The sequence below is a fragment of the Parambassis ranga genome, chromosome 17 (genome assembly GCF_900634625.1).
Source record: "Parambassis ranga chromosome 17, fParRan2.1, whole genome shotgun sequence".
Taxonomy (NCBI): Eukaryota; Metazoa; Chordata; class Actinopteri; family Ambassidae; genus Parambassis; species Parambassis ranga.
The window spans coordinates 14,847,840-14,952,063 of record NC_041037.1 but is presented as its reverse complement, the minus strand read 5'-3'; the positions used below and the strand labels follow the sequence as shown (position 1 = coordinate 14,952,063).

General features: G+C 42.3%; 14 protein-coding genes across 31 annotated transcripts; 8 read left to right on the top strand and 6 right to left on the bottom strand.

Moving 5' to 3' along the window:
• Positions 1 to 2,519: 2,519 nt before the first annotated feature.
• Positions 2,520 to 4,884, top strand: trim110 (tripartite motif containing 110). Its single transcript, XM_028427736.1, has 7 exons — positions 2,520 to 3,008; positions 3,091 to 3,186; positions 3,268 to 3,501; positions 3,636 to 3,658; positions 3,841 to 3,986; positions 4,143 to 4,414; positions 4,517 to 4,884. Exons 1-7 carry the CDS (start codon positions 2,520 to 2,522, stop codon positions 4,784 to 4,786), a joined length of 1,530 nt encoding a protein of 509 aa, XP_028283537.1. The 3' UTR covers positions 4,787 to 4,884.
• A 653-nt stretch (positions 4,885 to 5,537) lies between these two features.
• On the top strand, positions 5,538 to 7,628 carry cbln12 (cerebellin 12). Its single transcript, XM_028427742.1, has 4 exons — positions 5,538 to 5,568; positions 6,474 to 6,763; positions 7,230 to 7,349; positions 7,431 to 7,628. The coding sequence occupies exons 1-4, from the start codon at positions 5,538 to 5,540 to the stop codon at positions 7,626 to 7,628; spliced, it is 639 nt and encodes a 212-aa protein (XP_028283543.1).
• Positions 7,629 to 9,459: 1,831 nt separating this feature from the next.
• Positions 9,460 to 25,761, top strand: chd8 (chromodomain helicase DNA binding protein 8). 7 transcript variants are annotated; one of them, XM_028427731.1, is made up of 40 exons: positions 9,460 to 9,549; positions 10,476 to 11,270; positions 11,382 to 11,573; positions 11,750 to 12,076; positions 13,942 to 14,055; positions 14,142 to 14,641; positions 14,776 to 14,887; positions 15,191 to 15,397; positions 15,507 to 15,575; positions 15,666 to 15,721; positions 15,814 to 15,931; positions 16,021 to 16,104; positions 16,233 to 16,370; positions 16,687 to 16,808; positions 17,068 to 17,311; positions 17,394 to 17,570; positions 17,764 to 17,907; positions 18,071 to 18,169; positions 18,276 to 18,435; positions 18,689 to 18,899; positions 18,976 to 19,171; positions 19,315 to 19,488; positions 19,591 to 19,881; positions 19,977 to 20,197; positions 20,287 to 20,489; positions 20,628 to 20,784; positions 20,873 to 20,962; positions 21,068 to 21,171; positions 21,277 to 21,400; positions 21,523 to 21,598; positions 21,688 to 21,959; positions 22,085 to 22,314; positions 22,418 to 23,074; positions 23,154 to 23,260; positions 23,338 to 23,559; positions 23,685 to 23,780; positions 23,877 to 23,990; positions 24,115 to 24,216; positions 24,306 to 24,410; positions 24,525 to 24,887. In XM_028427731.1, exons 2-40 carry the CDS (start codon positions 10,578 to 10,580, stop codon positions 24,885 to 24,887), a joined length of 7,671 nt encoding a protein of 2,556 aa, XP_028283532.1. In that variant the 5' UTR covers positions 9,460 to 9,549; positions 10,476 to 10,577. The 7 variants fall into 7 exon arrangements, with proteins under 7 accessions (XP_028283532.1, XP_028283531.1, XP_028283530.1 ...); XM_028427730.1 differs by having other exon boundaries at positions 10,476 to 11,300; positions 11,385 to 11,573; XM_028427729.1 differs by having other exon boundaries at positions 10,476 to 11,300.
• Positions 24,226 to 35,016, bottom strand: LOC114449885 (E3 ubiquitin-protein ligase TRIM58-like). Of its 6 annotated transcripts, none has more exons than XR_003672018.1 (7): positions 34,493 to 35,010; positions 34,038 to 34,355; positions 33,887 to 33,946; positions 33,736 to 33,808; positions 33,559 to 33,648; positions 32,567 to 33,293; positions 24,226 to 24,237 (listed from the first exon to the last, which is right to left on the bottom strand). XR_003672018.1 is itself a non-coding variant. In XM_028427737.1 (7 exons), the coding sequence occupies exons 2-7, from the start codon at positions 34,742 to 34,744 to the stop codon at positions 32,770 to 32,772; spliced, it is 1,317 nt and encodes a 438-aa protein (XP_028283538.1). In that variant the 5' UTR covers positions 34,745 to 34,755; positions 34,918 to 35,016; the 3' UTR covers positions 32,228 to 32,769. The 6 variants fall into 6 exon arrangements, 5 of the variants coding, with proteins under 5 accessions (XP_028283538.1, XP_028283540.1, XP_028283541.1 ...); XM_028427737.1 differs by lacking the exon at positions 24,226 to 24,237 and having other exon boundaries at positions 32,228 to 33,293; positions 34,493 to 34,755; positions 34,918 to 35,016; XM_028427739.1 differs by lacking the exon at positions 24,226 to 24,237 and having other exon boundaries at positions 32,228 to 33,293; positions 34,493 to 34,760; positions 34,946 to 35,007.
• tox4a (TOX high mobility group box family member 4 a) lies at positions 26,647 to 32,199 on the top strand. Of its 2 annotated transcripts, none has more exons than XM_028427735.1 (9): positions 26,647 to 27,144; positions 27,231 to 27,296; positions 27,383 to 27,676; positions 27,760 to 28,005; positions 28,122 to 28,460; positions 28,567 to 28,647; positions 28,727 to 29,449; positions 31,034 to 31,176; positions 31,251 to 32,199. In XM_028427735.1, exons 1-9 carry the CDS (start codon positions 27,040 to 27,042, stop codon positions 31,306 to 31,308), a joined length of 2,055 nt encoding a protein of 684 aa, XP_028283536.1. In that variant the 5' UTR covers positions 26,647 to 27,039; the 3' UTR covers positions 31,309 to 32,199. The 2 variants fall into 2 exon arrangements, with proteins under 2 accessions (XP_028283536.1, XP_028283535.1); XM_028427734.1 differs by having other exon boundaries at positions 27,380 to 27,676; positions 31,251 to 32,198.
• Positions 35,017 to 36,548: 1,532 nt separating the features above from the next.
• LOC114449970 (zinc finger protein 184) lies at positions 36,549 to 39,989 on the bottom strand. 2 transcript variants are annotated; one of them, XM_028427855.1, is made up of 6 exons: positions 39,641 to 39,989; positions 39,278 to 39,402; positions 39,072 to 39,171; positions 38,447 to 38,571; positions 38,241 to 38,340; positions 36,549 to 37,842 (listed from the first exon to the last, which is right to left on the bottom strand). In XM_028427855.1, exons 1-6 carry the CDS (start codon positions 39,882 to 39,884, stop codon positions 36,872 to 36,874), a joined length of 1,665 nt encoding a protein of 554 aa, XP_028283656.1. In that variant the 5' UTR covers positions 39,885 to 39,989; the 3' UTR covers positions 36,549 to 36,871. The 2 variants fall into 2 exon arrangements, with proteins under 2 accessions (XP_028283656.1, XP_028283657.1); XM_028427856.1 differs by lacking the exons at positions 38,241 to 38,340; positions 38,447 to 38,571.
• A 1,470-nt stretch (positions 39,990 to 41,459) lies between these two features.
• Positions 41,460 to 47,867, bottom strand: casq1a (calsequestrin 1a). The gene is made up of 11 exons (XM_028428306.1): positions 47,423 to 47,867; positions 44,802 to 44,895; positions 44,298 to 44,398; positions 44,005 to 44,116; positions 43,672 to 43,745; positions 43,364 to 43,494; positions 43,221 to 43,266; positions 43,067 to 43,121; positions 42,861 to 42,961; positions 42,558 to 42,632; positions 41,460 to 42,307 (listed from the first exon to the last, which is right to left on the bottom strand). Exons 1-11 carry the CDS (start codon positions 47,657 to 47,659, stop codon positions 41,807 to 41,809), a joined length of 1,527 nt encoding a protein of 508 aa, XP_028284107.1. The 5' UTR covers positions 47,660 to 47,867; the 3' UTR covers positions 41,460 to 41,806.
• Positions 47,868 to 49,079: 1,212 nt separating this feature from the next.
• LOC114449704 (crystallin J1A-like) lies at positions 49,080 to 52,430 on the top strand. 2 transcript variants are annotated; one of them, XM_028427526.1, is made up of 11 exons: positions 49,080 to 49,201; positions 49,398 to 49,554; positions 50,126 to 50,192; positions 50,349 to 50,525; positions 50,618 to 50,716; positions 50,793 to 50,885; positions 50,985 to 51,141; positions 51,320 to 51,435; positions 51,615 to 51,692; positions 51,782 to 51,921; positions 52,010 to 52,430. In XM_028427526.1, exons 3-11 carry the CDS (start codon positions 50,126 to 50,128, stop codon positions 52,106 to 52,108), a joined length of 1,026 nt encoding a protein of 341 aa, XP_028283327.1. In that variant the 5' UTR covers positions 49,080 to 49,201; positions 49,398 to 49,554; the 3' UTR covers positions 52,109 to 52,430. The 2 variants fall into 2 exon arrangements, with proteins under 2 accessions (XP_028283327.1, XP_028283326.1); XM_028427525.1 differs by having other exon boundaries at positions 49,187 to 49,305.
• A 214-nt stretch (positions 52,431 to 52,644) lies between these two features.
• On the top strand, positions 52,645 to 57,461 carry eif2b5 (eukaryotic translation initiation factor 2B, subunit 5 epsilon). Its single transcript, XM_028428326.1, has 16 exons — positions 52,645 to 52,855; positions 53,082 to 53,206; positions 53,294 to 53,479; positions 53,561 to 53,738; positions 53,820 to 53,900; positions 53,985 to 54,062; positions 54,150 to 54,462; positions 54,570 to 54,715; positions 55,549 to 55,690; positions 55,773 to 55,874; positions 55,984 to 56,085; positions 56,269 to 56,359; positions 56,438 to 56,561; positions 56,650 to 56,775; positions 56,892 to 57,002; positions 57,231 to 57,461. The coding sequence occupies exons 1-16, from the start codon at positions 52,697 to 52,699 to the stop codon at positions 57,291 to 57,293; spliced, it is 2,127 nt and encodes a 708-aa protein (XP_028284127.1). The 5' UTR covers positions 52,645 to 52,696; the 3' UTR covers positions 57,294 to 57,461.
• A 31-nt stretch (positions 57,462 to 57,492) lies between these two features.
• Positions 57,493 to 59,080, bottom strand: mul3 (mitochondrial E3 ubiquitin protein ligase 3). Its single transcript, XM_028428332.1, has 5 exons — positions 58,960 to 59,080; positions 58,735 to 58,859; positions 58,572 to 58,659; positions 58,370 to 58,490; positions 57,493 to 58,285 (listed from the first exon to the last, which is right to left on the bottom strand). Exons 2-5 carry the CDS (start codon positions 58,849 to 58,851, stop codon positions 57,793 to 57,795), a joined length of 819 nt encoding a protein of 272 aa, XP_028284133.1. The 5' UTR covers positions 58,852 to 58,859; positions 58,960 to 59,080; the 3' UTR covers positions 57,493 to 57,792.
• On the top strand, positions 58,352 to 82,137 carry LOC114450309 (vasoactive intestinal polypeptide receptor-like). 2 transcript variants are annotated; one of them, XM_028428331.1, is made up of 13 exons: positions 58,352 to 58,514; positions 66,498 to 66,591; positions 67,477 to 67,590; positions 72,404 to 72,510; positions 72,599 to 72,696; positions 73,761 to 73,890; positions 76,073 to 76,226; positions 77,074 to 77,134; positions 78,817 to 78,883; positions 78,959 to 79,050; positions 79,233 to 79,362; positions 79,805 to 79,846; positions 79,990 to 82,137. In XM_028428331.1, exons 1-13 carry the CDS (start codon positions 58,503 to 58,505, stop codon positions 80,179 to 80,181), a joined length of 1,293 nt encoding a protein of 430 aa, XP_028284132.1. In that variant the 5' UTR covers positions 58,352 to 58,502; the 3' UTR covers positions 80,182 to 82,137. The 2 variants fall into 2 exon arrangements, with proteins under 2 accessions (XP_028284132.1, XP_028284131.1); XM_028428330.1 differs by lacking the exon at positions 58,352 to 58,514 and adding an exon at positions 64,915 to 65,107.
• An 18-nt stretch (positions 82,138 to 82,155) lies between these two features.
• LOC114450307 (kelch-like protein 40a) lies at positions 82,156 to 85,832 on the bottom strand. Its single transcript, XM_028428327.1, has 6 exons — positions 84,559 to 85,832; positions 84,311 to 84,471; positions 84,024 to 84,131; positions 83,717 to 83,902; positions 83,362 to 83,511; positions 82,156 to 82,582 (listed from the first exon to the last, which is right to left on the bottom strand). The coding sequence occupies exons 1-6, from the start codon at positions 85,693 to 85,695 to the stop codon at positions 82,471 to 82,473; spliced, it is 1,854 nt and encodes a 617-aa protein (XP_028284128.1). The 5' UTR covers positions 85,696 to 85,832; the 3' UTR covers positions 82,156 to 82,470.
• A 937-nt stretch (positions 85,833 to 86,769) lies between these two features.
• On the bottom strand, positions 86,770 to 93,270 carry hhatla (hedgehog acyltransferase like, a). 2 transcript variants are annotated; one of them, XM_028428328.1, is made up of 13 exons: positions 93,098 to 93,270; positions 92,114 to 92,241; positions 90,832 to 90,899; positions 90,650 to 90,763; positions 90,166 to 90,186; positions 89,791 to 89,985; positions 89,470 to 89,679; positions 89,077 to 89,248; positions 88,808 to 88,952; positions 88,657 to 88,692; positions 88,377 to 88,578; positions 88,139 to 88,280; positions 86,770 to 87,927 (listed from the first exon to the last, which is right to left on the bottom strand). In XM_028428328.1, exons 2-13 carry the CDS (start codon positions 92,217 to 92,219, stop codon positions 87,785 to 87,787), a joined length of 1,554 nt encoding a protein of 517 aa, XP_028284129.1. In that variant the 5' UTR covers positions 92,220 to 92,241; positions 93,098 to 93,270; the 3' UTR covers positions 86,770 to 87,784. The 2 variants fall into 2 exon arrangements, with proteins under 2 accessions (XP_028284129.1, XP_028284130.1); XM_028428329.1 differs by lacking the exon at positions 90,166 to 90,186.
• An 896-nt stretch (positions 93,271 to 94,166) lies between these two features.
• Positions 94,167 to 103,643, top strand: LOC114449500 (CTD small phosphatase-like protein). 2 transcript variants are annotated; one of them, XM_028427221.1, is made up of 8 exons: positions 94,168 to 94,877; positions 99,068 to 99,225; positions 99,428 to 99,460; positions 100,404 to 100,505; positions 101,216 to 101,272; positions 102,158 to 102,250; positions 102,693 to 102,878; positions 103,158 to 103,643. In XM_028427221.1, exons 1-8 carry the CDS (start codon positions 94,802 to 94,804, stop codon positions 103,281 to 103,283), a joined length of 831 nt encoding a protein of 276 aa, XP_028283022.1. In that variant the 5' UTR covers positions 94,168 to 94,801; the 3' UTR covers positions 103,284 to 103,643. The 2 variants fall into 2 exon arrangements, with proteins under 2 accessions (XP_028283023.1, XP_028283022.1); XM_028427222.1 differs by lacking the exon at positions 99,428 to 99,460 and having other exon boundaries at positions 94,167 to 94,877.
• Positions 103,644 to 104,224: the final 581 nt, after the last annotated feature.

The window sequence follows — 104,224 nt, the reverse complement described above, 5'->3', positions numbered from 1 at the left end:
TAAGATTTGCAGGTGAATTTAATCCCTCTTGTTAAAAAAAACAACAACAAAAACACATTTTTATGAAAATCATAGTGACAACATTCATTTTGTTACACTGACAGTTAGATGGACACAACATTATTGTATGGATAATATAATAAAAACGCTTTAAAAGACTCTATGTAATGGCTGTACCTCTCAGTCTTATAGAGGACTAGTGTATTAGCTGTGTGTTTAGGAAGGTTCCTATAGCAATCAGGCAATACTCAGTCTCAGGGAAACACCTCATGCCTCTGTTATTTAGAGCAGTATTTGTTTTAGTTTATCTGCTAATGATGGACTTGCTTTTGCAATTTTCTAACATGAATTTTAACTCATATTATACTCCTGAATCACAGACAGGTGCAATCCTGTGTGTTATACCACAATAAATCCACTAGGTGTCTCTCAAAGACAAACATTTTAACAATACAGAGTATTAATACAGTGTATTTTACTACTACGTGAATAGATAGGCTATTTACAAGATCATTTTAATATGTAAACATTGACCAAGTTTGTATATACAAACAAAAAAACAGCTGCCTTTTATTTGTCCTGTTAGATAGCGCTCATGCACGAGGCCACATTATGGAGTACATGCATGTATTAGTATCCCAGTGGTGGCTGTGGCACAGGTGGTAGAGTAGGTTGTTCACTAAAGTGGGCAGTTCAATCCTCAGCCTCCAGACACATAATCCAGTGTTGCTCACAATCGTATGGGCACATATGTTCCACGGCTGGGCCATGTCGCTTGTGAATGTGGAAGCCTGGCACCATTTGTGATGTTTGTGTTGTAAGAAGTGCTCATAAATCGAGAAACAATCCAGAGGAGAGATGAACAGAGACTGGATCAGCGCCACCTTCATTAGCTACATCAGTTAGCATCAAAGTGTTGTTAGTGTCAGCCTCCATCTGTTTGCTACCTCTGCAAGGCTCCTTCACAGTGACGGGAGTGTTACACTTTCATTCTTCCTCACAGCTCTGTGCCATTAGGAGGAGCACATGCCTGTTGTGTCATCCATAGGTTTAAAATCCTTATGAGGTGTTTCCTGTTGGGTGGATGATTTGAATCATTAAAAAGAGTTTGATTGAGCTTATTTATAGTTTGAGCCAGCTATTGGTATTAAAACTTACTCTTAGTAACCCAGGGTAGATTGACAAACTATCTGTGATTCAACTTTCAAAATGTCTTTTGCTGTGCAGCTGTAAAACCTTGAGGCTTTGTTTGTCCATTTTACTGGCTGAAGTCTGAGTTTCTGATTCATGCTTCTCAGGTATGTCTATTTTAACTGTAAACAAATGTGCGTGGTTGGCTTGCATCCATAGAAAACTCCAAGGTCGCCTCACAAAGGGTCAGGGGAAATAAACAAAAAGGGGCATTTGTAAAATTGTAGATGAGTGTATTATGGCAAATAAATAATACATACAGCATATTGCTTAAAGCAAAACAAAGAAAGGCTGTTCTAACAGTATATACCCAGCTGCTTGTGTTTTGCTCATGTTCAAGGCTACCATAAAACGAATGAACATAGTGCTCTGGTTGCTCTCGGTTACGGATACTTTACTACTACAGTTAATATTTAAGGAACAAGAGAGAACATGACATATATCAGTCTTTCTGATGGAGAATATGTACAAGAAGACTTTCAAGTTACCGTACAATTTCCCCTGCACACCCCCCACCCTCCACCCCCACCCCCACCCCCTCCCACTTTAGGGTCATGTGACCTCTCCAAGTGTCGTGAATCCGTTGAGATTAGTCAACATACTGACACACAGACACGCTCACCGATGGCTACAGTCCGCATCCACCAGGACAAGTAAGGTAAGGATTGACACTTACGAATCTTTACTCACTTACATGTGAGTAAAGATTCGGCTTCATATAGGATGATGATAGTTAAACGTGTAAAAGGCATGTAGAGCACATGTAGAGAAAATCAGGCCAACAAGGATGATCTCCTGATCCCTCCACTGCAACAGCTTGGGTCCAGATAAAGCTCATCTAGGGTCAGCGTTACAACCTCTTTATCTTTGCTTTGCTGTCATCTCGTGTTCGTGCTCATTGTCCAGTTTAATTCTGTTAATTTGAAGAATCACTCAGTTAAATTCGACGGCCTTGTTAATCTACAGAGAGCCATTGTGATCAGTTCAAAGAAGTGTCAAAGAAGTCTTGATTGAACTTGACAACCTCAGTATTTTTTGTGGTACTGCATTGCTTTACACAACCACATAATGGGGTGTTTCTGGTTATTTTTGTCCACCTTGCTCAGGTTTTCTCAGTAAGTTAAGTTAAGTACTCTATTCATAGAGCACAGCAGGCAAACGCCCAGTAGACAGGATTACTGGTCTGAGAGCACAGTAGGAGTGAAACAAGGATTTCCCACTCATCAGTAGCTCATTGCCTGCTGTGTCCAGTCTGCATTAATAGTTTTTTTGTCATTTCTTCCTGTGGATTCTAGTGTTTAGTTGTGTGTAGAATATACCTGCACATCATGGCATCCATGGAAGAAGAGCTGACCTGCTCTGTGTGCAGAGACAGCTTCAGCCAAGCCCACCCCCTGCCCTGTGGCCACAGCTTCTGCCCCACCTGCATCCGTGAAGCCTGGATTACCCAGGGTGAAGAAAAAGGTCGCTTCACGTGCCCGCAGTGTCAGGAGGAGCACGGTGACGTGCTGTGCGACTGCTGCCCCTCCGAAGCAGAGGAAGGACAGCCGCCGTTGGCCATCAAGACCTGCCTCAGGTGCGAGGTGTCATTGTGTGCCGAACACCTCCGGCCCCATCTGGAGAGACCGGCATTTAACACCCACCTGTTGGTGGATCCACTGGGGGATCTGTCACAGCGGAGGTGCCCAATCCACACAGAGATATTCCGCTACTACTGTGCCGATGAGAGAGTGTATGTGTGTGCAGACTGTCTGCTGGAAGGAAGCCACGTTCAGCATAAAGTGAAAGCGCTGAGACAAGTGGAAGAAGATCTGAAGGTCGGCTGGATTGAAGTGCAGGAAATTTGGTGTTTGTTCGGTCATGTGTGGTTTCTGAAATCCTGAATGCATGATTTCACAGGTCATTCTACAAACACTGCTCATAAAAGCAGAAGAGAAGCTGAAAAATGGAGAGCGAATTCTCAAAGAGCACGAGAACATCGATTCCACCATGGCTGTGAGTACAAGTAGTTCACATCTGAAGGGACGATTCAGCATCAATCTATAGGTTTTTATGATGTCTCCTTGCTGCTTCCAGGACTCTCTGAAGCAGGACAACAGCCAGGTGGAGCGGCTGGGCTCAGACCTGCAGGTGCAGGTGAAGAAGCTGGTGGTGGCTCTGAGGGAGATGACCAAGAGGGAGAGGCAGCAGGTCATAGAGTCTGTTCACAAAGACTGCTCCAGATTGAGGGACGACATGAACCAGACAATGAGCATCCGGCAGTACCTGGCCTCACTCCTGGCAGAGACAGACCCTTTCCTGCTCATCTGGGTAAGACTTGGTGCCGCAACACAGGATAGCTGAGAACTTAGTCATCAATCAACTTACAGTGTAAGGCTGCAGCGGTTAATGATGATTATATGCTCAAGCCCGGCAGTTTACCAATTTGACCTTTCTCTCCTTAGGCTTTTCAGTCGGATGATACAAAGTGAGTCCAGAAGACACCTGTAAGACTGTGTTAGAGCACGTCCTAAACTGTGTTGATGTGTGTGGATTGGCATGTTTGGGAGTATTTGCTTATGCGTGTAAAATATTGAGAGATTAATGTCGTTTAATCTGTGTATTTCATGACAATGAAAGTCTGTGCGTGGTCGTTGTTTTGACTTGTAGGTTGTTAGCTGACCTGAACAGCCCACTGTTCATCCCAGATCCCATCAGTCTGGACAGGAAACACATCCTGGAGGACATAGAGTGCAAGTATCGAGACTTCATCACCGCCACCCTCCGCTGCCTCAGTGAACTCAAGAGGGAACTCTGTGAGTAGCAGATATACATGCAACACTTTGCTTTGTGTCATCCAGCCTCCCATAACACATCTATTTCTGAAGTCCACCTTCATCACCTTTAACACATTGGTAGCCTAATGTGTGTTAGTGAAGTTCATGGTGTCAGGCTGTGTCTCCTCCCTGCAGTAACCAGTCCTTTGACCCTGGACACAAACACAGCCCATCCTCTGCTGAGCATCTCTGATGACCTGCGTTCAGCCACACGGGTTAAAACCCGCCTTCCCTGCGCCGCTCATCCCGAACGTTTCGACCACTGGCCACAGGTCCTCACGGTGCAGACTTTTTCCTCTGGGACTCACTACTGGGAGCTGGAGGCTGAGGGATTCTGGGATGTTGGCGTCTGTTATCGAAGTATTGGACGGAAAGGCAAAGAGAGCAACGCCTTTGGGAACAACAAGGTTTGAACATAAATATTTATAGCTGATAATTTACACAGACATAGATTTTCATCCAAAGCATCCCAAACATGTCCCTCGATTAAAACATTGTTAAATCCGCAGGTGTCATGGAGCTTAACACAGCAACATGACAAAAAGCTGGCAGCCTGGCACAACCGCAGGAAGACCCGCCTCACAAACCAAATGACTGGCAACCGGGTCGCTGTAGCTGTGGACTGCAGCGCAGGTACAATCACCTTCTCTGAGGTGGGACCAACCAACAACCTGATCCACCTCCACACTTTCTCCACAACCTTCGCTCAGCCGGTGTGCTTGGGCTTTGGACTCTATAAGGCTGAGCTCAACAGTCGCATCTCTATTGTCAAAGTCTGAGGTCAGACGACAGAGACAATAACTGTGTTTGTCATACCAAGATAAAATGGACACCTCTGTGAACACACAAACCTTTGCCACAAGCTTCTTTGATGTGATCTTGGACAGTACAGCAGGTGAAGATAGGAACACGTTAGGGTATTTATATTAGAAATGCAGATGACTGGTGCTACCTCACTTACACCCTGTACCCAGCCGATGTGTCTATTATATCTTCACGAGGCCGGTTTATTTTATGATGTGTTCAGCTAAGGCACAAAAACAACTCACCTTCATAACTCAGGCTACATTAGAGGTTTTGATGTTCTGACATGAAGGTGCACAGGCAGCAGGAAGAAGAAGAAGAAGAAGAAGAAGAAGAAGAAGAAGAAGAAGCCTCTGCAGCTTTTGTTGAGAATCACTGTTCTGATTTAAAATCACTAAGAGAGGAAACTGCCACTCATTTGCTAACTTCATTCTTTGATGCTGCACAGATACCCAATTATTTGTCTTTATTTCACTGTAAAGGTGAGTGGGTGGATGTAAGAGGGTGAGAAAGAAGCAGACGGAAAAGGGAGGGTGGCTGTGAGAAAAAGAGAGAGAGAGAGAGAGAAGACACACTCAGAGAGAGAGACGGCGAGATCAGATCTCGGTTACGATCATCCTGACTGCCGTGCTGTAAAATAATGTGACAGAGGAGCAGAGGAGAAGAAAGAGGATTTTTTGTCCAGACTTTTTTAATACTTCAGCCGTTCATCTGTTTTTACCTGACATGGACTACATGATTGTTCAGTTGGAAACAGGTGATTTTTTTTTTTTCATTTACGTATAATGCTCATTTTTCAGCACGTAGATCATCAGATCATGTTGTGAGTGCTTGAGGAATTTTACTGTAAATTGAAGAAGCAATTTTATGTGAAATAAGTTTTGCTGAAGCTAATTATTATTGTCAAACTACTCTGCATCATGTAAAAAAAATAGTTTTAATTTTCAGTAGACTTATACCATTTTTCCCGTCAGTGAGATAAAGCAACAGAGTCTGCTCAACCTGCATATAAAAAAAGTTGTGTTTTTATGTGTTGCCGCTGTGTATGTGTGAAAGAAAAGCACAAGTGAGAGCAAGTGTGTGTGTTTGTGTGAGGGAATGTGTTGGGAGGGAGGGAGGGAGGAGGATGGGGGAGGAAGAGGGGGGGTATACGTGTAAAAGACAGATGGTCACTCAGTGGAGTTGTTCCCCCACTCCCTCTCTCTTTCTCACTCCCTTCTGGGTTCTACATCCTTCCCCTGTCACCTCTCCAGAATCTTACCTCATCTGTTTTTTTTGTTTTTTGTTCTTATCTCCCCTCTTGCTTCCAGCTTCGTCTCAGCATCCTTCTCATCCTATTTTTTGCTGAAGGAAACAACTTTTTTTTCAGTGTGTGATTGTCATTCTGACACAGCACACACGGGACACTAGGAGAGGTTTGGGATTTGTGGTGGAAGGCAAGAAAAAACAAAGAATTGACAGTTATGACCAGTGAACCATTCATCTCTGCTGGTTCTGTAGCATTACTGACAGGAAGTCTGCACAGAAGTTAAAGTGTCTATTGTCTTCCACAAGACTGAACTCTCTTTAAGTCTCTTTATCTTAGCATGTTTATTTCTGACATCATATTATTCAAAGCGACACTGATATAAAAATAGATATATTCAAACCAAAAGGTCCCAGGTTCAGTCATGCACCTCAGGTCAAACTTCTTCGACCTCCTCATCCTGCTGGGTGTGCTCCTGTTGTTTGGACCTCCGGTGTCCAGGGGCCAAAACGACACGGAGCCCATCATCCTTGAGGGAAAATGTTTGGTGGTATGTGACTCCACTCCTTCATCCGAGCCCGCCGGTAACGCCCTGGGCATGTCCGTCCGCTCAGGCTCTGGCCGCGTGGCCTTCTCCGCCAGCCGCCAGACCAACCACGAGCCCACAGACATGAGCAACCGCACCATGATCATCTACTTTGATAACGTGAGTGTGTGTGTGTGTGTGTGTAGCTGTTGGATTCTGGGTTCAAATAATGTAAAATTGCTGATTTCATTCTCTATAAATATTCAGGAAAAGCACCTTATCACTGTCCCGTGGAAAAACGCTTCCATTTTTTCTTAGTTTTTTTTGTTGACAGAGGTTTTCTGCCAATGAGATGCACATATGATTAAAGTTCTGACAGTGAGGAGACAACATAATGAGAGAAACAGTGAACTCAGACCACAAAACTGTTTATTATGCAGCACCGGCTGCTTTTATATGGACAGTTTGGGCTTTTTTGGAAAATGTAAAAAATGTGATTCAGTAATTTAGAAAACAGAGCTCTGACTGAATGCTTAAAAAATGCACATGCATGTGTGTAGTTACTTGAAAATCTTCACCAGTGCTCTGTACAGTTTCATGTACATGACACTTGTTTTGGCCTCTGTCTTCCTCACTCTCGGATCAGATTTTGGTCAACGTGGGGACTCATTTCGACCAAGAGAGCAGTGTCTTCCTGGCACCGAGGAGAGGGGTGTACAGCTTCAACTTCCACGTCGTAAAGGCGTACAACAGACAAACTATTCAGGTATGCCTCACCAGTGATCACGGTGACTGTTGTGGATTAACATGCTCTCAGACCTAATCCTTTGTTTCCTTTGTCTCCCAGGTCAGCCTGATGGTGAACGGCTGGCCGATGATTTCTGCTTTTGCTGGGGACCAGGATGTGACCAGAGAAGCTGCCACCAATGCCGGCCTGGTGATTATGGAGAAAGGAGACAAGGCCTACCTCAGATTGGAGAGGGGCAATCTGATGGGAGGCTGGAAATACTCCACCTTCTCTGGCTTCCTGGTGTTCCCCTTGTGAGAAAGGCTGAAATTATTTTAATTGGACAGAAGAGGAGTGAGAATAATGGCAGATTAAAGGGAGGAGATAGCGGGAGAAGAGAAAAGCTTCCTTCTGTACACCTATACAGAGCATGGAAGGATGGGTTTCATGAGAAAAATTATGAATTCTCACTTAAGACCAAAAGAAATGCGGGTTAAAAAAAAAGATGCAAATGTTTATTTTGTTTGTGGAATCAATTTGCTCTGTTTCTGTGTACAAATATGTGTTACAAAAATCATAAATGTGCAATGTGGGCTTTTTGTGCTAAGAGTATGTGAAGGCGTTTATCCTTCTTTCATTCACAATGGTTAAAACGTTGCTGTGCTCCACCTGAATTGCGTAAAAATCTCATGTGCTGTATGAATGATGCTCCCCTACATGCCTGTCATCTTGCAACAAATGTTTATTTACAAAGAAATTTCTATTAAGAACATAAAATAAAATGATCTAAATTTGATTTAGTATATGTCTTTGAGTCAAGAGAAATGAATGCAGACGATGTTTTATGAATCACTGCAGGCGTGACAGTTTAATCTGCTTATACAAAGCAGTATTCTTGCTCCGTGCTTACAGTACTCTTCTCAGTGCCACGGCAGCTGTTTGTAAATATAGCTCCCACCAGCAGAGTTGGTGTTGGCATGGACCAGGCAGACCAGCATGGGGAAGAATATGAGCGTGGTGTATAGCGGATACTCCTTGCAGGGCTGCAGACAGATGGAGGTTCTGGTGAGCAGGCAGGCTCCTCTCTGCAGGGCTGCCATAGAAAAAGTGTGGTGTGCTGTCACATTTAGTCACTTACGCTTCCCTGGGTCAGGACCATCATCTCTCTCTCTTTCTCTCTCTCTCTTTCTCTCTGCTTTCTACTTGTCTGTCTCTCACTCACTGCTCTTTTATATTGAGGATCAACTGCCTTAGGAATTCCTTAAAATGCAAAATCAAGACATTAATTCACATTAATTGTTAAGAAATAGAATAGAAATTCATTGCAATTTAATTTAGACATGTTCACCATTTGAATGCTGGATCATCTTGCATTTTGTGGCATTAAACGGATCTTACCGGATCTCAGGGCCTTATAGCAAAGCCTTTAAGTTTATGGATGCAAATTCCAAATGGGTCTGTGACCAAGCATATAATCAAAGAACCCTCCAGAAAAGAAAAGAAAAGAAAAAGTCTAAAATACCACTAATCGTACTTCTATCTGGAGTCACTAGAGGGCGCCAAAGTTCACCCCCACAGGACATTACCCAGACCATCACATTAGTACTGAGAAGAGCGCTTATCAATAATACACTAATAGACACCAAATATGACGTGTGATGACCAATGTGGCCCGCGTGTATATTTATAAAAAAATTAATTGATAATTGAACATCATAACAGGTGACCACTGATTTATTAATGTGAGCTGATCCCTAAGCTGTGGCCAATGTATTAAAACGTTGAAAAAAACTGATGTGTGTGTCATTCACAAACATGAGTGATGGCTGAGCAGTCCATTAACCATTTAAGGAAATTTAAACATCGTCTCTTTTTCTCCAGTCAGCTCTAAAAGTCCAGTATTTTCTAATGAGAGCATCTACGGCGCTAAAACGGCAATGTTGAAGATCACTGAGCCAAATGATCCCAGCTAGGCCGCATTTATTGTTTTCTCAACCTAACTATGGCTCTCATCCCGCCCAGAAGCGGCGGTACGTATGACGGATGGCTAGTTTAGCCAATGAGCGTGCCGTATGCTGCCGGCTCGCGAGGATACGGTCCAATCATACTTTGATTTCATCCGAGGGGCACGCTTTCTACGCTTTCTCTGGCAAGAATGTTAGTTCCTGCTCTTCCCTGGCCGTTTCCTGTAATCGTACAGTGTTGTGAGACGGAGAAAGCCATGTGTGTCGATGCAAAGGTAAATTTAGCACCCCGAAATTATTACTGTGAGAGTTGGGGCAGTGAATATGATGGTTATTTTCAGGTATTTTTGCCGAAAAATAGACGCAGATCAACCGAAACAGTATTGCGGCCTAACCAGTGTCTGAACGTTAACGGGCAATGGTTATTGTGGCACGTTGCTTTGGTTTGGTCCGGTTTGTTGATAAGATTGAAGGAGTCCGGTAGACTGAATGGTTGATAGTAAATGGCAGAGAAGCGAACTAAAGCGTGTAGACATTAATACATCGTGTTTATGAAGGTGAATTTGCTTTCGGTGCCACACACGCTTTTGTAAGAGGCACATTTTGGTCGCGGTACAAGCTAATGCTAGCCGACGGTTTTGTAAGAAAGACTGCAATAGAGAGGAAAGCATCCTGCCTCTCCAGCATCAGTACCCTCCTCGTCCGACTTAACTATTTTCAATCAGTTAATATTCTCTGCGTTGTTTGTCTTTGTGTATTACTTCTTAAAGGGCATCGTACTGTTTTATGTGCGTTCAAACCCCGTACCATCACTTTGTAAGCATCTCTGGACAGTGTGGTCATGGGTTAGACGATGGATTCAAAAACTATATACTTCTTCTCTAACTCTTTGGTTTCAAGGCCTTATTTGCCATTCAAACATTTTTTAAAACTTCCTCTGTTCAATTAGTGTCCTGATGCACTGAACGCAACAGTTAAATGGAGCATGTTGTCAATATTTATTTATGGTATCAGAATTCTGTATTTTATTAGGTTATTTATGCATTTTCTGTCTATATAAGAAATGAAATATTAATATGGATTAGTAAAGCAGGAGGGGTCAAAGAATACAGGTCGGGTGTTACATGAAGTACAGCATTTTATTTTGCGTCAAAATAAGTATGTAGTGTCTAATTACTGGTTTGCCTCTTTCTTCCCTAAGCTGTTTACCTAAAAAGTTAAGAAGAATTGGACGACAACGATTTAGCTTCCATCTCGGAGTCTTTTTAAAGTTGTGCCCGTCTCCCTGTGTGGAGTGGGCAAGATGGCAGATCCCATTATGGACCTCTTTGAGGACACACCTCTGTTTAACCTGGATGCCCTGCCTGATGATTCCTTCACTCAGGGCTCCTCAGACCCTGTGGAGGAAGCGCTCAAGCTGGCTTTGGGCCAGGTGGATCCCCCGACTGAGCCAGAGACCACTCCTGAGCTCACGGTCACTTCAAGCCTTGGTGTTCCTGTAGCAGCTCCTGCCATCCCAGACCCTGCCCCTGTTCAAGTCCCCACACAGCAGCTGGTGCCAGTGGCAACTGCTCAGACTGTTTCCATAGCTGCAGCTCCCAATGTGATCCAGGTCCCTGCTCCTGCCCCTGCTGATACTGTACCTCACATACAGGCCCAGACCACCATACCCATTGCCAGCAACACCACTGTTGCCACCAGTAGCACTGTCCTGCTGAGCTCACCTCTGACTGTTTCCAGCTCCCCAGTTACTACCACTGCTGCTACGCAGCAGCTCACACAGATAACTCACCAGCTTACTCCCCAGCAGTTAGCTGCCATCACACAGCAGGCTGGTGGCAAAATTGTCATTCTCAAAGGTCCCCAGGGTCAAGCCCAGGTGCTGCAGACTGTAACAGGGACCACAGGCCAGACGGGCGGAAAGGTAATCCGTGTGTTGTCTGGGACTCCGCTCAAACCTGGAATGTCCATACTGCAGGGAGGAACAGTTTTGAATCAGACAAGTCCAGGACAAACTCAAGTCAAGGTGGGTGCTGCAGGGGTGCAGAGGCTGCTGCAGTCTCCCAATGGGCCAGTGAAACAGGTGTTGCTCACTTCCATGCCCCAGCAGGTACAGCAGACGCAAGGCCAGCAAGTTCAAGTGCAGATTCCAGCCCAAGCACAGATCACCCAAGGCCAGACTCAAGTCCAGGTCCAGCCCCAGGCCGCCCAGATCCAGGTGCAACCTCAGGGCCAGGCAACTCAGATCCAAGTCCAGGCACAGGGCCAGGTACAACTTCAGCCAGCCATGCAGGCCCAGGTAAGCACCACATCCTCTGCCTCCACAGGTAGAACACAAAGTGTCAGCATAACAGCTGCACCACTGCAGGTGGCGCTTGGCTTGCTGTCAGGGTAATTGCAGAGTTTTACAAGCTTTATATTTAGGTCAGCGTTTCCCATGTCATAATGAGTCTCCTTCTGTATATCCAATCTTAGGGGGGTGAAGCAAAGCGTATCACCCTTGTTCTCCAGCAGCCCTCCCAGGCTGGGTCTGCTACGGCAGCGGGTCAAGCTGTGACAGCCCAGCAGCAGGTCACACAGGTCCAGCAGGTTCAGACGGCACAAGGAGGTCAGCCACAGCAGCAACAGGCCCCAGCTAGACTAGTGCTGGGTCAGCTCCCCGGTGGCAAACTGGTCCTCCAAGGAAGTCAGCTAGCTGCCCTAACCCAGGCTCGGGCTGCGGGCCAGGCTGGAGGGCAACCCAAAGTCCTTACAATTCAGCTGCAGGTGCAGCAGCAGCCCAACCAACAGGGAGGAGTAAAGGTGAGAAACAAGCACCTGTTGTTTTTATCGGCTATAGTTAATTAATTGCAGTATTCTGATAGATTTTGTACAGGTAAACAATTTCCCCAGTATCCTGAATGCCGCCTGTCTGCATGTAGTTTCCATCAACTTTAATAAGTACTTACTTGACTCAGATCTTGTATTCAGCAAATGCAATATGCCCTGAGCTTTCATAAATGTTCCCCTGTGTGACTAATATTTGCTTGTGTCAGAGTGGACTAGTTTTTTTTTTTAGATGTGTAAATACTGCATTTATCATTGCACTTTATCACTGTAGAACAATGGCTACTGTTGTTTACCTTGGACACATCAGTTTAAATAATTAACACCCCCACCTTGGCTCTGCTATCTACTATCTATTCGCAATCAAATGTAGTTTCCGTCTTTAACACAAAAGCATTCAGTGATTCGAAACAAGTTTTGATGCTGTGCATTGTGTCACATTAGTTTGATTTGTTGCAACAGTAACTCTCAGATTTGGAGATGCAAAGATCTGTTTCAGTTTAGACTAGGCTTGTGCAAAATCGTATCGTGTGCAATTAATCGTCAGAAAAACTGTAATCGATTAATATTTGCCACTTATCGATTACGGCGATTAGTGCCTCGTCATGATGACGCATTTTTGTGTGCGGCGTACTCTCACCATCACCCGCGCACATGTGAGCCCACAATAACAATAATGGTGGAAGGCAGTGGTGTTCAGTTAAATACTGCGGAGCAGCACGTTCCTAACATAAGTTCAACGTCTGTCACCATAAGCCGGAGCACGAAGAAAGCCGAAGAAAGCGCAACGAGGACACAACACTACACTACAGCTGTATATAGTGCCGCGACATGCATTAGGTGAAGCGTGTAGCGTTGGTTGTTGCTATAGTAACTGAATTTTTGCTCGTATCAAATGAATAAACTCCGATCTTTATTTACGGACTCCACAGCAACATAGGAAACATTACAACAGCGAAGTCTCCTCCAGCAGATATCGGAAAGAATTCCACTCAGCCGAGAATCCGCGATACGTTTAGTCATTGTGCTCCTTACGACCAAACTAAGCGCTGGAAGAACGTAAGGCAGGTTGATTTGCACAGACACACATTTAAATGTGAAATTGTCCGGTTTGTTTATTTGTTTGTTTTTTCTGCTGCTGTTCTACAGTCTGAGTGAAAACATGCACTAGTGTGGGACATATTCCAGTCACAGGTTCATTTGCGCAGACACATTTTTTAACTTGAAATAATCACTGATGTGACTTTTCTGAACTTATTTGTCTATTTGTCTGTTTAATTTTAATGTTGACATGCTTTGTGACCTTAAGATAAAAACATTTGAAGTTACTTTAAATGTTTGCTTCATTATTATTTTGAAGCAGTTTGTGCCTCAATATTATCAATACATATTTCCATGGCTGGTTGGTGCCTAATCACCAGCTTAACCTGTTAGAATGAAGCAGTTAACTTGACCGATGATTTGTCGGTATCATGCTAGAACACTGTGCCAATTTAGAGTCAAAAACATGTAAGTGCAATTGTCATCAATTAATCGTCAAATTAATCATTATCGGCTAAATGCCACAATTAATCGTGATTAATTTTTTTGCCAATATCGCCCAACCCTAGTTTAGACTCTGTGCATTTAGAACAAATGCCCAGGGTCTGTTAAACCTAGGGTAGCATAAAGTTGGCACGTGCAGTGGAAGTGTGTTGTACTTGTGTGATTTTCATGGTTTAAAACTAATTAGTAATGTTTTCACCAGACTTTAAAATTCATTTCCATTTACAATTGGTATTCATTACACTCTGAAGCGGCTGGTACAGTTTTTGATTGGCTTGTCTCTTTCGTCTCCACAGTACCAGTTGGTTTCAGGAGCTGGCAATGCTGGCAGCCCACAGGTGTTGCAGATATCCCAGGGTCAAGGAGGACAGAGAGTGGCAGTTCCCCTCAAAATGCTTCTACAGCCACAGGTATGCCTCCAAGTTGACCATACACTTTTCTTGTCTGTTTAGTGGAGCCAGACATTAAAAAGTGTGTAACACTCTGTTTCAATCAGACAAGCTCTGCCTCATCGGTTGGTGGCACAGTCTCTGGCGTGAAGATCCTCAATGCTTCCACAGCAGGCCCCTCTACTACAACCTCTCCCTCCCAGGCCATCCGCATCACCAAGGCCCCCGGTGAGCCTGCCTCTGTGCGACGTGTGGAGATTCTTTGTAAACAGGAGAAAGCAAATCGTATAGTGGCTGAAGCTATAGCACGGGCCAAAGCACGCGGAGAGAAAAACCTCCCCAGAGTCCTAAACCAGGACGAGCTTCCAAACACACAGACCTCTCCAGAGTTGGGTGGCACTGTGACTGTGGTGTCGGCTGCTAAGAAAAAAAACAGTAGTGGAGGAAGCAAAAAGAAAAGTCCGGTCACTGGAGGAGCAGTGCCCAAAACTGTAGCAGGGGCTGACAAAAAGGGTAAAGTAAAAATAGCAGGAGGACCCACAGCAGTGGCTGGCGGCACTATAACACCAGGGGCTGCGAACAAGAGCAAAAGCAAGACCAAGATAAAGTAAGTTTACGTGACAAGCAGGTGAGAAATGAATGCTGATTATTTCTTTATGTTTAAAAATGTAATGTAGAAAACCATAAGTGTTACTACCACTACTTCACCGTCTTTCTTCTCTCCCTCCATTTTTGTCACAGCACAATTACTCTTGTAGGAGCAAAGAAAAGAAAGAGAAACGCATCTTCTGACCACTCTGATGGGGAGCTTAGCCCTGCTTCACCTGCTGCACTGGAGGATGATATGATAACGGTACAAACAAGATCACACATAATCTCATCCAAAAAACATAACAAAGAATAGAGCTCACAGCTGTCATTGGTACTGAGGAACCCCTCAGTTTGTGTTAAAGATAAAAAAATCTGATTTCCGATGTTTTTAATTGTCAAAACAAATAAATAAAGGCACATGAAGTTGAACTTAGCTCGGAGAAAACCTGAGATAACTGACACACATCTATTTTTGTGCTATCCAAGTTATTAGAACTCCCCTTTGATTAAAAAGGTCCAATAAGCACAATTATACATTTAATTTACACCTCTCTCTTCTGGCCAGAAGAGGCGCTCCAACCGTGTGGTGAAGCGGAAGAAGTACACAGAAGACCTGGATATCAAGATAACTGATGACGAGGACGAGCAGGAAGATGTTGACGTTACTACAACCTCAGCAGCTGTGCCCTCCATCAGTGGCGGGACAGCAGCACAGCTGAAACAGGAACTGGAGCTGGACGGGGACGGACAGCCCAGTATGCAGTTCTTTGTGGTGAGTGTCAAACAACACAAGGTTGAGATTGATGGATGTTGGTAGCGTTTATTTATTTTTACACACATTTGTAATTATAGTGCACCACTGACACTTTTGTATTTTACAGGAAAACCCAAGTGAGGAAGATGCTGCCATTGTGGACAAAGTGTTGTCTATGAGAATCATAAAGAAAGAAGTATGTTTAGTTGCAGTCTGATCCATTACGTTAATACTCATACTTATTTTTAAGGTTTGTCATGTCTTAAAATCTTCCATTCCCTTTAAGGTGTCTCCAGGCCAGTATACCAATGCTGAGGAATTCTTTGTAAAATACAAGAACTAGTAAGTTTCAGTATTTAAAGAACAACTTACTTGCTTGAGGAATAAATTAACAAACAAGTAAAACTTCCTCTCTCTCACCCTCCTATTTTCAGTTCATACTTACACTGTGAGTGGGCCAGTTTGAACCAGCTGGAGAGAGACAAGAGGATCCATCAAAAGCTCAAGAGGTTCAAGACCAAGCATGCACAGATGAGGCACTTGTTCCAGGAGGTGAGTGGAAGTGACATTCTGAAACCGCTTTGTCTTCGGGGGGTTGCTCAGCTGACTGAACTAAACCTTGATACCACTGTTGTCTTCAGGATGAGGAGCCTTTTAATCCAGACTATGTGGAGGTGGACAGGATTCTGGATGTGTCCCACAGTGTAGACAAGGACAATGGCGAGGTGTGAGACCATGTCATAAATTTACTGTTTCTCTATTTGCTTCAGAACTTAACTTTTAATCTTCTTTGGCCACATGGCATTTTTAAGTACTTGTTTTTAATTTACACTTTTCCTCTCAATCACTCTAGCCTGTTGTCTACTACTTGGTGAAGTGGTGCTCTTTGCCATATGAAGATGCCACATGGGAACTAAAAGAAGACGTAGACGAGGGCAAAGTTGAAGAGTTCAGCAAAATCCAAAACCGACAACCTCGTCTGAAAAGAGCGGTGAGCTTTCGAGTGGACCATGACAAAGTTTTTCCCCTTTTGTGATCGCTTGCTTTTCAAGCACATTTTGACTTTGCAAGACATCAGTAAAAACGGCTAAAAACAGCAAAGTCGTCTGACTCAATACCCACCCAGCAGCACTACTTGCAGAAATGTTGTGAAAGGTTCCACTTTATGCAAGGCTTAACAGACTGGAACTTCCAGGATGCATGAATTAAAAACGCAGCACAGTGATTCACATCAGACACTTTATATCAGTACTACATATGTTTGTTTTGTCATTGGTTTCATCTGTTTTTTCCTCCTTTCTTCACAGCCGCGTCCTCCATCCAGTTCATGGAAGAAGTTGGAGGAGACCAGAGAGTACAAAAATGGCAACATTCTCAGAGAGTATCAGCTGGAGGGAGTCAACTGGCTGCTGTTCAACTGGTACAACAGGTATGTGACACTCATGCACATTTTAAGTGTATGTTAAATATAGTTCATTTGTAGTTTATTATTGTTTAGTATTGGACTTGGGAAACAACACAAAATCCCACATTCTGTGGACAAAACACATGTATTTTTTTAATGCTAGAGCAAAACACAAGTGAACCACATGATAAAACATTGACGTTTATATATAATTTTGTATAAAAATTGAGTATAATAATACCAGTATTTGCCTTCAATATTCACATGCTATTTTGTTTTTCAGGCAGAACTGTATCCTGGCAGATGAGATGGGTCTAGGGAAGACCATCCAGTCCATTGCGCTGCTGTCAGAAATATATACTGCTGGTGTTCAGGGCCCCTTCCTGGTAATTGCTCCCCTTTCCACCATCACCAACTGGGAGAGGGAGTTCTCCACATGGACACACATGAATGCCATTGTCTACCATGGCAGCCTGGCCAGCCGGCAGATGATCCAGCAGTATGAGATGTACTGCAAAGATGAGAAGGTGCAGTTATTTATTCTCGACTGCTTTTTGCTGATGAAACATGTCTGATTTAATAATAATATTAATGTCATTCTATGTTCAGGAGCATTTGATCCCAGGTGCGTACAAGTTTGATGCCCTCATCACAACCTTCGAGATGGTGTTATCTGACTGCCCAGAGCTGAGGGAGATCTCCTGGCGTTGCGTGATCATTGATGAGGCTCACCGCCTCAAAAATCGCAACTGCAAACTATTGGACAGCTTAAAGATGCTCGACCTGGTAAGTGGCTGATGAGGCTTTGTATCTATTTATGCTTATTAAATGAGCTGCATGCTGACCTTTCCTAATGTCAAACATTGTATTAAAATCATGTGTGAATAACCTGTGTTGCCCATTTGCTCATCCTGATGGTTTTTCTGTCATCCACTGCCTTTCCTTCCCTTTCCTTTTGCCTCTCTGTCATCTCTCCCAGGAACATAAAGTGTTGTTGACCGGCACTCCTCTTCAAAACACTGTGGAGGAACTCTTCAGTCTGCTTCATTTTCTGGAGCCTGCTCAGTTCCCCTCTGAAACTGAATTTCTTAGAGACTTTGGAGACCTCAAAACAGAGGAGCAGGTGTTTATTTTTCTTAGTCTGATACTCATATTTTATATATATATATATATCATATATATTTCAAATCATTGTTTCTTTTCATGACACATCTACATGGCTGTGTTATCATATAATATACATGTGATATATGTGATTGAATAGGCGCTTTGTTTTGGTCCATTAGGTTCAGAAGTTGCAGGCAATCTTGAAACCCATGATGTTACGAAGGCTTAAGGAGGATGTTGAGAAGAACCTGGCACCCAAACAAGAGACCATCATTGAGGTTGGTTTAAGCAACAGAAGAAATGTCTTACCTGTGTATATTTGCCATTATGTTTTAAGGTTATGCTTGAAATAATAATAAAAAGAAAAACTCTGCTCCCTCTTAGGTTGAGTTGACAGATGTCCAGAAGAAATACTACCGGGCCATCCTGGAAAGGAACTTCAGTTTCCTCAGTTTAGGGGCAAGCAGTAACAGCAATGTCCCCAACTTGCTCAACACAATGATGGAGCTCCGCAAGTGTTGCAACCATCCCTACCTCATCAATGGTACTGAAAAACAACTCATGTTACCTAATTATCTTCTGTGCTAAAGCTGGGTTAAGGTTGATTACCTCTCTTCTGGAGATTTTGCAGTCCGTAATGGTGTCATACTTACAAATGCGTACATGAACTTCTACTGTACTTCTATATGACTGTTAATTCACAGTATAACTTTTAATTCGGCTGAAGTACAACAGCACTGTATGTGGGTTTACTGTTGTTATTTATTGTATTGAGTTTGTGCTAATGTCTCATTTAGGTGCGGAGGAGAAGATCGTAGCGGAGTTGCGGCAGGTGTATGACCCCCTGGCCCCTGACTTCCATTTGCAGGCCCTTATTCGGTCGGCCGGCAAGCTGGTGCTACTGGACAAGCTGCTCCCTCGCCTCAAGGCTGGTGGCCACAAAGTGCTCATCTTCTCCCAGATGGTGCGCTGCTTAGACATTCTGGAGGACTACCTCATCAACAAAAGGTATGAGGGTCATATGCATGTAATACAAATCTTTAGTTGGCAGATCTGATTAATATGATAACCTCCATCCCTACAGATACCTTTATGAGCGAATTGATGGCAGAGTGCGTGGAAACTTACGACAGGCTGCCATTGATCGCTTCAGCAAGCCTGACTCAGACCGTTTTGTCTTCCTGCTGTGTACCCGTGCCGGTGGCCTGGGTATTAACCTCACTGCTGCTGACACCTGTGTTATATTTGACTCTGACTGGAACCCTCAAAATGACCTCCAGGTACATGACTGTGCAGTGCTGTCTTATGTAAAGTTATTTAAATTAGACTCTAAAAACAGATTAAATGCTATGTTCAGCACTTGAAAATGTTAAAGTTGTCAACAGCATGTTCTTCTCTTCAAGCTCTTTTTTTGTTATTTCAGGCCCAGGCGAGATGTCATCGTATCGGCCAATCAAAGGCGGTCAAGGTCTACCGTCTCATCACCAGGAACTCCTATGAGAGGGAAATGCTGGATAAAGCTAGTTTGAAGCTCGGCCTGGATCGTGCTGTCTTACAAAGCATGAGTGGGAACAAAGACAGCAAAGACGTCAATGGGGTAAGAAATAAGTCATTAAAACAGACTGCCACTGTTCGGTGCGTCAGTTGAAATATTTTTAGTTAAGGTTATGTAAACGGCTTTCTATGTCACTTTTAACAGATCCAGCAGTTCTCTAAGAAGGAGATTGAGGATCTGCTGAGGAAGGGAGCTTATGCTGCCATCATGGATGAGAATGATGAGGGCAGTCGGTTCTGTGAGGAGGACATTGACCAGATCCTTCAGCGAAGAGCCACTACTATCACCATTGAGAGTGAGGGCAAGGGATCCACGTTCTCTAAAGCCAGTTTTGTTGCCTCTGAGAACCGCAATGATATTGCCCTGGATGACCCTGAATTCTGGCAGAAGTGGGCCAAGAAAGCAGACATAGACATGGATTCCATCAATAGAAAGGTAATTACTGTAGGCCGTTACTGATGTTTAGAAGTGTTTTTTTAGATAAGTAGGTGCATAGTTCAACATATTTTCTATTACTTTTCCTCCCACAGAATACTCTTGTCATTGACACTCCAAGAGTCCGCAAGCAGACCCGTCAATACTCCAGTTTAAGAGGTGAAGGTGGAGACCTGTCTGATCTAGACAGTGATGATGAGTATCCACCAGCCAATTCTAGGCAGTCGCGTGCCTCTCGACGCTCAGACCGCCATAGTGGAGGGGGTTATGGCCGCACCGACTGTTTCCGGGTGGAGAAACACCTGCTTGTCTATGGGTACAAGGACTGTTTGCCATTATACATTTTTTTTTAATTGGCCTTGTCCTGTTTTTTAACTGTTTCAACTAATTTTCATCTTTTTTTAGGTGGGGTCGCTGGAGGGATATCCTGTCTCATGCCAGATGTAAGCGGCGTCTGACTGAGCGTGACGTTGAGACGATCTGCCGTGTCATCTTGGTCTTTTGTCTGCTCCACTATCGAGGAGATGAAAACATTAAAAGTTTCATCTGGGAGCTCATCACACCACCGGAGAATGGGCGAGAGCCCCAAACACTGCTGAACCACTCTGGTACGCATACAAATCTAAAATGACAGAATGGATAAACAAGTGTGTTTCGCAGAGGAACAACATTGATTGTCAAGTAAAGTAAACCTGTTTAAATGCTGCATGTTAATATTTAGTAACTGAATATTTCTTTCTGCTTAGGGTTGTCCATCCCGGTTCCAAGAGGCAGGAAGGGTAAGAGGGTAAAGGCTCAGAGTACATTCGATGTTCAGAAGGTGGAGTGGATCCGCAAGTACAATCCTGACACCCTGCTACTTGATGACAGCTACCGCAAGCACCTCAAGCACCAATGCAATAAGTGCGTGAAGCCACATCAGCTGTTTTTACATATTTGTATTTATTGTTATTTGTAGTTTAATTTTAAAACATCCTCTCTGTTCTGTCAGGGTGTTGCTGAGGGTGCGCATGCTCTACTACCTGAAACAGGAGGTGATCGGTGAACATGCCGATTCTGTCCTGAAAGGAGCTGATATCAGGTATCTTAATAATTGTAATGTAGTCAGGTGCACTCACAAACAGGCTTAAGTACTTCATTTCACTGCCATACCCTTAACAACTGGATGCCATGAATTTTTTTCCAGGGATCTTGATATCTGGATGCCTGAGATGGAGCAGCAGGAGGTACCTGCAGGATGGTGGGACTCTGAGGCAGACCGCTCACTACTTGCTGGTGTATTCAAACATGGTACGTTCTTGCGTGTGCTGCACTGCTTCTGATTTGGAACTTGTGAAATGTGCCAAGCTTGTTTTCTGTCATTCATCAGCTTTGATTTTTATCTCATGTTACCAGGTTATGAGATGTACACCACCATGCGTGCTGATCCCTGCCTCTGCTTCCTGGAAAGAGCTGGCCGGCCTGATGACAAGGCCATTGATGCAGAGCAGCACACTGGAGACACTGAGCTGGGAGATGAGTAAGTACAGCCCTTTTTTCCTTATACCGGTACATTTATAGTATAGTATAGTATAGTATACATTTATGACTTTTTAATGGACGTTTCTGACTTTTTCTGCTTGCATGTGTTGTTTTCTGCAGTGCTGACTATGATAAATACTCAGAGGATCCAGAGTTCAAGCCTGCGTCAAGACACACCAAAGACCTTTTTGAGGAGGTAAAAATCTCACACATTGCACTGATTGATTTGAATGTTTAACGACAAAACTACAATAGTGGGGAAAAAAACACTTTGTTTTCTTGCAGCCTGATTCTATGAACGTGGATGATGAGATCTCTGTGGAAGACAAGGCGGGACCAGTGGTCACAGAAAGTTCAGTTAGAGAGAGCGGCGCCGGCGACTGGCCCTCCAGCTCCTCGCTGACGGCACGGTTGCGGAGACTGATCACCGCTTACCAGCGGAGCTACAGACAGGAGCAGCTTAAGATTGAAGCTGAAGCAAAGGGTGACCGCAGGCGCAGGCGCTGTGAACAGGCCAGCAAGCTGAAAGAAATTGCACGGCAAGAGCGACAGCAAAGGTTTGTTGGTTTTTATTCTGCCTGCATTGGTTCAGGAAAATTAGTTATACATTGACATATGCTTAAGTTCTCAAGGCATTTCACCTTGTGTGGTTCTTAACTCAACTGGTGTGTTTTTCTTGTAGGTGGACACGCAGGGAAGAATGTGATTTTTACCGCGTGGTGTCAACTTTTGGGGTGGAGAAGATAAAAAAGGAGCCCGGTCTTCCTGAGAGCGGAGATCCTGAGTTTGACTGGACACGATTCCGCACCTTTGCACGTCTGGACAAAAAAACTGATGAGAGCCTCAGTCGGTACTTCCGCTCCTTTGTCGCCATGTGTCGCAGGGTGTGCCACCTCCGCCCGGGTCGTGAAGGTAACGTATACAATATATTGTCAAAATATCTCCTCCATTGTTCCAGTGACTAGTGAAGTCTGCTACCCTCTCTGACTTACGGTAAACTGATTTTTCTTATCAGATCCAACTGAGATTTCCCAGACTGTTGCCCCCATCACTGAGGAGCGTGCCTCACGTACTCTTTACCGTATCAGCCTTTTACGTCGCCTCCGTGAGCGAGTCCTCCCACACCCCGCCTTAGAAGAGCGCCTGCCCCTTACTCCATCCAGCTCCGAGCTACCTGCTTGGTGGAGTATCCCGGAACATGACCGCCAGCTAATGCTTGGTGCCTCACTACACGGTGTCAGCCGCACTGAGCTCTCCATCTTCTCAGACCCACAGTTCACTTTCAGTCAGTCCCGCGATGAGTTCATTCAGAACCAACAGGCGCCACCCCCTCCACCACCACCACCGCCACCCCAGGCACCGCCCATCATGACACTCAGCCAGCCAAAGACGGAGGATGACTTGCCTAGTGTAAGGGAACAGGGGGCTGATGAGAGCGCTCGTCTGCTTAGTGGTGTAATTGGTGCTGACCTGCAGAGCACACCCTTGAGTCACCATGATGACAAAATGCGAGTTCAGGGCTGGAGCTTCAAGAAAAACAGGGTGAAGGGAGAGCGAAGGAAGGGTGATGGAGTATCTGATTCGGATTCAGACTCGGATTCAGGCTCATCGTCCTCAGAGCGATCAGGCAGCAGTGATGACAGTGCAGAAAGTGAGGAGGAGGTGGAAGGAGGTAAGTGGATAGATGGAGAGAAATACCCAGTTCTTGGGGGAAAAAAGCAAGTGTTAATATTTCCCTTTTTTCCTTTTAGCAGGCATGAAGTCGTGTGACGTGGATGAAGATAACAGTTTACTCTCCATGACTACATCTCAGGATGGCATTGCCCCTCCTGATCCTCTCAGAGTGGACTGGCCCAAGGTAAATCATATATGCATATCTGGACTTGATATAAGAAACTGATTTTTCCCATGTTAACTGACTCGTCTTTGTCTCAGGACCGTGTGTTGATCAACCGCCTGGACAGTTTGTGTACGCTCGTGCTGAGTGGTCAGTGGCCCTCAGGGCGACGCTACGTGTCTGAGGCTCAGCTTAACCCAAGCTCAGAACTGGTGGGAGAAGAGATGGCTTATGCAAGAATGATCCGCAAACCCAGCAGCATGCCGAGTGCTCCTGGGGCAGATGGAGAAGATGGAGAGTTTACTGTAAAACTCCTTAAGGTGATTAAAAAAAAATAGAGGATTAGACATTGGTTGTTGGCTAAATGTCAAAGTCTATATATCAAATATAACCCCGTGATATGTAGTTAAGAGCTGACTTGGAGATCCCTCTCTCACTCTGGCAGGAGGAGGGCCTGAAGCTAACTTTCTCTAAGCAAGCCTTGATGCCCAACGGGTCAGGTGGAGAGAGCAGTGGCCGCAAGAAACGCAAGGACCAAGAGGTACATGCATCAGGTGTTCCTTTCAGCTTGGGCAGAAGTATAGCTGCACTGGATTTTGTTTTTTAACTGCTGCTGTCTCTTCATTCCTTCTTTCAGTTTTCGGACCTAGATGAACTTAATGATTCTTTGGAGCGTACTCCTCGACGCAGAGACCCTCCTACATGGCTCAAGGAGAACCCAGATTATGAGGTGGAGGGAGACATGCTGGAGGTTAATTTAGTTTATTTAGTCTTATTCGATAGTATCGACTAAGCTAAGCAGGTCTAACTCTGGTTGCTAGTGAAACAGGAACAGGGCTTTGTTTCTGCTCACATCTTTCCTCCTATTTTCCCAGTTACTTGTTAACAGGAGCAAGAGGAAGAGGAGACGGAGGGCAGATAAAGCCCTGACAGGCAGTGAGAAGGTCAAACTCATCAATATGAGGAGTGGAAAGAAGGTGAGACATAACTACATACAACTCTAGTTTGAAGTTGTGTGCGGAGTGCAGTCACTTGCAAACTTAACATCCGAAATGTTTCTCGTTAGGTTGGAGCTGCTTTCTGTCCAACACTGCAAGAACTAAGGGAGTATCTAGAAGAGAATCCCGATATCGCAGTAGCACCTGAGTGGTCTGAAACAGTGCGGACCTCCGTATGTATTCACAATATCTGCTAACCACATGCTGTTAGACATGTTAGTGTTCCATTAAAAAAATATGTTTGTATAGAATATTATAATAATGATTCTTGCTTGTTGTCTTTGAAGGGCTTCCTCCCTGAGACCTTCTTCCACCGCCTGCTGACTGAACACTCAGATATCCCCAAGAAAAGTAGACGCCGCCATCACCACCATCATCATCATCACCACGCACCAGAGCCTACCCCAGAAGACCACAACCTGGATGAAGTTGAAGAGGAGACTCTGGTTTCAGATGGTGCCTACATGATGGATGAGGAAGACCTGGAGACCTCACATCACTTCCTTACCAGTACAGACTTTGATGTTAAAATAGAGGGCGGCGACAGCCTCTCTCAAGGAGACTATGACAGCTCAGATCAAGAAGCGCTGTTGGACGATGTCATCATGGTACAGAAGGACTCAGACTCCTCATCAAGCTCGGAGGATTGACTGAACCCGCCTCCTGAAACACATCTGACTTAGTCCCCTTCTCAAAAAAACAAATCATGTTATTCCTTCATTTATTTTTACCATTATGGATGAATGTGTGTTTTTGTTGCTACTTTTACTCATTATTTTATATAGGATTTTTCCATATAAGGAGCAGGTTTGCACCCTTTGGTTTTTTCCCCCTATCATTACAATTATGTTTCCCTCTCTCGCTAAGATCATTCTCTCTAACCTCTGACAAACTGGCAAAAAGCTGAGCTTTCTTACTTGTCAACCCGTTCTCCTCCTCTTCCTCCAAACCTATGAATTCCCATCACATTCCCAATCGTGACCAAAAGGGGACCCGTGCTGTACAGACACACTTTTCTTATCTAAGAACCTCAAAGTTGGTCCTCTAATGCTACATGAAACTGGACATGTATACTGAGCAGAGCCAGATCCCACTTTAACCCCTCGGTCTTGTTTGGTCGCGTCCTTTGTCCAGACGAGTCTAGGAACTGAAAGGGGATCCAGTGTGTGGGTGTACTGTTTGTGTTTTCAGTCTGTGGGAGGGGTGGGGGTTGAGAGGGAGGGAGAGGGAAAAGTGGCGTATTAGTTACTGAAGCAGTCCTAGGAGGATGGGTGTATTGTACAATGTAGAGCTGGTCAATTGTGTACTATGGTGCAAAGATGACAGCAGTGAGTTATTATTCTCGTTTTATGATCTGACTGTATCTGTGATGAATAACAGCAATCTACAGTGAAAGAAATGTTGTCTGTTTAATTTATTTCATCCAGCAAAAGCAATAACTCATATGATTCATTATGCCAGTCTGCTCAAATTACCTCAGATAATGCACAAAGGCTTACATTATTTCCAATTATTATGCACTAGTGAGACATATTTAAAAGAACAGTACTGCTAATTTACCTTAAAAATTAAACATCGGCTGTTCCATTACCACTACATATTTCTTTGCCTTCTTTCTGAATAATAATGGCAGAAATGTGTTGACTTGTTTATAACCACTCTAGTGTCCAATACTTTTAACAGTACTCGATATTTCAAATCCTCAAAATAAATAATGCACAATATGCACATGTAAGTACAGCAAATTGTACCCAATACTTGTTATGTACACGTAGAATACCGTTAAATCGGCACAGAAACTAGTAAACAAACATGCTGGGTGGGAGTTAAGCTTCTACCATTAACGACACCTGCAGTCAGGGATGCATAACGAGGCAGTGTACGGGTACTATACATCCAGTGAGGTTTTGCAAAAAAATCAATTCAAACCTAATAGATTAATAAATAAAGAATTTATTAGATTTGGGGCTATGCAGCCCAGAAAATCTTGAAGATGGAGGTAAGATGTACTTAAATCCGCGTATCTGTTTATACTTCCCATCATTTGGTTACTAAAAGGGCATGAGGTAAGGAAACTTGAAACCATTAAATGCTGCATTTTACAAAATAAACATACTGCATGATTTCTATAGTTTTAATTCATGAACCACAAAAGAGCAACACATTCATGAACAGGATTTCCTTTGACACTTGAATGTGTTAGAATCAGCTGTAATGTTAGTATTAAATTATTATTGTCTGTAGAAATGTCTGTAGACACTGCTTTGATTTTTTAAAAAGTAAAAGTATTTCAAATGAATGTGAAGGGAAAAGTTGGATCATCTGATGTGTGATTTAGCAGCAGTTGTTTCTGGTAACGTTGGTATTTTCCCGACAGTCCCTGAATCCATCACTAGCTATCGCGGTAGGTTCAGTGAGGGCGCTAGTTAGCAGCAGCAGCAGCAGCACACTGGCATATGAATGGGACTGTTTGGGGCCTCCGGCAAAGTTTGAGCCGTGGGGGATAAAATACTGATATTTTGTCAACAGTGGTATTGTTTGGCTGTTGTCGGCCTCACAATATTTCATTATCCCAGTTTCTCCAAAGGGCTTCACAGCGAAGTAGTTTAGCATCATCTCAACGACCTCAACGTTATGCTAACCGGGGCAGTGCTTAGCTAGCTAGCCTAGCTATCTAGCTAGCAGATTTAGTTTACAAACGAGTGGCTGCCATGAATGAATGGGAAAGATAAACAAATACCGATTTTAACAAAGTTTACAGCGCGTGTGATAATTTGTTACTGAAAAGTATTTCATTGCAAAATGGACCTCAATTTTTACTCTGACTTGTCGGATGGTTGTGGGCAAAATGTTGATACGGAGTTTTTGGACACTCAAGCATACGGTGGATACTCGGAGGATAATAAGGTACAATTAAAAGTATTTAATTTAATTTGAAGAGGACGTCTTTGACAAATAGTACTGTGCAGGTAAATGCTAACGCTGGGTTTCAGTTTTCAGAAAGCAGCGACAGTTATCTCGCCATCAGTGGAGCAAGCCACCCGTTTTTGTCTGCTGAGGTGAGAAAACTAAAACGACATAATATACTAATCAGAGTGTGTTTATGAACGACTGAGCCCATCACTCTTTCGCTCTCATACAGCAGACATTCCATACCCCCAGTCTCGGGGATGAGGTTTTTGAGATCCCTCCCATCTCTCTTGATCCGGACCCAGCTCTGAGCATCAACGACGTGTCCCACTTCGAGCTGACAGATGGTTCAGATGGCACAGGAGGACCCTCTGGCTCCCGTAGCCTTGTTAGTAACCTGGTGGTTGAGGCCAATGACCCTTCCTTTGCTTCTACATATGTGAACTCTGGCTCTCAAGGCTTGGAGCAGCTGAACCTTGGGACAATGGGCCAGGCTGGAGGGGGGCCTCTACTGAGCTCCTCTGCTCTGGTGAGTGCACATAGAGTTGTGTTAGGATTGTTTAAAGGTGAATACATAAACAGCTGCTAAGTTTGTGTGTTGTCCCTGTCCAGGAAATGGGGAATTCCAGTGGTTCGCATTTCAGCAGTTCATCCCCTATGACCATTGATGTTCAGCTTGGTGACATTGGTCACAGTCTTTTGGGAAGTGGTCAGCTTTCTACCATTAACCAGACAGAGCTGGCACTGGGTCTCGGAGGTGACAACATCGGACATCATTCAGAGACACACGAGCAGCCGCTGTCAGCAACACCATCTCCAGCTGGTTCCTTGCAGGATGAGGACATGGATGATTTCAAAGTGAGCAGTTACACCTGCAGAGCACTGACAGCATTGATGTTTGTGTGAGAAAGAGTTTTTGTGTTGTTGTTGTAATACACGTCTGACTTTTTCTCTGTTTGTTTCTCCCTACGCAGAGGAGTGTGCTGGTGGACCCCCCTATGTCCCTCTCCTCGTCCTCAGTCCTCTCCCATATGTCCTCCCATCTAGCACTCCAATCTTCTCTTTCCCCAGCTACAGCCAGAAGGGATGGGGGAAAGCCATCCTCACCTGCCTCAGTCAGTGCAACAATGGGGGCAAAAAAAGGAAAGAAGAAGAAAGATCCCAATGAGCCGCAGAAGCCAGTTTCAGCATATGCACTATTCTTCAGAGACACACAGGCAGCCATTAAAGGCCAGAACCCCAATGCCTCTTTTGGGGAGGTGTCAAAGATTGTGGCGTCAATGTGGGACAGCTTGGCTGAGGAACAGAAACAGGTATTTGCAAATGTTTATATTCTTACGAGCAAAGTAAGCAATTGTAGGAAATTTCAGGGAGGGTCCATGTCAGTGCTGTCTAACAGTGGTACTTTTCTGTCTTTAGGTGTATAAGAAAAAGACAGATGCAGCCAAGAAGGAGTATTTGAAAGCTCTTGCAGCTTACAGAGCCAATCAGCTCTCTCAGGTAATGTTGTGGTCTTCTACAAGAAAGACACTTAAAATTTCTGGGTTTCATTTTCAAATTTCTTTTGGTCCCACCACAGCCTGCCACTGAGGAGGTGGACAACCTCCCTTCTCCACCTCCACCTCCACCTCCTGCTAACCCGACTCTTGCAGCCATGACTGCTGCTAGTCGCCAGGTAGCCCGGCCAGCTAACAGCAAAGTGGAAGAGAACACCATCACCAACATCTGCGCCTCCAACATCATCTTGGATGTGCCTGAGGTGACCACACGCTCCCGCACAGGGGCAAACAAAGTTACTTCTCCTACACCTGCTGCACCTCCAGCTCAAACCATCACCAAGATCATAATCCCCAAGCACATGCTGCAGGGGGGTGGGCAGGTGGTGACTGTGTTGCCTGGAGGTGTACGCACCCTGCAGCCAACCCTCTTGGTCTCGGGCACCTCACGTCAGCCACCTCCGTTGCAGCAGATGCAGAATGCGCCACCACCGCCGCGGCTTCAGCAGATGGCCCCGGCACCTCCACCCCTACAAGCCAAACCCCGCGAAGGCATTGCTATGCCGGGGCACCCTGTATCTGTCACGGCTACACCTCCACCTCCACTCCAGATAAAAATAGTTCCTGCCTCCATTCAAGGAAAAGAGACCCTGCCAATTATCGTCCCTGACACTGCAGCTTCATCATCTACTGTGACAACATCAGTCCAGTCTGCACCCATTGTGTCACTGCAGGTAGTGGGCGCCACTGACACTTCAGGCCATCCGGACGATGATGACATTACAGAAGTGCTGCCTTCAGAAGAGGTAAACGCCACTCTTTGTTTGTAGACAAATGTAGCCACTACTATCTCAACCCAGTGGCTTTTTTTATTGTAAAAACACAATGTTGATGTAGATTGTCAGTCATCCAGGTCCTCTTCATATAAGTACTTAAAGCAGGGCAGCTGAGCTTGTGGAGTTTCTTGAAGATGTTTCGCTGCCTCTCTTAGAGCAGCAATATTACCTAGAAACTCAGGTCCAGTTGCCCTGCTTTTGAGCTCTTGAACGTAAAAACATAAGTCACCTGACCATGGTCTTTTTGGTGGGCAAATATAACTTCAAATAACAACATATAACTGTTTTCACCCTGCCCCTATTAATTTAGCAAAAATGTCTAATAATGTAGCCCCCCCACCCCACTGCTTCTATAATATTTAATTAGTTGTGCTGCAGCAGGTGCTGCTGATCATCAGTCCTTGATGAATTGATTGTCAGCAGGTGTGCAGACCTCATTAAAAGCATTCAGGTGTCTTTTAACACAACGGAAAGACATAAACATTGGTGTTAGAGCAGCAACTGTTGCTGCACTTCAGTCTAGAAAGGCATATAAAACCATTTCAAACTTGGAGTTCAATATATTGCAATGAGAAAGATTATTCACAAGTGGGAAAACCTTGCAATGCTCAGAGGGGGGAAAAGCACTCAAGAGCTACAGCCTACATATTAAATGCCCTTTTAACAGATGGGACCAAAGAGGAGTTGTTTGGCCTAAATGTTCACATCTGGCCGAAACCAAACGCATTTCAGCAGAAACACCTCACACCTGCTGTCAGGCACAGTTTGGGCTTTAGACTGATAGTCATACAGGAAATGATAACTTAACGTTATTGCTGCTGAAGGGGGATTCACTTAGTGTTGCCCAAATGTTTTTACTTTTTGGCTTCATTTTCACGAAATAAATATTGAAGCAGTAAATAAAGTTGTTGCAGTAGGTTTAATGTGATTCATGATTTATATTATATGTTTACTACCTTTTGAACATGACTATATATTATTATTTTTTTTAAAACTTAATTTTTTGAAGTGGAAATTGACTATCGTTTGTGTTTTTTAACGTCTCTGAAAAGAGCTAGTTAGGACATAAATCAGGCCATTGATGCAGCAAAATGCATTACCAGTCTCAAGATCACAGTGGATCATTGCAGCTGTAAAAGAGCTGTAGATACAGTACAAACATGGCTGCACTGTACACAAACAGTGTATCACTGTTTTAAAGTAAAGTGTTGAAATGACAACAGAGGAAGTGAAAGTCACGGCTTATTCATCAACCCATGAAAAATCACTGAGTTAGAGCAATCGCACACACAACTGAGGAAAAGCAAATGTAGGTTGTGGATCAAGAGATCTGAACTACAAATGTGAACACACCCAGTGCAGTCAGTGACTTTGAGCTGGAATGTTTTTAGCTGGAAACTCTATGTAGTATACTGTTTTATTGTTGCTTTCATGCTATCATAAGATGTTTAGTAAACTACAGCCGGTGTATTGTCATCATGTTCGGATCAGGTCTAAGTCGGTGTGTACTCCTTTTCGTCGCATTCTTTTAAAATTATTTCCTCTGTTTTTCAGGATGAGATGGAGGTGAATGGGTCCGTCGATGCCATTACTATGAAGAGTGTATGTGTGAGGGCTGGATGCAACAGGCCAGCAGTAGAGAGTGAAGACTGGGACAGAGAGTACTGCAGTAACGAGTGTGTGGCCACACACTGCAGGTGTGTAGAGGTTTGAAAGCTGCGTGCATTGTTTATATATTTCATTTCTTAATTCAATGTCTTTTGTTTTTCAGGGACATATTTAAGGCGTGGTGCAGCATCAGGGGTCAGACTATGGGACCAGTGAAGTAAAGAGCAGCTGCATCAACATGTTTGTTTTTTAAAGTAAGAACCTGTGTTGTAGTACAAAATGGTTAAAAAATACATTTCTCAGTAAATATGTGACATTCTTTTCTGTTTTGAACATAAACTGGATGGTTGACAGGACAATAAATATCACTAATTGTGGGTCATTTCATGCTAGCATTGTATTATGTTTCAGTATGTATACAAATGTAGTCAGGCAGCTAGGACTCAGTTCAACAAGTGTGAGAGAGGGTTAACGATGATAAGACCACACAGGTCAGTTTATAGTTTATAGATTGTTTTTTTTTACTGCAATTTGGTTAAAAAGGCTAAAAGAGAAAAAGGATGAACAGGAATTGTCGGACTCTACCTCAGTTTTTTTTAGAAGAAAAGCCTTGTTTGTGGAGAAAGCAGTAGAAAGCAGCAGCATCACTGCTCCAGCATGATCTGTACTGAGGATAGTGGCTTTTCAGGCTGACTATTGCCTTCATGTTTTTGTAAGAATTTCTGATCAGTCCAGTGTTAAAACTGATTCACCTTCACGTTTCCTTAATAAATGAGCCAAATTGCTCAAGCTGGTATTTTTTGTTTTTAGTCTCTTGATGTAGGATTGTAAAACATTTGTTAGGAAATATACAAAATATGACCAAAGGAGGCTAAACATGAGGTTACTGTTGCAGCCTAACCTGTGTCAGAGTACATCTGCTCTTTGGAATTTACCGTGGCTGTTGAATTGTGACTGATGTTCAGCAAAAAGAAACGACATTATTCAATTAGGATAAAGTAAATGTGAGACCAATTTTGTTTAACTTTTCATTGCACCGTTTTCTTTTTTAATAGTTAACACACCTAGAGCTCATTTTTGTAATTTTGTTCCATTAGGGTGTCCCATTCATGGACTGGATTAAAGCAATCACTCAGAAAATGACATTTAAGATTTTTTATTCCTTGAATGGAATGTCAGGCTACAGCAGAGTACCCAAGAAGCCTGAATGCATCTGAGGAAGCTCTTGTGGTATTAGCAGAAGATGGGGAATACATCATTGTTTTAATAAGAGGCAAACAGGAAATTAATCACATTAATAAATACAATTTGACAGGATGTCAAGACAAGGGGAAAAAAAATAAAAAATATTAACCAAGAGTAGCAAAAATTCAACAAGGAAACTGACAACAAAGCCTCTGTCATAAATTAATTATCCAGGTAGTTCAGCAGAATGAAAAAAAAAGTCCAGCAATGCATTACAACAGTTACGAAATAAACGACAAGTTAACCATAGTATGCTCAATGTTTCTTCTTTTACTTCATTGTAGGCTCAATCAGATAAACACATTGTATTTAAGGCTCTTAAAAAAATCATGAAAATTATGAGCCACAACCAAAAAACAGTGATATACCAGTTTTAAAATGTATATAAAAGGTATAAACGTGTGTGGTTTTGTAGGCTTGATGTTGTGCAGATTGATTCATAAAGCGTTGACAATAGATGCACTGCTGGGTGGATTGACCACATACACCCCCAGACCCAGACAAACAGGCTGAATCAGTGTGGCTTTGAATTTGTGTAGCTGTGCAGTGGTGGAGTTAAAAGCTATGCTGCCCTCCTCGAAACTGACCATCACTGCTATCCACCTGCTCTGCAAGCTTTCAGAAACAGCAGTCTGACCTTTATTGTGGTGGACAGACAGAGTGCCTTTTCCATCGTGCTTAAGGCTCCAGGACTCTACGTTGTTTCCGAACACGCTGCTGTCCTTGCTCTTGCGTGGGATGCTCTTGTAGGACACGGCGATGTCCCATTGTCCCTCAGCCTCCACTTCCCAAATGTGGGTGCCAGAGGAGAAGCACTGGGTGGAGAGGACCTGCGGGGCTTCGTCGAAGCGGTTGTTTGTGTGAGGATAATTCAGCCTTGTTCCCACCCTCTTTACAGTTGTGAGGTCAGAGGAGACTCGCAGGAAATGGTTAACCGTGTCCATGTCCAACATGGGAAGTCCTGATGGATGGACACGTCAGTTTTAAGCGGGTTGTCATGCATTGTGAGGATGAGGATGGATCATCAGACGCTGACATAAATAAATCAACCCTGGTACAACCAGGAAGTTACAGTGATTGAGGTCATCTAACTATTCAGGCGGTTTCCTCCTCACCTACTTCTTCTACTGTTAAATTAAAACATGTATTACTGAAGAGAGATCGGAGGAACTAAATCTCCATGCTGCTTTGGTCATCTTTGGACTCTTAAGCTTGCAATGTCTTACCTTCAATGGTAGAGTAGATAAATTTAATACGTTTCTGCTCCTGTTCTAACGATTCCTGCAGTGTATGGTTTTCCACAGAGAAGTTGTAGGCTGGGTTGGAAGCAGAAGAAGCAGACGTCAGTGAATTCACACTCACAGAACACGCAGTGGACATAGATAGTGCTTGTCATCTCTTACCATAATACAGAACTATGAACCAGAGACAGAGCAGGACCATGGTGACACCGTTGAGGCGCAGGCTCATTCTCTGCTTTTAAGTGTAAGAAAATACATGAAATTCAGAATGTAGGGATGACATCACAAGTGTCTTTTAATGCAGTTTATTTACAGGGCTGGTGGATTCTGCGATTTGCTCCTGAAGCACTTTGAAGTGTTGGTCCATGTATTCCTGTGGAATGAATACACACAGGAAACTGATGTACTGCTGACAGACTTGTTCCTGCATAATATGGTGTCAAAAAAGTGTCATTCAAACTCACAAACAGGCGTCTGTGCAGGACAGAGGAGGCCTCAGTGGACAGGTTGAGCTGCTTCCTCTCCAGGGCACAGATGTTGCAGATATAGCGCCTGGACGAGTTGCAGTAGTATCTCAGAACCGCATCTTTGTGTTCCGGACATTTCCTCTCCAGGAGGTCTCCCAGTGGTTCCACGAGGGGGTGTCCTGTGAACACGGGAAGCTCGAGGTGGTCCTTGACGTGCTCTTTGCACAGCGACACCTCACACTTCAGACACGTTTTAATGGCTAGAATGTGTTTCTGCCAGCACAGGTCGCAGTACACACAGTTTGTCTGCTTTTCCTGCACACAAAATAAACCAAAGTTGATTTAAGAGATGTTAGGAAATATATAAGTCATATACTTCATACATGTCTGCATCTTTTAAGAGTCACAAACAAAGAGACTGGACAGTTTAAATAGTGTTTTTCAGCAGGTACCCTCCTCCTCCTGTACACCCTGAAGTCTTCTGCGATGTTATTCAAAGCGTAGTTCTTATGTGCAATCTCTCCAATAGATGTCCTACAGTCTGGGCAGCGGTAGTTTCTGTTTGAGGCGTGATCCTTCATGTTTTCCAGACAGCCCAGACAGATGCTGTGTCCACAGGGCAGCTGCCGAGGATCATTGTAGATGTCCTGGCACACCGGGCACATCAGCAGTTCTTCAAGCCGGCTTTGTTCTATATCTTCCATAGTTAGTCCTTCTTCAGAAAGTGAAAGGAGAAAAGCAGAGAGTAAGGAGTTTGGTGCAGAGTTTAGCTCTAGGCTGCTTTTTCCTGTTTTGTTTGGAATAACCTACAAACGTTAGCACAAGCTGCTAAGTGTAAAAGTACTGGAGGTGGTTTAATTCTTACCCTTACCCTTACCCTTTTTTTCTTAAAAAAATCAAAAAAATCAAAGGTGTGTAAAGTCCTGCGTATTTCATATGCGATTTACACACTTACACACACACACACTGCTGCAAGTGAAAGCACTACTTTGTACTTCCGGGGAGGCGGGGCCTCGGTGGAGCAAAACATTTGAAATATAATACGGTTATATTTTAAAAAATGGTTACTACTAATAATAACTACTACCACGGTGGCATACAACGTGAATAAAAGACACGTTAAGAAAAACGTAAAGGTACGGCCACCGAAAACCTTAAAAACATTTCTTTCGAGGCAATGACCGACGTCGCTTCCTGCTGACGTCACCAGAATAAGAAGGTAGCTAAACACACACACAATGCTGTGTATACCTAAAATTACTTTTTAAATAAACGAAACTAAAAAGATTATTAAATATAGAATTATTAAAAACATTATTATGATTATTGTTGTTGTTGTTGTTGTTAAAATATTGTTAAAATTAGTTGTTAAAATAGTTAAAATTAACTGCACTACTCAAAGAACACAGTGACTCCAAGTCAGTCACACTTCTGTGAAATCAGCCTGTCCAGTTAGGATCAAACTGATTGTAAATCAGTTTCAGCTGCTGTTGTGCAAATGGAACAGACAACAGGTGGAAATGAGGCAGTTATCAAGACAGCCCTATAAAGGAGAGGTTCTGCAGGTGCTGACCACAGACCATCTCTCTGCTCTCATCCTTTCTGCCTGATGTTTGATCACTTTTGCATTTTGTCAGTGCTCTCACCCCTAGAGGTAGCATGAGGCGCTGTCTACAACCCACACAAGCTGCTCAGGTAGTGCAGCTCATCCAGGATGGCACATCAATGAGAGCTGTGGCAAGAAGGTTTGCTGTGTCTGTCAGCACAGTGTCCAGAGCATGGAGGAGATACCAGGAGACAGGCCAGTACACCAGGAGACATCTGGGACATCATGTCTCGTTCCATCCACCAACACCACGTTGCACCACAGACTGTCCAGGAGTGGACTGATTCTTTAATCCAGGTCTGGGAGGAGATCCCTCAGGAGAACATCCACCTCCTCATCAGGAACATGCCCAGGTGTTGTAGGGAGGTCATACAGGCACGTGGAGGCCGCACACAGTACTGAGCCTCATTCTGACTTGTCTTGAGGAACTTCCACTCAAGCTGGATCAGCCAGTAATGTGATTTAGTGTATGGTTCCAAATCCAGACCTCCATGGGTTAATAACTTTGATTTACATTGATCACGTTTACGTTATTCTGTTCGCAACATATTCCACTATGTAATGAATGAAGTGTTATTTTAGTGTTCCCTTTATTTCTTTTGAGCAGTGTATTAAGTAACTGTGTTTATTAGTGGTGTTAGTATAAAGTATAAGTGGATCCAAAAAAACATGAATGCTACAAGAACATGTATTAAATGCAAAACATTACAAAAACACTGTCTTTGCCAACAACATTTATTTTTTTAAACAATCTGTCATATAAAGTCAACAAGGCTACTAAATGACTGTCATGTATACATTTACAATAATCACCTTTTACAACACAACTTTTACAACAACAAACATGGATAGTGGCTGAACACCGTATAAAAGGGAAGGTTGGCATTACTATGTCCAACCCATCTGTAAGTCTCCACCTAGTTCTATGTGTAAACCTGTCCCTGTGTTCTTCAAAGGGTTACACCTTGAAATGTTTTGTGTAAAGCTCACCTCCCTTTCTGAACTATGAACAAAAACAACATGAAAGTAATAAGACTCCATCAGTAGTGTTACATATTAAAAAAACAAAAACATTTTCCCATAAACATCAGACCTGCATTACTTATCCTTTTTGGAATGCTCCAGATTGTCTCTGTTACAACTTTAACTATTTCAAATGCTTTGTGAAAGTGGTGTAGTGTTTGCAACAACTGCAACCACCCACTGACGGCTGTTTGTTTAGTTTTTATACTGTCAGGCCAGCTATATTCCTGAATGAAGGAGAGTGCTCACACTCAGTCAGTCTGTGTTTCTTCAGGTTCCTCAGGATCCTGAACATCTTCCCACATGTGTCGCAGTTGTATGGCTTCTCTCCTGTGTGAAACCTCAAGTGTGTTTTTAGATTGTCCCGCACACGGAAGCTTTTGCCGCACTGTAAGCAGGTGTGTGGCCTCTCCCCCGTGTGGAACCTGGTGTGGCGGCGGAGGCTCTTTCTCAGAGCGAACATCTTTGAGCACACTGGACATTTATATGGTTTCTCTCCGGTGTGAAAGCGCTCATGTCGACGGAGAATCTTCCTCTTCTTGAAAGTTTTTCCACAAGTATTGCAAGAGTATCCACCACGAGAGTGGGCTACGACTTGTTGAAGACGCCAAATGCCATTTCCACAATTATTGAAGCAGCAGAGACGGTGGCCTGTGTGAAGACCTCGATGGCGGCGGAGGTCTTTGGGTAGAGGCCAGCCTGTGTTTTGGTGATGACTGTGAGCCTTAGAGGCCTTGCCCTCAACCTTAATCTTTGACCTCCCCATTGTGAGCACATTTACCAGCTGGACAGCACAGGGACGGAGCAACTTTTGGTCTGGAGGGCAGAGGTTCACTTTCATCAGTAGGTGGTTTTTTTCCTCCTTTAGAGTGTGGACCCGTTCCCACACCGCAACCTGTTCAGGAGTTGTAGTTCCATCCAGAGGGGACGGACTGTAAGCAGTGCCCTTGGCAGTGCTGACACAGGCTTGCTGAGGCTCGTCTTTAACAGGCTCCTTAGAAGTCTCTGTTTTGAGGTCTGGAGCAGCTGTCTTGAGGATTAACGGGCAAACAAACTTGACTTTCTCCTCAGAAGTGGCGTCACTTGTATCTGGCTGGATCACAATAGGTTTCTGTTCTGGAAACCTCGTCATGGATTCACAGTCTAATGTACCTGTACACGTCTCTGCAGACACTGAAAAAGAGAACAGAGTTATTTTAATAAACATGGCAGAGCGGCTCAGAGCTACATGAGTCACAGACTGGGAATACAAAGTCCTGCACTGTGGCCATTTACATCAAATAATAATAATTTATTATTATTAATAATATAATAATTCCTGATTAAATAAGGGAAAAATTTTTAAAATGTGACCAAGATCAGAAAAAGAAATGCCATGACTCAATCTCTATAAAACAAAGTGCCTATCATCATATTAAAAGTTACTCCCAGCATGCACTGCAGGAGTTGAAGTTATTGAAATGTCTTTTTTTTGGTTAGATAGATAGATAGATGTACTTTATTCCTCCCAAGCTACTTTATTTAATCAGCACTCACAACTTATTCTGTCAAGGTTTGATTAAAGATCTTACCATGCATAACAACGTCTGTGTTAGTGCCACCATCAGTCACAGACTCTCCTTCATCGTCACTCAGGTCCATATACACAGACTGGGCCACATAAGGATCACCCTGAGAGTACAAAAACAACAGGAGGGACTTGCTGTAAGATCAGTTTCACCACTCCTGTCACAGTTCATTCCACACATAATTTACACCCTTGTAAATTCTCACTGACCAGGTCTTTGAGAGGGGACCACTCAGGGTCAGCCTTGAGGATTTCTGATGGAATGAGACACCCCTCCACCACCACCATCTTCTTGTGCTCTCCCAAACAATCACCATTTAGGAGAATAGGGGGACCTGTGGAGCAGAGAGAGGGGGGGGGGATTAAGACAGACATTCCTTAGGAGCAATCATTTCCGCATATACACACACACATGCATCATGTACAGATGGGCATGAAGCAGTTAATGCATTAAATGCATACAATGCTTGTGGGATTTTAGGATCCTCCAAATATCTTTTAGACTTGTTTGCACTCCGTGTAAATGTTGTGCTGTAGCCGTGTCATGCAGAGAATCAGGAAATCACAGCACATACCAGAAATCTGATTAAATAAGGGAAAAATTTTTAAAATGTGACCAAGATCAGAAAAAGAAATGCCATGACTCAATCTCTATAAAACAAAGTGCCTATCAATATATTAAAAGTTACTCCCAGCATGCACTGCAGGAGTTGAAGTTATTGAAATGTCTTTTTTTTGGTTAGATAGATAGATAGATGTACTTTATTCCTCCCAAGCTACTTTATTTAATCAGCACTCACAACTTATTCTGTCAAGGTTTGATTAAAGATCTTACCATGCATAACAACGTCTGTGTTAGTGCCACCATCAGTCACAGACTCTCCTTCATCGTCACTCAGGTCCATATACACAGACTGGGCCACATAAGGATCACCCTGAGAGTACAAAAACAACAAGAGGGACTTGCTGTAAGATCAGTTTCACCACTCCTGTCACAGTTCATTCCACACATAATTTACACCCTTGTAAATTCTCACTGACCAGGTCTTTGGGAGGGGACCACTCAGGGTCAGCCTTGAGGATTTCTGATGGAATGAGACACCCCTCCACCACCACCATCTCCTTGTGCTCTCCCAAACAATCACCATTTAGGAGAATAGGGGGACCTGTGGAGCAGAGAGAGGGGGAGGGGATTAAGACAGACATTCCTTAGGAGCAATCATTTCCGCATATACACACACACATGCATCATGTACAGATGGGCATGAAGCAGTTAATGCATTAAATGCATACAATGCTTGTGGGATTTTAGGATCCTCCAAATATCTTTTAGACTTGTTTGCACTGTGTAAATGTTGTGCTGTAGCCGTGTCATGCAGAGAATCAGGAAATCACAGCACATACCAGAAATCTCGCACGGCACATAAATGTCGTCCTCTTCCACTTGCACTCCGATGCTGCGTTTTGTTAAACTATCCAGCGTCTCCGTGCTTTCTTTTGCTGGTTCTTCCTTTATGCGTCTGACATCCGCTTCCAGTGCTCGATATCTGCTCTCGAACAGTTGGGTTAACTCCACAGTGGCCGCTTTGAGCAGCGCTCCCAGAACCGATTCCACCTGCTCCTGCAGACTCCCGATACCCGCCGACATGTTGCAGCAGAAGCCAGTAGCGTATTTTTCAACAAAAAAGTGGTTCTTAAAAGGTACCGTAATCACGATCTTATCAGACGTCTTTATTTACCAAACCATGGCCACATGGCTTGCAAAGAGAAGGGGCGTATCTCCGTATTGCGCAGGCGTTCCAGGGAACTACGGGACAGCAGAAGTAAATAGCGGCGGAGCAAATGCAATGTTCACCCTAACACTGAACACAACTGAACCCAACTGAAAGCGTTTTGGAAAGCGCGTTTTGTTTTGTCTCCTTTGATGCCTTTGATGCCTTTGATGACATCAGTGGACTGTTGACATGGCAACGTAACCAAGCTAAAACAAAGGGGCTCCACGTTGCCATGTGCGTTGTAAAAGTCAGCAAATTTCAATTTCCCACAGTTTATAGAAATAGATATATTACAGTGAACTTGTATTCATCCTAAGTGTGTGTAAGAGTGTGCAAAATTGACAGTTAACATACCACGAGCCCTGGTGGAGTTTCAGGTGTATTTTATAGTCCTGGTGATTAAAATTAATACAAACGCCCTGAATGACACATATCTTGTTATTCACCCTCCTTCTTTTTCTTTTTTATTCTTCCATAGGTTTTAAGTTTTCAGCATACATTGACCGATTTCAGCCATTCAACTATCAAAAAGTTTTTTCAGAAAATATAGAATAAATAGTTTTTCAAATATTAAGCAATTTCTGTCTCATTTGTAACATGGGAGTCTATGAGAGAGCCCTTCACCGAGGGTCATCTGCCAAATGTATCTCCTCCTACAAATTGCAAGCTACAGTCTCCATTTTAGTCTTAAAACGTTCATTAGATGCTGCTCTATCAAACTTTTATTCAGAATTTTCTAATTCTGAATTGTTTCCACACGCCGGCTCTCACAGTTGGAGTGGTTTTTGAGGTCTCCTCTGCTGTTACCATGGTGACAGGCTGACACACAGAGGCATACAAAGCTCTGAATTGCTCCGATTCTCCAGCAATTCAGAGCAATCCTTCACATCTGCATTCAAAGCAATGCTTCAGCTGCAGCAATCAAACTTGCATTTTCTTCAGGAAATGCCCTTTTATAGTCTAGTATGATATCTGACTTTCTCTCAGCACCCCACATCTACGACCTATGACCTTTAATGACCCATTCCTATCTTTTTATGTAGATTACTGGGCTTATTATTTATATTTCACGCATGCACACACATACACGTCTTTAAAAAGTGTACAGTAGGGGGTTTTCTGTCCAAGCGGTCATTTATTTAAGACTTTACAGTAATTTAAATTTATCTTCTTACAAAAATACAATATGGCTGTTATAATTCATCGTAGAAAACATCCATATGATGTACAACATTTTCAGTGTACAGCTTTACATTGACTTCACAGAGAAGGTGGGTGACACTTGAGACGTGTCAGAAAAGCTTACTAGCACCCTTGTATCTGACCTCAGTCGCTTCAGTACTGGGAAAAACAAGTAAATTAGTGAACATATATAAAACACATTCAAACGACAGCAGACTCCACAGATGGACTCAAACATAATGCATAAAATAATGCAACCCCTCAAATATTTTAAGAAAATAAAAACTTTAATCACATAAAAATCAATAGCAGTAGATGGCAGGGTTTGGAGAGAATTTCTTTTTTATTGCACCAGACAGTGTTACATGTGGGAATAAAGTTTCTGCAGCATCTTATAGAGTGTTTACATGAGGGATAATGAATGAGTGGTGAAGAACTGGTCATGGAATATAGTGCTGGTGTGATGCAGAGAGGATGGTGAAGAGAAGATATCAAAATGGACTGAAGAGTTCAGTGAAAGAACTTACAAAAGAAGATGATTTCACAGAGCTACGCATTTTAACTCCTGAAATTGCATTGGTCAGATTTAAAGAGTAGATTAGGACATAATGATTTAATAATCATCATCGTCGTCATCATCATCGTCATCATCATCATCATCATCATCATCGTCGTCGTCATCATCGTCATCATCATCGTCATCATCATCGTCGTCGTCGTCATCATCATCGTCATCATCATCGTCGTCATCGTCGTCGTCATCGTCATCGTCATCGTCATCGTCATCGTCGTCGTCGTCGTCGTCGTCGTCGTCGTCGTCATCGTCGTCGTCGTCGTCATCGTCATCATCGTCGTCGTCGTCATCATCATCATCGTCATCATCATCATCATCGTCATCATCGTCATCATCATCATCATCGTCGTCATCGTCGTCATCGTCGTCGTCATCATCGTCATCATCTTCATCGTCATCATCATCGTCGTCGTCGTCGTCGTCATCGTCATCGTCATCTGGATCTATTTCGCCTGACAAAGCATCCTCAATCCAGTCCTCCAGCTCATCTACAGATGGCAGGTCCTCACCATCGTCCATGTCCATCCACACACTGTCAGCCTGTACAAAACAACAAATGTGCTTTCTTAAATCAGCCTTCATTGTGTTTGTATTTGCACAAGTACACTGAAGACACCGCAAAACTGTTACCATTTCAGCTTCTAACTGAAATTCAATGCACGTCAATGGTGGCCCAGTATTTGGTTATGTTGTTAATATTTATAACACTAATACATACTTAGTGCTGTAATGAATTCTTCCAACACAAAAGATCTGTTTTCATTGTAATGAAGAGGATAATATCACTCACATCATCAGCATCAACAACACCAATCTGTGGGTGGGACAGGTCAATTCCAAAAGTCTTTTCCCAGTGTGGCAGGAGCTGCAGAAGGGACACAGAGAAATGTGAAGAAACTCCTCCGGGTCATGCTTTTTAGGGCCCGAGCACGAAACGTGCGAGATCCCTATTGAAACCCTAGGGATTATTATTTATTTATTCTTAGGAGACAGCGATGGCCCTGCAGATAGCAAGGTGTGCGAGGGCCTGCAATGCTGCTTGCAGCTTTAATATTTTCTTGATTTGTAGGGGCATATTGCATCACATTCTTACCAGAGGAAAGTCATCAGGGTCAATCCAGACAATGCTCAGGTTAGGGTTGTCTGTGTTATCCTCAGCAACATCCTTCAGGATCTCCAGGAACTCAAAACCATCTGAGGGGTTGAGAGGAAGGTCACAGTCAAACTGAAACCAAATAGCTTTAATTTGCCTCACGGGGTGATGAGGAGTAATTTTCAAAGACTAATTGTTTTTTTTACCTGGGTCAGCCTCCTCTGCGAATGCAATGATATGTTCACCCTCAACATCATCAGCCTGTGGAAAGAATAAAGAGAAACACTGAACCCACCAAAGAAAGAAACATGTGTGTTTTATTTTGTGTTGTAGTGTTGGGAGGTTAAAAAACATTCTTACCCAGATCTCGTACATATTGTGTGGTTGCAGCTTCCTCAGAGTTGGTCTTTAATAAACACAATTAAAAGTATGAGGATTCATTAGAATGTAATCCACTGCTATTAATGCAAAAGGTTAATATTTTATGGACCAATGAGAGTTACCTGTCATTATCTTCGATGAATTTAACCAGCTCATCCTCAGAATAAGGCTTTCCAGGGATGACGATGGGATCATCAATAAAGGGTTCATAGAAGTCAACCTCATTAAGCTTCAGCTCCAGAGCCCTGGCCACCTGTAATTGTGATTAGCACAATCAGTGAACAGACAACTTTTAAATGATCAGTTCACATTGGTCAGTGGGCTGAAGCTATGTGAAGGCAAAAAACACAACACTCCTCAGTACTTAGTATGATATTTTACTCACACAAACACCTAAACTAAACTGATACTAATAACATTTAGAACTCACCTTGGGGTTGAAGGTGGCAAAGAACTTGATGTGAGGATGAAACTCTTCAGCAGCATCAGCAAACGCCTCAAAATCTGAAATATTACAGGCATCCATCAAGTTGTTTCAGTATATTGGTCCCTGTATGAAATATCTACGAGTGTAGACTGTTAGTTTGTGGGTTTGTGGGTTCATCTAAACCTATTTAAAAACAAAAGCATTTTCATTATGAAGCTTGTCCTAGTTTAAATAAGATGTTGCATACTTAATATGCATTTTTCAGCATTCATTGTTAAAAGCGCTGTAAAAGAAGAGATGCAAACAGGCTCATGCCATCGCAGTACAGATTCTTACGTTCTGACTTGTGACTCTTAAAGTAGCCCACCAATTTGATGTCCTCTTCGATGTTTTCAAAGCCTCTCAGTTCCCTACTGTTGTCAATAATTTCCACTGGGTCCTCGAGAACCTGTGGAAGAATTGATGGTAGTGGAGGAGGAGAAAAGGGCAACGCAGAGAAAAACAGAGAGATGACAGAGAGAATCAGAGTGATTCATGTGCCATGCTCCACTCATTCAAAAAGAAAATGGGTATTTAGAGTTTGCTAAAATAAGGCAGGCTATTAACTGGTAGATTATATCCTCACGAACATCATAGATGAACTCCACAAGAGTGTCTGCTGCAAGCTCGCCATCATATTCTATGACTTCATCGTCTGTGAAGATGAAGATACTGTCGGACTCCTCAAGGCCTGGGGTAAAGAGTAGATGGATTTAATGTATGAGCTCAACACTAAATGTATTTTTGTCAAGTTTGAGGCCAGAAAATGTGAATGCTAAAAGCTTCTGTGGCATTTCTGTTTAAGGGAATGGACAGGAAAATGGATCTGCACCCACCCATGGCACCCTCAGACTACAACCTCTTCAGGCAAGATGAAGAAGTAGCTCAGTAGTTGCCATTTTAACAATGATCATGACATCATGACTTTTACAGAAAGGGTCACTATATGTTCTAAGCCTGGTGGACTGAGTAGAGGGGGGTTATATAAATAAATGTGCTAGATTTTCTTTGTACCTTACAGTGTTCTTTGGATGCTTTTTTGGACATTCACACAATAATAATGAACTACTGCAAGTGTCCGCAGCCATGCTTACCTAACTTCTTTGCAACGACCTTGTCGAGTTTCGCATCAATGAGACCGACTCCGATATCTTCATCTTCAAACTCTTCCAGGACCTGGGCAGCAAGCTGTTAAAGGAAAAGCAGTTATCAGTTCATTTCTCATGCATTTGAAGGCTTTCCACACTGTTATTTACACCTTAGTAGTTTCATTACCATAAAAGCCTGCTTTTCAGATCGCTGCTTATGCACTTTCTAAATCTGTATGAAATTTGAACCTCATGACTGACAGTTGGTTCCACCAATGGCAATGCCACGCTCGCAGCCTGACTGCATTGAGGAAGTGGTTCGAGGGCCGTCTCAGTGCAAATGAAGGGTAAGAAGCACACACACATACACACACACACGTAGCATGCACACGCTGGTGTCAGAGATCTGGACCAGCTGCTTTTATTGGCATAAATAGTAGGACTAACCAGGCTGTCCTGCAGGTTGTGGTGCACTCAATTCTCAGCATTTCATGAACTTTAGTTGCAGATGGGTGTGGCACAGAGAACTACCTCCGAATTTGTAGCATTAAGTGATGCTAATATATATACCTCATACCTTAAAATGAACTATTTTTATATGGAAGGTAACAGGTACATCCCTTTATCTAATTGAGTATGCATCATTTTCATTTCTAGAAGACATACTTCATGATTTAGTAAATGAAAATCTGCTTGTATTCCAAATGCAAGGTTGTTTTTGGACCTTGGTGCATGGAATGTGTCTCCGCACTAATGCGGGTGAGGTCATTCAGAGTAACTGAAACGACATGTAAAGTTAAACCTCAGTAATAGCTTCAGTATCTGGAATGGGACTTAACGGCTTCTTAACTGCACGTATGGTTTCCAACTACCAAACATAAGCTGGTAATAACATCATATATATATAGTGAGAATGTTTGATATATAAAGTAATATATAAGAAGACCAGTCGGTTTTGGTTCTGGTGTAGTCTACACATTTACATTCAGAATTATTTTCCAAAGAAGAGAATAGAATGGCAGCATATAGTGAAACAGGTTTTGTTGTAGCAACTGTTGCAAATGGTATCCCCACCCAAAGTAACAAACAAAGAGATGTGTGCCCCTCATGTGCACTAATGTATGTCGGCGTTAACCAGCACTATAATTGAGTGTGGAAAATGCAGGTGCTCAAATCTACCTCCTGCCTCTAGCTACCTTCCTATACAACACAATATGTGATCATACTATCAGCCAATCAATCAATTTCAAATCATCATGAATGATCATTGATGTCATCATGTCTTCATTAAATTGACTTTCACTGCCCCCCCCCCCCCCCCCCCCCCCCACACACACACACACACACTCAGAGTGCCTTGCCTGTGTAATGTTGCACCTTTTGCCGTTGCCTGCAACTATTAATAAAACCTCATTAAATGTAAATCATAATACATTCATAAGGAGAAACACACGCTAGTCAAGAAGCTGGACCCACCACAAAAGCAGCTATGGATAAATATAGAGCAAGAAGCCATGCCCACCCAGGGACTATTTTGGTGAGTTGGCAGTGATGTTCAGCGCTCCGGGATCCGCTGACAAGTACAGTACTGCAAGTGTCAATCATACCGCAGAGCTGAGCTGGCACTGTACTGAAGCCAGTACCTCCACCGCTGGCCTGCAGTCTGGTCCATACAGAGATGAAGAGATATGTCTGTTTTTATACCTTGTGGTCACCTTATTTCATGTATATGATTACATAAATCTTATTTTGTTGAATTTAATTTAAAATCTGGCTTTTGTGTGTTTTTTTGTTTGTTTTTTGGTGCACATTTTGCATGGTAGTTCTAAAAAAGAGCCCCCAATAACGCAACCAGTGTCCATCTACTGTATGGAAGGCATGCCAGATGTCATAAAATATTGTTGCTACATGATCGGTGTGTATAATCCATAAATCAGTCATCGCCCATATCATTTGTTGGATGTTCATCGCAGATTATTTTTAACCTTGGATATTGTGGCTCTATAAATGTAATTAGTTTCTATTTGATGCAAAAGAAGTTTTCCTGGCTAAACTGGCATTGAGCTTTGCTGTGTGTACTGCGTGGTTTTGCAATTTGACACTACAGATTGTGTTGAAGCATGATGTCATGTCATATGTATAATGTAAATAATCTGCTGATTACCCAGGCTGGCAGGATCGAGATACCGATGGACGTGCAGCATCTCCTTTACATGCACAAACACACACACACTTTGATATCTTGTGCCCTCACAGCTCAGCTCTTTGCTTCAGGTTGACGACACCGATGACACACAACAGCCTTGTGACACATTTGCACAGACTTTGCTTATCAGCATTTCTGAAACCAGCGGAGCTATTTTCCACCTCATGCCATTCTTTCTCTGTGGCACCTTATCCTGCATTTACTTTTAAATGTAGATATCTAATATCTAAAAGTAGACACATCTGTTGCCTCTTGATTTAGAAACACAGTTTGGCCTTTACTGCCAATAAGAATCTGTGTTTTTTCCTCAAACTGCAGCATCAACATGCATGCTCTATTTTTAACCTGAATAAATTATACAACTAAATGCAACTTTTGACTAGAGCGGTTGTTACACTATGTTCTTCCCATATTAACCAACCTCAAGGGCCAACTCCTCAATCTCAAACTGTTTCCGGGCGACGCGGCTGGATCCGGGATGGTCATGGTAGTACACCACCACCACATCGTACTTCTTCATCACAGACTTGTAGTTGTTGACGTTGAGGTCATGGACGCGATCCTTGCCATCAAATTCGGGGAAGTCCAAACTTTCCTTGCCCAGTGATAGACCCCCAAAGGACAGCAGGACTGTCACAAACACCCAGGTCCACTTCATGGCTGCTCTATAAAATATTGTAGATGTGTTTACAGTTTAAGAAATTAAAGAAAGGGGACTTTAAATAAAAAAAACCAAACAAGTAATAGTTTGGTGAAGCTATGAGGAACCCCTTCCAATCCGCGTCACCCAGAAGAGAGCAGGACCAACTCCTGCATCCACCTTATTAAAAACCCCACAACTGTCAGTGGTGCACAGGGTGTGAGAGGGGTTGGGCTAAGTTTGACATAGGTGATAGTGTGTATCTATGTGGGGTGTAATTGAGCATGGGAAAGATGAAGCAGGGCTGGGGCGGTTGCTGGGGTGACAGCCTTGTGTGTAGATGTATGTGTGTGTATATAAGTAAAGAGTTGGGGGGCGAGCCTGTTGTGTTTCTTTCTCAGTCCAGACACAGACGTGAAGGACGTACAGCAAGGTTGTGCATGCCAAGATGGATATGATGGATGTAAGGAAGACAGCATATATGAGGCACTCTTTTCCCATATTAAGTGAAGATAGAAGCTTGGATCTCAGCTAAAAATAATGGATGTAGGACAGATAAGTAATGTCAGGAGGGGTTGCTGGTGTCTAATTTGCTTCTGCTGGCATCGACGCTGCGCCAGAATGTAGAGCTAGGTCACTCAGGGACATGGTCTAAGAGCAGAGGAGAGGGTGGTGCACCTGCTGAACACCCAAGGCATATAGATGTCACTTAGTCCTGACTCAAGAAGAAAGTGAAACATGGAGTTATGGGAGTGGGGGGAGTGGGGGGATTGGGGGGCGGTGGAGCAGTTTTTTGAATCTTTTTGCGTCTGAACTTGATACACACTGTACAAGTGTGTTCTGTGCAGAGCGTGCATGTATGCTTAGGTTCCTCACATGTGATATTACTTTACAAATTGAAATGGAAGAGGTAAGCCATAAATAAACACAGGCTACATGGTATCATAATACACTGTCCCATTCTCAGCACACACATAAACACATACGCAGGAGGAGGTTTAGAAGGAAGCATTTAAAGAGGCTCTGTGTGTGTAGTGAAGTGTAGCAGTCAGCAGGAATGTGTGTTGTCTCTTACGTCATGCTGTCCTGTGATTTACTGTGTTACTGTGTCATCTATTGAATTAATAAGAGAAAGTGTTTCATATATTAGGAGTAATTAAACACCAAACTGAGAATTTCAAAAATGAATGATGTACATTTTCAACAGCCTAAACATACAATTCACAAAACTTGGTACACATACAAAGCTTTGTGCAGTTGCATATATTTTATGGGTTATGTGGACAGTTATTTTCAAAAAGGGTGAATAACACTAGTATATTTTGTTCGTAACAAACTACAGACTGTCGTTTACCAGGTCATGTTCCCCACATTTCAAAATGGTTGTGCAATGGATGTTCTGAACATTATGACCATCCGCATAATATCGTGTATGGACTTGGGCTTCCTTAGACTTCTTAAGTTCCAAGCTGGGGTCCCCATGGATCGGACGTTTGTTGCTGTAGTTACCTGTGCTGGCCAGTAGATGTCGCTCTACGATTTACAGTCACCTTTGTGTATGTGAGTAAATTTCAACTTTAGAAAAGGCAATGGAAGTTTGACACTGGACATTTCTAGACAACTAACCTGTTTTTATCTATTACTTTTTCATAATTTCGTATGTTGTAAGTAAAAATACAATAGTGCTAATACATAATTTTAGTTAGCCCCCGTTGTTCGGCACAATGTTTTGATGATTTATTTTATTTTCACAAAGTACGTTTAGAAGTGTGACCGGAGGTGGCGGGGCAGTGTGGGCGGTGCTAAGGCGCTAACGCAACATGTTTTGATCAGTACAACGAAAATTGTTGAGTCACAGGAGAGATTAAAGGTGGAAACAAGTGTCCACTGAGCGACGACAAACCGTGGCAAAGGTAAGACTTTTTAATGTCATCCTATATTAATGCCTGCTAGCTAGCTAGCTAGCTTTTATTAGCTAGCAGTCAGTTCGCAATGTTTCGTAACTACGGCCATAATGACAGATATGACAGATACGGTCATTGTTGCAGCTAAAACCTGCAGACAACGTGCATTTAAACACAGGCTGCTGTCTGTAGTTACTGTAGAAATATGTTTAAAACTCAGCATGTATTTTAGCAATTTAGCATGTAGTGTTTGTATCTGTGCCCCGGCGGGTCACATGATCACGGGAAGGGAAAGCTGCAGAGCGCTGACAGCATCGAACGGCATCAGCATCGCTTTCTTTAGACATTTGTCCCAAATAGGTAAACAAACATTCAGCCACCTGTTTGTCAAAATGTCATAAAATCGTGCTTGTCATAATTGTAATGAAACCAGGTCATCTTCTGATGTTTATGATTAGACCACCTGACACAAACTGTTCTAGTAACTGAGACATGTAGAAAAACAATGTATCTTACACCTTGTCTTCAAATGACTGATTTATTCTTCTAAGTTTTAATCATATTTTACATGACTTTGCAGATGGCTTCAACTCTGGCCAACAGGGCTATAGGAGCCATTGTTGGATCAGCGGTTGCAGATGCAGCAGGTAGTATCATTAATAAAAAAAAAGTATTCTGTATTTTCAAAGTTCTCTCAGTTTAAGTTGAGTGCTTGGTTTACTTGAAATTGTTCTTTATCAATAATGACAATCATTAGGGCTGCTGAATATGATCAGTATTTATTTGTGTGACATGTTTTGCAGCCCAGCCTCTTCACTGGGTGTATGACCTCCAGAAGCTGCAGGCAATTCTGGATCAAGATCCAAACCCAGAGTTCCGCTCAGAGTCTGCTAACCCTTTCTACAGGAGGCAGACAGGCCAGCAGAGCTGCTACGGAGACCAGGCCTATGTCCTGCTGGAGTCCCTGTCTGTATGTGGAGGTAGACCATATCCATTCCTCTCTTGTTTCACATATATAAGGTCTGTGTCTGTATATTTGCCTGTGTCTAAGCTGTCTGACCTCTCTGAACAGGTCTAAATGTGGATGATCTAAAGCAGCGCACGCTGAAATTCTTTGGGCCAGGGTCAGAGTACGACACTCCAGTCAATGATCCTTACAGAGAAAAAGGAGGTGGGAGATTTATTTAAAAAACGTAGACACAGCTTCCCAACCTTGTGCTGATAAATGTTGTACTTGTACGTAATAGGGCCAAGACCTCAGCTGCCTATTGAGGGACCGTGGAGACAGGCAAGCTTGAAGAGTTTCCTGAAGAACGTGGATGCAGGCAAGGAGGAGACAGGTAAGGCTCCTGTACCTTTTCACAGCTTGACATTATAAAGACTAATAAAGGTTTTCTTAATCTTAAGAAAGAGTTCTTAACAGTATATATTTTCTACAGGCTGTGAGGCTGACTGTCAGATTGACGGAATAGCCAAACTTGCTCCCATAGTGGCTTTTTATGCAGGACAGCCTGACCTGCTGGAAAATGTCGAACAGGCTATTCGTGTCACTCAGAACAATGACACATGTGTGGCAGAAACTCTGGCTGCAGCAAGGTACGCTAATTTGTTTCCACATATTATTTATAGTGTTAACAGCAAGAATATGGTCAACATCTGAATGAAAAGTAAATGAAATGGGGAAGAAGTATAAGTTGAAATGTTTAGCTTCACATTTCAGCTTGTGTACATTTCCAAATACTTCTAAATACATTTGACACATATATTTTTAAAGGTTTCTGGAGCATTTCATTCTAAATGGTCCAGATCCGAATGCCCTGGATGTGGTCCTCAGTCAGCTCAATGACCCAAACAGAAAGCAGCCACAGGATCTGGACAAAGCAGTGATTGGTATGTGAAGCCTGCAGCATTGTTGCTACCTTGTGGTAAAGTCATGGGACTGAGTTATGGGATTAAAGGGTTAACCCTTCCTCATTCTGTGAATGGTTCCTGTACTGAACAGTGGATAGGATTTGTATTTTACTTTTTATTTATTAATTATTTCACTGTTAATTTCTGATTGATTTTAGGACACATTCATCAGGTGAAGGAGAATTTATCCAAAATCCCGAAGGAAGTAATCCCTTCTGTGTTTCCAAACACATGAGGTATCTTCACTATTCCCATAATATTAGCCTCCAATAGAGTGATCAGTGAAATTTCATATCCTTCACATCCGGCTCTGACACTGTTTCAGGTTTGCCTGGTGCGTTCCAAGCAGCACTGCATGGAGTCCTGACAGCTAAGCAGTATGAGTTGGCCATCAGGGACACTATGTGCTGTGGGGGGTGCACCTGCAGCAGAGGATCCTTCATTGGAGCATGTCTGGGGGCTCAGGTCTAACTCATTATTAACAGTATATTCAGGAATATTGCAAGGTTTTATGTCTGATGGTTTATGAATTGTACCTTTTTAATTCTCCCAGGTTGGACTTGAGGGAATCCCTCCTTCTTGGATGGCAAAAACTCTGCGCTGCAACTCAGTGTTGGAGCACGCCAAGAAGATAACTAAACACCACCTGTAGTTTCCTGTCATGCGTGTTTATGGTGTGAAGTGGCCAAGAGCATCATGATAAACTGTTGACCTTTGGCAGAACAGCGGATGAAGGTTCTTGTCTAAACTTTTGGAAGACAGGGGCTAGATGTTTTTGTGTCTGTAAAGGTTTAACATGTTGTTTCAGATGTTCTATGGCAGTTATGGTAAGACCAATCATTGTGAAGATCAAACAAAAAAATTATTCCTTTGTCATAAGTTTCTATATAATATACATAATAATATTAATAAGGCCGATAAGATTGATTTTGTGTCCAATGCATCTCAAATAAACGACAGAAGTAAAAATTGCATATTTTGTAAATGCTGTTTTTGCCTTTTTTAGCATGCATTGCAACATTTTATGAAGATATATAAATAACACAACATACATGTTAAAATATATAAAAAGCTTCACTGCAATTCTGTTCAATGTGTGTTGAAAGCATCACTTTTGACGATAGAGAACGGAACGACTACAAACGAGCAAACTCCTCACGTGAAATCCGCTCTCCAATAAGATTGTCCCGCCGGGGCCACTGTAGTCATTTCTGACGACACTCCGGGACACCTTTGAAACATGGCTGCTAAGGGAGGAAAACAGAGCCGTTTAGGCTCCGGCCTTTCAGGTAGAAAATGTTCAGGTGAGCAGGAGGAAGAGGAGCAGCCGCTGCAGGCCATTTTAGTTGCTGATAGCTTCAACCGGAGGTTTTTCCCGGTGACTAAAGACCAGCCACGGGTAAGCAGCGAGCTAAGCTAAGTGGTTGCTAATAGTCGCTAACTTGTGTCCATGCTGTCAACAGTGAGCCTGAGCTACACTTTAACTGATAAAAACTGAGCACCTTTAAGAAATAATATTTTAGGCTGTGTTTGTTTAGTTTAACAGTGACAAAAATGCGAATGTTTTGAGGCCTGTTATGTTATTAAACGGCTAACCTTATCTGTCACATTTCCCCTGATGACAGGCATTGCTACCTCTGGGCAATGTTGCCATGATCGACTACACCTTAGAGTTTCTTACTTCCACGGGGGTGCAGGAAACATTTGTCTTTTGCTGCTGGATGGCCAGTAAAATCAAGGCACACTTGCAGTAAGATTATTTGTGTGTTGTATGTTAGTCTTAATCTGTGAACGTTTTTCTCAGTAAAATATCTGAATATTATACTGTGTCTGACAGAAAGTCAAAGTGGTGTCGACCTACGTCTCCAAACACTGTCCACATCATCACTTCAGACCTGTACCGCTCCCTTGGGGATGTGCTCAGGGATGTTGATGCTAAGTCACTTGTGCGCTCTGATTTTGTGCTGGTTTATGGAGATGTGGTATCCAATATTGATATCAATCAAGCTCTGCAGGAGCACAGGTAAGAGACTTTTTCATCAGAAAATAAATACCTGTGCGAAGGCCTTTTATACATGTACGTATCTTTGTGTGCATATTTAAGGCATCGTCGAAAGATAGAGAAAAACAGCTCAGTGATGACCATGATCTGTAAGAAGTCATCCCCAGGTCATAGGTCTCGTTGTGAGGAAGATGATGTCATTGTAGCAGTGGACAGCAAGACCAAGCAGATTTTACACTATCAGAAGACACACGGCCTGAAGAAGTTACAGTTTCCCATGGTAACCATGAGTTTCAATGGTAGTTTACTTGGGACTTTTTGGGGGGGTCTGACAGACAGCTGCCCCGTTTGTGTTTTACAGAATATTTTCCACATTGGAAGCGAGGAGTTTGAAATCAGATACGACCTCCTAGACTGCCACATCAGCATCTGCTCCCCACAGGTGAGTTTCAGCCCTAACGGAGATCAAACTCATCACTACTGGCTACAGTCCAGTGTTAGCAACATTTCGTTTTCTTTCTTTCAGGTTGCTGAGCTTTTTACAGACAATTTTGACTACCAAACTAGGAATGACTTTGTTAGAGGGATTTTGGTCAACGAGGAGGTACTGGACACCCATAGTTATATCATTGAAATCTTGATTGTATTTAAGTTTATTTATTGATTATTCTGATTCATTGTTTATGTTTAGATCCTCGGCAACCAGATCCATTTGCACGTCACCGAGGATGGTTATGGCGTCCGAGTGTCCAACTTACTCATGTATGACTCTGTGTCATCTGATCTTGTGCGTCGATGGGTTTACCCCTTCACCCCAGAGGCCAACTTCACCGACCAGGAAGGACGAAGCTGCACGTTTTCGCGCCACAATGTTTACCGAGGGTCTGGAGTCAGTCTAGGCCACGGCAGTCAGATGGAGGAGAATGTCCTCATCGGCAGTGACACCAGCATTGGTGCTAACTGTCACATCTCAAATAGCGTCATCGGTAACAACTGCACCATAGGTAAGTTGAAAAGGTACCACAAGTAAAATTGCAAGATTGTGCATGTTTCAGTGTGCAGATGTAGATCTGTAGTCAGTAGTTAATATTTCTCTCATTTACTGTGACAGGTGACAATGTAGTTTTGGACCATGCCTACATCTGGAACAACGTTCACGTTGCCAATAATGTGGTTATCAGTCAGTCTGTGGTTTGCGACAAGGTTGATGTCAAGGAGGGCGTGGTTTTAAATAAACAGTGTGTCCTGGCATATGATGTAAGTGCACATGTATTTATTTTTATCTCTGATCTTAAATAACAAATGTGTGATATTTATGTTTGTGTAGTTGCAGAATAACTTCCATGTTTCAGGTGTCAATTTTACAGATGGCTGCTTGGACTGATTTTAAGGACTTTTTAAAACTATTTGTTAGCAAATTAATTTGAATGTTTCTTTATTCCTCTGTTTAAAAAGGAGCAGCAACAGTGTTACTCAAAACTTTCAAAACATGAAAGTAGATACAGCTTGATAAATGATGGGGTAGGAGAGGCAAGCTTTTTTGTCAAGAATTTGACATAATCAGTACCTTTCTCATTAGTTTGATTGCCGTTGCTAGGCACGTCAGGCTCCTCAGTCTCCTCTGCTGTTACCATGGTGACAGGCTGACACACCGAGGCATACAAAGCTCTGAATTGCTATGATTCTCCAGCAATTCAGAGGAATTCTTCACATCAGCACTTAAAGCAATGCTTCAGCTGCAGCAATCAAACTCGTTTGAGAATATGATCCCACAACTGACAGCCTGTGGTTGCCAGGCAACCAGATCACTGTATCCGACCAAGATGCAGTACATAATATTATAGTCACTGTAATCCTGCAATGTTCATTTGTTGTGTCAGGTGTTTATATTCACAACAATATTAACTCTTTGCCTCAGGTCTATAAATGATTAGTCATTACATAGCATTTTAAATGACCTCTGAGGTGCAAAGACAACCTGTTGACTGCTTATGATTTTAGCTACTGTAGCAAAAATCAACAACCTCAGATATTACAAGGAAAAATCAAGCTGCATCCCTGGGTCTAATTTTGAGTGAACTGTTTTCCAGGTGGTGATTGGACCAAACATCTCTTTACCAGAAAGCACCGTGGTGTCCATGCACCATCCAGATGAAGAGGAGGAGGATGACGATGAATTCCTCAGTGACAATGAGGAGGTTGGTCAAAGTGAAGACAAAACCAAACAGAAAGGTGAGTGTTCATTTATGTGCTGTCAAACCTCTCATATGTTGCAGGTTGTGACGTTAACTCTGTATTTTCATGTACCCTTCAGTCTTTAATCCAGCAGAAGTTGGAGTAGAGGGAAAAGGCTACATCTGGAAGGCCAGCAGTCTAGATGACACGGAGGATGAAGAGCTGTTGCACTCTCTCTGGGGTCAGACAGCAGCCAGACTTATCTAAGTTTATTGTCAAATCTCGTCAAACTTGCTGTAAGGTATAGTTGATGATCCAGCAGTTCAGTTTTTTTGTTTTGTGTTTATCAGGCTTGGTCTTGAATCCAGATTCTGAGAGTGACAGTGAGGACAGTGAGTCTGATGATCCTGATGATCCAGTGATCCCCTCCCCGGAGATGGATGATGTCAAAGGTGAGGGTGTGCCCTCTACTGGCTAAAGAGATAAAACACAGACAACAAAACCTGTCATTAATTCTATCTCTGTAAAGAAAGTTTATTTTAGTACTAGGTTTAAATGTGTCTTTCATTTTCTGGAGACTGGAGTAACAATGATGCAATCTGTTGCTACCTTATGTGAGCTAATATGCTGTGTAGTCTTCCAGATGGAAGTCCTGGGGACTCTGCAGAGAGGTCAGGAAGAAAACATCAGCTGTGAAAACCTTGTGGTGGAGATCAATTCCCTGAAGTAAGGAGAGGAGTAACCTTCTCACACTTCTGTAGCCACTGTGGTGATTGTTCATTTTGACACCTTCTGTTTTCCCAGGTATGCTTACAATATCAGTCTGAAGGAGGTGATGCAGATTTTAACCAAAGTGGTGCTGGACTACCCTTTCCAGCAGCAAGGCCCACAACTCACCATGTCACAATACGTCACCGTACTTCTGCCGGTAAAGATCACAGACTTTTATTATCCTTTCAGTTACCGTAGACATGACAGCGCTTCGTTTTTATCATCTTTATTTTTCCTACTTTCAGTTATTGAAGAAATGGGCACCGGTGTTTAAGAACTATGTAAAGAGAGCACAAGACCACTTGGACTGCCTGTCTGCTTTTGAGGAACACTTCCTGGAGCAGGAAAGCCACTGGGCTGCTATGGTCAAGGTCAGAATTGATCAACACTACAAGTGTACACAGTTCATAAGGTGTAAGATTAGTTTTGGAATATCTATGGAGTTTAGTTAACTGGGTGTGAATATGCTGCTTTATTTAAAACCCAGGTCCTGATGAACATGTACCAGCTGGAAATCCTGGAGGAGGAGATGATAATGCGCTGGTTCTCACAGGGAGCCACCAGTGAAAAAAGCAGACAACTCCGCAAGAACCAGGGGGTATGTCGTGTGTCACACAATCTCGCAACACACCACAAACATCTTCACAAAGTGTTTAGATGTCAAGTTTAAAAAGAATCTGCAGGAAGATAGTATGCTGCTGATTGGTTGGAAAGCTCATCAAGGGTATGATGGAAGCAGCGCAGACCCCTCGTCTTCTAAACTGCCGCTGTATACACGTACCATTGTCCATTGCTTTCTGATGACCATGTCGTTATCTCCCAACAGCTTCAGAAATTCATCCAGTGGTTGGAAGAGGCAGAGGAGTCTTCAGAGGAAGACGGAGAATAACAAGGAGCACCAAGAACTTTGTAAACTAACAGATTTAGGTTTGGTTCAACCCTTGGTTCTCCATCAGGATCTTGTCTGTGCAACTGAAGCTCACACATTTCATCTGATGGCCGTGTGCTATGAACATCAGCATCCAAAATAAAGATCCTCATCTTGGATTGAAGTGTCTGTATCTGGTTTAATTATTGTCCACAACGAATCGTGTCACGCAGGATCAAACTGCTGCCTTTATTTAGCCTGCACCAGAGTTTAAAGAAGACTGTAAAAGCATACTGATTGATTGTACACAGAGTACAGTAAAAATGATTGAATGAAAAGAGGTAGATTATTCACTCACAGTATTAATTCCAGGAAACCTGGGTTTTAATACATCTTGACTAAACAGAATCACAGTAGAAGTCTTAGCTACAATCAAAACAAAACTTTAATTTTATCCAAGTAAGAAAAAAAATAAACCTTTTGTATAAAAGACTCTTCTTCAGGATACACCTCTTCAGGCCTACTTTGATCTGTTGTCCTCTTTTTTAACTAAGTTGTAGATGACATTGGCTAGAACAGACGCTCCTGTGAGTCCGGTCACAGCACTCAGTGTCTTCCACATGCTGGCTGATGCCTCGTGTCTGTCTATGAAGCTCTTATGATCGGAGGGAACCAAGATGTACTTGCGGCCGTCCTGTGGGGCCTGCAGCCTCATCACCTGGCCTCCCTCCAGCACCACCTCTCCGAACCCTGTCAGAGCTCTCCCGACCCGCAGCAGGTCCTCACTCTCCTCCTTTGCCACCGGTTTCTCTCCGCTCAGGCCTTCAAGCACCATGCCCGCCAAGCCCTCCTCAGCATGTCTCACTTTGAAATGCACCCTCTCCAGGAAGCACCCAGAGGCCTCCAGAGGGTTCTGCACCTTCACATACAGATCACTGATGTAGGCACCAGGGCTGACCAGACTGAAGGGCACAGAGTTGTTGGTCTCTTTCCTGTTTGTTGTCCGAGAGTTCCTGGAAGAAGGTTGTCGTTTTGTCATTAATAGAAACAGCTGACTGATGAATAGACAATTGTGTGTATTGTTAACAGGAATGTACCATGTCCTGGTGAGAGAGTTCCAGTACTTCCAATGCTCTTCTACTGCAATCTTCTGAATCACACCAAAGCATCGTGGGACAAAGTGGCTGGCCAGAGGTTCACCGTCTGCCTGGACCAGACCTTGACACAGACATGAAGGAAGCTGTAAGTACTCTACAAACGGACCTTATTCAAAACTTTACTCAAATGTTAAGTTTCTACCTTCAACAGCAACATATTGCAGTCTCCTGTGCGGCGTTGCTCTCAGTACCTTGACCAGTTGTTGATCTGGTTTAAAAAGGGGTATTTCCTATAAAAAGAAGAACTGTTTAAATTGTTGTTAAACTATACATGCGGCAGAAGTTTGTAACAATAACACACTTACCTTTAATTTTTTTAGCTCTTCCTTCTTTTCTTGGTATAAATGATAAAACAGGCCGGAGAAAGCAAAGCTGGACCCGATACCAATCAAAACCAGAGGGTTTACAGGAAAGTCACTCATTTCTGTTCCTGCAATAAAAAACACGAGATACAGTTTGAGCAACACAGGTTCATATATGTCTAACTATTCAGTCTTAACATAAAGGACAGGGAAGTGAAACAAACTCACCGGTTAAAAGTTAAAAAGTCAACTGGTCAAACATTCATAATTTCGTCTGAAAAATCGGATACAACAGCTTCGGTTTCGGTAGGTTTCATTTCCTTGTTTGATACGTTGCGTCACGTTTTCACCAGCCAATAAGATGTAAGCAGTGTCATACGCTTTTTAACCACTAGATGGCAGCGTTGATATGAGAAATTCATACCATAGGTGCCTCTGATCAGGTGACGGGGGCAAAATGAACAAATATATAATTAAAAAAAACTACTGAAACAAAGTAAGAATGCATTTTTATAGGACAAACTTTTTCTGGTAAGGGTAAAAAAAATTAAAAGCACTGATGTGTTAGGGACCCCCCCCCCCCTCCTTCAACTCCAGCACCATTTAATTTAAAATGTTTACTGCCTCTTCTTATCAAGGTGTGAAACTAATCAGTGCTGTCAATCTGATGATGCAGCCATGATGGGGATGATTTGTAGCCATGAGTCATGAGACTTACAACATGCTCCACCACCTCATTAAATGATGCATGTGCCTATAACTTATCCATGTCCTTACATGACGTCAGTTTGTGCAGCAGCTTTATGGATTTCTTATTCCCTGTACTATCACCTCGTGGCCCTCAGAGAGGCCTTAAGCACACTCAGCTCTTCAGCAGCTAATCCTCTGATTGTGTTTTACTTGTGCCGATCAGCACCTACCAACATAATACACACGTGAATCATAAAGCAAAGCGTCACACACATTGCCAACTTCCCCGTTTTGTGCTTATACTAAATAGAAATTCCCTGTTCTTCTTGTACACATCATTTGATTGAACATACACCTGTTTTACATGCAAGGTCATATTTTGACACATCATTTGAATATTATCTTTACTCATTGTTTCCAGTTCTGTTTTGTTCAGTCAGTGAAGACAGAAGGGAGATGGACATTAAAATATATATCAGGCATTCATCTGAGGGTCCATTTGGTTCCATAATGTTTCAGGAGACTCCACATGGATGATGGCATGAAGTACAGCTAAAGAATCTTCTCATTTAAAGCTTCTTTTGTCCGTCCATTTCACTTAAAGCTCATTCAGATTTGTCGTCACTTGACTTTTCTTCATTCCCTTTTCAATATATCTGTCCTTGACCACCCACTGCAAGCAAAATTCCATTCATTTCACAGCAATGACGTCAGTTTGCCTATTGTTATATTTCAGCCTGACATGTGCATTCTTGCTCTTGATCAGTTCCTCTGATAGCAGCATGTGCACAGGTTACCAAGTTACCTGCAGCCACAGCAGCTGTGAATGATGGAGTGGATTTTAAAATGATTGATGCAGCTCAGATGATTGAATCAGGACAAAAAAATAAAAAAAACGTCTCCTCTTCGGCTAATGTTACGTTAGTATTCCTATAATAACAGCAGCATCCTCCTCTCTGACTCTCACAGCTTTGAATTCATTCATATTTGTTTCAAATGTGCACACAGCCTTCTGGCCTTTCTTCTTGCTGGTGAGTGAGAGCAGATAGAAGACACACTGCTTCACAGCAATAAGCCTGGCTGTTTATGCTGAACTATTCTCCTCATGCTTGCAGCTCTCTGAAGATGCATTAACCCTCAGTGATAGCTAGGTGATGTTCTTCAAAATCATTAGAACATGCTGATCTCTACTTTTAGAAACCATCGTCCCGGACCTCTAAAATGTGGTCCATAGCTGGCATGATACCATAATTATTGTCAATATGGTGACCACTGAGCTCCATCTTATGTAATGTAGCAGTCTGAGTGTGTCAAGTGTCTTGTCAAGAATCTTCACCAGTGGGGACGTTCCCCATCTGGGGAATGGGCAGGACAGTCCATAGCATCAATGCCTTCATCATGCAGGAACCTCATGTGGCTGACACACTTCAGCCACATGAGGCCTAGCATTGTCATGCATCAAAAGGAACCCAGGGCCCACTGCACCAGCATATGGTATCACAATGGGTCTGAGGATCTCATCCTGGCACCTAATGGCAGTCAGGGTACCTCTGGCTAGCACATGGAGGGCTGTGCGGCCCTCCAAAGAAATGCCTCCCCACACCATTACTGACCCACCACCAAACCGGTCATGCTGGAGGATGTTGCAGGCAGCAGGACGTTCTCCACGGCGTCTCCAGACTCTGTCACATCCGTCATATGAGCTCAGTGTGAACCTGCTCTCATCTGTGAAGAGCACAGGGGCCAATGGTGAATCTGCCAATCCGGGTGTTCTCTGTCAAATGCCAATCGCCCCCAAGGTGTTGGGCTGTAAGAACAAGTCCCACTTGTGGATGTCGGGCCCTCATACCACCCTCATGGAGTCTGTATCTGACAGTTTGAGCAGAAACATGCATATCAGTGTCCTGCTGGAGGTCCTGTTGCAGGGCTCTGGCAGTGCTCCTCCTGCTCCTCCTTGCACAAAGGAGGAGGTAGCAGTCCTGTTGCTGGGTTGTCGCCCTCCTACGGCCCCCTCCATGTCTCCTGGTGTACTGGCCTGTCTCCTGGTATCTCCTCCATGCCTGGACACTGTGCTGACAGACACAGCAAACCTTCTTGCCACAGCTCTCATTGATCCATCCTGGATGAGCTGCACTACCTGAGCAGCTTGTGTGGGTTGTAGACACCGCCTCATGCTACCTCTAGGGGTGAGAGCACTGACCAAATGCAAAAGTGATCAAACATCAGGCAGAAAGGATGAGAGCAGAGAGATGGTCTGTGGTCAGCACCTGCAGAACCTCTCCTTTATAGGGCTGTCTTGATAACTGCCTCATTTCCACCTGTTGTCTGTTCCATTTGCACAACAGCAGCTGAAACTGATTCACAGTCAGTTTGATCCTAACTGGACAGGCTGATGTCACAGAAGAGTGACTGACTTGGAGTTACACTGTGTTCTTTAAGTGTTCCTTTCATTTTTTGAGCAGTGCAGTTTCACACTACAGTAAGCTGACACATTGATTCTTTAGAGTTTATTCTAGATAACTGTAGATGTGTTATTCATCTTTGTGGTGACACTTTCAAGATGAGGATCATCCAGACCCATTCTTTTCATTTTTTTTGTCAGAGCCTTGAGATGGAGATATCAGATGACTGCCCAGCATTTCTCAGACAATGCTGACTTTTAATTTTCAACGACCGAAATTAAAATCAAACTCTCTGCCTAATCCTTTAAAGTTGTTGATATATTATCTGGAGTTTGAAACAAACTGGAAAGACTTCAAAGGATTTACTGACATTTTTTAATAACTCTCCAGTGGTCAAAACTACACTAATCCCAGACTTAATATTCTATTGATTTATTGCTCGTTCCTTCACTAAAGCAGCTGCAGTCCCACACATGGTCTGTCTCACAGTGGCCCTCTGTAAATCATTACAGTGTATAATTCCTTGAAAGCACAAACACAATCATCATGGTGACGCTACAGAAGAAAGTCAAGGGATCGGTGGTAACTGTTATCATATGGAGACCATGAATGAAGTCCAGACACACACACACCAGATATTTCACAGCATAAACAGCTGAAACTGCATTATATTGAACACACAATTTCCCCATACAGTGTGTTAGAGGTTCACAAATGATGGAGGAGAAAATCTGACATTCTTATAATTAATGGGAAAAGAAAACCCATCAGAAATACAAACAAAAAGTCTATTTAACAAACAAATCGAAGCGCGTTACAGCTGCAGTCACATTTTTCTGACAAAACAAAATGGTTCTTCTGCTCTCATTGTTTTCTCATGATTTAGAGTCTCAGCAGGTCATAAAGCAAACACACACACACACAGCCTGATTTACATTGCTCTTGGTTCCCCTGCTGTGGAGATGATTTTACTCTCTGATCTTCGTTTCAGCTTAATGAGTTCAATGCATCTTTATAATTACCCTCACAGCCTCTGTGGAAGTATCTGGGGTGTTGACTGGCAGCTTGTAGGTCAAGTGAAGACTCTCACTGAGCCTCACAGGATGCTTGTGAGGAGGAGCTCCTGTGCGCCTGTGTGTTGTCTTCGTAGAGATCGTGTGCAATAAGTAATTCCCTCATTAATGTTGAGCAGTTAATGCTTTTATGATAGCAAATCAGACATTTTTTATTGTCATTATGTTTACTGTTGCGCGATGACCCCACTTTTACATTTTACTGAAGACAGACTGAAGCAGGCGGCTCACCAAAAAAAAATGTGTACATGTTGATTTATTCATCTATTTGAGAAAAAAAAAAGAGAAAAAGAAACCTTTGACCAAAGAAATAAAGATTATCTTTATGATAGGGGGTTTATGAGAATTTAATTTTGTGACAGCAATAAAACACTGCTGTCAGAATAGGGGAGCGGCCAGCGTGGATGTAATCACCACTCTACTGACAGTTAGCTGCTATTTATTTATCACATCTCTAACAAATGACAAGCAGAGCAGGATTTTCAGAGCTGAACACAGGAAACCTAAAATGGAAAAAAAACTTTATTGTCAATCATGAAATTGAAAGAAAGATTTACCTAGCAGGACTCAAAAGCATCAAACATTTGACTTTTATTCCAGTGGAAGGTTATTCTGACATCCTTCAAAGCTTTTCATAAGCCTCAGTGAGTCACAGACCCACCGACAAAAGTTACTAAAACGCATGCTGGTGCCACGTCAGTGCATTTGAAACAAGGCCTTGGTCTGTTTGTTGCTGCCAGAGATATGTGCTGCTCATGGCTGACATTATTCTCATTTCTTCACACTGCCCTCGTCACACACACACACACACACACTGCATGTTTCATGGCGTAAGAACATTTTCAGTCTTCCCACATTGCTTCTGATAGATTGATGATTTATTAGCTCATACAGCCACTTCCACATAGATGTGCACACCATGTATCACTGACCATATACAGAAGCATTATCTTATCTCTCTGTTAGCCGTAGCTACTTATAGGAACCATGTGAAAGAGACAGATTTACTGCATGTACCAGACAGACAGACAAACATGAATTCATATATTACCAGCCTATATGTAATATATATGTATGTGTTTTTGTTGAGACTTTATCGTCTTCCTGCAGGAATGTGCTATGTGCCATAATGTTAGGTAGTAATGCACAACTCACTGTGTTTAAAACCTAACAGAACACTAGTAACAGAGTTACCTATGATACAAAAAAACAGGTGAATTTTTAACATTGTTAGCATGCTGTGACCTACCATGCTCTATTTCCATCCAATGACATATAGCTGCTTTATTTGGGAATAGTTTGAGAACTACAACCTTCTGGTATCTTCACTGCATTGCAGATTTATGTTATTTATAGCCTTTACACCCAATGTATACTGCAGAAAACTGACTTTCTGCTATTTTTTTTTATTTAAAAAAAGCAACAGAGAGAATGTGAGGTAGCACTTGTCACATTCAATCTTAGTATTACATGCACTAATAATGTGAGACGATGAAGTAGTCTATGTAATTAAAGTCATTAATCACTTTGAGTAATGTAAGAACATGAACAGGCTGTATGAAAAATAACAGCATACATTGTTTTAGGAAGATGTTTCATCTGCTTTCACTCATATTTTCATTTAAAAACTCACGCGTGGAACAACAGTTGATCATGTTAGAGGTATGGACATACTTTAGTAAAAGTACCATCATTTGTAACTAATGATAGCCCAACTTTTTAAGGGGCCCTGAAGGTTGGGGGCCACTGTTCCTAGTCTTTATTAAAGTAAGATTTTATTAGAAAATAAGTAACTATAGTTATAGAATATTTTAATATTCTAGTGAATGTAGAGACAACCGTTTAAGCCCCTCAGATCCAGCCGTTCCTCTTTATATATGAAGAGAAAGCACATGTGTCTGGAATGCATGTGTCTTTCTATGAATTACTGCGTCTCTCCTTCTGCCTTCCGCGCATTAACGCCCTCATCTCCTTACGTTCACCGATGATGTTTCATTGGTTACTTGTTGGTTGGTCAAGGTAAAACTGGGAGGAGGACATCAGAAGCGGAACACTTCTTTCCACTCAGCGCGCAAAAAGCTGCGAGGGAAGCCACACGAACCTGCCGTGGATTGTGTCTGCTGTGTCGCTTCTTTCACTCTTGCGGAGGATATGTTGGTGAAATTTTCTAAAGGCATTGTCCTCCTTTTCTCTTGCTTGCTGATGGAACCCGTAAGTAGTGACTTACTGACTTTTCTTGTGAGTTGGAAGTTGTGCGCATGCCGCGTTTGTACTCTTAATGTGTCATTTTAAAGCTGATCATGTAGATTTTTAGTAAGTTGCTTAAAAGTTGTTGCGCACACATGGATACAGGACCCAGCGGGGCTGAGCAGCTCAGTCCTTCCCACGGGGTGCAGATGGATTAGTGTGGTTATATATATTAAATATATGTATGTATATAATATATAAAATGTAAATGAAACTTCCTCTCCCATCCTAACACGAGTCTCCCCTCACTCCAAGTTCATCTTCTCCTCACTGGCAGCATCTGTTTAAATGACACCTGACCAAACGGATTGTTTTTCAATCTCATTCATATTGATACCCCCCCTTCCCCCCTCTTGATGGCTTTATTTATGTCTAAGATTAAGGTGAATTACCGGGAGAAACAACAAGGTCTCCCAGCAGTGCACCATGGCAACGTCCTCCATTGTCTGCTCTGTCTCTGTGTGCTCTCTGGTCTCCACCGTCCTTATCCACAAACTGTCTCCTGTAGAGAAGCATGTATGAATCATGCTGGAATTTTTAGTTGGAGGTCAAATCCCCATGAACATCACGCTGGCTGGTCCACACGTCTGCATCCGTGGCACCCTCAGGGGCCGTTTCTGCTCCTCAGTGTCACTGGAGCTTGATATTCCAGCTTTGGAATGCAGGTACACGGATCATGATGATGATCTGATGAAGATCATGTTTGCTCCAACTCGCACAGCTAATGGCAACACAGATCCTTCATTGACACCACATAGTCCAACAGGTGAAGGTACACAGGAGAGTCTACGTAGAGCCAGAGGACTCAGATAAATCATAACCTAATCGAGGGAGTCACCTTGTGTGTGGGGAAAAAGGCTGGAGTCATATGGGCTAACAATAGCTACATGCTACCAGTCTGATTAATTCCTACAGAGGAGGAGACTCATCCAGCTAAGTACGGGCAATAAATCATCTGGTCCTGCATAGGGTCCATGTAAAACCTGATGGTAAACCATGAAGGATTCAGCTTCATGTTGAAACACGTCACGTCTGACGCATCCCTCCCACATCACACAGACACACAGCTCAGAGGAATATTCACTTTAGTTACACTTAACCTGACCGAATTATACTAAAACTGTTTAATATATGACTAAAACACATGCATATTACTGCAAACATTTTGCCCAACAATACATACAGTAATGTTGTTTTCAATGTGTGTATCCACTGTCAACATTGTTTTAAACTTTGCATAAACTTTGCACATTGAGACCTAACATTTGCATGCATCTAACAGCTGACAGAGTTTAAAATGTCCCTGTGGTCTAAGAATCGTACAGAAACCACATGTGATGTGTTGTCTCCACAGGTGCTTTCAATGCAGAGTCAGATGTGTGACATTAAGAAGGAAATAGACAAGGAGAGGAACATGTGTGAGGCTCAGATTGAGAACAGAACAACAGGTATGTTGTGTGTGTGTGTGCGCGTGTGCGTTTATCGTGACCTCGTTCTGGCGTTAGCATATATTCTGTCTTAATTTGTTAACGCTAGTACTGATTGAAGTGACACAACAAGCTCTAAAGACAACAAAGGCTGTTCAAACCTGCCCTCTGGCTTTAGATTAAGCCCTGCATGGTTGAGCACTGTTTTCCACCTAGTGCCAGCCTCTTGTCACACATGCTCAGGTTCAGTTTCTAAGAAAGTCAGTACAATCTAATATCCTTCATATGCATTAACCACAGCAGAGAGCGTGCAGTAATGAAACTCGCTCGCCTGATTTGTTATTTTATTGTTGGCAAGGTTTAAATTACGTGATGCTAAGTGGGGCACACAACACATTACTGTACTGGAGCCTTGTTGTGTCTGACTGGAGGTGTTATGAGGCTGATTTTCCCAAGATGCAAAAGTCATTAAGCCTTTTTATTTATATATTATATGGAAGGTATAGATTCCATTAGATGGAAATGCTATTAAATCTCCATAGTGTTGATACAATTACCGCCTGGAAAGATGCTTTGTTATTGCGATGAATTGTTGTGCAGGTGTACAATGCAGAGAGCAGCCACAGACACAGAGATCTGTTGAGTTCAAATAACAGTGTATAACAAAGACGAGGAGCTGTTTTATTAGTCATGGTGGCAGAATGTTAACTCAGGTCATCTGCTGTTATAGTCTCAGGGCTGCAATGACAGCTGACCTGAGCTTGAATGTTTTTGGCTGCCATGGGAACTGTGCTGCTCCACCTTCACCTCAGGCTGTTTGTCACTGCAGTCGACTGATGATAAAACAAAGTGAGAAATTCAGTTTTGTCGTCTGCAGTTTGATTTGTATCATCTTCTCTCTGTTAGGTTGCAGTGGAACATGGGACAAGATCACCTGCTGGCCCAGTGCTGATATTGGAGAGGTGGTTACCATCCCTTGCCCCAAATATCTCTTCTACTTCTCCAGGGATACAGCCACACGTAAGAATGAAGTTTACAAAATAGGTTGTGTGTGTGTGTTTGCAGAGTTAGAAGAGAAGTCACTCTTGGAAAAATGTTAGGAAAAAAGCAGTGCCTCCAAAAACATTGGATGAAAATTTGTTTCTTGAAGTGATGACACTTAAATGCCAACTTTTACAGGTAGTATTTACTCATGGCATGTACAGCAGACCTCATGCACATACCTGCTTTGATGCCTGTCATAGAAAGCTAGCTGCAAAGCTCCAAACATCACAGGTTTATCTTGTTTTGTGGCAAAAAGACGCAACCTGGTAACACATTACTGACACCCATCACACCATTAATGTTGTGCTAGTAGTTACCTGTGATCCCCTGAGGCCCCCCCGTGTGCCATCTAATCACCTTCAAGCTAACACAACGCCACCTATTAGTAACATTCTTTTTACCTCTTAAAGGACTAATGAGTTAATGCATTTACAGTCCCAGGTGACAAACTTTTTACACCACGTGAACCCCTGCAGGCTCATGAGGACATGGAAAACATGAAACCACTTCCTCATATGAACCCTGTGAAGTGCACCTTGATGTGCTGCCACCCAGTGTTCAAAATGAATCAATCTGTGGTTTATAACCTGGTTTAATGAATCAGTTCCAGTCTGCATTAAAAACAGAACAAAAAAGGTACATCCAAGTTATTTTTAAAGACTAAATTGGTCCTAAACTGCTTATAAATATTACACTAATGATTAGTACCTCATTATGCAAATCCTGTACAGGCACATCCCTGAGTCAGTACTTAAATTAAATCAGGGCTTATTAATGGCAGTGGGAGTTTGGTAGACAATACTCAAGTAAAATAACAGCGGCGCTGCTCTCTTTATCCTCATTTAACCTCCTTTTTGTTGTTATTGTTGTCTTTTCTGGCTGTTGTAATCACTATCATTGTACTCTCTATTTAAGAGCGTCCCATGATCACACATAGGTTGTACACCCCACCTCATGAATCATGAAGAATATACCCTAAGACACACGGCACAGCGATGCCAGAGATAAGCAACTTCCCATTTGTCCACCCATCAAAGAGACATTCTGTTTGTTTGTCCTTCTTTAATTCGTGAAAAGCCTCAGAGGGGAGTGGTGCTAATTATGTATAAGGAAAAGCACTGGCCTGAGAATTTACTGGATGAATTGCGGTGTGTTTGAACTGTTGTTCTTAAGATTATTCCCCGCTGACTTTCCTGCATATCTCCATTTGTCATTAATTACCACACCGAGCCTCCTCAGTGTAATTATGCTGTAAGTTTGATGGAGTTGTTTATTTGTAGTCAGATGGTAGAAAGGCCTCGCTTTCCACTGGAAGCCTGATGAAACTTTAATGAAGTAGCAGATTTAAATTAAGTGTAAGAACATGATTGTGTCTTTTTGAAGTTTCTGTTTAACATCACAGTTTATTTATATGCGGGGCATCAGCTCAGTGTTTTGGCTCCTTTAAGCTTATTGGAATGTTATTTTTTCAAAGCAACTAGACGATGGCAATAGCACGCCATATAGCAGCTAAACAGACAAATATATAAATTCACCCACTTGTTTTTGAGTATTCCCAATCAGGTACACTTGTTTTCGGTTCTCAGGACATGAGAGGCGCTCAAACCAGAAACCAGAGACCAAAGATTTATCATTAGCTTTTGAAGGCTCAGTCCGGAGAAGCGGGGTTGTGTGGGAAGCTGTGATGCAACCCAGATGAGAGATAGTGTGGCGTGAAAGGGGATAGCACTCTGGGGAAAAGAGAGGGGACAGATGAAGAATGATCAGATTTGTGGAGTAGATGAGGTATATTTCATTGGCATGTCAAAGGTTCACAGGATCAACAGGCTCCCACTGTGCAGGGACCAGGATGAAGCACAGGGCCTTAAAAGAAAGAGAAGAGACCAGCGGAGCGTATTCACAAATATTCTTAGCGCTAAGAGTTTCCCTTAGTGGTGAAATTGAAAGAATTCTGACGTTTTCTAAGAATTTCTTCTTATAATTAAGACTAAATCCTAGTAAAGATAAAAGTGATTCACAAAACAGCCAGTAAAAGAGGTCTTAAGATGAAAAAATTTAAGAGGAGGACTTTCTTAAGAGTTCCTTAAACAGAGAGGACAGAGAGGAGAAACATTCTCCTATGAATGACAGTTATTAAAACCTACAGATGCAGAAAGAATTTTGACTTTTTTCAAGTTATTTGTTAATTTTGATCATTTATTTTACAGAATAGATCTATAACACAAGATCAATGATAAGCCTACACAGAAAACATGTACCATAGACCTTTCTGCCTTTCTGTCAGCCATGCCTCCTCGCTAAGATCAAACTCTCTCCTTCCTCAGAGTCGCTCTGAGAATGTTCTTAAATCACTTTTAAGCTAAGATTTTTTAGTCAGAGATAAGAGCTCTCTGAGAGGATTCTTAGAACCTTTGTGAGTACGGCCCCTGGGCTGCACTGACACACATGACACACGATATTAATTATGCAGTAAAACAACTAATCAGCACAGGTCTCTGCTGGTAAACCTGCTCTGCTCTCGGGTCATGTAAGGAGGACCTCATTAAGGGATGATGGACGGCCTGGGATTCTGTGCATTGTAAATTAACATTGCAGATGAGAACCTTGTATCTAGTGAGTGTTACAGGGGAAAAAAACAGCCTTGTTTGTGTAGTTTCACCACGTTACTTAAAAATAAATATTTCAGGGTAGAGAAATAGAAAACTTCTCAAAGTCAGTTCAGCTTCACTGTCACAAACACGCTGTGAAAGACAGACCTTATTGACACATCCTGAGCCATTCATTTCATAAGCCTCACACATTAAAAACAAGCATTACGAAACATGGCGCCACAAAGGTCACGAGCCCAAGTCATAAATTTAGTTGAGATAGAGTTTGGCATTCTCATGAACCCTTTACCTTAGTGAGTCGAAAACAAACACACAGTTATTCATCTCTTTCAACAAGGCAGGCGTCTCCCTGCAGGCAGAGTGACAGAGTACCTGTCTGCCGGTGGCTACGTGCCATAATGTGCAGCTAACACGTAGCTCCCTCCAAGATATAATTAGAATGGATTTGACGATACAACACCAGCAGAAAAGCCTCGAAATATAAAAACGATTATGGGGCGATGAACTTGTTTGGACTCTCCTCATTGTCATGCATGACACTGATAATCCTTGCAGTCATGTTTTGGGGGGTGATGAAAGCATTCTTCTGGCAATCCCTCAAACAAGCCAAATCCAGTGGTGGCATGGGCTGAAACAGCAGGGGCTTATCTTCGCCTTTGTGTCCTGTCATGCTGTTTGAGGAGGCTAAGCCTCCGTCTTCTCCGCAATACGCCACTCAGGTATTTGTGAGCGGACCACATTTTACTTCCAAATACATTCTAAGACTTTTGTTGATTGTTGGTCATTTCCCAACTCGGTCTTTGATTTGATAGTGAATCAGGAACGATACAGTTGGGCAATGTGAGGAATGTCCTACATTTTGATTGCTACAGCAGCATTCAGTGCACGGATTAATTTCCTATCTTTAATGAAAGGAAGTGAGATGAGGAAATGCTGCAAATAAATATTACACTGAACAAAATCTAAAACTTATCAGTTTGTGCTTCCACAGTATAAGATACGCCTCATGGATGTTGCAAAAACAGGTTTTTTTAAAGGTCTACATTTGACTTTGTGTGTGTGTGTGTTAATGAAATAGCTCTTAAAACATTATGAAGTGTTGTCTGGTCATTTTGTAAATGTAGTAAAATGAGCAATAAGTCAATTTGAATAATAATAATAATATTTTTAATAGCACTCAGTATAATTACATTTAAATGTGGGGGGAACTGCATAGACTGGTGATCTAATGGGCTGTAAGGATGGATGGGTTTACTTGGTTTATTTGTTAAAGTCTTTTTAATCTGTGCTGCTTGTTGCCACAGACCTCTGAGCTCTCCACTTAAAAGCTCTGTGGTGACCTGTGTGTGCTAAACAGCCTTCCTCTGCTGTACTCGGGTTCTGCCTTCCTCTTCTAAGCTCTGTTGTCCTTCACCATACAGAGCTCTTTTATCTGCTAACCTGTCGTCCCTGTGTCGTACTCCACTCTGCAGCGATAGAACTGAGCTCTACACTAATTGGCCGGGATGTATTAGAGAGCTCTGTCTGCTTATAGCATACTATACTCCATTCTGCAGAGACTGAGCTGCTGGGCTTGTGTGTGCTCTGCAAAGCGCCGCTCTTCTGAGCTAAAGTGTGCTGTACTTTGTTTTAATTTATTGAGTGCACATTCACAGTACTTTCTCAAATACACTGCACTTTATACCGTCGAGCTCTCAAGCACTCTTCTCTACACAGCCCCACTCAGCTTGTCTGATCTCCTCTTAATGATCAGTTTATTGCACTTGGACCTTTCACCTCTGCCCCTCGCAGGCAAGCCAAAGTAAAAATATCTCGGTTTGACTGTTGACCTCCTGCCGTGTGTGTGTGTGTGTGTGTGTGTGTGTAGCCTGAGAGTAATTAAGAAACAGATGGAGGCAAATGCACATGGGAACTGTCTCTGGATCTCTGAGCCAGTTGGACGACTGATCCCCTTCAGTCATTCCTTCCATTTCCTTTTAGCATCTGGGGGTATTCCAGCGAGACACATACATCTCAGCATGTCATCATTAAGTGAGAGTAAGGGGTAGTTTTGCCTTGCAGCTTATACAGCTCTTCAAACACACACACACACACACACACACTGCACCTTACAGTATTTCAGACACTGAATCTGCCACAGTGGTGTGTTGCCATAGGATTCAGCTCTCCCCTCTCAACAGGTAACCTGTCAAAGACCTGCACTGTGGATGGTTGGACCCCTATCAGCTTAGACTCCTACATAATGGACTGTGGATACAATCCCAACAGCACCATGGAAGATAATGCAGTCAGTATAAGAACCAGAGCGCTGAAACTCCTCCAGTTTTATGTGGCTTCGTTGTTTCTGCTAAGTGTAATGAAATGTGGTTTTTCAGGGAGAGTTCCTCGACGCTATCAAAGTGGGCTACACCATCGGTCACAGTGTGTCACTCATTTCTCTGACAGCTGCCATCGTCATACTCTGTCTCTTTCGGTAAGGAGATTCATCAAAAAGCTGCTTAATGACCCCACATCAGGACAATCCCACTACTTTTCCTGTCATTTAGAGCAATAAAAGCCTGTCGACCTCCTGTGTTTTATAGAGCTCTTACAGTGTTTTTCACACAGTGATGTTGACAGATTTTGTGGACTGAGTCACCAGAATTCAATATTATGTCAACACACACTATAAGCCAAAGCACTTAGATGGCTTAGGTGTTTTTTTCCCTTTCTTGACCTTCTTTAATGTTGGGGTTGCAGAGAAAACACTGATGAGCAAGTAGCTGGTGTACAGCTTCTTATAAACAGCCTCCTCTGTTGAGTTGGTTCGTCTGTTTACGCGTTACAGGCTCAACAACAACAACAAGGCATGTGTTTACTCCATGGGGTAATGAAATGCCATTGGCTCGCCTCGCACACTGGAGCGGTGAAGGGTGCAGGATGTGGACAGCGGTTCGCTGTTCATTTCAGCTGCGCAGACGCAGCGTTCAGGCAGCTGGTTGATGCTGTGTGTCATCACACCCATGCTGCTGAGATGAGTTTACAACATCCAGCCCAAGTCATCAGCGCACGGGGAAGGCATTTGTTTAAAAACACCCAGAGGAGAGGTTACATCAGTGACATTGTTCCTGCAAAAAGCCTTGTTTGTTCTTGTTTGCTTGAGTTTTTTTTTTAATATTTCTTCTTTATAAATATAAATACATGTGTGTGTATATATACACATACATATATGGACAGTGTGCAGCATGACATTTAGATAATAGCACAGTAGGAGCATTGCAGCAGGAGGCATATACAGTAAGTGCTTTATAATGGCTGCTCTGCTCTGCTACATGCAGTTCTAAAGAGAGTTAGTGAAGTTTCTTAGGAACATTTTCTTGATATTTATCCAAAGGTTGTGTGTTTACCACACATTTTATCAGATTATTTCCAGGAGGTCAACTCTTAAAATGAAGTTAAAGATTAACTTTATTAATCCCTGTAAATATATTATTGTTTTTAAGGAATTCATGAGGAAAATTATGATTCTTTCATTTTAAATGTTGTGTTTTCTTACAGGAAGCTACGCTGCACAAGAAACTACATCCACATGCATCTGTTTGTGTCTCTCATTCTGAAAGCTGTGACTGTTTTCATCAAGGACGTTGTCCTGTATGATGTCGGCGAGACGGATAATTGCCAGTCGTCTGTGAGTACTCTGCTGTTCTCGGCTCTGCTCCCTCCTGCCAACATGGGAATTCATACATATTATTGATTTACTTCTCTAAGTATAGAGAAACTGCATCCTGGTTATCAGCTGCTACTTTCAGCCCGTACAGCTGAAGTCGTCTCCCAGGTTTTAACCACTTAAATGCATTGTGTCTGAGTTTATTATTATTTAACATTCTGGGTGTAGCAGTGTTTGCCAAGTCCTGTCTGCTTAACGTTTCCCCATTCATCTGACCAGCAGGATGTTGTGAGAGTTCCTGTTTGCTGAACATTAAGCTTAAACTGCCGAGAGCTCTGTCAATAAATCACATTCATAATTCTGAGACCAGTTTATCTCCACAATACGATCTTGGCTAGAGCGCTATACAGTGAGTACTAAGATAGACAAGTTAGATAAGCTCCTGGTACAGTTTCAAATAAACATTTGATTGATCAAGTCACCAACGTCAGTATCGTCGTCTCAGATTGTGCGCCAGCTGAATCCACTGCTTTATTACCAGAGTGGATTAGATCAGCAGACTGTAAATCAGCCGCTTTACTACCTCTGAGTGCCGAATTCAGATGTTTCCTCCTCAGGGTCCTGAACCAAACACAGCTGCTGAATCTCCCAAATGTTCTCTAAACAAAGAAAAAAAAAACACACACTCAAGGGGAAACTCCACCACTTTTAAATATTGAGACTAGTGTATGTGAAGGACTTCTACAGAACCAGAGAACATCTAAGAAGTGTAAAAAGAAATCAAGTTCAATGATGCATGTACATGTGTCGCAAGCGCTCTAGTAGATGCTTGTTAACCCGAAGCAGAGGTTAGTGGAACAGAGGCTGTGTTAAACCTTCCGTCTCTGTTTAATGTCTGATAATACTTTTATGGCAGAAAGAGGCCAGAAGTGTGCATGACTGAGGAAGCCAGTCCCATGTTTGTAAACCTGACCTCTGTTCCTTGGAACAATTCTGTTAAATTTCCTCTCATGTTGCCCCCGTCTTTACAGAACTATAATACAGTTTTTACCAGAGACTTAAAAGTGACAATATATTGGCTGGAATGAATACACTCTCAGGTGTTATATCTCCAGTCTGGTGTGTGCAGTAGCTTAAAGGTAGGGCAGGAGATTTCATTCTGATGCACTTCTTGTTAAATTAGTGTAACTTCTCTTTACAGTCCGATAGCAACCGATTAGTTCGGCAGTTCAGCTTTAAAACGAAGAATATGAATCATCTGTGGAAGCTACAAAATGCTAAAAACATCAGCCAATCCTCCGGGTGGACCCTGCGCGGAGTATTGGCTGGTTGTCACTCTCTTCCTGCTCATGATGGCAGAAGTCACAGACTGGTTGGGAGGCGTGGCTTCGGGGTAAGCTCCGAGAGAAAGGGGCGTGTGTTTACTTTCAAAATCTGGCTGACTCTCACTGAGTTTTCTCCTACCCTACCTTTAAGGTAACTAAGGTTAGCAAATAAAGCACTATACCCAGTGCAGTAACTTTACCCACAGTTTTGCCGTATGTACAGGACATATACATGATTGAAATATAATTCCTCCCCCACCCACAGTGTGCAGTCAATGCTGGGATAACAGAATGAAATTGATGTGATGTGCAACCAGTAAACATTATGATGTAAACAGCAGTGGTATATGTTCACAGCACATAGCAGGTGTATTATGGATCAGGGGGCTATACTCACCATCTGTCTGTGACCCACCAGCGACTCCCTACAGGGCTGTGAGGAGCTTTCAGACTATCAAAGGAATCACATAGAAGCTGCTATAGGATTATTAATTTGGACCCAGTGGCATTTACTTACACTGGAAATGTGAAGAGGAGATGACAAACAGGAAACGAACATGGATGTCGACATCAGAACAGAAGGAAACCTTTAATGAAAGAGAGGCTGTCCACATGCAGGAGCGGAGGGAATGTGAGGACGGGGGTCACAGGTACACAGGAACAGGACATACTGAGGCAGGATGCTCATGACAGCTTCACCGTGCATGTACTGTACAGCTGTGAGGAACACTGGTGTAAAAGTGCTAAACATCGGAGGGCCAGTAATGTTATGTATCTCTATGATATCTCCAGATTGACTTAAGAAAAGTCTATGCAATGATTTTTATGCTCTTTCTCCATTATCTACTACATTCACAAGCTACTGTCACATCTTGTAGGTGGGCTGCAAGGCAGTGGTGATCTTCTTCCATTATGGGATCATGGCGAGTTACTTCTGGCTGCTGGTGGAGGGCCTCTATCTTCACGCCCTGTTAGCCGTGTCCTTCTTCTCCGAGAGGAAATACTTCTGGTGGTACATCCTGATCGGTTGGGGTACGCACTACGTCCTGTGTTCTTTATCTGTCCAGAATTCATCTAACGCAATCATAAAGCAACCTGGATGTCGTGTTCAGTCTTTACTACAACAGCCACAACACATATGATGACATGTAAATGAATTTATAAGAGAGATTACTACATGCAGCTGCTTCAGGAAAATCCCGAGTGTTCCATCTGCATATGAATGAATCTTACTCAGGTTAGGAGCGGCAGGCAGCTGGCACTCCGCTCTTTTTAATTCAGTCTGAGAGTCCTGCCATGCTTTTGATTGGAAAACAGCTTTAGCAGATATAATATATGAATAAAATGAACTCCTTCCTCAACTGTGAGATCAAATAAGTTGGCTTAACAGTTAGATGCTTTCTATTTAGCGGCAACGTCAAAATACATTTATTCATACTGAAAAAGTGCCTGAGCCTTTCATCTCAAAATATTTTGGCTCTACACTCATAATAATATTTTTGATTTTCAGTCCTTTGAAATGTATATTCAATATTTCTAATGTTTTTTTTTTTTATATAACACCATAAAGAGACTTTGTAAACAGGCCTGAAATGTTGCGTCTGCCAGCAGGAAACTGGAAACAAGCCTGCCACTTTCCTGTAGATGCCCAGGATGAGCCAATATTAGCACAAAGCACATATGTGTCCTGTTAAAAACGATAACCAAAATGTAATGTTGCTTTGTTTATGAAGTGTACACATGCTCCAGGTTCATCCACTTATTTGCTTGTGCAGTGTTTTGTTTGAACACAGTGGACATAATTGATAATCAGAGATTAGAGATTATTTTGCTGTTAAAATAACTCACTGCTAATTCTGTTTATGTTTCTGGTTTGTAGGGGCTCCAAGCGTCTTTATCTCAGCGTGGGTGATTACAAAGGCGTCTTTAAATCATACCGGGTGAGTCCAGCATTTGTTTTTGTTTTTAAAGAGCTGATTAAAGTGAAGTTATCTAAATTACTAGTCTTAGTAAGATAGATGGAAGTCGGTTTAGTTTTGGCTACAAGGAGTAATGTGTCTGAAGATCCGAATATTTATCTATTTAAAAAAAAAAGATTATTTGTTTTTTGTTGGACAGTTAAAGCAAAGGATGGAGTTCAAAGCTGGAGTGTGCAATATGTACAATCCATTACATATGAGTATACAAAATGTTGATTAGGCTTATAAGGTAAAACTCTCAGAACAGTCAGGGTGTCTTTAAAAAAAGGCCTCTGATGCTCCAGTGTTTTGTGTTAGAGTCCAAAATGTAAACCGTGAAACAATAAGATGAATACATGGCAGGAAACACAACACGAAGCACAAAGACCTAAATACACGAGGTTAACAGGACACAGGTGAAGACAATCAGGGCGGGGCGGCTAATCAACAAGGAGGGAAAACAGGAGGAAGTAAAACACAGACACACAAGGAAACTAGACTTTCAAAATAAAACAGGAAGCAACCAAAACACTGCTAAATAAATAAATAAGTAAATAAATAATGTTAAAATAACCAGTGACCGTGACATCCAGATTATACAGAGAATCGGCTTTCAAGGAAAAAATGATAAATGAGAAGGAATGAGCACTTCGCCAGTACTGGTTATCAAGACCTGTTATAAGACCTGCCGCTTGCTGATTGGTCACCGTTTAGTTGTTGCTTACAGAGTAAAATGGAAATAAAAATACAGCATATTATAACAGCCGTAATATTATGATTGAGAAATGTTTTATTGATGTAAGTTGTTCCCAGGGTCACACACCTCACTTTGATCTTCAAAAGAAAATTAAATTGTTATTTATTAGCTATATAGCTTTATATAACCATTTTATTTATTCCCCTGGCATATGCATTTTAAGAACTCTAAATAACAAGACATGCTGTAGCTTTAAGAATGAGGGGACCCTGATACTCACTGCATTGGTTCCTTTAATATGAAGCCACACTGGATAAGTAAGTCAGGACTTGGGTAACATTTGGTGCCGTGTTGTTATCAAATTTCTTCAGAAACAGCGGCCATCCCTTAATTCATGCCCACATGGTAGCTAGATTAAGGGGATGGTGCTTTAGCTTTATCAATCATGCAAAAGTGGGCAGCTTAATTCAAGAGGTGTGGGGAGAGACTTGAATATGACCCAAGAAAACATGGACCGTGTTCACCACATGGTGATGGATGGCAGTTGAGGACTTTTTCGAGGATCAAAAACAGCTTTATTGGTCAAGTATGAAGCAATTTGCAAGCGGTGCAAACAAGTTAAGAAGTAAGTAAGCAAGTAAGAAGCCGTTATGGTGCCTGTTAGTCTGTGTGTGTGGTATCAGGGTAAGAGCTTCTGTATTCGTATCGTTGGAAGCAAACACTTTCACAAATGGTTAATGTCTGAGTTTGATATCAGTTCTTTTATATTACACTTGATCTTAGAACACAAATGTTAGTTTTGAAAGTATCACTATGTCAAATTCTATCTGCACCACGAGAGCAGAGCATTCGACTGCAGTGGAATTCATGATGATGACGATGATGGTGTGTGGTTAAAATAATTAGCTCAGAAGCTACAGCGTTAATTTATTTGTCAGAAACTTGAACCTCTTTTAACTTGTTACAGATGCTGGGACATAATCGATGACAGTCCCTGGTGGATCATCAAAACACCCATTTTATTCACCATACTTGTGAGTCTCTTAGTAACATTTCACACACAGCTCTGCATTGTGCAATATTAACCAGCCTGCTTCCCCTCATGGCAGGTGAACTTTTTCCTCTTCATTTGTATAATCTGGATTTTGCGACAGAAGATGAACTGCCCTGACATCGGGAGAAAGGAATCCAATCAGTACTCGTATGTTTTTGCTGCAAAAATGTCAACATCTCTATCATAAGCGTGTGTTTACATCGCTCCTTATCAGGCTTTGAGTTTTGGTGTTGAGCAACAGCTCTTGCACAGTGACAAATATAACCTTGACCCTGTCTTTTGTTGAAGCGAACACTAGTTTTTTTCTCGTTTCTTTCCAAATGCTATAGGAGACTGGCTAAATCCACACTGTTGCTGATTCCTCTCTTTGGCATAAACTACATCATTTTTGCCTTCATCCCCGACCACTTCAACTCACCTGTCAGGATGGTCTTCGATCTTATCCTGGGCTCATTTCAGGTGATCTCCCTTTTTTTGCATCAGAGCTTTCAGACTTAAAACGCACAGATCACTTGTGTTCAGCATTGCATTATTATGTTATATACAGATCTGGTGCCATAAGTGTGAAACTTTATAAAGAGCAAACCGGTTTAAACAAACAAATTGTTAGTTTGGCCGACATTTAATTTTGTTTGATTAATGAGTTTGCTGAATATTAGATTGATTGTAAACGCTAGGAGCAGAGTGTAATGATGGAAATATGGCAACGGAAAGTATTCTTAATTTACGGCCATTTTAGCTCAGAATGATATGTCCTGGGAAAAATTCCCAGAGATCTAAATAATAAACCTCCTGTCTGAGCTTGAAGCTAGTCATAATCTCACTCTCATTATTCATACACAAATATTTTAAGTGTTTCCCCAGCTGTGCTATCTTCTTTATCTGCTTTTCTCCTCAACAGGGCTTTGTTGTTGCAGTCTTGTACTGCTTCCTAAACGGAGAGGTGAGTAAATCCAAAGATCAAATAAGATGTTTGCCATCCCTTTCACCTTTCTAAATCTCATTTTACCTCACCCTCCTGTGTGTCGTGCACTCTTAACAGCCCTGCCTCATCCTGTTTGTCTACCCTCTCTGCTTCTCCTGCAGGTGCAGTCAGAGATTAAGCGTAAGTGGCGCAGGTGGATGCTGCAGAGGTTCCTGGGTGCTGACACTAAGTACCAGCATCCCTCCATAGGGAGCAACGGCAACAACTTTAGCACCCAGATCACCATGTTGACCAAATGCAGCCCCACGACGCGCCGGGCGTCCGCTTGTCAGGAGCACCTCTCTGCCATCTGAAACCCATCTTAACTTGCATCTCATCTTGTTTTTTTATCATCACCTACTGAACATGTGGCTTGTATGCACTATTGCAACATAGTAAATGCGGGTTTCTGAAGGGTAGTATGACATTAAAATACTAAGGATAATTTAGTTTGTTGTAACTTTATCCATCAGCCAGCGTGGAAGTGCCACTTCCTAATGAAAGGGTTAAATAATAAGCAGAAAGGCTTAGAGAGAACTTTCATGCTACTGGAGTTTGACTATGAGGCATCTGATATTTACATAAAGGCCAGTAAAGGCAAACAGATTAGTCTGTACTGCATTGTACTGCTCTTCTGAGATCACATGATGAGTCAGCCTGAACTGGCTTTTTCTCTCCATAACCGTTGCAGTCACTGAGGCGAATTAAATGGATGCCAGGCAACATACAGAGACAAGCTGCATTCTATAGATATCATGATGTTTATTAACACACCAGGACTCCAACCACTTAACCTAATAGCCAATGTTGCAAAGGGGACCAGTGGTAACAGCATTAATGAGTGTGAGGCTGTCACAAAGGAGGAATCTATAGCCTGACCAGGACCTTCCCGTCCTTGTTATGACAGCTTTATACGGAGTGTACGGTAGACTCTCCCGACCTACTGCCAGCTAACATTCCAGAGGAGAGACCGGAGCTGCAGCTTGTGAAATTTATCTGAGATTACAGAGGCTTTTAGCTTGGTCTGAGTGCTTCATAGAAGGACCAGATGTATTCCATTAGTCCACAATACACAACAACTGTAAATAAATATGGAAACAATAACTAACTGCCATTAACTGGATTGCATGGAACGCTCATGTCATCTGCTGTTAATACTCTTTTATTTTCCCTATTTATTCTATCCAGCACCACCAGCAGGTTTTTGTTGGAGTAAACACACATTTTTACACTGATCAGTGATTTGATAGGGGACGGTGGTTTAAAGTAAAGATGTCACAGCAAATAATGTCAGAATTAGATTTAGCTCAGGCACTGAGTTCATGTTCCCCTCGGGATGAATTGTATTTCATCAAAGGTTTTATTGATCACTTCAGTTTCCACTAGTGCCATCAGTACTTTGATTTAAACATGATTGTGTCATTGTAATGTCACATTAGGTCAGGTCTGCTATGGCATTTGAAAAAGGCATACTTATTGTGCTCTTGTATTAAAAGTTGATTATATTTTACTTTAAAAAGTGAAATGCTTATGTGTTGTATGTGTATTCAATAGGCACATAGATAAAAGTTCTGAAAGAGGGCAGGAAGTGGACAGGCTATTAGGTCACAGGTGAGGTCTTGAGATCCTCACACTAGTGTGTGAAAATAACATGCCAGACCTATAAAATATTTAACAATAACACATGATTCTAGACTGTTTGTTACCAAATAACAAACTTAGCTAAACTTACAGGGACCCTGTTGGCCTGCTGCTTTCCTGGCTGTATACTGACTGTAAATATAATGTAAACAATATCAACTGCTGTTCTGTTGAACAACAGACATGCATTAAGAGCCACATCCTCAGGCGGCGACAGTGTCATGTTGGGTTTCAGTGTTTACTTCAGTTTCTCTTTCTGTTCTTGTTTTGTCAAAACTAAAACTGAAGTAAAACCGCCTGAGAGTACCTCAGACTGAATCTCACACACACAGCTAATGATGTACATAATGTAAAATATGGATAAACAATTGCAATATGGTGTGTATTATGGTGATACTTCTAGTGCTCAGGTGTCAAGGTGAAATCAATGTTTACATTTAAAACTACATTCCTCTCACTTGTGGTTTTTTTTTTTGCGTAATGTCGATATGATGTTGGCGAAGTATCTCTCATCTGTTTGTAAGTTTTGAAGCAGATATGGTGTACTGTACAGTATGTGCAGCAAGTTATAAGATGTTATTGAACAAAAAAGGTAAATAAAACAATTTGCACTGTGGAGTATGGTTCAGTATCACCGAGAGTCACAATATTGTCCATTATCTTTATTTCTGTTTAAATAAAACTTTACAGGTAATAAGAAACATCATGAAATAATATAACAAAAACAGATGTACAAATCAACATTTTAGCTCCAACATTGCCGTCCTTAACATGCGTCTGCCGCCACCTTCTGTAAAACATGAGATAAAACAACTGGATTCTGATTTTATATCTTTCTTTTTTTTGTTCTATCTTCAGAGACCCAGTCCAAATTGTTAACCCTGGAACATAATGGCACACTCATGTACTTGAATGCTAATGTTACATCAATAGGCTCACAGCATCACAACAGCTGAGCGCGGTTATAACTTGGTGAGGCGCAGAGTGTTGAGACGTACTGAGAGAATGGTGGCTCCCTCAGCATAGCTAATCTCACGCAAAATCCCATTCCAGCACTTCTCAGGCTCATCGTATCTGTAGGGGGGGAAGAGGGTGTTAGTGTTAGGGGGGTTCTCAGTATCTTTATGTACAGAGGGATTTTGCATGCTGGGGACTTTTTGCATAGTGTAAAGGGGAAGTATGGGAAAGTAGACTCACTGGAGATTATAGGCAGAGTTAAATAATACAACAGTGAGCTGATATCCACAACACCCTGGGAAATGGAAGATCTGACATTGTATGTACACTCGAGATTGTATGTCAGATGAATTGAAACACAAACAGAAAAACAACTTTATTATTAACTGTTCTCTGGATATGATCTGAAAAGTCAATAACATTTCTTCTACCCGATCAATGAAATTTAAAATGATTAAAATCTCCCCTTCATTGAAAGTCATAGTCTGCGAATAGTTAATTCTAACTGCTGGATGCAGGTGTCTCCTATATCACTGAAAGTCTATTTTCATTGCATGTGGGATACAGACTACAAAAATACCTACAGGTGCCCCTTCGACACAGATTTAGGTCAACTAGTACTAGAAACTTTTAGTAGTAGAACATCCATCTGAAGACTATTTTTCTGGATGGTAAAGATCAAACATCCAAGAAAAGTAATGCAGACCCACACACACATCTCAGGAGGGGATACATTTTTCAAGCTTGTTCGTGTCAGCTGTTTAAAGGGCTCCATAAATGTTTTATCATCAGATAATAAATAGCCTACCTAATTTGTGACTGTCTAATATATAGAGTTTTTTCTTCTCTTTCTTTCAGCTGTCGTGATCACTCTGTAATGTGCAGTGGACTCTCACCTCCAGATATCAGTCATCTCTGTCGGGACGGGCTCCTCGCTGGTTTCACTGGGCATCATGGCAAAGCCGCCCACTGCATACAGGAAACCTCCCATTGAGACCAGATTGAGGGAACTGCGCTGCTGAGGAAACTCTGTGAACTCAGACCACCTGGAGCATAACAGGACAATAACCACACACACACACACAGGGAAGTTATAATGTTACCGTAAACAGTTTTTTTATGGTGGTGATTTAATGATTTATTATTCACACCTGATGAGTCATTTCACTACTATGGACAGATGCTCCACCTCATAATGCCAGGATTAAGGGGATCATATAAAAAAAATTAAAAAAAGATATGCTGTCTCACTTGTTGGTGGCAATGTCGTACACCTCTACTGAGCTGGTGAGGCCTGAGTCCGTGACTCCTGTCACCACAAAGATCTGGTCGTTGTGGACGGTGACACCGAACAGAGAACGGGCTGTCTTTAGAGGAGCCAGGTCCGTCCACTCAAATTTAGTAGGGTTGTAGACGGAAACTCTTCTCATGCATTTCCTGAATGAAAACATCTGTGTGTATCACCCGACAGACTAACAAACCCTGATTCATCATGATATCATTGTTGATTGGGGAAAGTCAAATAATCGTCTTTCCTACAGCAGGATGTTCTACCTACTTGCTTTCAGACTTTCCTCCAATGACGTAGACAAGACCTTTGTGTGATACAGTTCCATGGCCATACACTTGATAAGGCAAAGGGTCAGACTCTCCCCATTTGAAGGACCTGTGTGGAAAGCATCATTGTAAAATTCCAAAATTGATTTACAGACTCAGAAACAGCTTAAATGAGAAAAAAATGTGTGTAAAATACAAAAAGAAGTTTCCAGCGGGGATATTTTAGGTATTGGACTCAATGGAAAATCAGCACTAAGCCTTATTTAAAATGGAACATATAATACTAACTGTCTGTCATAGATCATGACTGAGTCCAGGGCGTGCTCTCCCTCCTTCAGTTCCCTTCCTCCCACGACAAAGATGGAGTTTTCTGCTTCCGTCAGGCCGAACAGACAGCGAGGGTTGGGTTGTGAGGGCATCCCTAACCATTCTGAGCTCACTGGATCAAACTAGTGATAAAAAAAGATACATAAAATACACACATTTTTTTAAAAAAGCTTAAAGAAAATGTTGGTGTGCTTGTGACTGACACCTACCTGTAGGAAATAGGAGCTGAATGGCTCATCTTTGTCCTCCTCGTTGTACAGAAGTCCTCCAACAGCAAATACCTGGTTCTCTCTCGTCACCAGGCTGCAGTGGTTCTTGGGAATTTCTGTTGATTCTGTTACCACGTAGCATTCATTTCCCACCGGGTCATAGGCCACAGTCCCCGTGTCATTAATCATGAGTATCAGCTCCATCTCAAACATCCCAAAGCGAGGGTTGTTGTTGAGGATACCTGGCAGGTACCCTTCTTCCTCATCCTCCTCCTCCTCCTCTTCCTCCTCCTCACTTCCCTCTCCCCCCTTTGCTCCATCTTTACTGGGCTTCCTCGGCTTGGGAAGTCGCCCCCTGTGAGCGTCCTTGACAAGATCCAGCTCCTTCTTGATCTCGTCGCTGAACCGGACGTACTGGTGACGCTCCACTTTCTCTTTGAAGTAATCCAAAGGTATTAGCCTGAAACGAATGCAGTGCAACAGCTCTGGCAGATCCCTGAGCCGGTTTGTCTCATCATGCCTGACCCAGTCCATCAGGGATTCAAACACCAGCTCCTCTCGCTCAATGTTGAGAGCGTCTGAGGTGATGATCATGGCCAGCTCGCTGGCACCTAGCAGCATGAAGTCCTGGTCCCTGACAACAACCTGGAAGCGTTCACAAATGAACTCTCTAGCAACCAAAGCGAGCCTGGGACAATCTAGGAGCAGCCCCAGTCTGAAGATAGCCAGGCAGTTGCCCAGCACCAGCTTCTCTTGGAGATAGGTCACACACACAGAGAATATGGAAGGGATCTGGTACATGTTAGCCACTATGAAGATATCTTGGACGTTCTGTTCTGTTAGATTAATGTCAGATGTGTAGAGGTAGCGCAGGACCATACCCATGACACCAGGCTCCACGTCTCTCAGGACAATCTCCCGCTTCTTGCTCTCCTCCAGGTCAGACAGGAACATGGCCTTGAAGAAGGGGCTGCTGGCTGCCAGAACCAGGCGGTGGCAGGGGAACTCCTTTTCCTTGATTTTGAGGACACAGTCCACAAACTTGTCGTTCTCTAACAGGTCACACAGTCCATCTTGAAGCAGGGTCTGCTGGTACATTCGAGGCTGCTGCACCGGGTCTATAGTCATGGCAGCCATTTTGTTCTGTTGCCTTGTCCTGGTTGGGCTTGGTGGGCTCCCAACTTACAACCCCACAACAGGAGCAGGACTGTCAGCGTTCACTGTTCACTTGGATAGTCTCCACGGGTTGGTTGGCTGGTGGCTGCAGCTGTCTGTGGCTGTCAGGGTATTTATAGACAGGAGAGGATTTTGGTGGACAGGGAAGAGGACTGTTGAACCACGCAGACCCCCACAAACAGCTGAGTGACAGTGGTGGTTAAATTCAGCAGAACAACTCACCAGGAAGCTTAGCTGGGTCTGATCACTGGGATATTTTCACACACATTTTCCAAATGATCATTCTTTTCTTCTCAAAGAAGAACACTACAATGATCCAGTTTAATATCATATTGCAGATATGTCAGAAGTGTATTACCTTTCTATATAGCTGCATTACATGGTGACAACTACAAGTGACTATATTGCATTTTAGTCACTACAGTTCCATTTATGTTAATAAAAAAAACATTAAATATGGGCTATACTAAGTGGTTTCAAATGATAAAACACTAATATAACACAATAACAAGCTAAGTCCAAATAAACCTTCACCGGTCCTTGAATTATGAAGACTTTAATTACATGCTTACAAAGTTTGAGACCATGTTATAGTTAGAATCTGAGACACATCCTGAATGATGAAGAACACTGGCGTCTGCTGGATTAAAATAACAGGCGAGTGGAGTCACAGAACAAAAACCACATCTAAGATAAAGGTCCTCATTGACTCATATGTATACACACAATTACTATTACTGTCACTTTATGTTATCCTCTTAAGAAATGGCCATGAGATAACTGATAGAAACTGATAGATAGATAGATAGATAGATAGATAGATAGATAGATAGATAGATAGATAGATAGATAGATAGATAGATAGATAGATAGATAGATAGATATGCTCTATCTAGGACTAGGACAACCTGTGATCAAACTGTGCCATCTTGTGGCAATAAATAACATTAGTGCTCTCGGTCACAAAAGCTTAATGTAAAACAGTCATACACTGAACTGAATCTTCTCACAAACAACCAGCTGAAGTGTCACTTCTTGATGAAACAAAACTTTATTTCAAGTCAAACATTTGAAATGAAGACATTTGAATAAAAACCCCAAAGGCATTACAAACTGCATACAGTTTTCATCCTCTGCCTGAAGCAGCACTGAAGATACAGCAGGTTGTGTTGACAGGCAGGATAGGACTGACCCATCTTCCCTGCTGGGTCTGTCGCCTTTCATAGTAAACTGAGGACCTGAATGATGTTAAAAAGGGCAGAAGAAAGACATGTTTAAAGTCTCCTGTGGAAAGTATGGTGATGGAGTAAGGCAGTCGTTCTATGGACAGTTTTCAGTGACTGAACTACATTCTGTTTTTCAGCATCATAACATAGCTAGCTCATTCTCAACACTACAATACAGCAGACTATCTAATACGGTGTGAGTTGCCTATAGTGACAGTAGAGCAAATATACATTAAATCAGCTGCAAGCTATATGGAGGATCTCCACAGCACCCTTTATTTGTTTTCCTTATTGCACTCCACTTGTGGCACCCTGACATTTTTTCAAGTTTTAACCCTTTCAATGTGACTAATAATTACACATAATTAGGATCAACCAAAACATTAAGACAGCGTATGGTTAAAATAAACAAAAAAAAAGATAGAAAAAGAAAGGCTCTCCAAATCTGAGAAAAATCAAACGAGGACACAACCACACCGAGCACAGTAGCTGTGCCTTTACAATGCTGCATGTCATAATATTTCTATTAGATGTAGTACTTTCATTTTTTGGTAAGCTTAATGCAGATAAAATACTAAATTCACCATGGGTGGGGGTTTGTGCCAAAGGTTGTGTCGATTATCAACAGCAAGTGCACTTGAGTACATTTCACAGTTCAAAACATTGCCTCACTTCTGACAAACAAAAGCAAAAACACCGGCTTGTGATCAATACAGTTGCTGAGTGGCAGTCACAGTCGGGTTCTGTTACAGTTTGCAAGGCCGAGGCAGGAACTGTGTGAGGACCTGGTGACCGTGAAGTCTGTGAACTGTTTTTCTGTCTGATTATTCTGCTTTTTCTTTGCCAGCATCCACTGGCTTCGCCGGCTCTGGATCTTCCAGCAGCGCTTGTTGTCTCTCTCTTTCCTTCACCAGCTGCACACCACAGTAGGTCACGAGTAACACAGACAGGGTGGACAGAGGGAAACCTACAAAAGGACAAAAAGAGGAGCAGGCAAGTGTGAATTTAAAGCCGTCGTTGTGCTGTGAATAGGCGTTAAACTGCAGATAATCCTTTTATGCTGTGACAGAAAGCTGCATATAGTGCTGAGCATAGTCATGTGACCTCTAAAGGATGGAACATCTTCAGATTATTTTGCTGTCGGTGTGTAATAATATAATAAATATAAATATTCCTACCTTTGAAAATCATTCTTCTGCCCACCAGTTTGGCAAACTCTAAACTGTTCAGGGCGAGCACGTTGTACAGGACAATAGCCCAGAAGTTGGCAGCATTGAACAGTCCACGGATCCTGCGTGACATGGCTTCACCCATAACATGCTAGAAACAGAAGTACGACAGTTCAATGTATTGAAAGAATAAGACATGAGGCATAAAATCAGCAAATTATGTTGGTGGATCTTTATAATCTCTCACCTCTATGGTGGAAAACGGTGGAAGGGAGAAGAACTTGGCCACCCAGAGCTCAAAGTTCAGGCCAAAGCAGTTGAAAAAGGACCAGATGTAAACCAGCTCACAGGGGCCCAACCACAAAGTGGTGATAGCAAAAGTGCATACGGTTGCCACAAGTTCTTTAAAGATGTTATCATGATTCTGACCAATATAGTCATAGACATACCTGCAAATGGTCAAATCACATTTAATTTAAAATCCAGGCTCGTTCTGTAAACTTATAAACTTACATCCAGACACTCACTTGCACAGCCAGTCATTGATGCCTCTGTCAAAGTGCCTACAAAAGACGGACATTTCCATTGTTAGCACTTGTACAACATGTTTAGCAGATAAAAAAAATAAACTGCATTTATTGTGTGTTTTATTAGGACTGGCAGAGCTGGTGCACGTACGTTTCAGCGAAGACGTAGAGCATGGTGATACATTTGGGAGGCTGAGGAGGGTCCAAGTGGTCCAGTGTAGCCACAGTGTTAATGACACCAAACATAACAGCTGCTTTAACCCAGTCATACACTAGGTTAGAGTAAGCCAATCCGGCTGCAAAGCACACAAAAACAGAGCATTAACGGGCTGCTTTTCATTTAGATAATGCTCTAACACTGAGACCATGTATCAGGACTTTACTGGAGTTTTGTAGACAGCAGATCAGGTATTCACTCACCCAGACACCAGTCGGAAAGCTTGCCGACCAGCTTCATGTCACTGGGTATGGTCAAGATGTAAAGATAGTGGAAGAAGACATCCACTATCAGAATAACTCCCAGGTGTAACAAGGCCTTAGTGGTGATGTTCCACATCTCTCTCTCCTTGCGAGTCAGCTGAGTGTTGTTTGCCTGCGGAATCAAATCTTTCAGTACTGTGAAGGAGCCATGGACAGGTCCTGTTATTCTGACAGTATTCTGACAGATGATATGTCAAATAAATGTTAACTTTGGGGGAAAGTAGCCAAGTAAGGACACTCTCAGAGCCAGGTGTTATGTGTGTGCTCCCAAAAACACTGGGGTGAAAATGAAAAAAATGATTAATGGTCAAGGATAATATAACTTCACCTCACCTGAGCATGATACCGGTCAAAGGTCATTATAGGTCCAAAGAAGAAGAATGGAAGGTAGAAGTTGTATCTCAGCAGGTCAGAGAATGTGTAGTTGCCATCCTTCCTCTCACAGTTTTCTAAAGCAAAACTCATGCAGCGCATGATGCTGAAGCCACAGCCTCCATAGAAAAGAATGTCTTGCAGGTCAAAAGAGCCAGTCACTAAGGCTTCCTGCAGGAAGAGCCAGAGGTGTTGTGTGTTAATGACATGCTGTGTGCATATCAATATAAAGATTAATGGTCATACAGTATATTGATTCCTGTATTAGTTCCCAATACACACCTGCCAGGAGTTATAGGGCTCCAGCTTGAGGGAGGCCAGTGTGGTCAGGCCAGCAACAAAGCACATCCATTTCTTCTTGACCAAAGCGACGCTGTACAGTACGAAGCAATGAGACAGAACCAGAGCCATGAAGGTCCAGCCCATTGTGATCAGGACTGCCAAACCACCATACAAACCAAAGATCAAGGACCTGTGCTGTGGGTAACAAAGAAAACTCATTACTATTACTATTCTTTGTGGAACACAAATAAAGAGTGGCGTTAGTACAATAACACTGTCGTATTAACATCAGGATGGAAATGGTTGAACTAAAACAAATGGTTTAAATGAAACACATGACAATTGTTACAAGAGTCACAAGTTTATTAATGTTACCTTACATCCATCTATACCAATCTTCATTGTAAGCATGGAACAAGACAGAAAACATGTTTAAAACATAACTAACTGTTTTAAATACGTCACATGTCACAGTTAAAATATTCAATGAGAGCAATATGACATCATCTCTGTGTACCAGGGTGCAACTCATGCTCATGCATTAAATTGATCTTGAGTTAGATCAGTATAAAGTATAAATTAAATCAATTTTCATCCATAGAACAGAACTGATAAAATTATATGTATAATGATAACATCACGACAATACAGCAGTCCATTAAAGTGCTTATTCCACACACCAAGTGAAATCATATGAAGCAAAGCCTCTGTTTATAGAGCACATACACATACAGTTTATATACAATGCACACTGCTGTACAAACTCTATACAGTCATGCAGTTATACCTGTGTGTGATGACAACATGAGCTTTCACACCAACTCTTCATTCTCTATACACAGCACACACATGCACGCACCTTTGAAGCTACCAGGGTAAATATCTTGGCAAAGATCACATGACCGGTGAGAGCAAAAAGGATATGATTGCGGAATGTAGAGAACCACATCATCCATTCGAAGTCCGCCACATCCTGTGGAAAAGAAAGGGGGCATTAGGAACACGTGATGTAGGAGGCTACAGTGTACAGGAGGAGCTTACCATTTTTCTGCCAAAGTAATGCCATCCTGGTTTCACGCTTTCTTTAAAGGCCTTTCTGTTCACGTTTTCTGAATAAAGAAAGTGGAGGAGGAAAAAAACAGGACAAATAAACTCAATGGTAAATCAATACAGCAGAGGGGTTTTACATCATGGTGGAACATGTTGGGCTTTATGCAGTTCTATTTTTAGCATTTTTTAAATCATCTTCCTTATGCAATGTAAGAAAATGCCCTGCAGGTAGTCAGATTTGGAGCTATGTAATTGTTGGGATTATTCACATTGTGAATAAAGGGTGTGAGAGTACATTAGGTCCATTGGATAACACCGCATATTACATAATGTACTCATTGAGCGATCTTCTATTTTTGACATCCACTTTCCTATGGTCGTAATCTTGTTAAATAGATTAGTACCACAAAAAAAATTGAAAAAAAACAAAACAAAACATCACTGTAACAATCAGTGTCGCCATAATAACAGCAGTGTTGAGACACAGCAACAAATTTGATTGACACGCAGCACCACAGCAGTTCCTCCAGCTTTGCCTGATTACACTAATGGCTGTGAAAAAAGGATATCAAAATGTGAGGGTCAGTCAGGGAAAGCCTCTTACTTCTGGGCACACAGCCAGATTTCTATTACCAGGATACACAGTGCTACTGTAGCGTGCAGGAATACCCACAGATACAGCAGCCATTAATGACCATTTTCAGAAGCAAGAACTTAAGAAACAGAATGAGGAAAGACTGATGGCTGACGACAAGACTCTGCCTGCATGGCCAGTCCCACAGCACAGACTGTGACACACAGTACCAGGCTCCAGATTACACACAGTACACTTGGTTCAGTGAGGCTAGTTCAAAGGTCAGAATATTTGGTATTATTTCAGGATAAAGTGTTTGGGATTAGACGGCTTAGTGTAATTTATGGTGAAGAACTCTCCATCAGGAGAATAATTAGAAAGTAAGTGGCCCATCTTTAATTGTTCTCATGTTAATGCAAACTTACAGGAAGTCCTGAGGGGAGGGTGCTCATTTTTAATCTGCTAAAATGAACTTTGTTTGACACACTTTTAGATTAAAGGGACAGTCCGCCAGAAAACAAGTATGTATGTTCTTGAGGCCTCTTGAGGTTAAAGTTTATAGCTGGTGCATCTGCTTGAAAAGTGTCCTAACAATACTATATAAATTCCTTCAATAAAGTCAAGTTGTTATTGATTTGTAACTCTACCTGTGAGTCAGTCTCTATGTGCTTTAGGCATCTCTTGACTGTGTGCACTCACCACTTGAAGCTTCAAATATCCAACTGCCTGCCCATATCAGTGCCCCAGCAAGTACAGCTGTGTAGAGATACAGCTCATATCTGGGGAGGGCCGCCTTGATCCCCATGGTGAATCTGAACACTGGAAGCCTAACGGGTTGAAAAGCAATCAGCCACACAATATTAGACCTGACTGAAGGCAAACAGTATGTATAAAAATAGACAGATTCAAAGCTGAAAAGTCATAAAAGGTTTAAACTTTTTAATTAGCACTTGGCAGGGAAGCCTGAACTTTAACATGTGAGATTAATGCTACAAAATAAGATCAGGAAGCGATCAACTTAGTATTTGTAAAGCATTTAACAGTGGATTAAACAATACACCTGTGAGAACACATTAATATGATATTCTATGTGCCAATAACTACACAGGCGTGTTTTTCATGTCCCCTCGAGTCTGTGGTGTTTTAACGAGCTGACATTTTACTAATAAGCCTTTAGGATCGACAGGCCATGACTTAAATAGGCTGCAGAGCTCTTGCTCCTCGGAATCAGCACCGTCAGCTGCGCAACCCTACCTCTCCTTCCTATTATAGCTATTGCAGTTGCTCTGCTGTGCAGCAGGGCAGCTGCGGTGCTATGTGATCTCAGAGGGGTTCTCACAACACAGAAAAATGTTAGCACTAACTGAAATGACAAAGAACGGCGCACCTTAGAGAGAAAACAGACTTTCTACTGAAGAATGGCGCACTCCTGTCTGATTAAGTGTGCGCCAGTTTCATGTGGCGCACTTTAAACTCAAGTTAAAAGAGTTGGACAAACAAGTGTGGCATGGCCATGCCAAGATGTAACCATGGCTTTGCAGGACCCCAGCAAGGCGCCCTGCATACAAATCCAGGTTTACTGTTACACACAGAGTCCAACACTCAGGCCATTTACATTGATTACATTACCCATATAGGCTATTTAACCCTTCATAAACAGCAGAGACTATAGTTTTTACTGACCTGCTATCCGCTTGTCAAGATGACTGTTTACAGCCTGAATCTTCTATACAGAAAAAAAAGAAACAGAAGAAATGCTGGGTGGCGGCTACAGCCTGTTTTCTAATTCATTCGTTTCTGTGGAGGCTTGCCGCTGCCGCTGCCTGCGATCACCAGCCTCGGCCAGTCAGGATGTTGCGGACTCCACGAAAGGAGGAGGAGGAGGAGGAGGGGGGATATATTTATCCTTCACTATACTGCACCGCAGTGAGGGGTGGTCCACACAGAGCCCATCAGGAGAGCAAAAACACTGTGGAATATTGGATTAAAATGAGGAAGGATGCGCAAAAAATACGGAATAAAAGTGTGTAATATTATTTATTTAAAATTATTGATCATTTATTGATTGACGTTGTATGCACATTGGGTAGCAAATTACTAAAGGTAGCCTACTTTATAAATTATTTAGGTATTGAAACATCAGTTTTCAAATTAAACCGCACAATCTGTTCCTATAATAATAAATATTGAATATTTTTATATTGAATGTGGTCTTTTTTTATTATTTTTAATTTTGGTGTTTACAATAAGCATACATCAAGGGATCCAAATCTTAAGACATACCACAATAAACATGTAATGTGGCTGGAAACCACCCACTCCTCATGCCTTACTGCAACTGATGTGACAAAGCCAGGCTGTGTTTTTGTTAAGAACACAGGGTACCCCCCTTATTTAGACACTAGGTGGCGCTCCAGGGGTTTTCTAAAAAAAAAAAACCCTTTAACGGGAAATGACCGCTCACATCAAGGCGTTTTTTTTGGATTAACAGCAACTATTTGCTCGGTCTGTTAAACGGGCTGCGGTTTGTCACGGCGCAGGTTTAATCTATAGTTTGGTTTCACCACATAGTTACAATAAAGGTACAATATTATTTGATGTTTGCTATTAATAAAGAGCTGTAATGTGTTGCGTGCGACCAAAAGTAATTACAGAGCAAAGGTAGCTTGAGAAAGCCGCGTCCAGCCAGCTGCATGGGTTGAGCAGTGTTGTGCGGCGAGTTTGCGCTGCCTGCCTGGCTGAGAGGATCCATCACACAGAAACAAACCGCCCCCTCCCACTCCGTGTGCCCCCGCTTCAGATGCAACTCAAAATACATAAAGCCTCCATGTTGCACAGGGAATGTAGGGCCAGCTAATATGAACCATTTGCCTAAAAGTGTGAGCCAACTTTAACGCCGAAGAACTAGTGCGTGGTCGCTACATGTTTTTTTTTTTTTTTTTGGACGAGAACAATCCTCCGGCGGGCTTCCTGGTGTTTTCAACATTGTTCCAGATACGGCCTCACATTTTGGACGATTGGAGCTCCACAGCTAACTCGCTAACCCAAGCTACTTGCTAACTTCTCTTAGTTGGCAATTCAACCTAGGTTTTTGTATTTAATCCACACACGCTGCTGGTGTCGCCCACAAACATACTTTGTTTGTAGCGATGACATTTTGCGGAAAGCCATAAATGACAACCATTCACTGGCTTCCATTCACCACCGTGCTAGCTGGCTGGCTACCACCGCTGCCAGAACACTTCGCCTCGGACGGTTTCCTGGCTTTGTGGGTTAGCTGGTCGCCCTCGTCTTAAGCCGCTAGCTACCAGGTAGCTAGCAAACGAACCAAGCGCGCTTCTACGAAGAACGTTGTGGGAAACAAAGCAGGAAGAACCACTCGTCTAAATGGACCACATGTCCATAATAACCCAGGTTTCCAACCCAAAAGAGGAGGAAATAATATCCTTCAACCAAGAAAAGGGTAAGGAAAGTCAAGTAACATGGGAGAACTAATGCTAGCTGGCTAACTACTTTTCTCCACAGACATTAGCTTTAATCGCGCTTGCTAGTCGTTGTAGTAGTTGAAGACACTGGTTGTTTGTGTGTGATTGTCACGTCAAAATATGAAAACCGAACTTGCATTTGGTTAAAAAAATATGCTTAAGTACGCAACAAGTTTATCAGATGGGCCCTGTCCCGCACAAGTTATCGAACTAGCTGTACGTTTGTTTGGTGCGCTCCTCCAGCGTGGGTTATCCCGTTAAAGTTGGCTGAATTTACACATTTGACATTAGCAGCTAGTCCAAGTCAAAGTAAAAGCCAACAGTTCCGCCGTGTTGCTTCTTAATGTATGCGTTGTTCACTTATTTTGCGTATGCGACAATAAAGAAGGACCAAATGATGTGACAGGTAAATCACCTCTGTAAAAGAAAAAGTTTGTGGGTTTGATCAGAGGCTCGTCTCTGCGCACAGAGGAGAACTACCCACGGTCCAGAATGTCTGATGTGAAATATCTGTTTTCCTTTAGACAACTTTGATAACCCATGAGCTGTACTGTCTCACATCACTGTAGGTTTAAATGGCTTTGTCTGTGATGTAAACAGTGAAGTTGTTTTATCTCTCATCATTCTGTGCTGATCAGGCTGATGATTCAGGACTAGTGTTTACAAGCAGACATACCTTGTTATTACACTTACAGTCATTACTTTGCTTTTCAGTTATTTCACATTTTATTTTGTGATGGGACTTGTGTTTGATCTGCAGTGAAGGTCACATCATTTCTTCCACTAATATCCCTTCATTTTCATTCCTGGGGCACTTTGACACTTTCCGGGTCATCCTGGTCTGTGGGGTGTGGGGTGTATCAGTATCACATCTCAAACCTCATCAGTAATGTGAGAACTTAAGTCTTTCAAGCAGCACAATGCCTTCTCCTCTGAGGATACAAAGGTATCCATCAGTAACTACTATGGATTTTATGTGGCTTGAATACGTGTGGGCGTCATGAGAGATTATCATTGCAGGCATGTGGGAGTTAAGGGAGATTATTGCTGCAGGTGGGGGCTGACCAAGGCAATGTGAATGTATAGAAGTGAAAACATGACAGTTCCACAGCAGTGATGTAGTTTAAAAACAACTTTTTGTTATAATGTGTTTGTTTGTTAAAATTACATTGAATAGTTTTTAAGTTTTTATTTCTAATAAAATTTGAGTGTGAGCTATTTATATCCAAATAATGTCATGCCATTCTAGGATTCCTTTCCTTCCAGAAGTAAATAAACACGGCATCAGTGTGGAGCTGTGATTCATCCCTATTTATAGTCTTATATATTTTTATTATTCAGGCAGGTCACAGTAGGTTAAGGAGCCATTGTAGGCCATTCATTGCTAATGCTGCTCTCTTGTAATGTTTAGGACTATCTCAGTTAAGCACAACACACATACACCCATTGAGAATTTATTATTTAACCTGGATGCATTTGACCTAAAGGATGAAGGGCTGTGATGCTAGCAATTGTTTCCTTTATTTCCATTTTCTCTCACGAATGAGTCATGCAGAATTCTTCCTTGGAGCAAAGTAAAATATTACTGTCACCAAAGTAATTGTATAGCCATGTCCTGTCTGGGCCCCACTTCTTCTGGCAAAGTTGGAGTGTGAGTGCACTTTTATATGATAACAAATTAGAAAAGCTCTGGAAATATATTTTATTAAACAATATTTCTATAACTTTCAGTCTGAAGTTATGCAGCTTTCATTTCAGTTTTTAGTCGTATTTTTAGATTGGCAGTAATTAATTGTGCTTTATCTAAGGCAAATAACTAACATAGCCTGTCTCACCAGCTGTCCAAAGGAATTTCATAGGTGGTCTTCCATTGCTTGAACTGGCTCCAAACTGTCTGGACCAAAATTGACCACCTTTGCTCCTAGTGTTCCTCTACTGGCTGTCTTACGACATGTGCCTGCCTTTCACACTGGTTTAGCTGCCAAGCAGGACCCTATATATAGACTTGCTGTCCCGTCGGCCAGGGCATCGCTGACCTGGAGGCCAAGTGTAACTACTTACAGAGACGACATTGATAATTTTCTTAATTCTCTCACACACACTAGGGTATAGTCTAGAATATTTTTTATGTCATTAGTGAGTTACAAATTTTTATACGTGATCACATTAGACGGAACAATCAACCTGTAGCCTTTATAAATGAATTATTTTTGCAAGAAATTCACACTCTATGGTTTGTAACAAAATCAGGACATGTTTTTGTTTGGAATTAAATATTGCACATTTGTTGGAACTTGTAGCCAACCTATGTTCCTAACCATTCCTTAAACGTGCTGTTGTTTGACATCATAACATTGCTTGTATTTGTGCCTCTTGCAACGACTGTCTGCAAAATGGTTATTAACAACAAATGTACTATACCATCTTTTAGAACAATCTTAATTCTTAGGTTATCCATCTGACCAGAAGGACTCAGTCATTCTGGCCATGTAAAAAAAAAAATAATAATGTAGTTTTCTCAAGATGTTTTGCCACTCACCTGAGTGGCTTCAGTTGCCTCAATCTTAAACTCTTGGAGAATCCTTTGGTTTTGTGCCATTGGTCCCATTTCTTCACACACCTTTTTGTTATAGAGGAGACATGCTTTATACGCAGTCTCACCTTCATTCGCAGATTGCTTTAGTGAATAAGCTTCTTAGTGTCCTGGAGTAACCCTAAGCCAACGCTATAGTGTTTGTCTGACTGTAAATAATGTAAAAATACTGAATATTTGCCAATCCCCTTTAATGGTCATATTTTGGTAATGAAAGTGCAGGTACTGACTCGTGAATTTAACACATTCTCATTAGTAAGTTATGACCTTCCATCTGTTCCAGGGATGAGCAGTGTGTTTTAGAGCCAGTCTCTGTGTGTGTGTTTTTCAGTATTCTGAGGAATTTTGAAGGCTTTTGTGCTGGAATCAATACTGTGGCTGCTTGTTGTGATAAGCCACAGGAAGCTAACAACTGCCCCACTGTCCCAGTTTTACAATGCAAATTGCAAAGTCCAAAATAAAAAAGCAAAGTCCAGTTTAATAATAACAAAACAAAAAAGTAACACTTAAAGCTTTGGTTATTTTTAGATTTACACCCAAGGAGACAGTGTCCAAGACAGCCTGGATAATGTGTGTTTGTGGATCGTTCATGATTCCTGCAAAGAAAGCATTTTATAATTTTGTGCTGGTGATTTTCCAAATCTCCGATATTAGTTTATTGCTCTGGTGTTTGGTGGTTGTTTACTATTTTGTTAAACTTAAGTTCTAAGATTAGTCAATGATTATTTTATGTTATTTCGTTGTTGAATGATGGATATTTTTCGGCACAGTTGAAGACCAGGAGTGCAAAGTGGCACTCTATCAAGATGCCAACATGTATGACATAATGCTATTTGCTCTTTGCTGGTCTTCAGTTGCAAAGCGTTCTGTTGGAGAGAGAGCAGTGGGACTAATGGGTGGAGAGGAATGCAGCCTTGTATAGGCTCTGTGGGGTCTGAGGGCCTCCCACCTCCTCCCTCTCCTCCTCTCTTGTACATGTCCAGGCTGCCTCAGTCACTCACCTGACAGCTGAAATGTGGGAGGGAAACGTAACCATGCTTTCAAAATGGAGGCTCCTAGGCCAATCAGGTGAAGAGAACGGCAAAAAAAAAAAAAAGGCGGGAGGAGCCTGCAAGCCTTCAACTTGTCACTATTAATAAAAGCTCAGTGTCTGATTTAGGTCTTGCTTCGTAGTCCTGGAATGAGAGGTGATTTGCAATCAGAGCAGAGCATGCTCCGAACTGCCACAGTGTGCGCTTGATGAAGTCAACCGGCTAGCTGAGTTACTTTCTGAGCAGTGGTTCTGCCAGGGCCAGTCAACAAAACCAACACAAAAGCCATGTAATCACACTGTCAATATCACACCTATTGTTATGATTCACTGTTTCTTACATAACTGTGGTCACTTAGGAAAATTGTGATTAACAGTTAATAGTTTGTCCCCCGTTGGTTAAGCAGCCTCTGCACCTTGACATTCTGATAATCACATGTAAGAATGTCCCAGCTTCAGCCTGTTCCATTTTTATGACAGGGCATAGATTTGCATATCCACTTGTTCACCCACTGTACTTCCTCCCACTCTTATTACTTTGACAGTGTCCCAGTCGAACAGCAGCCTAAAGAAGCAGAGGAACCGAAGTATCTTCAGCACATTCTTTTGCTGCTTCCGCAATTACAATGTGGAACCTCCAGCATCCAACACCAACACCAGCTCCCAGCCTCCACCTGTCGAGGAGAATGGATCGCCTCCTAAGGTGAGCTGCTGCTCTACTAGACAGGCTAATAGACCCCAGAAATATTTGTCTGCAAGTGTTTTTCATCTTTAAACTGTCTGTGTGATCAGTGTTTTGTCTTTGTTTTATCTCTGTTTTATCACCTTTTGTATTTTCTCTCTTTTTTTGTTTTTCTTCATACCTCTCATACTGTATGTGCGTGTCAATCTCTTTTGTGTTGTAGTGTGACCAGGTCGAGGTCATCCCTGTCCCTAGTGTATGTATTGCCTTTTTTTCTTTTCCTTTGCATGCAGGCTGAGTGGGCTTGCACTGGCACATCCTGTCTGTGTGGGTTCCAGTGCTCCTCAGAGAGCGCTAGCTCTGATACTACTGCTGTTCATTTTCAGCCAGTTGTAGCCTGGCTATGAGAAAGGTTCATGTGCACCTATGAGTTTAAATGATGTCTCAGTGCTCTGTCTGCATGAGTGACAATTGGTGGTTTGTATGCTGGGACACTAACACTCTGACAGTTGTAAAACGTATTAATTTCTACGGGAGCCTCCATAGGATGTAATTCCGTTCGCTGTGCTAACTATCCAGACAGTAATGTTGTAAATAATAATTAAACTCTAAACTAGGTCATTGTCTCTTGGTCTGCATTCCATATTAAGTAGTAAATTCCCATGTCATTCAAGGAAGAACTTAGATGTGATTTGTTTGTGGTCTGGCCCAAAAGCTGCTCAAATTACACATTGGTCACTGTATTGTAAATAGTCTTCCAATCTGTCCAGATTAATAGAGCACTCATCCTGCACTGAGACATGGCTCCCACTTCACCTTATCACATCATGTTCATACATACTAAGGCATTTTCAAACTTGACAGTTTGACAAGTTTTATTTTTTTTTCTCAGTGAAACAAAGGCTTTTCTACAGCAGCTGCACATCTTTGCATGGCATTTGTCTGTAAGAAAGTAGGATCTTGAGGATTAAAAACAGTCACAGAGAAACTGGCTGTCATTGGCTACAGGGCCATAAAAGCATCATTCTAGACATGGCTTGATCTTCATTTCCCATGGAATTGCTTTCTAACATGATTTTGCCTTAATTGCTCAGCCTTACACATTTCTTATGCAAAGTATTCAGTATGTCCTCTGTTTGTCTCTGCCTGTTATTCTATCCCTCTGTGTTTCTTACATTGCTTGCATTGTCCTCCAACAGCCACCAGCCAAATACCTCCTGCCAGAGATGAAAATATCTGACTACGGTAAAAAGTGTGTAGTGATTGACTTGGATGAAACGCTCGTTCACAGTTCATTTAAGGTAAGGAGGGGGTTAAACTACTGTTGACTCCAGTGTTTAAGCTTTCTTTATACAAAATCATTAGCTGTCTTTACACTCTGAATTTCTTGAACTTGTAACTAGAAATTACTCTACAATTACCTGTCTTTAATCCAAAACTCAGTCACTGCTATACAGGAAGTTAAAGCTGTGTTGAATCCATTAGATCACTGTGTAAACAAAGCGATGAGATGAGCAGGTGGAGGATGTGCTGCAGTAAGAACAAGGGCAATATTGAAGTACTGATTGTACCTTTTATGAGAGCAGGATTATAACAGGAAAGACAGAAGGCCACACTCCAGGTTGTTGACAACCAGCATCAGTTAATACAGTGTGTTCTCTCTCTTTAACAAGCATTATTGCAGTCTAGAATATGTTACATGTGGATGTGATTCTGCTCCTTTTAAACTGTTTTATACCCAACTAGACCCCTCTATCCAGTTCTGTCAGAGGAGGTCTCCTTTATTGCCCGTCCTAAATGGCTATAAAGGTTACAGATGGAGGGCACTGAGTAGGGGGTTGATTTGGTAAAAAAAAAGATACTCATTATATTCCTCTTCCTGTAAGAGATTTTACAAACTGTAAATTTGGTTTAGTTTCTACGTTGTTAGCAGGACCTCTGCTGGTCAATTGGCAAACTACACTGTTTGAACACATGATAATAAGCGATGGTCTTGTTTTTTTTCTCACAGCCAATCAGCAATGCTGATTTTATTGTTCCAGTGGAGATCGATGGTACCGTTCATCAGGTAACTTACGTAACAAATAAACTACTCTTTTAAAGAAATATATACTGTTCTGTTCCTTTCTGTATGAAGAGCCTGCAGAGAGTGAATGGCTGTTATCCAATTCAAGTAATCCAGGATAGGCTGTGAGTATCCTGGTTGGCCTATTCATGATTACTTGCACTGGGTGGCAGCCACTGGGCGAAGAGGGGGCCTCCATACCGGAGCGCTTACATAGCAGTCCTCAAAAATGTAACATCTGTCTTAGCACTGTTATACATTCACCCGTCGATGTTCTCTGACACTCATCACAACATCACAGCCAGGGTTCACAATTTTACCCAGAAGCTAGTATGTGTTGTATTCCTTGATATCCTAACGGTAAAAAAACAAAACAAACAAAATGGCTACTGTAAAAAGTGCAAGCTATCACTTGAGTGGACTGCTCAATAGTAATTTGTTGGTGTGTCTACCCAATAACATGCCTCTCTCCCTGTGCGTACTCTGGCTGTGCACCCGCCTAGATGCATTGTATTGCTAATGCTAAATCTTGTTGACCTTTTGAGCTTGTCCTCAGATATGTCAGGGATGCATGTAGTTAATGCTGACATGTTACCTAGACAACTTAAAATACTAACAGTATTACGTTTGTATGCTAATCATTTACTGGGACAACATTAGAGGTTTTCTTATTAGTGGAATCATTAACTATAAGTATAACTCAGATCCATGAAGCTGAAAAGCTTCCTGGATGCAGCAGTGCTTGTGCACATCCGTCTAGGGGGCATGGCTTCAGAAATGTACTCAAGGGGATGGGATAGGTGATGACGGAGCCCTGAGGAGATGTTACTTTCAAGTCTTGCCAGCTTTGGATTTAACCTGGTCTAAAATCTGTGGTCTGTGTTCCAGGTGTATGTTCTGAAAAGACCCCACGTGGATGAGTTCCTGCAAAAGATGGGAGAGCTCTTTGAATGTGTACTCTTTACAGCCAGTCTTGCCAAGGTATGTTTACGTGTTGACATGCTTTCTATTCTACATTGTTTAGTCTACTGTTTTGTTTTTTTTAACTTTTCATCTGCTGTTGCTGTCTGAATTTTCACGCTTCTCTGCTTCACTCTCCATCTGTTTGTGTATCTTAGCCAGTAATGCATGGGTAAGTTTAATGAATGAGTCACAGAGAGTCCTGTGACATGCAACTGTTACTTCTGTAGTATTGAATACGCCTTGTGCTGAGAGCAACAAGCCTGTGTGTCATAGTGTAGTACTTTTCGTGCCACCTTTACCTTGTTAGGTAAGCATAACTGTGACAAAGTGCTTTGCATCCTTCTGGAATAGTAGTGTGGCTTTTAGTTATGTTTCTAGTTGAAGCAATAAGCAGAACGGTTTTAACATTTCTTCTGTATGGAAGTGTAATAGTTGTTTTTTATTTTTGTGGCTTGAACAGTATGCTGACCCTGTGGCGGACCTGCTGGACCAGTGGGGCGTGTTTCGAGCACGGCTCTTCAGAGAATCCTGTGTTTTTCACAGGGGGAACTATGTTAAAGACCTCAGCCGACTGGGCCGAGAGCTCAGCAACGTTATCATTGTTGACAATTCACCCGCCTCTTACATTTTCCATCCAGAAAATGCTGTAAGTTCTTAAGCTGCTCTTCAATTGTTTTTTGGTAACTCAGAACTACAGCTAATAGGCTCTGAAATATATTATACAGGTCTCAAACAAAATATATAGACAGCAGTATGACAGATGATGACAAACATTTTACAAACTGTTATAATTCTTGGCTAATTGACTGGCCCCTCTTTAGAAAGATTTATTATTATTGACTTATTGAAGTCACGTTAAGATCTGTTTAGTTCTTCTTCGATTACATGTCTGGTGAATGGTCTGTAAAGTATCTTGTCTCTGCAGGTCCCAGTTCAGTCCTGGTTTGACGACATGAATGACACAGAACTCCTGGACCTGCTGCCTTTCTTTGAGGGACTCAGCAAAGAAGAAGAGGTTTACGGAGTCCTGCAGAATCTGAGAAGCAGGTAGCAGGACACACCACAGCGCCTGTGTGCTCTCCATCCTGCTCTCTGTCAATCTCTGTTCCTTTCTACAACTACATCTCTCAGACTCAGGCAGATCCTCCTCCTACACGCTCCCCTCTTGCGTCTGCCCCAAGGGGATGCCTTGGAGTCTCACTGTGGAAAACCTTTGTGTAACCTTGTCCCTGCTCCCCCCTCCTGGTGACTGGCTGCCTTCTGAGTGCCATCAGAAAAACAAAACATTTAACAACCCAGGAGCACTGTGTCTCACAAAAAAAAACACATCAGAAAGTGAACAGAGCGTCACACGTTGATAATATCTGGGGCAAAATACTAAGAGGAATGAACTCTGGTCGCTATCTTCAAATCAGCAAAGTTTTACAATTTGGTGAAGTGCTTATTTTAAAACCAAAAAACAAAAACATCTTTTTGTCAGAGGCGTGTTTTGTGGTACCACACAAAAGTCAAAAGATTATTTTCCTCATATTGTTGCTATGCAGGCAGTTTCTGGTGGTAGAAAGGACTGTGATACTCTTTTCTTACTGAATGAAGTGCCTTGTGTGAATGTTGTTTATATGGGGAAATATTTTGTACATGGCATATTTCCAGAGTACGTCAGTCTTTTCACACACAATATGCTTTAAAGTGGACACAGAGGTATCTTTATACTATTGTTTTACTTTACTTATTTTGATCATCAAACGCTGGGCAATTGTGTCATAGTATTCTTTTTTTTTCCCAGAATGCTTGTGCCATTATTTAGATGTGACTTGTTTCTTTCTGCTTTCATTATATGTAGAACTAGTTAATTTGTTTTAGGCAAAGGAGTGTTTGCAGTTGTGAGCCTCACGCCCCACCTGCAAGTACAGTAGTTCTTTGTGTTTGGAAAAATTGATCTGAAAGCTCAGATAATATTGTGCCATTTATTTTTCTGTCTCTTTCACATTA

Coding starts and splice junctions, on each gene's coding strand:
- trim110 (XM_028427736.1), top strand. CDS start 2,520: ATGGCATCCATGGAAGAAGAGCTGACCTGCTCTGTGTGCAGAGACAGC. Junction 3,187..3,267: donor ACATCGATTCCACCATGGCT/GTGAGTACAAGT, acceptor TGCTGCTTCCAG/GACTCTCTGAAGCAGGACAA. Junction 4,415..4,516: donor ACGCCTTTGGGAACAACAAG/GTTTGAACATAA, acceptor TTAAATCCGCAG/GTGTCATGGAGCTTAACACA.
- cbln12 (XM_028427742.1), top strand. CDS start 5,538: ATGGACTACATGATTGTTCAGTTGGAAACAG. Junction 6,764..7,229: donor TGATCATCTACTTTGATAAC/GTGAGTGTGTGT, acceptor CTCTCGGATCAG/ATTTTGGTCAACGTGGGGAC. Junction 7,350..7,430: donor ACAACAGACAAACTATTCAG/GTATGCCTCACC, acceptor TTTGTCTCCCAG/GTCAGCCTGATGGTGAACGG.
- chd8 (XM_028427725.1), top strand. CDS start 10,578: ATGGCAGATCCCATTATGGACCTCTTTGAGGACACACCTCTGTTTAAC. Junction 16,809..17,067: donor CTGTTCAACTGGTACAACAG/GTATGTGACACT, acceptor TTTGTTTTTCAG/GCAGAACTGTATCCTGGCAG. Junction 23,075..23,153: donor TGAGGAGGAGGTGGAAGGAG/GTAAGTGGATAG, acceptor TTTTCCTTTTAG/CAGGCATGAAGTCGTGTGAC.
- tox4a (XM_028427734.1), top strand. CDS start 27,040: ATGGACCTCAATTTTTACTCTGACTTGTCGGATGGTTGTGGGCAAAAT. Junction 27,677..27,759: donor TACTGAGCTCCTCTGCTCTG/GTGAGTGCACAT, acceptor GTCCCTGTCCAG/GAAATGGGGAATTCCAGTGG. Junction 29,450..31,033: donor AAGTGCTGCCTTCAGAAGAG/GTAAACGCCACT, acceptor TCTGTTTTTCAG/GATGAGATGGAGGTGAATGG.
- LOC114449885 (XM_028427737.1), bottom strand. CDS start 34,744: ATGGAAGATATAGAACAAAGCCGGCTTGAAGAACTGCTGATGTGCCCG. Junction 34,356..34,492: donor GGGTGTACAGGAGGAGGAGG/GTACCTGCTGAA, acceptor TTTTGTGTGCAG/GAAAAGCAGACAAACTGTGT. Junction 33,947..34,037: donor TCCTGCACAGACGCCTGTTT/GTGAGTTTGAAT, acceptor TTCATTCCACAG/GAATACATGGACCAACACTT.
- LOC114449970 (XM_028427855.1), bottom strand. CDS start 39,884: ATGTCGGCGGGTATCGGGAGTCTGCAGGAGCAGGTGGAATCGGTTCTG. Junction 39,403..39,640: donor TGTGCCGTGCGAGATTTCTG/GTATGTGCTGTG, acceptor TCTGCTCCACAG/GTCCCCCTATTCTCCTAAAT. Junction 38,341..38,446: donor GGTCCCCTCTCAAAGACCTG/GTCAGTGAGAAT, acceptor TTGTACTCTCAG/GGTGATCCTTATGTGGCCCA.
- casq1a (XM_028428306.1), bottom strand. CDS start 47,659: ATGAAGTGGACCTGGGTGTTTGTGACAGTCCTGCTGTCCTTTGGGGGT. Junction 44,117..44,297: donor TTGTGGAGTTCATCTATGAT/GTTCGTGAGGAT, acceptor ATTCTTCCACAG/GTTCTCGAGGACCCAGTGGA. Junction 42,308..42,557: donor GTGTTGTTGATGCTGATGAT/GTGAGTGATATT, acceptor TGTTTTGTACAG/GCTGACAGTGTGTGGATGGA.
- eif2b5 (XM_028428326.1), top strand. CDS start 52,697: ATGGCTGCTAAGGGAGGAAAACAGAGCCGTTTAGGCTCCGGCCTTTCA. Junction 52,856..53,081: donor TGACTAAAGACCAGCCACGG/GTAAGCAGCGAG, acceptor CCCTGATGACAG/GCATTGCTACCTCTGGGCAA. Junction 53,901..53,984: donor TCAGCATCTGCTCCCCACAG/GTGAGTTTCAGC, acceptor TCTTTCTTTCAG/GTTGCTGAGCTTTTTACAGA.
- mul3 (XM_028428332.1), bottom strand. CDS start 58,851: ATGAGTGACTTTCCTGTAAACCCTCTGGTTTTGATTGGTATCGGGTCC. Junction 58,491..58,571: donor GCAATATGTTGCTGTTGAAG/GTAGAAACTTAA, acceptor GTCTGTGTCAAG/GTCTGGTCCAGGCAGACGGT. Junction 58,286..58,369: donor AACTCTCTCACCAGGACATG/GTACATTCCTGT, acceptor ACCTTCTTCCAG/GAACTCTCGGACAACAAACA.
- LOC114450309 (XM_028428330.1), top strand. CDS start 65,048: ATGTTGGTGAAATTTTCTAAAGGCATTGTCCTCCTTTTCTCTTGCTTG. Junction 65,108..66,497: donor CTTGCTTGCTGATGGAACCC/GTAAGTAGTGAC, acceptor TTGTCTCCACAG/GTGCTTTCAATGCAGAGTCA. Junction 66,592..67,476: donor GATTGAGAACAGAACAACAG/GTATGTTGTGTG, acceptor TCTCTCTGTTAG/GTTGCAGTGGAACATGGGAC.
- LOC114450307 (XM_028428327.1), bottom strand. CDS start 85,695: ATGGCTGCCATGACTATAGACCCGGTGCAGCAGCCTCGAATGTACCAG. Junction 83,512..83,716: donor TACGACATTGCCACCAACAA/GTGAGACAGCAT, acceptor GTTATGCTCCAG/GTGGTCTGAGTTCACAGAGT. Junction 82,583..83,361: donor GAGATGACTGATATCTGGAG/GTGAGAGTCCAC, acceptor CCCCCCCTACAG/ATACGATGAGCCTGAGAAGT.
- hhatla (XM_028428328.1), bottom strand. CDS start 92,219: ATGGGGATCAAGGCGGCCCTCCCCAGATATGAGCTGTATCTCTACACA. Junction 89,680..89,790: donor AGCCCTATAACTCCTGGCAG/GTGTGTATTGGG, acceptor CTCTTCCTGCAG/GAAGCCTTAGTGACTGGCTC. Junction 87,928..88,138: donor CAGAAGAATGATTTTCAAAG/GTAGGAATATTT, acceptor GTCCTTTTGTAG/GTTTCCCTCTGTCCACCCTG.
- LOC114449500 (XM_028427221.1), top strand. CDS start 94,802: ATGGACCACATGTCCATAATAACCCAGGTTTCCAACCCAAAAGAGGAG. Junction 99,226..99,427: donor AGAATGGATCGCCTCCTAAG/GTGAGCTGCTGC, acceptor TTTGTGTTGTAG/TGTGACCAGGTCGAGGTCAT. Junction 99,461..100,403: donor AGGTCATCCCTGTCCCTAGT/GTATGTATTGCC, acceptor GTCCTCCAACAG/CCACCAGCCAAATACCTCCT.